This window comes from Sarcophilus harrisii, chromosome 5 (genome assembly GCF_902635505.1).
Source record: "Sarcophilus harrisii chromosome 5, mSarHar1.11, whole genome shotgun sequence".
NCBI lineage: Eukaryota > Metazoa > Chordata > Mammalia > Dasyuromorphia > Dasyuridae > Sarcophilus > Sarcophilus harrisii.
In genome coordinates this window covers 39,910,238-40,054,416 of record NC_045430.1, presented here as the reverse complement: position 1 = coordinate 40,054,416, position 144,179 = coordinate 39,910,238, and the positions used below count along the sequence as shown (strand labels likewise).

The following is a 144,179-nucleotide window of genomic DNA, read 5'->3' as shown; positions in this document are numbered from 1 at the left end:
TTGTTGGTGGAGCTGTGAACGAATCCAACCATTTTGGAGAGTAGTTTGGAACTATGCTCAAAAAGTTATCAAACTGTGCATATCCTTTGATCTAGCAGTGTTACTACTGGGCTTATATCCCAAAGAGATTATAAAGAAGGGAAAGGGACCTGTATGTGCACGAATGTTTGTGGCAGCCCTCTTTGTAGTGGCTAGAAACTGGAAACTGAGTGGATGCCCATCAGTTGGAGAATGGCTGAATAAATTGTGGTATATGAATATTATGGAATATTACTGTTCAGTTACTTCATCTGTAAAACGGAAAACTCACTACTTCAGACCTACTGATATAGGGAAGGAGGAAAAGAAAATATGCCGGTATTATACAAATGAGGAAAGTGAGGAACAGAAGGATAAAGTGACTTATCCAAGATCACAGAGTTGAATTGAGGGGAAAATTTTCACCCATTTTCTCCTGATATTAAATCTAATGCCCTATCCATGCTGTATGCTAGGGGAGTAGGTTCTAGGTTCTCACAGGCTATGTCAATGGAATGCTAGCTCCAGTAGTTTCACCCAAGGTAGGAAGGCTTTGCGTACATTTTAGGTGACAGAGCACTAGCACTCAAAGACCAACCTAAGACCAGTGAGCTTCAGAAGCATCAGATTGATTGATCAAAGGAAGATTTTTTTTTTTGCTTCTAGAAATTTTCAAAGACAATTTAACAAGTCATAAAGAATAAGCAATCTATACTGGAGGGAGTATTCACAGCAATGATATCAGATCCTTGAGTTATTGAATTTTCAGTGAAATCTTCTAAAACAATGCAATTGTGTCCCTTTCATGTACACATAGAAATCTGAAGTAGGCTAAAACATAGGCTGCCTAATATAGACACTTCTTTAATTTGCATCAAGAAATAGAAAAAAATGACATTGGACAAATCCAACATCTTCATTCTTCCAAAATGTTTGAACATTCTTACACAACATTTATATATATATATATATATATATATATATATATATATATAATTATATTATATTATATATATATGAAGATAGTATCTCCCTATAATATGTTCATATTTAAGAATTACTAAGGTGAGTTAGTCTTCACCATTTTATGGAGTGGAATTAGAGAAGCCTCCAAAAGACCTCATTATGAGATAGTTACATCTCTAAGTCACCCCTATGTATCTTTGTTTGCTCTATTTATTTACTTAGTAAGCCCTTTTGCCAAAGCCCGAGCAATGATTGTAAATTCTGAATTTGTTTTGTCAGATTAATGGGCTTCATTTTACAGACATTGGTTCCCTTCTCCAAATTCACAAGTGATTAAAGAGACCTACAGACCAAAGTTAATAGGGACTGGAAATTTATGTAAATTCATAGGAATACTGTTGTCCTTCATTCTCAAAGAGGACCAAAATGACATCATTTTAAAGTCAAGTTATAGTATGTCTGACTGTGGCTGAACAGATCAATAAGACTTCAAAATGCTCTGACACCATCAGACACAAATAGTCCACAAATTGGGCTGAACTCTCTAACTCTGTGCATCTCATGTTTCTTCCAGGCTAATTCAATTCTGCTTTGCTATTAGAGCACAGTACCTTCTCTGATGAGGGCACGCCACGCTGGGTGATTTTATGCCAGTGTTTCCCATGTCATACAATCAATTCTAAAAACTTGTGAAACTTTGAGAGTATCTTTGTATTACCTTTTTTGATTATCTTGTGAATGCTTGCCCTGTGTGAGTTCTCCACAAAATAACATTTTTGGCAAGTGTACATTTGTGGCATTCAAACAATACAGGAATGCAGCTAAGTGGCAAAGTGGATACAGCTTTGAGCATTGGACCTGTGTACAAATGCTGTCTCAGACCCTAGTTAAGTGACTCGACCCTGTTTATCTCGGTTTTCATATCTGTAAAATGAGCTGGAATATGAAACCATTCCATTATTTTTGTCAAGAGCACCCCAAATAAGGCATAAAGAATCAAACATAATATCAAACTGTGCTTACCCTTTGACCCAGCAGTACTTCTATTTGGGGCTGTATCCCAAAGAGATCCTAAAGGAGGGAAAGGGACCCACATGTGCCAAAATGTTTGTAGCAGCCCTGTTTTTAGTGGCTAGAAACTGGAAACTGTGTGGATGCCCATTAATTGGAGAATGGCTGAATAAATTGTGGTATATGAATGTTATGGAATATTATTGTTCTGTAAGAAATGACCATCAGGATGATTTCAGAGAGGCCTAGAGAGACTTACATGAACTGATGCTAAGTGAAATGAGCAGAACCAGGAGATCTTATACACAGCAACAAGAAGACTATGTGATGATCAATTCCAATGGACGTGGCTCTCTTCAACAATGAGATGATTCAAACCAGTCCCAAGTGTTCAGTGATTAACCCTGAGAGAGGATTGTGGGAGCTGAATATGGACCACAATATAGCATTTTCACTCTTTCTGTTGTTGTTTGCTTGCATTTTATTCTTTCTCAGATTTTTTTTCTTCTTGATCCAATTTTTCTTGTGCAGCAAAATAACTGTATAAATATGTATACATCTATTGAATTTAACATATATTTTAACATATTTAATATGTATTAGACTACCTGCCTTTTAGGAAAGGGGGTTGGGGGAGGGAGGGGAAAATTTGGAACAGAAGGTTTTGCAAGAGTCAGTGTTGAAAAATTGCCCATCCATATGTTTTGTAAATAAAATAAATAAATAAATAATGTTTATTATAATAGTATAATAATTATAATTAATTTTTTCTAAAAAGAATCAAACATGATAAACAACAGAACAGCAAAAAGATGACCCAATGAAAAGTGTGTGGTACAGCAAGCACAAACTTAAAATATTCAGAGATATCTCAAAGTGAAGAAAAGAAACTTTATTAGAATCTCATGAGAAGCAGAAGATCCACTCACTGGTGTTCTCCATTGGGAGGAGGCCAATTGTCACAGAAGTTAAGGGTGATTATATAGTCATAAACCACAAGAATTCATGGCCTTCCCTTCCCCTTATCCAATTAATTTTCACTGCCTGCTTAGATGGAAATAGCACAGATTTTTTAAATTCTAGCCAAGCCAATATAGCTTATTTCAGATATGTTTATCTAAGTTTATGGTGGTCAGTTTCACAAGGTTTACAAATGTTTGCAGGTGTGTTTGCCTAAGTTTATGGGTTTATGGTGGTCAGCATTACAAAGTTTACAAATGCTTACTAGAGCTAGTAGGAGCATTCTTTTATAAGGTTTGTACAAAGAATTTCATTTTCCAAACCCATCAGATCTTCATAAACTAAATTTATGTTATAGGTTCAATTTACCTTAGTTAATAATTTTATGAGAAATTTTATAATCCCTCACAATAAGGATATTTATTTAGAGATAAGTAATCCCTTAAACTACAATAACCAAGGAGACTTAGTTTACCTCAGGCTTCCTCAATCAACAAATAGGGATAGCTAGTTTGGAGACTTCTTGAATATCTCCATTAAATAATGTCACTTTTTTTCTCTAAGCAATTAAGTAAAGATCCAGGAAGTTATCTCACATATTTCTGGTAGAAGAGCAAGTCTTTTGCTCTTTTGCTTCTTCCCAGAGCCTAAACTGAACACACAACACCTTTGGTGTTGAATCTTGAATTTCCTGCCATTATTATTCTAAGAAGTCCTCATTTTCCCATTTCACTCATGTGGAAGGGTCAGATCCTTACCCTAGAGTTCACTGACATTGAGCAAATCATTTAATTTCTCTGATTACATTTCAATATTTGCAAAATATGGATTATGAGAATGAAACAAAACACATACAGCACTACATAGATATTATTATTGTTATTGTTATTAACCCCTCTGGACTTCAGTTTCCCCAACTGAGGAATTAATAGAATGGGCAAAATGATCCAGCCCAACTCTAAATCTATAATCTAAAACTACCTTTTTGGGGCAACAAGATGGTGCAGTGGATAGAGCACCACCCCTGAAGTCAGGAGCGCCTGAATTCAAATCCAGCCTCAGTCACTTAATATTTCCTAGCTGTGTGACCCTGGGCAAGTCGGTTAACCAAGAAGAAAGGAAAGACAGACTTTCCCCAATCACCAACTGCTGATACCTACCTCCACCCTGAAACTGCCTTGAATGTAAAAGCAGTGATAACAATAACGAGCATTACATAGCATGTACTATGTGCCAGGCACTGGGCTAAGTGCTTTACAATCATTGTCTAATTTGATTCTTGCAAAAACTTTGAGAGATAAAAGCTATTTTTATCCTTATTTTACAGATGAGGAAGTTGAGGCAAGCAAAAATTAAATGACTTGACCCAGAATTACACAGTTGCTAAGTATCTGAGTTCTTATTTGCACTCAGGTCTTCCTGATTCCCGATTTGTTGCTCTATATACTTAGCCACTTAGCAGTCTATATCTTGTATATGTTTTACATTTACTTATATATGTACACTTCCTTAATATATATTGTTCTTCCTAATAAAATATCAGTTTTTTTGAAGGCAGGAACAATTTCTTTTTTGTCTTTGTAACCCTAGGTAAGCCCCTGCTCATAGCAGATTCTTAACAAATGCTTCTGGATTGATTTATCTGTAAAAATTGTTCCACAACACTGTCAAGCACTATCACTTACTTTTATCTAAGGTTATCAAGACTCTAACAACAAATGGTCTAAGTAAACTACTCCAATACCTCAATATACCAGACTATAAAACCAAACACCTTTCCCTAGAGATTTACCACCATTGAAAAAAATGGCAGTTACTACTCTTATTTTGACTTCTGAATGCAAACTGAAAGAGGTTAAGGCTTGTCTTAACAAAGAATTATTTTAATAAACTGATTCTCTTTCTTCAAAATTCAATCTCTGTCCATTATTGGGCTATGAGAAGAGAATCTTCAGTGATCCTGCTAAGTCACTTCTTTACATATAATGTTTCCTCGATGCTAATTGTGTTCCACCTCTCTAAAAATTCCATATTGTGACTTTCCATCTTTATTCCAATTCCATTAGGCATGATCAAATCTATTCAGTTTTCTCTAAGCAAAAGATAACGTGGTGTTGAGAAAAAATTGTTGATCTATAACTCAGGAGAGATTTTAGTTTGAATCCTTCCTCTAATACTTGCTAATTGTGTGATGATGGGGAAATCACCTAATTTCTTAAACCTCAGTTTCCCCTCAGTAAAATGGAAATATTTATTCTTATAGCACTGACTTCAGGCAGTTAGTAGCACACTCATAGGGCACTGGGAGAGGAATCAGGAAAACTCATCTTCCTGAATTAACCCATCATTAGACACATACTTTACCCTGGGTAAATCACTTTGCAGGTCAATAGGCAAGTCATTTAACCAATATCTGCCTCACTTTCCTCAACTGTAAAACAGGAATAACATCTACTTCCTAAGTAGTTTTAAGGACCAAGTGAGATTATTTTTGTAACATATTTAGCATAGTGCCTGGCACATAGCAAGACACTTAATTAAATGTTTATTATTCCTTTCCTGTTACCTATTTTCTTTTATATCCTAATTTCCAAATATAATATGATGAATTAATAAGTTATTTGGTTGAATTCCACAGTTTCCTATTTCAAAGATTACCCACTCATAATGGGACCATAAAATCATAGACAAAGAATTGGAAGAATCTCAGAGTCACCTCGCCCAAACTCCCTCATTTAATAAATGAGAAAAATGAACCAATCCTGGAGAGATTTAAATGATGGAAGAGTTGGAAACTCAGATCCTCTTACTCTAAGCACAATGTTCTTTCCATAGTATAGATTATCATATAAGATTCACTAGTAACTTTGCCTCATGTGATGCAAACTCCAGGGAATGATGAGTTCCTATATCTATGGCAGGATTTTAATTGGTGTATCACCTAAGTGATGGGGTATTTTGATTTGTTTTGTGTTTGTTTTTTAAGACAAGAGATATGAGTCAAAGGAACAGAGAAATAATAGGAAGTTGGGATAGCTATACTTTCTTAGGCCAACACTCACATTTCCTACAGTCGCCAACTGACTTAACATAATCCTACTGTAAAATATTTTAATCTAAATTTCATGGTATGGTTAGCTTCCTTTTCAATTTTTCATTGTTTATTTGAGACAGGGGTTTTAAGATTTAGAATATATATAATAGAAAATCACAAAATCTGAAACATTTTCTCACTTGGAAACATGGGCTTAGAAAGGTGCAAGAGGATTTTTATTGGCTTGATAAGAGACTCCTACTGAAAATGGGAGATACAATGAGACTGTTGCATGATATAATTCAGGGAGTCCAGTTTAGCCACACAGATCATATTTCTTTGGGGCTTTCATAGAAAACAGATGAGCAAATCATTCTAAGATTTTGCTTTCCAGGGCATGAAGGTAAACTGAAAACTGAATGTGGAATTAATGACCTAGAAAGTTAAGGGAGAGAAGGGATATATAAACATGAACAAGATAGGGAAAATTCACAGGGTTATCAAGTTCCTGTTCAGTAGCAGGAAAAGGAAAAGTTAAAACTAAATGTTGACATCACTTGCTATAACTTTATAAGACTGTCCGCCATGCCTGAACTGCACTCTCTCCTCCTCTCAGAATACTTCAAAGCCCAGCTCATGTGTAATTTCATAATAGAAACCTTCCCTCATTCTTCCTAATTATTTGTGTTCTTATCCTTCCCTTCAAAATATGACATATACATTTAAATTCTCATCTGTTTGCATGTTGCTTCTCATCATCCCCTTTCTTGAGGGCACAAATAGTTATTTTTTTTAATTTGAACCTTTTATATTGAGGCTTTCCAGTTGCTAAGATATTCTCTTCAAAATATTTTGGAGCAATTTTTATGTATTAATATTTTGCATATTAATTCTAGCAGTTTCTTGGCTTGTCTCTCATACTCTTTCTTAAATATCACATCCATACAAAATAAACATATATATATGTGTGTGTGTGTGTGTGTGTGTGTGTGTGTCATATATGTGTTCCCTGGGGAGTTTAGAAGCTTCTTGAGGGCAGAAACTGCTTCACTTTTGTCTAGGTATTCACACTATTTAGAAGGTGCCAGACACAGAGCAAGAACTGGCTAATTAATCAAATGTTCACTGATTAGTTAATCAACTTCCAATTTACTGGAGATACTGGTATTCCAATTGTCCAACACAGGGGCAGGGGCTTACATAATAGGTGATTTTTGGGTTAAACTGGATTAGAAAATAAAAGACCAGCAACTGTAAATGGGACTTTTTATTTTTTTTAATCAGTCTGAATTAAAAGGAGCAAACAGTTGGATTGCCTTTGGGAATTGCCATTTTTTATTATTTTATTTTAAAATCTGTTTTCTCTCTTTTTCATATCCCTGATTATTAAAAAGAGAAAGAAAAATAAAAATCTTGTAACAAATATGTTTAATTAAGCAAAAAAGTATATATTTTATTGGTCACATTTGCAAACTATGTCTTGATATGCCTCCTAAGCCCATCACTTCTCTGTCAGGATGTTTCATCATGGTCCTCAGGAATGGTAGTTGAGATGATATAACCAGACCTGTATTTTAGAAAGATTATTTTGATATCTCAGTAAAGGAAAGACCAGACTGGGGAAAGATTGAAGCAGATAAGACAATTAGAAGAAGGCTGTTTCAATAGTCAATAAGTCATGAAAAGAGCCTGCACAAAGTAGTCTCAAAAGAGAGAAAGGAACATAGACAAGAGATTTTGCAAATGCATAGTCAATAGTAGTTGATAAATAGGATGTATGGGGTGAGAGTCCGTTAAAGATAACACTAATATTGTGAGACTAAATGACTGGCAAAGTAGTGGGATCTTTTCGATTAATTGAAAAATTCAGAAAAGGGGAGATTGGGATTAGAAAATGAGTTCTATTTTGGATATATCAAGTTTAACATGTCCATGGGGCATTCACTTCAAGATGACCACTGAGCAATTGATGATAGAAAACTCAAAATCAGGAAACAGATTGATACCAGATAAATAGCTCTGTGAATCACCAGCACAGAGATGATAACTAAATTCATAGGAGCTAATAAGACCACAAAGGAAAATGTTATGGAAGAAGAAAAGTCCTAAGACAGCTTTGGGTGGGATACCTAAAGTGAGAGAGTGTAACTTAAATTTAGAAAATGAGATGAAAAGGAATGATGAGACAGATAGGAGAACCAGGGAAGAGTGATGTTACAAAAATTTGGAGAGGAGACAATAAACAGGAGAAGAAGGTGATTAGCAATGTCAAGGGCTACATAAAAGTAAAGAAGAATGAGGTTCTAGAAGAGGCTGTTAGATTTTGCCATTAGGAGATCATTCGTAACTTTGGAGAGAGCATTTTCAAGTGGATAAGGAAATTGGTAGAAGGTTACAGCGAATTAAGAGAGTGATCTGAAATTGTTCCCATAAATCTTCCCAGATTTCTCTGGAAAAAACCTCCTTTATCATTTCTTAGAGCACAATAACATTCCATTATTTTCATAAACCATAATTTGTTCATCCATTCCCCAGCATGGGCACTCACTCAATTTCAAGTTCACTACCACAAAAAAATCTGCTATAAATATTTTCATACAAATGGGTCCTATTCCTTTTTCTTTGATGTATTTGGCATATAAAACTAATAGCAGTATTGTTCGGTCAAAGGGTATACACAATTAAGCAACTTTTGGGGCCTAGTTCCAAATTACTTTCCGGAATGGCTGGATCAATTCACAGTTCCACTAACAGTATATTAATGTGTCCATTTCCCCACAGATCCTCCAACATTTGCCATTTTCATTTTTTAATCAACTTTATAATGTTTTTTTAATGACCTTAAGCTTCTCCCAAAAATGAAGGCACATCTTTTTAATACCAATTTATTTTCCAGTACATTTTGCTTTATGGATGAAAGACATTGAATACTACTCTCCAAAAATTTAAAGTTGACGGTCACTCAAAGACAAAAGGAGAAGGCTTACACCATGCTGAACATCCTGTTACCAGCATTTCCCTATGTTTCACAGTCACTATTAAAGTTTTTCAGAAAAGATCTTGAGAATGTTCTTATCCCATTTCTTTTTACAACCATTTGAAAAAGAAATACTTACTCTGCGTGAGTTCTTCACAAAATGTTCTTCATAAAATGTTTTTTTTTTTTTTTTGGCGGGTAAGCATGAATGTGGCATTTAGACTATGTGGCTAGTCCATCAGAGCTGTGCTCTTTGCAATAGAGTTTGAATGCTTGGTAGTTTAGCTCAAAAAGAACTTCATTCAGGTCTGGTAACTTATCATGTCAGGTAAACTTCAGGAACTTCTTGAGAAAATTCAAGTAGAAGCAATTCAGTTTTCTGGCATGGCACTGATAGATTGTCCAGGTTGCACAGGAAAACAACAGTATAGAAAGAACAATGGCTCTGTAAACTTTCAATCTCATATGTAGCCTGATATCTCTAATTTTTTATGCTTTCCTTCAGAACATCCCAAACCCTGAGCTAGCTCTGGCAATGCATGCACTAACCATCATTTATGAGGACATGCCTGGAAAGTTTACTGCAGATATAGGTGAACTTATTCACAACAATCAAAATGTTTCCATTTGTAACCAATGATTTCACATGTATCAAGTGCAATGTTGATCAATAGAGGAACCTTGTTTTCTTGGTGTTGAGCTTCAGGTCAAAATTAACTTAAGTAGCAAAGAATCAATTCATACTCTGCTACATCAGTGTCAGAATAGCCTCTGCATTGTGTATGAGAGTTGTATGATGTATAAGGGGAAAAGCAAATTAATTGGTCATGTGACAAAGTGAGGGATGACTGTTGAACAACTCATGTGCTCCAGGAGTATCAATGCAATGTCAAGAATGAACGAATAAATTATTTGTTAAGCTATTTAATAAGTTTAAAGCACAGTGATAAGCAGTGGGTTTACAATATTAAGCCAGTTTTTATTCTCAAGGCGCTCATGTTCTAATGTGAGAGACAACGCATATTGAAGGTTTGAGCTCTGAATCAAATGGAAATGTCTTATGGTCCTTAAGGTATGGAAGCAAAACAGTTGGTAATGTGTCTTCTTTAATGTAATTTTTGCTAATAAAATATAAGTCTTTGATGTTGAACTATTTGATAATATTAAGGATTTTGGTGGTGAGATTTTTTTTTCTGTATCTTTAGTAGCTATGACTACAACATCAGCAGAAACATTTACCAAACTACATCTGCATAGGACTTATAGCCAAGGATGATAAATAATTGTGAGCACTAGGCTAGAAACAGTACCATTCCCAGAGTTCTTAGTTTCAGAATCCTGGACTTTCTCCCTCATGGGAAGATGGTAGGGAAGGTTATTGTGATAGTGGTTTAATTTGCATGGATTTATTGCTTCCTATCATTCTCACAGGATAGTTTCTTGCTTTAATTAGCCTGACTTGCCTACCCTTTGTGTGGTGTATGTTGGAGATTGATAATTGACCCCTTCTCTATGGAGTTGCTTGCCTAGATGTCCTCAGAGTTGGTCTTGAAGCAAGACTGGTCTGTCATGATACTGGGACTTATCTGACTGTTGAATGAAGTTGATCCTTCCACAAATATTTCTCCTTTTAATGGTGGTTGTGGAGAACTTGCTGAGGGCCAATATGGTAGCACGAGGGACAGTTTTATTCCTAAAGGCTCCTGAACTCAGCATCTTAGGGTTTCTCCATTCACATCTAAGGAGAAAATAATAGTCATAAGAGTGCTGGTGGCTCAAAATGTCTTGCAATTCTTCCTGTCTTCCCTTTGCGGTGCCTGATAGTGTCAGCTAAACTGACTTGTCTGCTCCATGGCAATTGGTTGGTAGTGGGTAGCCTTTCTTTCATTGAAGTTGCATCCTAGATAATAGCTGTGAGGGTTGGATTAGAAGCAGCACCTAGTGGTCTGAGAGGAAAATCACTAAAGCAAAGTCTCCACTACAGTAAGCGGGTCTGCTATAGAAAATGTATGGAAGGATATGAAAAAGAGTCACACAGAATGATATGATGTGAGTAGGTTGTGATCTTTACAATAGGCTGAGGTATCCAAATTGATGAAAACTTGAATCCATCAAAGCTCCAAAGGGTGTTTTCTTCTCCTTATATCATTCTGTTTGTTAGTAATTCTTCTTCAATAAATACCAAAAGAACAAACTTCAAATGCTTCGGGAGGGGGGATAGCATATAAAATATAACTGTTAAAAATACTTGTGGATTTGTGCACCCGAATGAACATGAATAATATATTTAGGTTCTGACAGAAGCCTTAAAGGAAAGTGAGGATTTTGTGAATTAAGACTTCATGTATGAAGCTCCCATAACTCAGACTCTGTTGCAATACATTTAAGAACTGTCTTTTGAAGCATTATCTATGGATTATTCAACTGATATACAAACCAGTATGTTGTAATGATAATATATAACATGCTTTAGTTAGGATATACTAGTCCTTGTAAAGTTGCAATTCCTGTACAATATGTAAGACAGAACATATATATAGAGGGAGAGAGAGAGAGAAAGACAGAGAGAGAGAGAGAGAGAGAGAGAGAGAGAGAGAGAGAGAGAGAGAGAGAGAGAGAGAGAGAGAGAGAGAGAGAGAGAGAGAGAGAGAGAGAGAAAGAGAGAGAGAGAGAGAGAGAGAGAGAGAGAGAGAGAGTTCATTGCTTTATAAGTACTGTAGGTTTTTCATCACATATTCAAGTAGCCAGCCTATCTAACTATGAATTTTTGGCAATTATTTGGGGAGGATAAATGAAAAAAAGAGCTGGACATTTAGGTCTCACAGTGTATAGAGTTTCAGGCATACAGTCAAAAAGAGTTGCTGAATTCAAATACAGCCTCAGATATTTCCTATCTGTGGGACTCTGAGCAACTCACTTAACATTATTTACCTTAGATTCTTCATCTGTAAAATGAGCTAGAGAAGGCAAGGGCAAAAATTTTGCCAGTAATTTTGTCAAGAAAACACCAAATGGGGTCACAAAGAATCAGATATGACTGAAGATGGTTAATCAGGGAAATGAAATGAGAACCCCATTGTGATCAATTTCATATATAGGGTGTTCCAAACATCTAAGTGCAGTTTTAAGCTTTAGTAGTTTGAAACTACTCTTAAGACTTTTGGGGTATTCTAGTATATGTATGTTTGTAAATACCCACACATGTCTATGAGATATGTATGTGGAGATATAAATATCTATTTGTGCAGATACAGAGACATCTATCTATATCAACATGTATCTATATGGAGATTGTTGAAACAGATGGATATAGTATCTATATGTATAGATCTCTAAAGATAGATAGATGACAGATAGATATAAATTATCAGTTTTACAGTTGCCATTGATACCAATAGGACATGTTTAAATTTCTTTATGCCAAGAAGAGATCTACTGTCATATCTTTTAGATCTAAAATAAAAACAATTATTTTCATTTATCAACATAGCTATGAACTTATGGAAAGACATATTCCCTCAAATAGGGCACATTCATCTATCAACAAAAATTTATTAAGCATTTATTATTTGCCAGGCATTGGGGATCTGATCACATAAATGAAATTCTGCCCTGAAGATGATTACATTATATAATGAGGTGACAATGTGTACTTGTGAATGTGTGTATGTGTGTGTGTGTGTACACATGTACAAAATATATACAAAACAATTCTAAAAGGGAGAAATTAAGAGCTGGGGAAACCAGGAAAGGCTTTATAACCAACATAAGAAAGAAATGATGACATGTTCTAAGTAGTGGAAGTAAAGAACAAAATATTTTAATCACAGGACCTACAAATGATGAAGAGGCTAGAGTATCTGGTATAGAAAACAAAGAGAAGGAGTGTATAAACAAAAGTAATATATTACAGAGTCTAGGAAAGTAGACCAGGGATGGATTGTGAAGAGATTTAAATGCCAAACAGAGGCAATTATATTATATAGAATAGGTAATTTGTTCATTGTTTGTTCATGTCTTTCATAAGTTTAAAGGTCTTCCTCTATGTCTATTTAGGATTTCATGATGCTAGACTAATACATAGGTTTTCATTTGTAGATAATAAGCATTTAATGCATGTTTATCCATTCATTCATTCATATTACTCATCATCTTTGCAATATAATCAGCTCACCTCTTTGGCAAGTCAGACATATCCTGAAAAGTATCTTTGACTCCACTATCAGTAGCTATATTAGATGCTGCCATTAAAAGGTAGACTACTTAGAGTCATTAACAGCTTCCTGACCTAGTGAGGTCTTGAAAATTATTTCCTACTAGCTCTTCCAGAAATTATTCTCTATTTATTCCTTAATGAGTTGTGAAACTAAAAGTTCTAAAGCACATGGACGGCCTAGAGGAGGAATGTCACACCACATAAGAGCCCAGAAATTAAAATCTACAGTTTCTCTTCCATTTTATGTTTAAATGATGAAGACCCCAAATGTTGCACATATTTATTTTTATTTGGTTGTGATTTAAAATTGCTCATTAATTTTTCATGGCAGACTTCAACTCATAGTAACTGTTAGGATGCATTTGGAATTCAGAAATTGCCCCTCCAAAAATAAAATTGATTTATTTTAATTCTGTCTCCATAATTCATGGGGAGAAAAGTTCTTCTTTATTAGCTTTCTTCACAGGGAGAACAAATGCCTCATTAATTTTAAACATATCAATCTGAGAATGCTCTACACATCAAATAGAATAATGACTGACATTATCCAGAACATAATAAACCACATACCAAAATCCAATCGCCCATCATTCACTCAGGACAAATACACACCCTTATTTATGCTATGTAAGCTTCATGAAGAGAAAACTAATTAGAAAGCAGGAAGGAAAAAAGTAGGTGAGAAAAAGACTCTCATTAGCATCAAAAATCTATACCAATGGTCTCCAGACTTTTTATATAATGCACCTCAAATAATTTTAATGGATCATATAAATAAATGATATTTACTTATAAATTACATGGATGTATAAGTATAATAAAACTATGTCTGTTATAATATATAATATAATAAGTATATTTTAGTACAATAAAGTTATGTGCATTACAAAAATTATACAAAAATAAAAATTATGAAGATAATTAAAGATGAAATAATACTTGACTCAGGTCAATAAGGAGCTACTGACATTTATTGGTAAATAAATACATACACAGTCAGACCTATCTATACTTTAGGAGAATCACAATGGCAACTAACTGTATGGAGAGTGGGTTAAGAGAAGAGATGAGATGGGTGACCACTTAAGAGGCTGTTATCTGATAGTCTATCACCTCAAAAAGGAGATAAGGAAGTGAATTGAGGTGATGAATATGGGAATAGAGAGGAGTTACAAAGGAGAAATGTTTTGGATAGAATAATAATAAAGATTTGTCAAATAATTGGATATGGGGAATAAGCTCAAGTGAGAGATCAAAGATGACTTAGGATTCTAAGTCTTAGTGATTGGAACTTAATGGTCTTCTCCATAATAACAAGAAAGTTCAGAAAAGGGAAAATTTTGGCAGAAAAAATACTAAAAGAGTTCTACAATAAAGATTTCAATTCATCCTCCTATACTCATCCTTTGTATTCTATCCCATACAACCTAGCTGTGTACAAGAGCTAGTTACTCTTATTTATAATATGGATCTGCCCTTGTTTTCCAGTCTTATTAAACTTGACTCTCCTTCCTTTACACATACTTTATTATGACTGTCATTGACCAGCTTGTCCTGTTGCAACTGAACAGACCTGAATGGCTACAAAGTCCTGAAAAGCTTGGTCCTGTTACATGATATTCTATCTTTAGATCTCTCAAGGGGCATTGACTTTGGAGATAAAATATACCTGACTTCAAATCCTGCTTCCAACACTTGCTAGCTGTCTAACCCAGGTAAATAGTTTAATCTCTTGCATTTCATGAGTTGTATAATTGCTTCTAGCGCTAAGTATATGATCTTATAATTCTTGCCCTTGCACAAGTTGTTCCCCAAATATTTCCTCCCATTTGCCTCCTCTACTTAAAAGTTTGTTGAAATGAATTTTCTCTTACAGAGATTAGTATGATGTTTTCAACAAAAATTATAGAAAGAACACTTTAGAACTTTCTTTAGAACAAAATAATTTTAAGAATTTCAGTCTCAAAGTCAGAAAATCTGACACATTAGCTCTCTGTGCTTCAGTTTTCTTGAGAGTTAGAAACACTTTTGCTACTTATGTTTATGTTGCCATAATTGAAATGTTTGGTTAGCCTTGAAGCACCATATTAATATGTTAGAATTTTTGTGAACTCCTTAGGGTCAAGAACTGTGTTTTATTTATCCATACACTTCCCTCACTATCTAGCACAGTGTTTCATGATTTTTGTTATTGATCATTTGCTTGTTTCAATTGTATTTGATTCTGCATGACCTATTTGTAGGTTTCTTGGTGAAGATACTGGGATGAGTTGCCATTTCCTTCTTTAGATCTTTTTATAGAAGAGGAAACTGAAGCAAACAAGATTATGTGACTTATGTGACTTTCCCAGAGTCACACAATTAGTAAGTGTCTGAGGCTAGATTAGAACTCAGATCTTCATAACTCAAAGCCTGGTTCTCTGTCCACTGTCATCTAGCTTTCTCATTTTATACCTAGAAGAAACTTAATAAGTATTGATTGTATGAATATTTTTTTTATTTAAAAGGTTCACAAACTTATAATTTGGCTATTTAGATGCTATAAGAAATTTAATAGAAAACATTTTGAGTGGAATATCAATAAAATAAAATAGACATTAGTTTTAATCATTTGAAAATTTAGAAGGCTCAACTCTTCAGTTAGTAATGGTGACTTACTTAGATCCCTTCAGATGATATAAACATAGTATACAAGTGTTTGGATTTGTACTTAGATGAGGCATATATGGACTTTAGAAGCATCACTAATTTTGTGCCCAAATATTTTATATTTTAGGAATCATTAGATTGTAAATTCCTTGAGAGAAAAGACTGATTTTTCTTTTCATATCTGAATCCCCAAAACTTAAAAAGTCATTTAATCTCTGTCACCTCAGTTTACTCATTTGGGATTATCATAGCACTAATCTCCTAGGATTGGTGTGAGGATTAAATAAAATAATATTGTTAAAGCTAGCACAGTTTTCCTTGACAAATGCTTTTTCCCCTCCCTCATTCTTCTATGAAAAAAAAATGATAAAGGGAATGGTTTCAGGAAAACTTGGGGAAAATTGTTAGAACTCATGCAGAAAGGATAATCAGAACCAAGAAAGCAATTTATACAATAATAATAACATATTTTAAAAAGGGAATTTTTAAATATTTAAGATCTCTATAAATAATCTTAGACACAGAAGGGGGAAAAAAATGTTACTCACCTTCTAAAAGAGATATAAGGAACTAAATATACTGAATGATGCATACATTTTGGGATATGATCAATGTAGAAATTTTTTTTTGACTATGTATTTTTGTTAAAATATTTTTGTGGTGTTTTTTTCCCTCATTCCTTTTTTCCATAATGCAAAGTTAGAGAAGGAGAGGGAAAAATATATGCTTGTAAAGTGAAAAATAAAAATAAAATTTAAAAAAAATCAGATTCCCTTACATTGATATTCAAGACCTATTATTCTTGCCTAAGCAAGAATATATTTTCTATTGTTCTCCTATATGAATCCTTCACTAATTTGAGTATTTCTTTCCTGTTCCTACAAAGACAATGTTTCATCTGGTACTCTGTGAGTGGCTTCTCAGTGCCATATTTGGAAACGTCATCAGATAAAATTCAAAGCTTAAGCTTCTTGGTCACTCCCTCTTTGCATATGCAAAGCCCCTGACTATTCTCAGAAATCAGCCAATACTTTGCTTAGATAGTTGTCTTTCTAAATTCCTGCCTAGTGGTATGTATATTCCAATAATGTAGTGCTGGAGAAACTGAGGCAAGAGAGAGATTACAGAATTTTTAATATTTTTATTTGAGAGGCAGAGATTGTGCTGGAGGCATTTTGCCCCAGAGCTGATGTCTCAAAGCATCCAGCAGGGAATGTGAGTTCTCAATGACATATATATGGCTTTAAGCTCCAGTAGATAGACAAAGGCAAGGGGGGTGGAGTCCAAACTCTAGTGAGCGGGAATCATCAATCTGGTTCTGACAGGTTGGGGGCAGGACCATAAATTTTTACAAATTGGGAGGATTTAGGAGGTGTCCAACTAGAGCCAGGAAGTCTGGGACTTAGAGATATAAACAATACCAATTAGGTATCTGAGATAGGACATCAAGAGTCTTATCTTCTGGAATATCAGTTCTCCACAGTCCTAATTATCTAAGTTCTAATGAGCAGAAAAGGGAGGTTGCAAACAGGGGGGTTGAGGCAAAACAATTCAAGGAACTGAGGCAGAACAATTCAGGGAAACTGAGGTGGAACAATTAGGGGAACTGAGGCAGGACAAGTTAGTGAAACTAAGGCAAGACAATATAAGGAAACTGAGGCAGGACAATAAAAGAGAACTGTGGCACAACAATAATAGATCATAACTTACTTGGATTTTGTAACCCATTCACCCCCATATACAAGATCCTAACCTTTATTATCTTCTTAATGTGATTCCAATGAATAATCCAGTTGACATGTAAGTTAAATATATTCATTATTGATGCAAAATGGTAAGACTGACATAACTGAGTTATTCTTCTTAAAATTAAAACAATTTCCCCATTCTGTTTTCTATTTCTTTTTAAGGACAACCAAACAACTTTTTAGAGCAAATATTCAGTCACAAGAGAGTAGGGGAAACAGGTGCTCTAACTTCTGGCCAACAGTTTGTCAAACTCACTGTTTGACAAGCTCACCAAGCTGGTACTGTGGACCCTGGGGCCAGAAGTTAGAAGCTGTCTTTTTATATTGTCCTGATCTCACCACCAGTCAGAGTGAATGACAGACCACTGAAAGAATCCACAGGGCAATCTAAAGTCCTGGGAGACTGAAAGTAAGAGAGACAGAGACAAAGATAGACATCAAATTCTTTGTCTACCATTTTAGAAGTCCCACTGAATATTACAGCTAAGTGCAATCTCAAATACTATCTTTTATAGTAACTCCAAAGCTAGGTCTTTTGAGGGTCCACACTTTTGTATTTCTTTGAATACCTAAAATCTGTACCAGAGATAAAAATAATATATCATGACATGGGTGGGTGGGTGGAAGGAAAGGACATGTTGTTCAGTGAAAAGTTATCCCAATAAGTAGGACAAATAAAAGTTGTCTTAAATCCTTTGGAACAGGATTTATATAGCTAGTATAACTAGTTATATCTTCCAGTGTGTATGTGTGCATGTATAAATATGTATGTATATATGTGGGTATGAACACACATATATTTGCATTTTACACACATAGATACATACATATACATATATGCATAAACACTTATGTATATATACATATATACGTAATTGTATGTACATATATGTATGTGAATATACATATATGTGTAAATAGCAAAATAAATAAAATAAAATAAATAAAAACCTTAAAAAAACCTTTTTGGTAGTCTATAAAAAAAAGCAGTAAAAAGGACAAGGGGAGTTGATAATTTTGATTCTATGAAGAAAAATTCAATTGTACTAGTCTTGCCATTTTGCATCAATAAACAAATACCTTGGGGCAGCTAGGTGGCACAGTGGATAGAGCACAAGCCCTGAATTCAAATTTGGTCTCAGACACTTAGTATTTCCTATCTGTGTGATCCTGGGCAAGTCACTTAACCCCAATTGCCTCAGTAAAATAAATAAATAAATGCATTTCATTTACAGGACAATTGATTGAATTCATTTGAGGACTGAATCCATGGCTTACTCTTCTCAGTATCTTTCTTGGGTCATATTTCATGATATTTTAAATCTATTAATTGATTTATATTTATTTTTCAATTTAGTTTAATTTTTAGGAATTTTAACTTTTTTTTTTTAAAGGAACAAGAACAAAATAGATGAACATGTAATTGTAATTCCAATTTCATGAAAGCAATAGTTATGGGGAAATACAATGTCCTTTTATGGGCTGTGGTCAACCAAGGGTGTCTGAGAATTCTTTAGTATTTATAGAGGGCATGACATATCACTTAGACACTAGCTTTAGACCATTGTGTGACAGCTTCATGGGCCAATTGTTATAAAGAAAGAGCACTGGCTCCAGAATCAGAAGACCTGACTTCAAATCTCAACTATATCCCTTACTAGTTTTGTGATCTTGGAAGTCTTAATTTTCAGTTTTCTCATCTCCATAATAAGGACATTAAACTAGATGGTCTCTAAGGTTCATTTTGTCTCTAAATATATTGGGGAAAGGAAAGAGAAGAAGAAAGGAGGAAGAGACAGAGACAGAGAAGAAGAGAAGGAGGAAGAAATATAGGGAAAAAAAGGAGGAGAAAAGGAAGGAAAGAGATCAAGAGTATTGCTGGTCTGGGAAAATAGTGAAGGACAGAAGATGACAAGAAGGAGGAAATTGGAGACCAAAGATCAATTGGATATGGAAAAAGTGGGATAATATTTATAAAGTTCTTAGCAAATAGTTTGTTGTTGTTGAGTCATCTTAATTATGTCCATTTGTGACCCCATTTGGATCCTGAAGTGGTTTGTCATTCCTTCTCCAATTTATTTTGCAGATGAAGAAATAGGCAAACAGGGTGTAGTGACTTTCTTAGTTAGGGTCATACAGCTACTAACTGTCTGAGATCAGATTTGAACTCAGGAGGGTGAGTTTTCCTGACTCTGGAGTCAGGATACTGTATTCATTGTACTACCTAGTTGCCCTTGGCACATAATAGTTGACTAATAAATACTTGTTTTGTTTTTCCCATTGTCCTACTTAAGATGAAGTATGTGGTAGGGAGTCAATTCTAATAAGTCTGGAAAAAATAAACTAAGGCCAGGTTGAGTAGGGTTTTAAATGCCAAACAGAAGAATTTGTCTCTTATCCTGGAAACAATAAAGAAACATTGAAATCACTTACACCAAGGGAATGACATGGTAAGTCCTATGATTCAGAAATAATAATTTGGCAGCTGTACAATGGATATTTTGGAAAGGAATGGAATGCAATCTTAGGAAGAGAATTTTCAATCCCACAACATTTTTCCTCTAAATTATGCAAAAGGAGTGTTAGTGGATGCATGACCCTCACCCTTTCATCAGGGTTTCATCTTACACATCTTTGAGAATCTATAAATTCCATGAGGCACATGTAAGGAAGAAATAAACCTAGAACAGCAACAAAAATCACAGAATTCAAGATGAGTAATTGTGATATTGTATGCCATTCATAAGCAGGACAGGAAATTCTTAAAGAGTTGGATCAATGAGTCAGGAAGGATTAAAGAATAGCAAGAACAGAAAAAACTTTCCCAGACATTTTGTATGTCAGTGTGGTATCTAGAAGATATGATCAAGGTCTTTTATAATAAAAAATGCTTATTTGTTTTAGAATAAGACTCTTCCACTTGACCCCAGGGTGACCTCCTAGTGAATTCACAGAAGTCTTAGAATTCAGGGTGCTTGGAACTGTAATGCTAAGGATAAAATTGGAAAGGATATCCCTGACAGTGGTATTCCTATGGCAACTGGGAATGGGAACATTAATTATTATTTTTGAAGTTTCTTCCCTTCTTTGCAAAGGTGGGAGACCACAGGTATTGAACTCTAAAAATGTTGTCTTAGTTATTTATTGTGAGTTAGTTTTGCTGAACTGTTCCTTTATTCTCTTTTAATACTTTTTACTGGGGATGGTTCACTGAAAGGGGAAGAAGAAGGAAAATATTCCGAAATGAAAGTGATAAAAAAAAAACAAAAGATATAAATATATCTTTTTTGAAAGAGTACTAATTACTAATATCATGGGATCATATAGAGAGAGAGCTGAAAATGACTTGATCATAGATCTAGATTTTGTAAAGGCCATTTGATCCATCTTCCTTCATTTAACAAATAATATATTATTGTAGAGGAGAGTTCAAGTTACCTGTTCAAAGTCATACTATTAGTGAATGTCACAAGTAGAATCTGAATAGAGATCTTCTTAATTACAAGAACAGTACTCTATCCATTATCACCATTTTTCTCATGTTTTTTTTTAATTGTGTGTCTGCTTCTTTCTCTATCTCTATTTCTCTCTCTCTCTCTCTAGTTCTAGCTCTGACTCTGGCTCTCTCTGTCTTTCTGTCTCTGTCTCTCTGCCTCTATCTCTGTTTTTCTCTCTCCTTATCTCTGGCTCTGGCTCTTTCTGTCTCTTTCTATCTCTGTCTCTCTGCCTGTCTGTCACTGTCTCTCTTTTTCTCTCTCTGTCTCTGTCTCTCTCTGTGTCTCTCTGTCTCTTGTCTCTCGTTCTGGCTCTCTGGCTCTGGCTCTCTCTCTCTCAAACATACAAATACATCAACATCTGTGTGTGTGTGTGTGTGTGTGTGTGTGTGTGTGTAATCTTATAGTCCATAAAATACTCAGTATTCAGTATTCATTGTCACATTTGATACTCACAAAGTCACATATGAACAAAAATATAGATATTATTATATTGAGTTTACAGATGCAGAAACTAAAGCCCATGGAGTTTATATTAATTGTCCAAGGTAACAGTGTTAGAAGCTAATCAAGCTGAGACTCAATCTCACATCTTCTGCTTGCAGATTCAAATACTTTCCACAAAAGCATGATTGTCCACCCACTGACATTGGTTAAAGTCTTTTATATAGAACAGAGTTTCTCTGGCTCATGGAGAGGACATCCCCACAAATTGTCAGAATATAAAGGTAAATTATAATAGATCTACACACAAAATACATGTAATATTTGCCAAATAGAGGCAGGAGGCAGACTGGTGACTTTAGGAGATGCTAAACTTAGAGTTAAAAAGGACTTTAAATATCCTGCCTCATTAACCTTCTCATTGTAAAGATGAAGAATTGAGATGCATAAGTTAAGTGACTTGCCTAAAGTCATATATGACAGCAGAACAAATCTCTGATTGGCCCTCAAAATCACTGGAATGGAAACTTCCTTCACTGATGGAGAAAAGAAATTCCTCTGTAACTTATTGTCTTAGGGAGTTGTCTGGGGCACTGAGTGTTTTGTTCAAGGTGTTGAAGATGGAGGGGAGATATGTTCTAGAATAAGTCTTAGCTTGTTTTCATGAAAACACTTTAATGTGAACCTAATAGGCATTCACTATATTGTCTATTCTTTGTTTCAATCAATGAAAGCTTTAGAAAGATCATGAATACATAATGTTTTCAATTAGGAAAAAATAGCATTGACTTGATATATATATATATATATATATATATATATATATATATACCTCAATTTTAGCCATGAAAATGCTTAGTTAGCAAACATTTTCATTTCCTAGTTGGAAAGTGATATTAACGAAATGCAGAGACAGCTGCTTTCAGTAAGCACATTTTCTCTAGTCCCAAATGAGACATGTTCTTCCACATCCAAACATTCCCAGTCACATTGTGTCACTTGAATTAGTGCAACATAATGTGGTGTGACTAATGCAGCCTGAGGGGGCAGCAGAACATTAAAAAAAAAAAACCTAGGAAATTGGGCGAGGGAAAGGAGATGCAGTTTTCTCAAACAAGGATTAAATAAATCAAGATTATCAAGGATTTTATTCATAAATTCATTCAATTTACCTTTATTGTGATCCTTAGGTACAGAAGGGAGGAGCCAGAAATAAGACTTGAAAAAGCTCTAAACTTAGCAGTATTTAGTGCCTTAACATTATTTACTTTTATGGTACTTTCTTCTGAAAGCCACAACCTCCTCATTAATCTTACCATTCTTTGTCCAGGTGATAATGGAAAGGATTATCCAGGAATCTTTTATTCTTCATAATTTCCAGTAATGCACTTGGGACCCAAGAAGTTACTTGGATGGATCTAGGATACTATGAGAGGTCCATGATTCCTTCAGTGCAAATTGAAACTCATTCTAGTATGTTTCTGTCCATGCCTTTCTATAAATATTTATAGCAGCTCCTTTTTTGGTGGCAAAGAACTAGAACTTTAGAAGGTGTCCTTCAAACAGAAAATAGCTGTACAAATTTTTGTATTTTAATGTAACAGAAAACTATTATGTGATAAGAAATAATGGTTTCAAAGGAATCTGAGACTTCCCTAAACTGAAACAAAACAAAGTGAATAGAACCAGGAGAATATTTCAGAAATAACATTATAAAATTATCTATTTTGAAAGACATAAGGACTCTGATTAATACTAGGCATAGTATATCTATTTTGTTGGGGTGTTGTGAAGTTCAACCCACTTTGTAAACCTTAAAATAAGTATAAGGATATAAGGAAACATAAGGAAAGGACAGATGATCATTTAAGTTCTTCTAAATACTTTAGTGAATGGAAACTTATTCATTCCATGTCAGCCCATTCAATAATTGGACAGCTTTAAATGTAAGAAGATCTTTTATACATTGTTGTTCCCTGCTTTAAATTCAGAAATAAAACAGAACTAACCTACATCTTCTTTACATGTTGCTGTTAGGTCACTTTTTAAGATGTATCAACTGTACATGACTCTTCTTGGGGTTTTTCTTGACAAAGATACTATAGTGGTTTGCCATTTCCTTCACTAGTTCATTTTACAGATGAGAAAACTGAGGCAAATAGGGTTAAGTAATTTACCCAGGGTCACACAACTAGTAAGTGCCTGAGGCCCTATTTGATCTCAGGTCTTCCTGATTTCAAACCAAACAATCTCTCCACTGCTCCGCCTATCTGTTCTGGTCTTCCACATGACAGACTCTCAAATATATTTTCTCTTCTAAGTTAAACAGTTCCTGTTATTTTGAGGATTTCTCTTATGGCATGATTTCCAGTTCTTTTATCATTCTTTAGATATGCTTTAGTTGGTCAGTACCTACTAATTAATTAGATTTTCATGTTCTCTTCAATCACAAGAAATGATGATATTGAAGCATTAAACAATAGAATTTCAGAGCTTAAAGAGATCTTTGACATTTTGTCACAAACTCTTAATTGTACAGATGAGTAAACTAAAGTCCACTAGGACTAAAAAACGTCTTAAAGGTCACTCACACAGTGAATTCCAAGATATGTAAATATTATGGGTCTTTCCTTTAGCCAAATAATATGACTCCTGCCATCTTTTCTTCTGCCTTCTTTTCTTCACCTGTTTCAAACACATGCTTTTCTATTTACACACACTCATACACTCATCACACATCACTGGAGCTGCTATTCTGCCAAACTCCTAATTCACTTTTTTTAAAGTTTTTTTCCAAAGGTTTTCGTATGTCAACACTGAAGAATATATACATTTATGTTGATCAGTACTCACTTTGATGGCTGGAGTTTGATATGAGATTGCTGATTTAATTATGGAGAGCAGCAGAATGGCATTTTAAATAGCAGTGTCATTTTCCAATTGACACATCTACATAATTAAGAAAAATATTTAAATTGATGTAAAACCAAGCTAGTGGGTTTTTTTTTTCCTTTTAAAACCAAGGGTCATTTTTGCTTAATTTTTTAATCTGACAATGACAAAAATTAGAATATGAGACATATACACATAATTAAATCTTACATTTTAACAATTAAATTCAATCAAGGGAAACAAATCCACACAGGACTACATCCAAAAGATATAAATTTCATTCTACATCTAGTCCAGGATCAACAAATTAAAATTTATCAAATTTAATTAAACCATAATTGTATTTGAAAGTGTAAAAAATATTCTTAGATACTGGTCTGTACAAAAATAGGTAATATGCCAGATTTAGCCTTTACATCATGATTTACCAATCCCTGAAGTTTCTCTACCAAGAGGAAAGAAGTATGCTTGATTATTAGCTTTCCAGAGTCCCGACTGACCACTGCATTGGTCAGAGCTCATTAGTTTTTCAAGGTTTTTTTTGGTTGTTGTAGTGTGGTAATCACTGTATAAAATGATCTCCTCCCTTTGTTCACTTCATTTGTATAAACTTTCAATTCATACATATTCTCCTGGATAGGTTTGTATTGCCCTAGAGCCAGATCAATCTGACTTGAGAGAACTGATTATTCAACTTTTAGTGTGAGTATTTACATTAGAATAATTAATAAATGCTACTAAACAACAAAAATATGCTAGTAGTTGGCACTAAGGATAGGGCACTAAGCCTAGTAAAACCTGAGTTTAAATTTAATTGTAAACACTTATTAGCTATATGATCATAGGCAGGTCACTTAAACTTTGTTTGCTTTAATCCACAGGAGAAGGAAATGCTAAATCACTCCAATATCTTTGGATAGAAAACTTCATATAAGGTAACAAAGAGTCAAAACACAACTAAATGACTGAACAATAACTACTTAAAGGTTGACATGTTACTGTTCTTATTGTCTGGACCTTTAAAATGATATTGAAAATGTTAAGAGTAAAGATTAAACTTAAAAGTATGTCACGGGATACCACTACACACCTGTCAGATTGGCTAAGATGACAGGAAAAAATAATGAGGAATGCTGGAGGGGATGCGGGAAAACTGGGACACTAATGCTTTGTTGGTGGAGTTGTGAACGAATCCAACCATTCTGGAGAACAATCTGGAATTATGCCCAAAAAGTTATCAAACTGTGCATACCCTTTGACCTAGCAGTGCTACTACTGGGCTTATACCCCAAGGAGATGCTAAAGAAGGGAAAGGGACCTGTATGTGCCAAAATGTTTGTGGCAGCCCTGTTTGTAGTGGCCAGAAACTGGAAAATGAATAGGATGCCCATCAATTGGAGAATAGTTGGGTAAATTATGGTATATGAATGTTATGGAATATTATTGTTCTGTAAGAAATGACCAGCAGGATGAATACAGAGAGGCTTGGAGAAAATTACATGAACTGATGCTAAGTGAAATGAGCAGAACCAGGAGATCATTATATACTTCAACAATGATACTGTATGAAGTTGTATTCTGATGGAAGTGGATTTCTTTGACAAAGAGACCTAATTCAGTTTCAATTGATCAATGATGGACAGAAGCAGCTACACCCAAAGAAAGAACACTGGAAAATGAATGTAAACTGTTTGCATTTTTGTTTTTCTTCCCGGGTTATTTTTACCTTCTGAATCCAATTCTCCCTGTGCAACAAGAAAACTGTTTGGTCCTACACACATATATTGTATCTAGGATATATTGCGACATATTCAACATATATAGAACTGCTTGCCATCTAGGGGAGGGGGTGGAGGGAGAGAGGGGAAAAATCGGAACAGAAGTGAGTGCAAGGGATAATGTTGTAAAAAAAATTGCCCTGGCATGGGTTTTGTCAATAAAAAGTTATTATAATAAAAAAATTAAAAGAAAAAAAAGTATGTCATGGGTCCTTCTGTCCCCCTGAAGATCCATTATGAAATATTTATTAACATACTGATCTAAAGTTTCTATTAATCTATTTCATTACTTTTTATGACACAATTATATTGGATTGCATTCATATAGGACAATTTGTTCAACTGTTCTCCAAATGATAGGCAACATCTTTGTTGTTAAGAGTTTGGCAGAACAGCCGCTCCAGTAATTTTTGCTACAGCAATAAGTGTTATTAAATTTTTTTTTGTACATGTGTTCTTTTTCTCTTTCTTTGAGTTCTTTTGGGTTACCAGCCAAGCAATAGTATTGTTGTGTCAAAGGATATGATGCCTGTTTATTGATTTGGGAGATATAATGCCAAATTGTCTTCCATAGAATAAACAAATTGATAGTTTTGCCGACAATGCATTAATGTTACCTGTCTTCCCATAGCCCTTTTACAAAATGTCATTTCCCTCTTTTTCCATATTTTCCAATCGGTTCAATGCAGAAGAATCTCATAGTTGATTTAGTTTACATTCATGTTATTACTAGTGACTTGAAGTATTTTCCATGTGTTGTTGGTAGCTTTCATTTCATCTGTTGATGATGGTCTGTTCCTACCTTTATTTATGTATTGGGGAAAGGCTCTTGTTTAACATTGTTTAATTAATGTTTAGAATTTTGTATATACTGTCAGACTTGGTTGATGTATGGGTTGCTTTTGTTGAACTTCCTTTTTCCTTCTCATTTCTTGTTTTTTCTTTGCTGCAAATGTTAGATCTTTGGAGGGAAGGGGAGGTATACTTGAGGAAAATAGTAATAGTAAATCAAAATAGTAATACAAATGTAAAATGTAAAAATAATAATGTAATATAAAAATAAAAGATATCAATAATTATTTTTAAATGGAAGGTAAACTGATATTGGGGCAACTAAGTGGCTCAATGGACAGCGTGCCAAGCCTGGAGTCAGGAAGCTTCATCTTACTGAGTGAGTTCAAATAAGACCTCAGAGACTTACTACCTGTGAGACCCTGGGAAACATATAATCCTATTTGCCTCAGTTTCCTTATCTGTAAAATGAGCTGGAGAAGAAAATGACAAACCATTCCACTGTCTTCACCAAGAATCACACAGTCTATAAGTCTCAAAGGCCAGATTTGAATTCATGAAAATGAATCTTTCTTATTCCAGGCTTAGCACTCTATCCCTTTTTTCATGTTAGAATATAAGTTCCTAAAGTACAGGGACTGTTTTGTTTTTTTCTTTGTATCTCAAACACTTGTCACAATGATTGAGAAATAGATGGTACTCAAAAGCAAGTATTTATGAAGTTCCTACTATTTGTTGGGGACAGTGCTAAGTACTGGGAAATACAAAGAAAAAAATGTTCTGCTCTCAAGGAGCTCACAGTCTAATTGGTGAGTTTTATTCCATATATTACAGTGAACATGAACTTAGAGGTAGGATGGTAGAACCGCCTGACATGCTGTTCTATGGGGTCATGAACATGGCATACTGAATCTGTGGGGTCATGAACAGTTGTGACTAATTGACTGAACAAGTATGGACAAAAATTCCATATGTTTTTATCATATTTTCATAAACATCTCCTTAAAAATCCCTTATTTATAAAGTGTCTCAGTCTATTAATATCCACTATGTACCTCTTTATTTTTTTTCCATGACTCTAAATCTCAATTCTTTAGAGATTGGCTTATGCTATTACTCGAACCCATACAACAATACCAGAAAAATATCAATAAGAAAAATAGGTCTTGGTTTTAGGGGAAAGCATGCAATTATTAAAAGGACTTTGCTGTTTTCCAAAGGCAATCCATCCTGCTCTCTTCCAACTATCTTATAGAGCCAGATTTCTGCATTCCCCATACAGTGAAAAAGAAAAAAATGTAATCAATATATTCTTCTTGGGGGTGGAGTTGCACTTTTTTTTACAAACCAATTTATTTAAATCATGTAATGACACTTTCTTCCAATAGTACACTTTCTGAGCCACCAATTACAGAAAAAATGATAGAAAAATAAAAATCAATAAGGAAAGTCAACTGGCCTTCAGCACAATATAGCCTGCAAAGTAGGGTGTTGTTTTGTTTTGTTTTGTTTTGTTTTGTTTTTGATGTTGTTAGCTTTTCTTTTTAGACAATGGCAAAAACATTTCAGCAAAAGTCCTAACAATGATCAATATCTTTGAATTATCAATACTTTGATGGCCCCATTCATTCAAGAAATTCCCATCACTTATTTCTCTCTGTTATCCCAGGCTTATGATGAAAGCTACTTTCCTGTAACCTTTAATCACTTACTCATCAATCAAGATTAGGCATCTTTTATCCTAACATTCTCTTAATTAGCAGTTTCTTTTCTATGCACTGTCTTTGGCTTTAACAAGCAGTCCCTATCAAATCCTGACTTAGGCAAGGATGCTGATACAAATCAAATTAAAAATGGAATTTTGAGCATTTAATTGTATATCCTAAAGTTTGTGGATTGTGTTTTCTTCCTCAAGTTGCCAACAAGTGAAATCCTTCAGACTAGAAATCATTTCTAAATAACTTATATAGCCTCACACATGGACATATTTTTGAGTTTTCTTTGTTTAGAAGATAAATAGAAATGAAACTGTAGTTTTTTCTGTTTTTCCCTCTGGCTATGAGTTCATAAAATGGCCCAGAATTTTGGTCTGAATTTCAAGATCACAAGTAAGGGCAGCATAGCATCATCAAAAACTTTTTTGTAAAATGAGAAAAAGTAGAATTTATAAGAAGACCCTCAGTGTTGGCAGCTCATTGTGGGGCACTTTCAATCATTAGTTACAGTTCTTCTCCAGCCAATATATGCACCCTTCTTGAGTTGTCAAAACTGTATTGGGGGAGGTGGGGTAGAGCCAAGATGGTTGAGAGTAGATAGGACATTCCCTGAGCTCTTCCTGTCTTCTCTCAGAATCAACAATGGTTAAATCTTTGGATATATTTTGGAATGACAGAACCCACAAATCTTTGGAGTGTAATAAATTTCCTGCATAAGATATCTTGGATGAATTTCAGGAAAGGTCTGTCTCTATCAGGTGGGAGAGGAGGGATGCAGCCCAGCACAGCTACAGCTGTGGAGAGTGGGGAGTCATGTGAGGGGAATATAATGGAAAGTTCTTAGCTAAAATACAGAAGTATTGGCTATTCTGTCCTGGTTCAGAAGATCACTGGATCGGCAAACTAACTGTAAGACCTCCAATGCAATTACAGAAGGCAAATAGTAAACTCCTGAACCCCAGCATAAGAGGCAGGGCATGGCCAGACCCAGCCAGCTCAGAGGGGAAACCAATAGCACCACCAGCCCCAAGGCAGTGAAAAGCCCCTGTCATCCTGTAAGGGAATTTTGCGACAATCCCCCCTGTTCTCTACAAGCAGGCTTCAATCTTTAAAAATGATCCCAAAAAAACAAAAAGATCTCTGACTACAGATAGTTATTATGGAGATAGGGAAGAACAGAATCAAAGCCCTGAAGATCCTAAAGACAAAATGCCTCAAAATGAAACCTCAGAGGGTGATATGAACTTCAACTCAAAAGGCTCTCTTGGAAGAATTTTTTAAAAGAGAGAAGAAAAATGGGGAAAGGAAATGAAAGTTTTGCAAGAGAGTTTTGAAAAAAGAAACATAAATTGACTGAAGAAAACAACTCTTAAGTATATATACTTAAGAAAACAACTTCTTAAAAAATAGACTTGGTAAAATAGAAAAAGAAAAGAACTTTAAAAATAGAATTGGTGAAATGGAAAAAGCCCAATAAACAATTTTTAAGTACAATTGGCAAAATGAAAAAGGAGGGGAAAATATAACTAAAGAAAATAATTCACTAAAAACTAGAATTGGATAAATTATTTTTTATAATTTATTATTTCAATTATTTTTGATGAAAAGAGCTGAACAGAAAATTTAATCTTCAAATACAGAACTCAAGAGAAGCATAAGAAGGTAAAAAGAGGAGAAAAAAACCTATGTTTTTAAGAGTAAAAATATTTACTTCCCTACATGGGAAGATGATACATGTAATTCTTGAGAACTGTATCTTTATTAGGGGGTATCCTTAGAAGATGTAGCTATAAATTGACTTTAATGTGATGATATAAAAAGAAACTAAGGGTGGAAAAGGAATTGTACAGAAGGAAAAGGAAAGGGAAGGCAAAATGGGGCAAATTACAGCACATGAAGAGACAAAAAAGACCTATTAGAGTTGAGGGAAAGAAGGAAGGGAAATTAATATTGTTTGAAACTTAATTTCATTGGATTTAGTTCAAAGAGGGAATATCATATGTATTTTTTTTTAGAAACTTGTCTCATTGTATCTGGAAGTAGGAAGCAAAAGAGGAAAGGAAAGGGGGAGGCTAATAGAAGGGAGAACAGAAGTAGGAGAGGAAAAAGATATGAAAGGGGGGTTCTAGAAAAAAGGGAGGGCATTTTGAGGGAAGTGCTGTTAGAAGTAAACCACTGGTGAGAAGGTAAAGAGGGAAAGAAAAGAGACAAATATAACTTGGGGAAAAATAGAATAGTGAGAAATGCAGAATTAGTCATTTTAAATGTGAATTTTAATGGGATAGGTTCTCCAATAAAATGGAAGCAAATAGCAGATTGAATTAAAAGCCAGAATCTACAATATGTTCTTGACAAGAAAGACATCTAAAGCAGATAGATACACATGGAGCAAAGGTAAAAGGCTGGAGCAGAATTTATTATACTTCAAAGTTAAAAAAAAAAAAAAAAAAAGGCAGGGGTAGAAATCCTGATCTCAGATTAAGCAAAAGAAAAAATAGTTCTAATTTAAAAAGATAAGAAAACTAAATCTTACTAATGGGTTCTATAGATAATGAAGTAATATCAATACTAAACAAATAACACCAACTGTTATAGCATCCAAATTCCTTAAAAAAAAAAAAAGTTAAGAGTGTTGTCATAAGAAACAGACAGCAAAACTATACTAGTGGGGTATCTCAACCTCCCTCTATCAAAACTACATAAATCAAACCACAGAATAAACAAGAAAGAAGATGAGATAAATAGAATTTTCAAAAAAAATAGGTAAGATAAATCTCTGAAGAAAATTAAATAGAAACAGAGAGGAATATACTTCTTTTTCTTAATTATACATGGAATCTGCACAAAAATTGACCATGTATTAGGGCACAAAAACCTCACAATCAAATGTAGAAAGGCAGAAATAGTAAATGCATCCTTTTCAAATCATGATGCAATAAAAATTACATGTAATAAAGAGCTGAGGAAAAATAGATGAAAAATTAATTGGAACCTAAATAATTTAATTTTAAAGAATGAAACAATTCATAGATACAATCTATAATTTCATCCAAGAGAATGAAAGTAATATTCAACATACCAAAATTTATGGGATGCAGCCAAAGCAATTCTTGGGGAAATTTTATTCTTACATAAAAAAGAGAAAGAGAAAATTAATGAATTGAACATGCAAGTAAACAAGCTAGAAAAAGAAAAAAAAAATTTAAAACCCAATTAAGTACCAAATTAGACATTGAAACTCAAAGAAGTGATGAATAAAATTGTAAGTAAGAAAATTATTGAACTAATAAATAAAACTAATAGTTGATTTTATGGGGAGAAAAAAATTATAAACCTTCACCTAATTTGATTAGAAAAAGGGAAGATTGCCTAGATTAGCAGAAGAGAAATAAATTATTTTAAGTAGTCCCATTTTAGAAAAACAAATTAACCAAACTATTAATGAACTCCCAAAGAAAAAAATCCCAAGGGCCAGATGGATTTATAAATGAATTCTACCAAACATGTTAAGAACAAGTAATTCCAATACTATACAATCTATTTGGGAAAATAGGGAAACGAGTCCTACCAAATTCCTTTTATGTCACAGATATGATTCTGATACCTAAACCAGGAAGGTCCAAAACAGAGAAAGAACATAGATCAATGTCCATAATGAATATTGATGCAAAAATCTTAAATAAAATATTAACAAAGAGATTACAGTAATAATACACTACATCCAAATAGGATTTATATTAGGAATGAAGGACAGGTTCAATATTAGGAAAATTATTAACATAATTCACTATATCAATAACCAAGCAGAAATCATATAATTATCTCAATAGATGCAGAAAAAGCATTTGACAAAATCCAACACCCATTCCCATTAAAAACACTAGCAAGCATAAGAATAAATGGAATTTTCCTTAAAATGATCCTGTAGCATCTATCTGAAACCATCAGCAACATCATATGTAATGGATATAAATCAGAACCATTCCCAATAAGATCAGGAGTGAAACAAGGTTGCCCACTATTACCATTACTATTCAATATTGTATTAGAAATGTTAGCTTTGGCAATAAAAGAAGAAAAAGAGATTAAAGGAATTAGAATAGGTAATGAGAAAATCAAATTATCACTCTTTGCAGATGATATGATGGTATATTTAGAGAACCCTAGAAAATCAACTAAAAAACTACTAGAAACAATTAACAGCTTGAGCAATGTTGTAGTAATCAAAATAAATTCACATAAATCAATGGTATTTCTATATGTTAGCAACAAAGTCCAGCAGCAAGCAATAGAGAAAATCCATTTGAAATAATTGTAAATAATTTAAAATATTTGGAAGTCTACCAAAAAAAATTGGAAGCCATAAGAACTATATGAATATAATTGTGGGCTTTTCAGACAAATAAAGTTAGATCTAAACAACTGGAAGACTATCAAGTGTTCAAGGGTAGACTGAGCTAATATAATAAAAATAACAATTCATTTTTTAACTAAAGCTTTTTATTTTCAAAACATAAGCATGGATAATTTTTCAACACTGACCCTTGCAAAACCTTGTGTTCCAAAGTTTTCCCTGCCTTCCCCTACGCCCTACCCTAGATGGCATGTAGCCAACATATGTTAAACATGGTAAAAAAAATATAAGTTAAATGAATATATATTTATACAATTATCTTGCTGCACAAGAAAAATAAGATCAAAAAGGGAAAAAATGAGAAAGAAAATAAAATGCAAGCAAACAGCAACAAAAAGTGAAAATGCTATGTTGTGATCCCTACTCAGTTCCCACAGCCCTCTCTCTGGGTATGGATGGCTCTCTTCATCACAAGATCATTGGAATTGGCCTAAAACATCTCATTGTTGAAAAGTCACATCCATCAGAATTGATCATCGTATAATCTTGTTGTTGCCAGGTACAATGGTTTCCTGGTTCTACTCATTTCACTTAGTATCAATTCATATAAGTCTCTCCAGGCCTCTCTGAAATCATTCTTCTGATCGTTTCTTATAGAACAATTATATTCCATAAAATTCATGTACCATAACTTATTCAGCCAAAAAAAAATGACAATTCTACCTAAATTAATCTACCAAACTTTCAAGAAATTAGTTTATAGAGCCACAAAAAATAATAAGAAAATTCATATAGAAGAGGAAAAGGTGAAAAATTTTGAGAGAATTAATGAAAAAATGCAAATGAAGATGGCCTAGCTATACCAGACCTAAAACTATATTATTAAGCAGTGGTTATCAAAACCAGCTGGTACTAATTATGAGAGTAGTGGATCAATGGAATAGATTAGATTCATGAGACACAATAGTTAATGACTATAGTAATCTACTGTTTGATAAACCCCAAAATTCCAGTTTCTGGAATAAGAAGTCACTTGACAAAAATTGCTGGAAAAATTGGAAAACAATATGGCAAAAACTAGGTGTTGATCAAGAACTAATACCCTATACCAAGATAAGATCAAAATGGGTTCATGATTTAGACATAAAGGGTGGTACTATAAGCAAATTAGGAGAGCAAGGGATAGTCTGCCTTTCAGATCTGTGCATAAGGGAGGAATTTAGGGCCAAAGAAAAATTAATAAAGATTATGAAATGCAAAATGGATAATTTTGATCATATTAAATTAAAAAAGGTTTTGCACAAGCAAAACCAATGTAGTCAAAATTAGAAGGGAAACAGAAAGCTGGCAAAAAAAAATTACATTCAAGGGTTCTGATAAAGGCCTCATTTCTAAAATACATAATTGACTCAAATTTATAAGAATAGGAGCCATTCTCCAACTGATAAATGATCAAAGAATATGAACAGACAATTTTCAGAAAAAGAAATTAAAGCCATTTCTAGTCATATGAAAAAATAATCTAAATCATTATTGATTAGAGAAATGTAAATTAAACAATTCTGAGGTATAACTTTATACCTCTCAACTAATATGACAGGAAAAGATAATGAGAAATATTGGATGGAATGTTGAAAAACTGGGGTACTAATACATTGTTGGTGAAGTTGTGAACTGATCCAAGTATTCTGAAGAGCAATTTGGAATTATGCTCAAAGGGGCTATCAAACTATTCATACTCTTTGATCCAGCAGTGTCTCTACTGGTTCTGTTTCCCACATTTGCAAAAATATTTATAGCACCCCTTTTTGTAGTAGCAAGGAACTGGAAACTAAGTGGATGTCCATCAGTTGAGGAAGGACTAAAAAAATTAGTCTAGATTTTGTATAGATTCACAAACTTGATTCAGTTTTTCATTACCATTCTAAATCACTTGATTTAGCAGTGAAGGTCAGTATTGCAGAGCTCAAACTATTGGGCATAAGCCAGTCATAAAATTTGGAACAACTATTTCCTGACCTAATTTTCAACTATACCTAACATACCTGACTCTGCCAAAGTGTGTATACAATGCTAATAAAAGTGGATTGTGAATTCAATTGATCTGCTGTTTGTTTGTCCACAAGATACCAAACAACTGAATTGTCTGATTTCTTTCAATAAATGGAGTTTCTTTTTTAATTTGTAAGATTCATTCTTTTGCTTTTTGTTGGCTTTTTCCCATCTCCCTCACCAAATTGGTTATTTATATAGTTGGTATGCCATCTTAAAAACATAAGATCATAGAGCTTTAGCTAGAAGGAACCTTGTGTATTATTTAATCCTCTTTCTGCAGATGAGGAACCTGAGGCCCATGATAGTTAATTAAGCACAAAAAGATCACCTAGGTAATGAGTATCAGAGTTAAAAATAGCCTCCCTCTCAGAGGCCACCCTCTTCTTCTCTGCTAATTCCTAGTCTCTACAGTCAAATCTCATAAATGACAACAGATGATGTATTCAACACCAAAGTCTTTTCTTGGGGCTGGCTCTTCCTAAATATTGCCTTGATTCCTTGCTGAATGTTTTATGGGGTCAGCCTATATAAACATATTGTAAATATATATTCACACAACATATGTAAGTTCAGATGTGTACGTGTATAAAATACATGTGGATATAGGTATACAGAGACAAATAGATATGGATATGGATTTGACTATGAATAGAGATATAGAAATATAGACATATACATTTATCAATAGATAGGTACTTGGATAGGATGAACTTACATATAAATATAGTGTGTTGATATACATACAATTTATATGCATATATGTATATATATATATATATATCTGTAATAATTAATTGTTTCTTTTTTTGTATTTTTCCTTGACAACTTAGGTAGTCCAGTGGGTAGGGCACTGGGTTTGGGATCCAAAAATCTAATTTCCAATATGAGCTCAGATATTATGCAGAGTCTAGGTATGTTAGGTATAGTTGAAAATTAGGTCAGGAAATAGTTGTTCCAAATTTTATGACTGGCTTATGTCCAACAGTTTGGGCTCTGCAATACTGACCCTCACTGCTAAATCAAAAAAAATTTCTAACATAGGAAGACAACTCTCATTTTCCTACCCATAAAATGGTAATGAAAAACTGATTCAAGTTTGTGAATCTATACAAAACAAGGAAACTGACTTTCCTGATAACAGGTTACTTCTTGGAACCAGTTCCTTGCCAATTAATATGAAATAATGAGATACTTGCAAAATAGTTAACTTTTTGTTTTTATTACTACTACTAATTTTCCTTTTTTTTTTAATTTAGTTCAGAGAGAAATAAACCTATGACAAGTTGTAATTCTATTATACTTACATATTTAACGTTCTGTAAGAAGCTCAAATGAGACAATTATATAAAGCACTTATCAAAACTTAAATCCCTAATTAAACATTAGCTATTGTTATCTTCATCATCATCATCATTAAAAAGATGGATAAGAGAAATGCTTTCTATAATTGAGGTTCACTGAAAACATCCTCAGTATAATTCTAGTAATAGAAAGCAGGATGAGTGGGATGACTCCATCTTATTCCCACAAGATTTTTACTTCTTTTGCTTGTTCTCTATATTTTGAAAGCTTTTCATTGTAACAATCTCAGGAAGATTAAGAGTATTTGCTATGATGAAATCTGTTGAAAGCAAGTACTTAATTTTTACGTCCAGAGGATTACAGGTAGCAAGCAGTTCAGTCTATGATAATGCTTCAGTTCCAGTGCAGTTTATTGGTTGAGTTCTTCAAAAAATTTCAAGGTGTGTACTATTTACAGTATGAAGTTGAAATCTACAAAATGAGAAGATTGGACAAAATGACCTCTGGAGTCCTTAGGAGATAGCAAGTTTCTGAAGTATAATTTTAGCCACCAAGTTATGTCTTGCTCTATTATTTGCTAGATTTTAATGCCTGCACTGAGGCATCTAAATGGCATAGTGAATAGAGGGCTGAGTCTGAAGTCAAGAAGATTCATCTTTATAAATATGTCTGGCATCAGACACTTAACTAACTGTGAACTTGGGCAAATCACTTATCCCTGTTTGCCTCAGCCTTATCATCTGTAAAATTACCTGTAAAAATAAATGGCAATAATATTAATAATAAATTTAAAAGAAGAAAATGGCAAACCTCTCCAAAATCTTTGCCAAACGAGACTTACATGAACTGATGCTGAGCGAAATGAACAGAACCAGGAAATCATTATATACCTCAACAGCGATACTGTATGAGGATGTATTCTGATGGAAGTGGATTTCTTAAACAAAGACAAGATCCAACTGAGTTTCAATTGATCAAGGATGGACAGAAGCAGCTACACCCAAAGAAAGAACACTAGGAAATGAATGTAAACTGCTTGCATTTTTGTTCTTCTTCCCAGGTTATTTATACCTTCTAAAACCAATTCTCCTTGAGCAACAAGAAAACTGTTCAGTTCTGCACACATATATTATATCCAAGATCCACTGCAATCTATTTAACATGTATAGGACTGCTTGCCATCTTTGGGGAGAGGGCGGAGGGAGGGAGGGGAAAAATCAGAACAGAAGTGAGTGCAAGGGATAATGTTGTAAAAAACTACCCTGGCATAGGTTATGTCAATAAAAAGTTATTAAAAAAAAAAGAAAAAAAAAAGACTTCAGGGATATGTTGAATGATAGAATACAATGTGTCCCAAAAGAGTTTTAAACTTTCATCATTTCAAAGGTAGGAATACTAGAAAGTTTGAAAATATTTGAAAAGTTAATTCAAAAATTTAACATAATGATATGTTTCTTATTAAAAAAATTTAAAATAAAAAAAAATCTTTGCCAAGAAAATGCCAAATGATTCACACAGAGTTGGATCCAACTGAAAAATGACTGAATAAAAACATCAAGTTTCCTGGAAAAAAAATTGTGTAATATATATATTTTGGTATAATCTAGGATCTTTGAGGATCATTTTTGCTTTCAATAATCTGCTCCTGAATTGACATCATAAACTTCTCTATTTCTATAAACAACTCTTCATTACTCAATTATTTGTTTCCTTGTCAAAATATTGTTGACTGCATTTATGTGAATGTTGCCAGAGAAGACACTTTATTGTTCTTTATTATTATCATTACTATTTACAATCTAAAATAGTTTACATAGTTTCTTTGGGAGAAAATATCTCTGGGGGAAAAGCCATTAACTCCCTAGCAATGTAGACCTGAGTCAGTCACAGACTCTTTGTGGCTCAATCTCTTCATATGGTAGGTAGCCTGTCGGCTTGGAGCCAGAAAGATCTGAGTCCAAATCCAGCTTCAATTGCTTACTAGCTGTGTGATCTTGGGCAAGTCACTTCATCCTGTTTGCCTCAGTTTCCTCATCTGTAAAATGATTTGGAAAAAAAAGTGGCAAATTCCTCCAATATCTTTGCCTGGAAAACCCCATATGGGTCACAGAGATTCAGACATGACTAAAAAAACAACTGAACCACTCTTTTTTTGTTTTGTTTTGTTTTGTTTTTTATATTTTTTTCTTTTTTTTATTAAAGCATATACATACATAATTTTCAACATTCACACCAATTCTGTGTTTCAATTTTTTTTTCTTTTTCTTCCTCCCACCTCCTCCCCTAAATGGCAAGCAATCCAATAATGTGCCATTATTATTCTATACATGTTTCTACAATTATCATGCTGCACGAGAAAAATCAGATCAAAAAAGAAAAAAAAATGAGAACGAAAACAAAAAAAGGAAAAATACTATGTTATAAGCTACACTCAGTCCCCATAGTCCTCAATGGCTGTTTCTGTCACAAGAGTATTGGAACTGGCCTGAATCACTTCATTGTTGAAAAGAGAAACGTCTGTAAGAATTGATCATAATATATATAATCTTGTTGTTGTGTACAAGGTTCTCCTGGCATATGAACAACAATTCTTAATAGGAAAAATGTAGATAATAATAATAGCACCTATGCATTTTGCAAATCTTAAACTCCTATATAAATCTTAGTTAATATTATTGTTGTTATTGTTTTAAGTACATCTCCAGTAAACCAAAAGAAAAACCTTACAGAATACAAGCACTCTTCCATTAAATGTCATAGAGACAGCAGTCTTCTGCCCTTATGAATGCATTAGCTTGAGTCATTTGTCACTAATTGTGCAATTTCATTGTCAAAGTCATGTTCAAATAAGGCAAATGTAATATTAAGTTGAGCCATCCCAATGCTTTAAAAATAGGCAACACACTCTCTCTAATGTTTAGAATTTTCCTTGTCAATCTAAAATCATTTCTCCCCTAAATAATTATTTTGGTGTGATAGGGACTTCAGCTAAGCTTAGAGAAAAATCTAGTGATGAGGTGTTTTTGTATGTTTTATTCTAAACTATAGACAAGACATTAACAAATAAGCTCCAAATTTGTAATCATCTCAGTCTGAGAAAATAGTAGTTTAGTAACCCCTTACTAACCTACTTTCAGCTATGCAGCATCCTTATTTATGCAGAATGCAGCTGGAAGGAAATGAAAAAGTCATTGGAAAGGTTTTTGAGTGCCTTAAATAGATATCATGAAGTACATGCACTAAAGCTGTGAACTTTATTCACAGAAAAGCAGCCAAGCCCTCCTCAGGAACTTTTTACTCACAGTTTACACACATTTCTAACAACTTGCTGGTCTAATTTCTCATTCTGTAGCAACTTAGATATAGCAAATAAAAGCAAGATATAGAGCCTGCTGAAGGAAATGCTATATCTTAAATTAAAAGAAAAAAAGGCTGCTGTTTGGAAGAAGGATCAGATTTCTCAGCACAGAAATAGAAGTAAACAATGTAAGTTGTAAAGACCGTAGTTCTGTGAGATAAGGCAAATAATCTAACCTCTATCACTCTCAGTTTCTTCATTTATAAAACTGGGGTCATAAATGTTCCTATTTCATAAATGTTTTAGTGATTAAATGAGAGAACATTTGTAAAGTTTTTGAAAACCTTAAAAGTTTTTATAAACATCATTATCCTCGTCATCAATGTATTCCCATGGTTTCTATTTAATTCCTGTGTAATATGGGCAAATCACTTAACCTGTCTGAATCTCATCTTTCTCATCCATAAAATGAATGGGTCAGAATGAGTCAACTCAAAAGTTTATTTCAGCTCTTAATCCAAAATGAGCTGCTTGTCATAGAATTTTTAAATGCTAAACCTAGGAGGAACTAGCAGGAGAGCAGCATTCTTCTTTAAAAAAAAAAAAAAAAAGAAAGCTTTTCATTTTCAAAACACATGCATAGATAATTTTCAACATTCATCCTTGCAAAACCTCGTTTTCTAAATATTTTTTCTCCCTTCTTTCCCCACACCATCTCCTCTAGATGGCAAGTAATATGTTAAATGTGCAATTCTTCTATACATATTTCCACAATTATCATGATGCACAAGAAAAATCAGATCAAAAAAGGAAAGAAAATGAGAAAGAAAAGAATATACAAACAAACAATAAAAAGTGAAAATACTATCCAACAGAAAAAACAAGTTCAGAAAGTTTTGTCCCAATTAATCTCGCTAGTTAGTGCCATTGCCAGATCTAGAACAATGTTTTTGATCACCTTTGGATTAAAAAAAAAATTCACTAAAAGAAAGCTATGAAAGTAGGAGGCATGTTTCCTAGTTTATATTACTATCCCAGAATATATAACTATTCTTGGAAGCATGTGGCTTCTGTTAAAAAAATAAAAATAAAAAGTCAACTCCTCCCCAATGGCTTCCGATTTAAGAGAATACCTTAATTTCTCTGTCAACCACCCAGAAAATTCCTACTGACAAAGTCAATCTCAAAGAGGTCATTACTCCCCGTAAGGCTTAAATGCATTTATCCTGAGAAGCCATCAAAAGAAGGATATGCACCAAGCTCTATACACCACAGTAAACAACAGTGACAAATTTGATGCGGACACTACAATGACTATTATGCTCTGGGATAAATAGAATGAATCTCTTTCTAGTTTGAATCTTCACTGGAAAGAATGTCAGCTCCTTCTGGAGCTAATCAAGTCACCAAATTGCAATGCAATTCTGCTTGACAAACACAAAGTCCTTTGCACTCAGTGGATGCTCTCATCCTCTCTTTTCTGTCCATCCTTATTCAATTTCCCTAAATGATACAGAGCAAGGGAGGAAAGGAGAGCCAGAGAGGATTTTCACCAGTATCTGTTAGCTCTGTCCTGGTTCCTAAGCTTTGTAACTTTCATTTAGCTTAATTTACCTTTTATAAAAATGCAGTGGTAAGGATACTCTTATTGGCTGGCTATAGAACAATATAAATTGAAATGCACTTTGTCTAGGGAAATAAAACTTAAATGCTCATCAAATAGGATATGCTTCTGACTGGTTGACTGCTTCCTTCCTGGAATTAGAAGCTTCTATGGAGACAAACACCTAATAGTGGAAGGCACAGAAAAGCAAGATACAGACTTTAAAATAAATTGAGATGTCAGATTCACAGGGAACCATTCCTTCAGAATGGCTAAACAAATTGTGGTATCTGAATGTAATGGATTATCACTGCAATATAAGAAACAACATATATAATGAATATAGAGAAGGATGGAAAGACTTTCATGAACTTATGTATAATGAAATCAGCAAAGAAAACAAAATACTTGATGGCCCTAACAATGTAAATGAGAAAAAACAGTAAGTTGAATTGCCCCCTTCATAAACAGGAAACATTAACAGATTCCAGGAACTGAAATAAACTCTATAGGAGGGAGAAAATATAATGCAGTAGAAAGTGAGCTGAGTCTGGAATCAAATCCTCTTTTGTTTATTCATTATTCAGACCAAGTCACTTTATTTCTCTAAATCTGATTTTCTTCATATATAAAATGAGAAAGTTGGAGTCAGCACAGTACTATGACTCTGGAATTCAAGGTCTTGAGTTGTGTTCCTGTCTCTAACACTAACTACCTGTGTGTCTTAGACTAGTTATAAAAACCTCCCTAGAGTGGAAGAGGTAAATGTTGCTGTGGATAGTGTTTTGGGCCAGAACTCTGAATTTAAAACAAAGGATGCTTACAAGGTACTAAGTGCAAATGAGGAGACAATGGTTTATCATGGTTCAGTATGACTGATTTAATCCTACAACAAATAATGATTTCCTAATGATATAATGATTGGTTTATATATAAGCAGGGACTGAGAGCCACAGAGGGGAATCTCTCAAGAGCCAGAGAAGACAAGCACACTAAAACCTCTAGGAGGCTGAGACAGATTCATTCCATCATCTACCTTTGTGGTGGCTGGAGGATGAAGCACAAACCTTTGGATTCGGAGAGATTCAGAGAGCAGAGAAGACAGACCAGAGCTCAAGTTCAAGCTTAGGGAACCAAGGAAAGAAATAGGCCTCTAAGAAAGGCCTTTCCTGGCTCCAGGAAAGAAGACAATGGTTAAATCTAGTTTAGCATTGATTTAATCCTACAATGAATAATGGTTTCTCAGTAATATCATGATTGGTTTATACTCAGTGTACAGCATATAAGCAGGGACTGAGAGCCACAGAGAAGAAGCTGGCAGAGGCAGAGAAGACAAAGGACTGGCGGCAAGAGCTCAAGCTCTTGGAACTAAGGAGAGAGATCGGCCTCTAAGAAAGCCAACTGGGTCCCAGGAAAGGAGGCAAGACTTTGAAAGAGATAATAAAGGATTTGGACTTTAACCCTGGCTACTCATGTGGTGATTACTGAACTGAAATGAAGGCTGCTCCCAGAGACCCTAAGAAAACCAAACAAGAGAACATTACAAGATAGAGCACTTGATCCTAAAGTCAAGAGATTCTGAGTTCAACTCCAGCTTATTAGCTATATGACCCTGGCTAAGTCTCTTAACCCCAATTGCCTAGGGGGAAAAACCTCTCTGGATCTTGGTTTCCTCCTCTATAAAGTAAGAGCAAATGGTCTCTAGATCCATATTCTTTTGATCCAAATTCTAAGGTTTGCATTAATTCTAATTTCTATGAAATTTTGAAGAAGCCATTTCAAAACATATTTTACCTAAGTGTCAAGATGAGTAAAAAAAAAAAGTAATTATTTTTCTGTTCATATTTTAGTTACAGTGGTCCAATGTTAGTTGATTTAAATCATTTTTTTTAATTTAATAGCCTTTTATTTACAGGTTATATGTATGAGTAACTTTACAGCATTAACAATTGCCAAACCTCTTGTTCCAATTTTTCACCTCTTACCCCCCACCCCTTCCCCCAGATGGCAGGATGACCAGTAGATGTTAAATACATTAAAATATAAATTAGATACATAATAAGTATACATGACCAAACTGTTATTTTGCTGTACAAAAAGAATCAGACTCTGAAATATTGTACAATTAGCTTGTGAAGGAAATAAAAAATGCAGGTGGGCATAAATATAGGGATTGGGAATTCAATGTAACGGTTTTTAGTCATCTCCCAAAGTTTTTTCTCTGGGCGTAGCTGGTTCAGTTCATTACTGCTCCATTGGAAATGATTTGGTTGATCTCATTGCTGAGGATGGCCAGGACCATCAGAACTGGTCATCATATAGTATTGTTGTTGAAGTATATAATGATTTCCTGGTCCTGCTCATTTCACTCAGCATCAGTTCGTGTAAGTCTCTCCAGGCCTTTCTGAAATCATCCTGTTGGTCATTTTTTACAGAACAATAATATTCCATAATATTCATATACCACAATTTATTCAGCCATTCTCCAACTGATGGGCATCCACTCAGTTTCCAGTTTCTAGCTACTACAAAGAGTGCTGCCACAAACATTCGTGCGCATACATGTCCCTTTCCCTTCTTTATGATCTCTTTGGGATATAAGCCTAGTAGTAACACTGCTGGATCAAAGGGTATGCACAGTTTGATAACTTTTTGAGCATAGTTCCAAACTACTCTCCAGAATGGTTGGATTGGTTCACAATTTCACCAACAATGCATCAATGTCCCAGTTTTCCCACATCCCCTCCAACAATCATCATTATTTTTTCCTGTCATCTTAGCCAATCTGACAGGTGTGTAGTGGTATCTTAGAGTTGTCTTAATTTGCATTTCTCTGATTAATAATGACTTGGAGCATCTTTTCATATGACTAGAAATAGTTTCAATTTCTTCCTCTGAGAATTGTCTATTCATATCCTTTGACCATTTTTCAATTGGAGAATGGCTTGATTTTTTATAAATTAGAGTTAATTCTCTATATATTTTGGAAATGAGGCCTTTATCAGAACCTTTGACTGTAAAAATATTTTCCCAGTTTATTGCTTCCCTTCTAATCTTGTCTGCATTAGTTTTGTTTGTACAAAAACTTTTCAGTTTGGTATAATCGAAATTTTCTATTTTGTGATCAGTAATGATCTCTAGTTCTGCTTTGGTCATAAAGACCTTCCCCTTCCACAGGTCTGAGAGGTAAACTATCCTATGTTCCTCTAATTTATTAATAATTTCATTCTTTATGCCTAGGTCATGACCCCATTTTGACCTTATCTTGGTGTACGGCGTTAAGTATGGATCAATGCCTAGTTTCTGCCATATTAGTTTCCAATTTTCCCAGCAATTTTTATCAAACAGTAAGTTCTTATCCCAAAAGCTGGGATCTTTGGGTTTGTCAAAGACTAGGTTGCTATATTTGTTGACTGTTTTATCCCTTGAACCTAATCTATTCCACTGATCAACTAATCTATTCCTTAGCCAATACCAAATAGTTTTGGTAACTGCTGCTCTATAATATAATTTTAGATCTGGTACAGCTAAGCCACCATCATTTGATTTTTTTTTCATTAATTCCCTTGAAATTCTTGACCTTTTGTTTTTCCATATGAACTTTGTTGTTATTTTTTCTAGGTCATTAAAATAGTTTTTTGGGAGTCTGATTGGTATAGCGCTAAATAAATAGATTAGTTTAGGTAATATTGTCATCTTTATTATATTTGCTCGCCCTATCCAAGAGCATTTAATATTTTTCCAATTGGTTAGATCAGACTTAATTTGTGTGAAAAGTGGTCTGTAATTTTGCTCATAAAGTTTCTGATTTTCCCTTGGCAGATAGATTCCTAAATATTTTATATTATCAGTAGTTACTTTAAATGGAATTTCTCTTTGTAACTCTGACTGTTGGATTTTGTTAGTGATATATAAGAATGCTGATGACTTATGTGGGTTTATTTTATAACCAGCAACTTTGCTAAAGTTGTGGATTATTTCTAATAACTTTTTAGCAGAATCTCTGGGGTTCTCTAAGTATACCATCATGTCATCGGCAAAGAGTGATAATTTGGCTTCCTCATTGCCTATTCTTATTCCTTTAATCTCTTTCTCAGCTCTTATTGCTATAGCTAGCGTTTCTAATACAATATTAAATAGTAACGGTGATAGTGGGCAACCTTGTTTCACTCCAGATCTTATTGAGAATGGTTGCAGTTTGTCTCCATTACATATGATGCTTACTGATGGTTTTAAATAGATGCTTCTGATTATTTTAAGGAAAAGTCCATTTATTCCTATACTCTCAAGTGTGTTTAATAGGAATGGATGTTGGATTTTGTCAAATGCTTTTTCTGCCTCTATTGAGATGATCATATGGTTTTTGTTAATTTGGTTATTAATATGGCCAATTATATTGATAGTTTTCCTAATATTAAACCAGCCCTGCATTCCTGGTATAAATCCTACTTGATCATAGTGTATTATCCTGGGGATGATTTTCTGTAGTCTTTTTGCTAATATCTTATTTAAGATTTTAGCATCAATATTCATTAGGGAGATTGGTCTATAATTTTCTTTCTGTTTTCAACCTACCTGGTTTAGGTATCAGTACCATGTCTGTGTCATAGAAGGAATTTGGTAGGACTCCTACATTCCCTATTTTATTAAATAATTTATATAGCATTGGGGCCAATTGGTCTTTAAATGTTTGATAGAATTCACATGTAAATCCATCTGGTCCTGGGGATTTTTTCTTAGGGAGTTGTTTAATTGCCTGTTCTATTTCTTTTTCTGAAATGGGACTATCCAAGCAATTTACTTTCTCCTCTGTTAGTCTAGTTGATTTAAATCATAACTTTTTTCCCCCTGAATTGAAATTTGCTTGTTTATTTGGAGGGACTGTTTATTTGTTTCATTGTTTTAAATTAGGGAAGACTCAAGTATCCAGTTCTTGTAGAATAGGACACAATAGACTGGGAGTGAATATATAAATTCCCCAGGAGTAAGGATTTTTTCCATTCTTTTTATATCTCCAGTGCCTAGCACAGTGCTTTGAACATAGTATTAATTTAATAATACATTCTGCTAGATTGTTTAATGAATAAGGAAGAGAAAATGATAAATGAAGCAGGGTCTGAGAACAACATGAAGTAAATGAGGTCAAGGACAAAAGTAGAAGAATCTGATTTAACAAGAAGTAAGATCATCACTTTGTCTGACACAGGAAAGAAGGAGATAATAGATGATTTTTTAAAGACTTGAGGAAGATTGCTGATTGAGTTCAGGTTAATCATTATCTGCTGGGGCAGCTAGATAGCACAGTGGGTAAGAGCACCAGACCTGGAGTCAGGAGGATCTGAGTACAAAATCTGGCCTAGACACTTAACACTTACTGTGTGACCCTGAGTAAGTCACTTAATCCCAATTGCCTTGGAGAAAACAAAACAAAATGAAACATTTATCTGTTAAGAGCGAAAACACAGTGGTGAAATTGGATATGTAAGGTTGGTAGAAAAAGCTAGAAATAGCTAATCTAGGGTATAGAGCAGGTAGTCAACAAAGTATTTCAAAGCAGTAATTAAGACCCAGTTGAGATCCAGAAGTAGATTTGGCAGTTTGGAAGGAATAGAACTGAAAATACTTTCATAACATCATGGGATTTAGTCAAAAAGACCTAAGAAATCACTTAATCCTGCTCCTCCTCCTTCTCCTCCTCTTTCTTCTTCTTCTTCTTCTTTTTCTTCTTCTTCTTCTTCTTCTTCTTCTTCTTTTTCTTCTTCTTCTTCTTCTTCTTCTTTTCTTTCTCTTTTTCTCTCTTTCACACACACACACACACATATACACACACACACATTTCTATTTATTTCTGTTTTTAATCAATCAATGATTCTCCTTTTCTGCTTTGTCTCTCCCTTGTTTGGATATCAGTATCATATTTGCATCATATTAATTTTATAATAAGGTACTAATAGCTCTTGAAATGACAGAATTCACTTAAAAGACCTTCCACCCACTTTGTTTTCTCTCCCTCTGATAATAAAATCATATTTAGCTCAATTTCTTCTGAGGCAAAATTATTCTAGATTTCTATTTCCTGGACAATTTTTCATTTTAAAAATGAGTTAAATGAATCCACAGGAGGTTCAGATCATTTGCTTCTAAAACCCATAGGTAATAAGTAACAGAGCCAGAATTTCAAATTAAGTCTTCTGCACTGAAAAAAACAGGTCAGGGAAGGTCAAGGGGGAAAAGAGATTCCAGGGTCCTATGGGGAGCCTCAATGAAATGCCTAATAGTGAAACTCATGCTGAGTAGGGGAATTAGAGTTCTCCTACTAATCTATGCCTCCTGCTTCTGCTTTTCAGCCCTAGGCCAAATAGCTTCACTGGGAATCATTCTCATTAGTTCCCTTTAAGTCTCTGGAAGAGCAAGGTCCTTTTCTGATAAGGCCTCAGGTCAACCCTTTACTTCACACTTTACTTCACATTTACAATGATTTTAATAGTATTCTGTTTACCTCCCAGGGTTGGTTATTGCAAAGATCAAAAAGACCATAGGTGTAGAAGAAGAGCTTTAGGAAATAAAGCTTTTGCACAGATATAAAATGTGAATATAAAATCAATTGATCCTTAAACTCAGAACAGACTCATAATATATATTAAGTTGTATGTGTTACTGCCTGTATAATATCTAAATGCTTATTAAACATTTATAATTGAGTGTCCTATAGGTATCTTCAAATTCATCATAACCAAAAGAAAATTCATTATTTTTCCCAAAAAATATATCCCTCTTCTAAATTTCCCTGTTTCTGCCCAGGGTACCCCTCTTTTTCTAGGGCCTCCAGGTTTGAAATTTTAATACCATGCTTAATTAGCAATTCTCTATTTTCTTATTTTAAATCAGTTGGTGAAACATGTTACCTTTCTCTCTCCAATATGTCATATCTATTCCTTCATCTTTACTTAACACAGCTACCAACCAATTCCAGTCATTACTATTTACTAGTATAATGTCCTCTTGATTGGACCCCATATCTCCAGTCTGTCCATTTGCCAAACTATCATTCACATAAATATTACATTAATATCCCCAAAGCACAGATCAGACCATTCTCTTCACCTGCTCAAGAGCATAAGTAACTTCCTATTATCTCTATGATCTAGTATTTCGGCATTCACCTTCTTTCAAGACCTAATTCCAATCAACCTTTCCAGGTCTGGAACCTTTCTCACCATCTTCTAGGCAACTTTCATGAAATTTATGAAAGAGAATTGAACTATGTTGGTAACAAGTTTTCCTCTGGAAGAATTCTTTGTATTAATGATACCACATCTGACTAACGCTGAAAACATAAACACTTCACAAGTCATTCCATTGTTGGACATAAAATTCCTTTTTTTATATTGAATTATAATTTGCTCCTTTATGCCTTCTAATTCTTTGTTCTATCACCAAACAGACTAAATCTAATCCTTTACACACATGAAGCCTGAGCCAGCTCTTGTTAAAGAACAGGACAGTTAGCAAAGATCAAATGTCTTTCATGTCTTTTTTCTCTTTTTTATTATAGCTTTTTATTTACAAGATATATGCATAAGTAATTTTTCAGCACTGATCCTTTCAAAACCTTCTGTTCACATTTTTATCCTCCTTCCCTCCACCTCCTCCCCCACATGGCAGGTAGACCAATACATGTTAAATATATTAAAGTATATGTTAAACACAATATATGTATACATATCCATACAGTTATTTTGCTGCACAAGAAAAATCAGACTTAGAAATAAAGTAAAAATAACCTGAGAAGGAAATAAAAAATGCAAGTGTACAAAAACAGAAGGAGTGGAAATACTATGTTGTGGTTCACATCATTTTCCAGAGTTCTTTTGCTGGGTGTAACTGGTTCTCTTCATTATTGAACAAATAGAACTGATTTGGTTCATCTCATTGTTGAAGAGAGCCATGTCCATCAGAATTGATCCTTATACAGTATCGTTGTTGAAGTATATAATGATCTCCTGGTTCTGCCCATTTCAGTCAGCATCAGTTCATGTAAGTCTCTCCAGGCCTCTCTCTATAGAAGCTAGCTAGAGTTAGAGCTCACTTTGCCTTTTTACTCATTTTTTCAAAAGCCCTTTGGGTCTGCCTTCAGGGCAAAGAGGCTTCCAGCTTCCTCTACAGAACAGGGACAGATGGACAGTAACTGTCCTACAAACAGGCTGTGAAGAGCCGCCATGCTGAGGAAGTGTGACTGCCCTGGGAAAAGCCCCACGCTGCAGAGTCAGCTGCACAGCTGCACTCTGGTAATGCTGAGTCCTGGTGCTGGGTGGCTATGGCCAGGTCCTGTGAAACTCTGGTGTTTTGGGGTACATTCTCCCTTTGGTGTTTGTGTAGCTTCTCTGTTGATCTAAAGCTTTATAACCAAAGCAGAGCAGCCAGCCTGTAGTAGAGTTCTCCCTGCAAATTCTCCACCCACTGAGACCCCATCTCACCCCTGGTCTGCTCATTGTGTGCATACCTCCGTGTTCTGCCTCCTTTGCCAGCACTAGTCTCCTCCCACCCAATCAAGATAGACCTTTTCTGACAATCTTCCAGATTATCTTCTTCTGGTAATTTGTTGTACTTCCAATATTCATGGATTCTACCAGTCAAGCACTAAATCAGTAGTGAGGGTAGAAGGGAGCTCAGAATGAAGTGTGTGTCCTCTCCTCCATTTTGGCCCCGCCCCAGCCCATATCTTTTTTAATTCTTTCAGCATGAGTAATTTGAAATTTTCATCAGGCATAGTCATTGGAGTGAATAAATTCACCTCTCAATCAAGGGGTCAAAACCATGACTCACAAAACTCTAAAGTATGACCCAAAGCAGATTGAAATGTAGTTACTCTAATTTTAATGTGTTGGTGTATTAATAACCAAGAATCATATAGACATTCCTTGCTCATCAATGTGGGGTTTTCTAAGTCAATAAGCACACTGAAGAGATCCTTATATATGGTGGTATTTAATATTACCATGAAACAATTTCTACTTTGATGAAAATTTTTGCAGGGGACATGATGAAGAGAAAGTCAGCAGCACCTTTCAGGTAAGTGATGTCAATCACAGACATGAAAAAAAAGATGCTATTGAAGGAGTCTGGCAAAACTAGCATGATCATCTTTGCAAATTATATTCCCATGATCTTGGTGCAACAGCTGATGTAGAATATTCTCCTGTTTGATTTCTGGGAAGCCTGTTACTGAATCTCTGGGACTGTGATCCCAGAACATCTTTATGGAGAATTATTTTACTTGTTAATAGGACAATTATTTTCCACAATGTGGAGGTTCTGATTTAAATATTTCATGGAAAGTCAGGAGATAGAGAAGCATATGCACCACTATTTGTCATGCCTAGGAGACCCTCAGAGCTCTCCTGATGCCAAAATCTTTTGCCTTGTACAAAAAATGGATCTTGTTCAGGAGGATCAATGGACCTGGTTTGTGTATGTGTGTGTGTGTGTGTGTGTGTGTGTGTGTGTGTGTGTGTGTTTCAAATGGCATTTAATTTATTTAAAATTTATTTATTTTTAATATTTTCCTCAGTTATATTTAAAACCATTTTTACATTTAATTTTTTTTTTAATTTTTGAGTACTAGATTCTCTCCCTTATCTCCACTCACCGACAGTTAAGAAAGTCATGCAAAACATTTCCACAAAAGTCATGTTGTGAAAGAACACATAGATCCCTCACCCAAATAAAAAAAAAATCTCAAGAAAAAATAAAATTAAAAGAGGGAAAGAGAAAAAGAAAAAAAGAGTATAATTCAATATGTATTCAGACACAGTCAATTCCTTCTCTGAGTGTGGATAGGATTTTTTTATTGTAAGTCTTTCAGAGTAATTGTGGATCATTGTAGTGCTGAGAATAGCAAAGTCATTCCAGAACATTGCTATTACTTTGTATACAATACAATTCACTTTGTGAATTTATGAAGGATTTTCCAGATTTTTTGTTTTTTGTTTTTTTCTGAGTATCTTGCTCGTTATTTCCCATAGAACAACCACATGTCACAAACACATCTCCATTTATTCCTCATTTAATAGGCATATGATAGTCATTCTTCAATTGATAAGCATCCCCTCAATCTCCAGTTTTTTGCCATAAAAAGAGAGCTGCTATAAATATTTTTGCATACATAAGTCATTTTCCTTTTTTAAAAAATCTTTTTGGGTATTCATACCTAGTAGTGGTGTTGTTAGGTCAAAGTATATGCATGAATTTATAGCTTTTGGGGCACAGATCATATCTTTTGGTCATTTATCAATTGGGGGTTGGCTCTTTTTTTTTTATAAATTTGACTTAGGTCCCTGTCTGTTTGAGAAATGAGGTCTTGTGAGAGAAACTCTTCAAAATTATATTTAAAATTACTTTTGTTAACTGTATTTCCTTCTATTTGTTTTCTCTCTCACCTTTGATCCTATCCCTCCCTCAAAAGTATTTTGCTACTGATCACTCTTCTTTTTCTTATCACCCTCCTCCTCTTTCCCATATCCCATTTTCCATTTTTCTGCAGGGCAAAATAGATTTCTATACCCACATTGAGTAGGAATGTTATTTCTTCTTTGAGTTAATTCTGTTGAGAGTAAGGTTCACTCACTCACCCTCTAACAGGTCCTGATTTTTAAGGAATATGAGGAGAACCTGAGGTGCCCTTTGGAATGTACTTGTTTCTGAACATCTATTTGGGATGAAACACTCCATAAGGTCTGGTCCAATATCATCAATCAGTTCATCCCCAACATTCAGCAGTGGGAAATAAACCTGAGAAATTTCACTCAAGTTATTGAAGTGAATGAAGTGCTTGTCTTTGAAAGACACTATTTTTCTGGTGATTTCCCATTACCAGTATAAAGAACAACATGATGTCGACAGCTTTGAGATCAGTAACATTATCAAGCATTTCAAACTGAGCTACAGCAAGCTGGCAGCCTCCTTCCAGAGCATGGAAGTCCAGAACTCTAACTTTGCTGCTTTCATTGATATCTTTATTTCCAACACCTATATGGTGGTTGTCATGTCTGATCCACTGATAACCTTCTACAGCTACCCTAGTCAGTATCTGCAATAGCGAGAAACAGTTTAGGTCCAGGAAGAGGGTGAGTAAGTGAATCTTACTCTCAATATCCTCACTCAATCCCAACTCCTAAGGGATCCTTAATTCCCTGAAGTTTGCAAGTGTTTATCTTTTCATTGTATTGTTTTTGTCCATTTTGCCATTGGCAAAATTTTACCTTTGGATCCTCAAGAGTTCACACCCAGTTTTTTCCTAGAGAATTCTGACATTACTCACCCAATGGCAATTTAGTATCAGTCTTATATTTTGTATTAATCTTCAGGCAAAAAAATACTTATGACAAAGAAATGTTTAAAAAAAAAAAAAGGAATCACTGTATTGCTGAGAAAGGCAAAGTCATTTACAGCTGATCATCTCAGAATGCTGCTATTATTTTTTACACAGTACATTTCACTTTGCTTGAGTTCATGGAAAACTTGCCAGGTTTTTCTGAGAACTTCCTGCTCATCATTTTCCATAGAACAATAATATTCCATCATACTCACATACCACAATTTAGTTAGCCATTCCCCAATTGATGGGCATGCCCTCATTTTAAAATTCTTTGCTCTGAAAAGAGAACTGCTATAAATATTTTTGTACATACATGTCCTTGTTCTTTAAAAAAAAAAAAAAAAACTCTTTGGGGATTAATGCCTAGCAGTGATATTGTTAGGTCAAATTATATGCATAATTTTATAACCCTGGGGGCATAGTTCATATATTTTGATAATTTATCAATTGGGTTATGGCTTTTTTAAAATAAGTTTTACTCAGTTGCCTATACATTTGAGAAATGAGGTCTTCATCAGAGAAACTTGCTTCAAAATTCTTTTTCCTAATTACTATTGCTAACTGTATCCCCACCCTTCATTTATTCTTCTCTCTTTTCACCTTGACCCTTTTCAAGTGTTTTGCCACTGACCATCTCCTTCCCCAATATGCCTTTTCTTCTATCACCCTCCTTCCTTCCCATATTCCATTCCCTTCCTACTTTCCTGAAGGATAAGATAGATTTCTAAACTCATACTGCGTGTTATTTCCTATTTGAGTCAATTCTGATAAGAATTAAGGTTCACTCATTCTCCATCCCCTCCTTTTCCCTCCACTATAAAAGCTTTTCCTCCCAATATATTCCTCTCTCATCCCTTAATTTATTTTTATAAGATCCCTTCATATTCAACTAACACCTATTCCTTCTGTGTGTGTGTGTGTGTATATATATATATATATATATATATATATATATTCCTTCAAACTGTAATAATAATGAGAAAGTTCTAATGAGTTAACACGTATCATCCTCCCTGTAGAATTAGAAACAGATAAACCTTTCCTGTTTACCTCCTAACACTTCTCTAGGGTCCTGTTTTTGAAAATCAGATTTCTTATTCTGATCTGATATTTTCATGGCAAATGCTTGAAAATCATTTATTTCATTGAATATCCATCTTTTTCCCTTGAAGGATTATGCTTAGCTTTGCTTGGTTATAATCCTAACTCCACTGCTCTTTGAACTATTAGATTCTAAACCCTCTGATCCTTTAATATAAGAGATACTAAATATTGTGTTATCTTGAATGTGGTTCCACTAAACTTAAATTGTTTTTTTCTTGATGCTTGCAATATTTTTTCCTTGACCTGGGAGTTCTAGAATTTCCTGTCCCGTGTGTTTTAAAAAGAGACTAATACAAGATCTTACATTTCAATCAAATACTCAACTTCACAATTGAAGGATCACAGAATCACAGAATTTGAGAACTGAAAGACCTTGGTGGTCATCCAGTCTGATATGTACAATCATTTATTAGTCATATATATTATAAATATTTATTAAGTATCTATTTTGTGGCAGTCATTGAGTTAACTACTGGGGATACAAAAGACAAAAGGCAATAACATGAATGAGTCCTCCCTAAATGTCCTCAACAAATGGACATTCATACAGTCTCTATTAAAAGACCTCCAGGAATAAAGATCCCACCATCTCTCAGAGGAAAGACATTATTTTTGGACAGCTCTAACTGTTTTGAAATTCATTCCTACAAAGTCTATCCATTGCTTCTGACTCTCCCCTTTGGAGTCAAAAAGAATAAACCTTTTTCCAAAGGACAGCTTTTCAAATAATTAAAGATAGCTATTATGGTTCACCCTCTTCCAAGTCTTGTCTCCAAGTTATATATCTTTATATGCTCCAACTAATGCTTATGTGACACTAAGGAAAGATAGCAGCCTCCCAATAGCTATTTCAAATTAACTCACAGACTATTCTTTCAGGAGTTCTTTGAAGCCTGATTTGAGAAAAGAGATAGATATTTATCTAGACAAGACTGAAAATGCTTTGGAATTAGTCAAGAAAGCAAGGTTCACATCTGACAAGCCTCTACTGAAGAAATATTGCTGTGGGGTAAGACACATCAAATCCATTAAAATAGCTAAGTAATTGAGACTACAACTGACCCTTGATATCTTGGTTCACATGCTGTCTAATCGTTTGGAATCTCTCTGAATGTTTGCATAAAAACTGTCTGAATTGTCAACTCCAAGTCCATACAAAATGGCTTTGGCTAAATTGACTTTTACGGACTTAAAATTCAAATGGAATTGAACATGAGCTTCTAGCTCCCCAGAAGTCTTTTCATCGGGCAATAAATAAAGTTTTATTTTATTTTTCATAAAGAGGCCTCAGTGGTCATGAAATCCTGCTGTCAACTCCATTAAAAATAAAGCCGCCTTTGCAGAAAAGAGCTCAAACATATTCAAATACAATCCTAGGAAAGATGCTTTGCTCTAAATTTAGACTCTGTAATGAATGAACCTTCTTGCAACCAGCATTTAAATCCCACATGCATATGGTTTGTGATGTAAAGTTTGTTTCTTTGCAGTGAATGGCAAAAGGTCAGCATGACTAATAATTAGAACTGTGAGTCTGAGCAAAGAACGCTGTAATTAGTCTTTTTTAAAACAAATAATAAAATGTCAGGAAAAAAGGAAGAAAATTATGGGCATTGGCAAAACTAGTTTACATATAGACGGGAAAAGTAAGACTCTCAAGCAGATGTATTCATAGGTGACCTTCTGTCATCTCCTGAAATTATAAATGTACATAGTAAGCACTGCCTAGATATTCTATCAGAAGGCATAATGTGTCCTATATTTGAAGATTGATAGGAAAGATGTGAAATAACAAGCAAAGAAACTACAGCCCCAAGGACAAATGAAGAGCCTTTCAAGAAGGAGGTAGTATTTTGAAGTAGTTTAACATTTCTATTCTTTCCTCATTAGGGAAATCTATTGATAGGCTTATTATCTCTTTCTAGATAGGATAAATGTCTCTAGCACCAAGACTCCTGACAAAAAAGAAAACCAAAAACACTGACTATAAAAAAAAAAAAGGTTGAGAAAAGCTTCATTTCTCAAATACATAGGAAACTGAGTCAAATTTATAAAAATAAGTGTCATTCCCCAATCAATAAACAGTCAAAAGATGTAAACAGGCAATTTTTAGAACAAAAAAATCAAAACTATAATATTTTAAAATATGCTTTAAATCACTATTATTAGAGAAATTCATATTAATACAACTCTTAATTACATATCCCACACCTATCAGATTGATTAATATGACAAAAAAAAAACCAAAAATCAGAAAATGAAGATGATATGAAGAAACTAATCAGAGAGTGTGTGACCACCTATGTTCTGTTCAAAATATGCATCATGTTTTTAAAACAAAAACAGGGATCCATCTTTTCATCATTTGGTTTATGGTGACAAGGTATTTGAATTTGGGTGTATCAAAGAAAATTTGAAAGATGTTATCCCAATGATCATAAGGCTAGGCAGCACTTCATATTCCAAGCTTTTCTGTTTCTTCTTCAATACTCAAATGATCTATTCTATCCCCATTCCCATTCTGGATAAAATGTTTTTTTAGGAACAGGGACTGTTTCATTTTGGTCTTTGTATTTCCCAGATAAGGCACAGAATCTGGTATATAGTAGGCAACTAAAAATCCCTTTTGAATGAATGAATATTATATTCTGCATTCCATTCCTTAAGATTCTTGCTACATGATAATAGGTAACAATGAATGACTCAAATAAATAAATTCCTGCCAACATGCTAGCCATGTAGTATTATTATTTCCTTCCAAATAACACTGAATCTTAATACATTTAACAATCAAAATCCTCAAAGAAATTTTAAGATATTAAGGTAATGGGGGAAATTCCAAGCACTGTAGCAAACCAAACTGTGCATGGGAAAAGGGAAGGAATGATTTACAAAATCCTGCTTTATAAAAAAATAGTCTGACACAAACAAGACTTTGTATATTCATGTCCTCATATCTGAGCCATTGTTCTTTGTAGGGAAATAACCAGTTGTCTCCCCTAGTTATCTGAGTGAGCAAGACTATTAGAATGTAGGATTCAATGGCTCTTTTCAATAATGGTGATTCAAGGCAATTCCAATAGACTTGTGATGGAAAGTGTCATCTGCATCTAGGGAGAGAACTATGGAAACTGAATATAGAACAAAGCATAGTATTTTCACCTTTGAAAAATAAATAAATGAATGAAAATTAAAGAGAAAGCAGGGTCCAAGCAAACAAGTGGTACAGTTTATAGTGTGCTGGGCCTGAGTTGAAATCTGATCTGATATTTAATAGCTGTGTGATTCTAAATGAATCACTTAACTCAGTTTCCTCACCTAAGAAATAGGAACAATAATGACAAGTATCTCACAGGATTGTTTTGAGAATCAAATCAGACATTATTTGTAAAACACTTAGTACTGGGCCTGATAAATCGTAGGTGTTTAATAAATGTTTTTTCCTTCCTTTCCAGAAAATAAGCTAGCGAGTAAGATTGTTTCTCATTTCTCTTTTTATTCTGTGTCTAGCTCACAATAACATTTAATAAATACTTATTGAATGAGTGAGTTTCCATATCCCCAGTGCTTAGTAGAGTCTATAGGTAATTAATAAATGTTGATTGAACTGAGTCATTGTGATTTCCACAAATATCTTATTCTCCATTATTAGGCAGCTTAGAGTCAGGAAGACCTAGTTCACATAGGTGTGACTGTGCAAATCCTTTAAGCTCCACCAGCTTCAGTTTCTCAACTATAAAATTAAGATGATAATGGCACTTGCTTTACTGGTTTTTTGTTTTGTTTTGTTTTAAGAATCAAATGAGTAAAGCACTGCATCTGACATATAGTGGGTGCTTAATAAATGCTTGTTCCTTCCCCCTTATAATATTTAGCTGAAACGGGAAAAGAGCAATGCACTGAATCAATCCATCAATATATACATGATAGATATAGTGGGTGCTTAATAAATGCTTGTTCCTTTCCCCTTATAATATTTAGCTGAAATGGGAAAAGAGCAATGCACTGAATCAATCCATCAATATATACATGATAGATAATATCAGAGATGGACAATGATCTGAACACCTATGAGAGAAAAAATCTGCCCCAAAACTTCATTTTAATGCTATATTCTAATGCTATATTTAATGCTATAATGATCCATATAGCAAATAAAGTGTTAAATGCTTGTTACATATTAGAGTATAAGGCAAAGGTCACTTCTTGTTTGTTTCTGTCTTACAGTGTATTGCACATAGAAGCTATCCAATCAATATTTGCCAAATTGAATTCTTATCCTAATTGGGAATGACATTTTTAAAATGCCATAAATTCAAAAATTCTATATGTTATAGCTGTTTTCATTAACACGGTAGTAGAAATGTCAATGAATATCTTTTTTTAATATTTCATTTTCTTTATTTCCATTCTCATATAAGAAAAATTAATAACAACAGATATGACAATAAATTCAATTCTATTAGTATTTATTTAGCAACAATTGAGTAACAATTAGGTAGCAGACACTATGTGTAATGCCAGAGAAATTGAGGCAAGATAGAGATTAGAGAGTTATAATATTTTATTTGAAAGGGAAAGATTTACTGGGACCAAATGGATCCATGGTTGGTCCCAGGAGACTGTCATTTCCAAGAATCCAGCAAACAATGTGAGTTCTCAATGACATATATATATATATATATATATATATATATATATATATATGTGACTCAGGGTAGACTGGGGCAAGGGCAGAGTCAGAGTGCTAAGAGCATGACAGGACTCTGACAGGGTGGAGGGAGACACCAGATATGGGGAGAGGCATCTTGATAAGATGGTATCTGACATTCCAGTAGCTTGGGATGGGGAGAGGCATTCTGATATTCTAAAATATAAGATCTTTTATCCTTATCAAATATTCTGATCATTAAGAGGGAGGGGTGGTTTTGCAGGATTTAGCAGAACAATTGAGGCAGAACAATTCAGGGAAACTGAGGCAGCATAATTAGGGAAACTGAGGCAGGATAATAAAAGAGAACTGTGGTGCAACATATACTAGGTGTTAGGGATATAAAGTCAAAAAATGAAATAGTCCCTATGCATGTATAGGTCACATTCTTTTTTTTTTTTTTTTTTTTTTACAAAAGCCTTATTACTTTGATATATGAGTGGAGAATTATATATCTAGACAGCACTTCCCTTTTTAAATTTTTTTTTATTATAGTTTTTTTTATTTACAAGATATATGCATGGGTAATTTTTCAGCATTGACAGTTGCAAAACCTTTTGTTGCAACTTTTCTCCTCCTTCCCCTCACCCCTTCCCCCTGATGGCAGGTTGACCAATACATGTTAAATATGTTGAAGTATAAGTTAAATGCAATATATGTATATATGTCTATACAGTTATTTTACTGTACAAAAAGAATCGGACTTTGAAATAGTGTACAATTAACCTGTGAAGTAAATCAAAAATGCAGGTGGACAAAAACAGAGGGATTGGGAATTCTATGAAGAGGTCCCTAGTCATCTCCCAGAGTTCTTTCTCTGGGTGTAACTAGTTCAATTCATTACTGCTCTATTGAAAATGATTTGGTTCATCTCATTGTTGAAGAGGGTCATGTCCATCAGAATTAATCATCATATAGTATTATTGTTGAAGTATATAATGATCTCTTGGTCCTGCTCATTTCACTCAGCATCAGTTTATGTAAGTCTCTCCAGGCCTTTCTGAAATCATACTGCTGGTCATTTCTTACAGAACGATAATATTCCATAATATTCATGTATAGGTCACATTCTACATAAATATTCAATCCATGCTGAGAGAAATAATAATTTGAAAGAATTAGAAATGATTGAAGTCAAATGAGCTAGGTTGGAATTTCAAAATCCTAGCCATTTCCTTGTTGTGTGATGTTATGAAAGTCACTCTCTCTGATTTCTTCCTCTTCCTCAGCTGTAGAATAAAGGGATACTACTAAGCAATATCTAAGATTCCTTTCAATTTTGAGAAAGTTTAACTAATGTATAATGCATTGTCACTTATCAGCTAGCATTCTTTTCCAATGAGATTTGGCATTAAAACTTGATTGTGCTGTAAGACAGATTTACAATATAAATATATACCAATACATAAGAGAACCCTTTAGAAAACCACATAATAGCATTATCTATGTTCTATTATATTTTAACATATGCCATTAAATATTTCCTAGTTATATTTTAATCTGATTTGGCTGCACTTGGAAGTGTTGCTGAGGCATGTATCCCTAATCTCTGATTTTCCCCTTTGATCTAAAGCAATAAAATATATAAGATTATATACTGTTATCATTAATTGGTCTTATTTTAGTTTCTCTTGAGTTGATAATCATTCTTACTCTGGACTGAAAATCAGAAGAATTTGAATTTGTGATTTAAATCTGTCCTAAGCAAGTCACCTTATTGCTCCAAGTTCAAGTTTCCTTATTGGTAAAAACGGAGAGATGGGATCAGATATTAATATTCTCATTCAACTCTACTTTCAGTCAAAGATCAGAATTGATCAAACATTTACATTTGGAAAGGATCTCAGAGATATCTAGTCTAGACATCTAATCCTGTCATTTTACAGATAGGGGAACTGAGAGGTAGGGGGCAGAGATATTAAGTGATTCATCCAAAGGCATACAAGTAATAATCATCAGAAGCAGAATGTGAATCCAAATCCTCTTATTTGAGTGCACATTTTCTTTCTTTATATCTTAATACCTCATGACTTTGATTGATCTGACTGAACTCTGAACATGACCACGGGTAAGAAAAGTCAACTCCTGAATGGCAAGACAACAAATCAACATTTTCCAAAGTAACTTTTTGGATGACATCTCCAAATCCTTTCTTCATAAACATTCTTTTGAATCAAACTTATTTTTAGCAATTGTAAATCAGGATAGACTCAAGAAATCATTCACATTCAGACGGTACTTGGAGGGATGGCTTTTTTGTTAATTAACAGAAAAAATGTGTATTCTCTGGAGAATTATACATAATTCATGTCTCTGACAGACCTTTAAATTATATAGATTGCTGTCTCTTAATCACTGTTTATTACTGATATCCTCATTCCAAAAATAATATTCATTTAAAGGACACTTGTAGTAGGGCAGCATGATGTGGAGGAAAAAAAAAAAAAACAATGGACAGAGAATCGATACTTAACTGGTTCTGCTACTAAATGGTGACATGATTCTTAGCAAGTCATTTAGTCTCTTAAGTTTCTGTTCTTTCTCTCATTTTACTATCATACCCCAGTATATAACTTTAGGACAATATATCTGGGCCACTGCAATAGCCTCTAAAATAATTTCCCTAGTTCCCCTGTCTCATCTTTCCTAATCCCATGCATAACACTCTAATTTTCTGCATATATACCTTTAGCAATGTCATTTTTCCACACAAAAACTTTTAAAGCTTCTTATCCCTTATTCTCCTGCCTTCTGAATAGAGTTTGAATGTCTTCAATCTATATTCAGTGCCCAGCACAATCTGGTATCATTCTATCTTTCCAACCTGATCTCATAGTATGTCCTTCCTCATACTCTAAATTTAATTACTTATCCTGTGCCAATATTTGCCTTTCATTTTTCAACTTTTGTGATTTTGCTAACACTGTTGCCCAGGTCTTCAAAGGTCTGTTTTCACCATCCTTTTCGTCCCAACTCTGACTTGCCTCTCCATGATGCCTTTCTTGAATCTACTTAAATCCAGTTTGCAAGTCAAGATGTCATCCTCCTGATATTATTGGTCCTTTTCAAAAACAAAGGACACACAACAAGTCTTTAGTTAATAATGATTTTCTCTTGGATTTTAAATGAAATTTTGATTTTCCATTTTCTGATGAGTTTATCACATATTACTTTAAATCATAATACTTTCTATAATTAATATAAATCCCTACCAAATTTAAGTTCCATTAGGGCAGGAACCAAGATTTATCTAAATTTTGCATGGTCCTCACCAACTTCACAATCTATATAGTAAGTACTCAATAAAAACTTTGTTGAATTGTTGAATAAAGAGAATTTTGCTAGTTAACTTTTAAAACGCTTCCCATATTTAAAATCTGATGTTTTCCAGATGGAAATATGTTTATAATTATTATACATATTTAACTTACATCAGATTACTTGCTGTCTTGAGAAGGGGGAGGGAGGGAGGGAAGGAAGGAGAAAAAAATGGAAAATAAAATCTTGCAAAAATGAATGTTGAAAACTATCTTTATATATATTTGGAAAAATAAAATACTACTAAGGGAGGAAAAAAAGAAATAGTCCTAAATGGTGGAAAGTCTCTATTTTTTGCTAAAACTAATAACCCTCCATCATTAGAGTTTCTCTCATGATTATCATTTAATATCAATTAGCCAACTATACTTAATTTTCTTTTAGAAAGGAATGTTTCCTAAGGTCATAAAATAAATAAATAAATAAATTTTAATGGCACAAAACATCTCCCTAAAAGTCTTGAATTTACTTTCCCTCCAAATATACATAGTCCAGGAGAAATTGTACTTAAGCTCAAAGAATATTCATGATTTAAGTTAACTACTAAAACTCCCAGCTTCCTTCAAGGCCCAGATAAAACCCTACCTTCTACAGAAAAGCTTTCACTATGCCCCTTAAAATACTAGTGCCTTCCCTCTGTTGATTCTTTCAAATTTATTCTATATATGATTTATTTATACATACTTATTTGTATATTGTTTCTCCCATAAAAGCATAAGATCCTTGAGGGCAGAGAAGCTATCTTTTGCCTTTCTTTCTATTGCCAGAGCTTAGCAATACGTGGCACTTTGGTAAGTATTTACTTAATATTTATCAAGATGAACTGATTACTCCTTCCCCCAGAAAAATGGCTTGAACATCATCTACCATTAAGATGTTCAAATTCCCCATTCCAAATGAGCTTGCAAGTTTTATATAAGATCCACAAGGCATACTTCTCTGTCAATCTAAATATAACTCTTGTGTGATCTAACTCCTTTTCAATTAACTATTTTAAAGGATTTCTAAATAGTCGGAGACTTTTCCCACCTATTGTAAAGACTTTGATTTATTGAATGATTCAATAAAGATGTTTCAGCTGGTCAAAATATCAGAGTATGGCTTCTTGTTAGTTACTTTAGTGAGATGGGGTAGAGTGAAGTATTGATTGGTTGCTCAGTTGATCCCTATTCTTATACAAGACTAAGAAAAGCATAAGAAGACTGTGTTATTTTGTACTTGGCTCCCAAGTCAATGTGTTTCCAAGGATACTGTTAGGATGCTAATAACAAAGTTGAAATTCAAGAGCCCTTTGAAGTTTACTAAGATACCTCTGATTGAAGTGAGAGGAGAAAGATGGCCCTTCTTTGGTCATAGGATCGATGCATATATATGAACACTCAGACAATATACATGGACATCAAATTTTAAGGCTGGAAAAGAAGTTAGTTATGTGATGACATTTTCATTTCTTCAGTCTACCATAAGTGATTTCATAGTTACATAGAAGGAAGGGAAGAAAGAAAGGAGGAAGGAAGAAAGGAAGGAAAGAAGGAAGGAACGAAGGAATGAAGGAAGGAAAGTTAATAACGTTGCTATAATATAATACCATATAACTTGAATAACCATAATATTTCACTTCTAATATGATGGTCAACAATTAAAACCCAAAGTAGTGGTGGCCTGTATGAACATCTTACCAATGAAACAATTCCATTATTTATAACTAGAAAATGAAAATAGATTATGCATAAAATGCTTCTAAGACTTTCTACAATATCTGTAAGTTAAAGAGAGCAGGGTTAGCACCTTCACTATTATTTCATCAGATAACTTGACATTAGTGGTTTGCAATATGGGAGACATTTCTGGTGTTGTATAACTTCTCTTTCTATGAGGTGTGTGTGTGTGTTATACTTATTCAAAGGGTCCCTAATAAGTAATTAGATGAGTAATAGCTAAATAGCGCTTGCTCAGCATGACCTTGACCAAAGTACTAAATAAGCTTTGAAAACAATACACATTCATAAATGTGACTGTGTAACCCAAGAAGAGAGAGCAAAAAATGGTCAGAGATAATGGTACTGAAATAATTAGAGAGCAAACTACAGCCAGGGAATTGAGTGGAGAAAAAAAAATATTTGAAGGGAGAAAAAAGTGCATTATTGAAATGGCATGGATGCAACTAACAACAATATTCTGCTCAGTTGTTTGCTCTTAGTACACAAAATGGAAATGATGCATCTGCTCGTTGTGCTAGCCATGAGACTGAGAATGAATGGCACTAGTTTGGAACTTGACTGAATGGCAGGTCGCTCATGGGGAAGGAGGAAAAAACAACATGAAAAGTCGCCATTGGCCCAAAAAGCAAAACCATCTGGTGAAGTCATGAATGACTGAGCTGAACAGCAGGAAACCTACTGTTAATCATTTTTCCAGACAATTGAGAATTCAGAAGAGAAGTTATTAAAGAAAAGTATAGAGAGTATAGTAACCCCAGAAACATACCCAAAATAATAATAATAATTCAATACTAACATATATATTTAAATCTAGAATTTTACCAACATGAAAACCCTCCATGTAGAAACTCTTTCCAATGATAAAGGTCAGCTGTTCATCTCCATCTCTTTGTTTATTTAGAGGCTTGTTTGATATCCTGAAAGATGAATATACCTGCCCAGGATCAAGTTAAAAAAGTCAAAAAGCATTTTTGAAGCATCTACTATGTGGAAGGCAGAGTGCTAAGGCAAAAGCCAATCCCTTCCTTTAAAGAGCTCAGCATTTAATGTCAGGGAGTCATAGTATGTATCAGAGACAGGGCATTAACCTAGGTTTTCTTGATTCAAAGGTGAAAGGGACCTTAAAATTCATAGAGTCCAACTCTTGTTTTGTCCCTCACATTTCCCAGATAGATAAAACTATTTGTCCAAGATCAGGGAGGCAATAACTGGCAAAAACTACACAAGAAAAAAATGAGATCAAAAAGGAGGAAAAATGAGAAAGAAAATAAAATGCAAGCAAACAACCACAAAGAGAGTGAAAATACTATGTTATGATTCACACTCAGTCACCACAGTCCTCTCTCTCTCAGAGAGAGAGAGTAAATCAGAATCCACCTCCATACTCCAAATCCAGAATTATTTTTGTGGCACCACAAAACTGGCCATCTCTCTATTCTGCCACAAAGCCTCTCATATGTAAATGCATATAGAAAGACAGCATGATAATGAATAAGACACAGGACTTGGAATCAGGAAGAAGTGAGTTCAAATCTCACCACAGACACTTAGTAATTGTGAGATACGTTCAAGTCTCCCTGTGCCTCAGTTTAATAATCTTTAAGATGAGACAGTTGAATTCAGTGGGACAGATAGTACAGTGGATCGACCACTGAGCCTGAAGTCAGGAAGACCTGAAGTTATACCCAGCCTTCAGACACTTAACCAGGTGCCTTACTTTGGGCAAATCACTAAAAGTCTGTCTACCTCAGTTTCCTCAACAGTAAAATAAAGTTAATAATAGAATATACCTCATAGGGTTGTTGGTGGGATCAAATGAGGTTATATTTGCGGTTTATATTGCGGTTTATTTGAGGTTATATATGCATATATACATATACTTGTATATACATGTATCACAACCTATATGTGTCAGAGGCAAGACTTGAAACTGTCTTCCTGATTCTGAAGGTGACTCCACATATACTCAGCAATATTCATGACCTTTCATATCCAGGGTGTCCCAATGATATCTAAACTCTGATTCAGTTTTCTCAACTGCAAAATGAAGATAATAATAGCATCTACCTTTCAGAATTGTTCTAAGAGCAGAAAGTTATTAAAGTTTAAAAGTGCACTAAAAGAGAATGTTGTACACAGCAACAAAAAGATTATACTATGATAAATTCTGATAGAAATAGCTCTTTTCAACAATGAGGTGATTCATGCCAATTCCAACAGACTTGTGATAGAGAGAACTATCTGCATACAGAAAGAGAACTGTCAGGTCTGAATATGGATCACAAAATATTTTCACCTTTTTTGTTGTTCGCTTATTTTTGTTTTTTTATTTTTTCCTTTTTGATTTGATTTTTCTTGTGCAGCATGATAAATGTATAAATATGTATAGAAGAATTGCACATGTTTAATATATATTGGATTATTTGCTGTTTTAAGGGAGGAGTGGGAGAAGGGAGGGAGAAAAATTGTAACACAAGGTTTTGCAAGGGTAAATGTTGAATACTATGCATATATTTTGAAAATAGAAAGTTTAAAAATGCACTATGATTTTTGGGACACCCTGAATATATGAAGAATCTAGGATTAGATGCTCACTAAAGAATAGTGAATCATAAGAAAGATATCAATTCCAGAGTTCTAAAGACTCTCTACTGGATGGCATTCTAGGAGAGAAGGCTGATTGCCTCACTCCCAATTCTGCTAATCACAGAGAAAAAACTTTGCAAAATCTCTCTCTTGCTGACCTACAGCAGGCCAGATTCAATTCATGGTGATGCTCACTCAGCTTTCACTGAATTGAGTACAATTAACCTTTCTTGTTTAATAAATTAACCTCTATAATAGAGCAGGCTGCTTGAGCTCATAAAATTAGGATGGTGAGGGAGATTCAGGATTGTCAGACAGGAGGAAAAAATCTACCAAGATTTCTCTCTAAGGAGGAATGGGAAGCTTTTATGGAACAAGATGATGAAATAGATTCCTAAACTTCTATTAGTAGTAGCAAGGGACATATCAGATTAGTTTATAGGAGTTTGGTCATGATAAGTGCTTTCTATGATAGATATTGACCCCTGATCACTTTTTTCCATTTAAAAACTGTACCATGGCATGTTTATGCCCATTAGCTACCTGATTTCATGAATACTAAGTTTCTTTAGGTTTCATTGACAAGCAAACCCAGATGTTCAGTGGCCTCAAATCTTCCCAGTGCCCAAACTCAAAACTACTTTAAAGTAATTTTAGATGCTTTGGGAATCAATCAGCCAACAAGTATTTATGGAGTACTTACTCTGTGCCCATCACCACACAAAAGTCCAATGGGAACTATGAGGAAGTATAAGCCACTCAAGGAGCTTACAGAAGCAGGCAGGCATGCCAAGGATATAGGAAATGCTTAATGCATGCTTTTTGAACATGAAAAAAGAAAATAGCAATTTGCACTTTTTAGAATCCCAGCCAAAAATATCTAAAACTAGAACCTCTGTAATCTAAGGACAAAAGGATTTATCAATGTCAACCTTCATATCATTCTAGGACTGCAGGTAATACTGCCTTGGAAGCAAGACAGAAAGTTAACAACAGCCAAACCAAGGAAAAAACAATGGACAGTCACTTGGCAAAACAATTATCAAAGAGCAAATAAATATCAGAAGCTGTTTTTTCTAGTCATTTCTAACCTATTTGGAGTTTTATTGGCAAAGATACTGGAGTCGTCATTTTTTTCCCCAGACCATTTTACAGGTGAGGAAATTGAGGCAAATAGAATTAAGTGACTTACTTAGGGTCTCACTAGTTTCTGAGGCTGGATTTGAACTCAGCTCTTCCTGACTCCAGACCTAGTACATATCCACTTTGCCACCTAGCTGACCCACCTGAAGTCAAGGTAACTTTAAATCCATTATCAAGTCGAAAGGCAGATTCTGAGAATATATTAGAATCTAAGCAATGATATAGTATAGTCTCTACCATCTCCTCTTTCCTAAAGTTAGAGTAGACACTGCCATACTTTTTTAAATTAATTAAAGCATTTCAACTCTTTGAGGAAAGGCAGAAAACTTTCTCCCTTGGAGGAACAGCAAAATGGTCTCCCTTGTTATTGACTTGGTTACTGAGGTGCCTCATCTCCATGGCATGGGGATTCTCGCCCTTTAGGAAGATAATTTTGGCAGCTGAATGAAGGATAAACTAGAATGGAGAGAGACTTATGGCAAGCACATCAACCTGAAGGTTTTTGCAAAAGTTCAGATATGAGATAAAGTCCAATCATGAGACAATGAGACTATGAATATGGAATTGTATAAGTATATATAGAGGCAGCTAGGTGGCATAGTGGATAAGACATAGGCCTGGAAAACTTGAATTCAAATCAAGTCTCAGACATTTAAAAGATGTGTAATTCCAGACAAATCACCCATTTTGCTCAGTTTCCTCATCTGTATAATGAACAAAAGAAGGAAATGACTAAGTACTATATTATCTCTGCTAAGAAAATCCCAAATAAGTTCACAAAGAATCAGACACACCTGAAAAGTGATTGAACAACAATCAGGATGTATAATATAGCAATATTATAGTATAATATAGCAAGAGCAGGCACCTTTATCATGTATAAAATTAGCTACTAATGTGATTTTCCTAAAGCTTGGATCTAAACATGTCATTTCTCTGATCAATAAACTCTTGTGGCTCCCTATTACCTCTGGAACCAAATATAAATTACTCTTTAAAGTCCTTTCTTTTTTCCTTTCTTTCTAATCTAGCCTTCTTGTCATTTTTATATATAACCTTCTCTTTCTTATCTCTGCCTCAATAGAAACTATTCCTCAAGACTGGAATATATTCCTTTCTCAATTCAGTCTCTTGGAATCCCAATTTTTCTTCAAAAACTCATTTCAAGCACAACCTTATACATGAAATCTTTTATGATTTCCCCCAAATGAATAAGGAAATATTATAAAAACTGTACTTGAGCCCAAAGGAGAAATGTGAGGATGCACCTTCCCTTCTTTCTTTGAAGAGATGGAATGCTCTGTTAATGTCAGATTTGCTTGATGAGTGTATTACTTTCATGGAATTGTTTTTTGTCTATCTTTTATCTTCTTTGTCATAAGAAATGTGAAATGAAGAGAAATTAAATGGGAAATATAGGAGAGGTTAAAAATAAATTTTCTTTAAAAATAAAAGTTTACTTTATAATGATTGAATGAAAAAAAAATATTTCCTCCAGGGGCTAGTATCCCCCCAAAAACTACCTTACATATTATTTTTGTATATTCTTTGTTCAGTCATTTTCAGTTATGTTTGACTCTTTGTGAATTCATTTGGGATTTTCTTAGCAAAGATACTGGACTGGTTTGCAATTTCCTTCTTCAGCCCATTTTACAGATAAGGAAAACTGAAGCAGAGTTAAGTGACTTGCCTGGGGTCATATAGCTAGTAAATTTCCAGGCCCAACACTCTATCCACTGCACTACCTAGAAGCTTTGTATATTCTTATGTATATATGTCTTCCCTGATAGAATATAACTTTCTTGAAGAAAGAGAGCCACCATTTAATTTTTGTCTCTTTATTCCCACCTGGAATGAAATAGATGAATTCATAATGGATGAATGCATTAATTAAGTGTTCATTATGTGCCAAACACCTGTCTCCTTCCCACCTTTCCAGTCTTCTTATACCTCCCTACCTCCCTCTCTGATCCAAGCACTCGGATGTTGGTTTGTCCTTTGCTGCTCCTTCAACTTGATCTTCCATCACCTTACTACGAGCACTTTCATTGGCTATACCTCAGACTCTCTTTGTTTTCCACTTCTACCTTCCCTGCCTTCCTTCACATCTCAGTTAAATTACCACCCTTCAGCAAAAGCCTTTTTCCATGCTTTCTTAATTTTATTTCCTTCCCTCTGAAGCTACCTTCAATTTAACCTATATTTAACTTATTTATATGTAGTTATTTAGAAGTTGTCTCCCCTTTAATCTGTGAATTCCTTGAGAACAGAGAGTATCTTTTGTCTTTTTCTGTATCCTCAGCACATTCTGAGGAAAGAGTAAAGCTGATGACTTTACACAGTTCTGTCTCACTCAAATCCAATTCACAGTCAAGTTAAGACAATGGCTACTGATCTCATTTGTCTCTTTGAGAATGAGGAACAACAGCACATTCAGATCTCACCTATGATGTTTATTATCTGTGTCATCTTCAATAAATTCCTGAATCATGGAATCATACAATCAGAGCTAGAAGGGATCCTAGAGACTATTGAATTTGAACCCATCATTTTGCAGATGAGTACACTGAGTCACAGAGATTTTAAGTCACTTCCAAGGATCTTTTTGAGGAGTAGTTCTCCTTGAAGTCAAGTCCTAAGTGACATCTGTTATGTCATGATGCCTTGTCAATCTTTCTAGAGGTTACAATTTCTTCATCTACAGGAAAATACACATTTATTAAACACCTACTATGCGTCAGGTACTTTGTAAATTTTTTTTTCATTTGATGGTCATAATTGCCCTGGGAGGGAACTAATAATGACCATATGATAATAGCAAATGTTTATAATACCACCTACTATGTACTAGGTATTATACTTTACAATTATTATCTTATTTGATCCTCAAATAAACCTGGAAGGCAGGTGATATGATCACCATTAAACAGTTGAGGAAACTGGACAGATTAAGTCACTGTCCCAGGATCACACAGCTAGAACATATCTGAAGTCGGATTTGAATTCGTGAAGATGAGTCTTCCTGATCCTAAGCCATTGTGCCACTTAGCTTCCCCCTCTAGTTCTAGGCCTGTGATTCTATTATCCTCCCACTTATTTGCAAAGAGTGGATCAAGTGATTCTTTAATCAATTTAATGAGCTTACTGAGTTCTTTAATCTATTTAATGATAATTTTTTATAAAAAATACTCTTGTTGTAAACTAATCAATTTGATGAGTTTACAACAAGAGTTTTTTATAAAAAATTATTATAGAGGTCAAATACATATCCAATGATCACCTCACTGAGGAAACTGAGAGACATTGACAAGGACACTTTGGATAAAGAGAGGATAAAGACAGCTTCATAAATCTCATAAACTAATTGACTTGGGCTGTTGTGGATCCCTTAAAGATAAACCAATAGCCTAGTGAGAGGATGAATTAGGAATGGGTTGATTGACTCATGAATTGGAACTTTTTATTTCATCTTTTATGGGAAATAAAGTGGGGTGAGGTGGGGAGTTAGTTCTTTTCTGCAAAAATGAATACAAGCCAAAAGAATGTTGAACTAGGAACTAGGGAAGGATGGTGGGTGGAGGAAAACCGGGTCTACATTTACAAAGCACTTTTGAATCCATTTTTATCAATGGATCATTTATGTTTTGCATTTTAATCTATGATTGTACATTGAACTTTTTATACCATTGCTGAGTTGCAGACTGGGGGTTTATTTCATACATATAATCATGATTTAACTGAGACCCCATTTTGGGATTCCTGATATTTATTTGTATGTAATCTCTCATTTTTACCCTCTTCATATGAACTGTGGGTAAATGCACTCCAAATAAATTCATTATGGCTCTGAAAGCTGAGCATATATCTGAAAATATCATTTTGTCCTTTCTGGCAAATTCAAGATTGTCTATAGATCCCCATTTTTATTTGCAATAGCGAAGGCTTTATCTCAGAAGAACTATTCCAGGGCATAAAGCACAGTTTAATAAATGTTTGGTTGACATAGAAACACCATTCTTCTGAAAGTCTAATTTCCTGCCAATGTGACAACACTGAGAATTGTACCAGTTAAAGGCCAAAAATATATAGTGTAATTCCCTTAAGACTTGAAGAGTGAGTTTTTTTGTGAAGAACGGAGAACCTGCATTTGATGTCACCTACCTGGATTCCTATTTTCATGAGTGTCAAATGAGATTCCTGTGAAATATTCTTAAAACACCTCTATATTCCTAGACAATCCTCCATATCAAGCAAGCAATAAATTTTTATGGAACAAAATTGAATGTTCAGGAAATAGACCAGGTTTAAATGCATGAAGTAAAAATTTTGAATTGACTTATGGGATAGGCTTATTGGTTGCTGAGGCCCCTTTCAATGTTCAAATAATGTGATTCTGGGATTCTATGATTATTCAAAAATCCAGAATGGAAACTTGTAGCCACTTCAAATTCATGATGTTTCTCTTACTCTGAACCCTGTAGGTTATGACTAAGAGCTGTTACCCAACAGTTGTCTCAGGAATACATTAAAAATGGAAATCTCTATTGGAAGGATGTGGAACTGGCTAGAAGCCAAGGAAAACAAAGACTGATCTCCTTCACCCTTGGCCCTTGTTATATAGATATATGTAAGGCAGTAGTCAAAAGCTGCCACACCAGCTGTTCAAGGAATTGTGGCTTTGTTTTAACAAACATATTATCATAAGCATCTTGGAAGGGGAAAAAGGCATTTTTCTAAAACTTATTACAGTGAATTAGTTAAACTCAACAGGGTATCCTTTAATGATAGACGAAAAGAGATCAGTCTGCTCCCCTTATGGTGATATTCTATTAACACATTTGTTCTGCTGGGGAGGAAAAGTAGAAAAGAAATTAGAGTACCACTGGGGGTTAAGAACCATCAGAATGGAACTAATGGTTCATTACCATTGCAATTGAAAAGCTTCATTGGTGATGGATTGGTTAGGTGCTTTAAATCAGCACTGAGACTATAAACTTATAGGGTTACTGAAAGTAGTGTGATTATAGTTGAAAGATGGCGGATTTGAAGCTCCTGGGCCTACAAATCATTTAACCCTGTGCACCTCAGTTTCCTCATTTGTCAAATCAGAGAATTGGGCTACAATTCAGAGTTACCAAGTGCTTACAGAACCAAATTAAAAGGTAATTGGGAAATTAACAAAATAATTTAAAATACAATAGAACATAGAAAATGTGAGTATGTGATTTTCTAATTCAATAAGCAACCTACCTGAATACTTATAGATCAATGGACCCCATTTTATGGATTTTATGGGTTTGATATTACTGGACCAAGTAATATCTAGAGTCCCTTCTGTCTCTAGATCTCTGATTCTAACCATTAGTGAGAGGCAGTCTAGCATTATGTAGAGGACTGACTTTAGAATAAGAAGGTCTGAGCTTAATTGCTGGCTCAGACATTTACTGAGTGACCCTGCAAAAGTCATTTACACTTTATCTGCTTCAGTTTTCCTATTTTTCAAATGGGGATAATAATAGCATCTACTTCACAGGGTCATGAAGATCAAATAAGAAAAGCATGTATAAAGTACTCTGACAGTTATTATTACTTTGCATTGGCAAAGGAAGTTTACATAGCAGGAATTTCTTAAACTGATAAAATCCCAACTTGGGACTTATTATTATATGGTTATTACTATTGGTGAAAAGAATTTTCATACCAGGGATTTCTTACACTAATGAGATCCCAACTTGAGGCTAATATTGTTATTAGATAGAGAGTTTTCATACCAGAAGTTTCTTACATTGTTGAAATCACATTTTTTCTTTTACCAAAACAACCGAGCCCTGTTAATAATTTCATGTCAGCTGTATGTGCAAGAATATTTGCGGCAGCCCTCTTTGTAGTGGCCAGAAACTAGAAACTGAGTGGATGCCCATTAATTGGAGAATGGCTGAATAGTGTTATATGAATATTATGGAATATTATTGTTCTGTAAGAAATGACCAGCAGGATGATTTCAGAAAGGCCTGGAAAGACTTACATGAACTGATGCTGAGTGAAATGAGCAGGACCAGGAGATTATTACATACTTCAACAACAATACTATATAATGATCAATTCGGATGGACGTGAGCTCTTCAACAATGAGATGAACCAAATCAGTTCCATTTGTTCAATAATAAATTGAACCAGCTACACCCAACGAAAGAACTCTGGGAGATGACTATGAACCACTACATAGAATTCCCAATCCTCTGTTTTTGTCCACCTGCATTTTTGATTTCCTTCACAGGCTAATTGTACACTATTTCAAAGTCCGATTCTTTTTGTACAGCAAAATAACTGTTTAAACATGTATACATATATTGTATTTAACTTAGACTTCAACATATTTAACATGTATTGGTCAACCTGCCATCTGGGGGAAGGGGTGGGGGAAAAGAGGGGAAAAGTTGGAACAAAAGGTTTGGCAATTGTCAATGCTGAAAAATTATCTTGCATATATGCATATGCATATATCTTATAAATAAAAAGCTATCATAAAAAATTAATTTCATGTCAAAGAAAGCCTGACCCAGTTCATTTTATTATAAAGTTCAGTCATTTTTTCATTTCCAATTCTTCATAACCATAGTGAGGTTTTCTTGGCAAAGATAGGATTATATAGTATACTCCTCCCTTCAAAACCAAATGGGAATTCTTACTCCATTCTCCCAGCTCCATGCCTTAATTGTGATACCTGTAAACCCCTACTTCTTTGATTTCTAGTTTTCTTCCAGACTCAGTTCATATTCTACTTTCTAATAAGACATTTCATAATAATAATAGCCAGCATTTATATCGTGCTTACTACTTGCTAAGCAAAGCTGCCTTATATTTTTAATCCTAACACTCTGGAATAAAGTCACAATTATTATTCCAATTTTATAATTAAGGAAACTGAGGCAAACAGAAGTTAGGCATCTTGCTCAATGTCAGAATACCAATTATCTGAAGAAATATTTGAATTCAGGTCTCCCTGATGGCAGGCCCAGCACTCTGCTGAGCCACTAGCTGCCTCTACTGCTGCCAGGTGTTAAGTTTCTCCTTTCCTCAACTAAACTAAATGTGTGTGTGTGTGTGTGTGTGTGTGTGTGTGTGTGTGTGTTTCACAATAGAAATAAAGTCCTTGAGAGTGGGAAAGTGTTTTCTTTTCTTCATTGTATCCTCACTAGCCCACTGGTTGGTATGTTAGAAAATTTTTATGATGTTGAATCATTTTTAGTCATGTCTGAATTTTCATGACCCCATTTGGGGTTTTTAGTGGTAAATATACAGGAGTACTTTGCTATCTCTTTATCTACTTCATTGGATAGATGAAGAAACTGAGGCAAACAGGGTTAAGTGACTTGCCCAGAATTATAATGCCCGAGACCTGATTTGAACTCAGAAAAAAGAGTCTCCCTAATACTAGACCTTGCATTTATTCATTGTGCCATATGGCTGTCCACATGACTTATAAGAGATGCCTAATATATGACTGGTGGATTGAAACATATCATTCAGAAATTTTGATGATGGGGAAATGGAAGAGAATAGGTTTGATTATTTCTTGTCTCCTAAATTGTGTGTCTAGTATCTCTGGAGAAAACAGTATTATAATTTTAAAATATTAATAGTTTATATAATAATATAATATTTAATAATATGGTAATAAAATTTAAAAGTACTAATAAATACTATATCCTCTCCCTCTTCTTCTGTTCCAGATTTGACATCTTCCTGACAAAGAGAAAAATCACACTAGTTCTAGGATATGTTTGGGCTATTTTGTCTTTCCAACAAAGTTCTCACACTCAGCTCTCCTAATGAAACAAAAAGGTAACAGCCAACCCTATTGCATTAATTTCCTGTCATTCACATATTCTTTCCTTTTTTTAAGTGAAACATCTCTGAAAGTTGTTCATTGTTCAGGGCTGCATCTTGTTTCACTCATTTCTAGTAATGTCAGTAGCTCTACAACTTAGCTCTTAGGGCATATCTAACTACGCTGGGAAAAAAGGCAACTTGTACTAAGTATAAAAATGAACTGCAACGTTGAAAAGCCTGTGAGCAATACTTCCAAAGCCTACTTTTATGGCTACTTAAAAAAAGTTGTTTAAGAGTTGGTATATAAACTTCACATAAAACAAAATAAATATGTCACCTTTAATGTATACATATGGGTATTTAAGTACAGTATTCAGACCTAGAGGGTTGATTCAAAAGTTAAATTAAAATTTACAGTAGATTCAAAATTAAATTCAATTTAAGTTATATTCAAAAATTATCCAAAAACCAATCTACCTATCTTTGAAGACATCTATCACCAGGTTGAGGAAGTAAGGCATAATTATCCACCAAAGATACTTATTAAGTACCTACCCAGGCTCTGTGCTGGGCACCTCTCATAGTACATTTAGCAGTGACCAAGAACTTAGAATTGCCCCACTTCTCAAACTCATGAGGCTTCCCTTAAACCTAAATGTGGACATCTCAGGAACACTACTTGGTCACCTAGACAATATTTAGGAGAAATGGTGATCCATAATTTCAGAAGCAGAAAAGTAGTTAAAACATATAAGGACTGATAAAGGTCCATCAGAATTGACAATTAAAGGTTAAAGAAAGTGTTAAATCAGTTTTTTCTTTGGTAACTCTGATGAAAGCAATTTCACTTGCATAGAGATCATGAAACCACTTTTACAAGTATGTGAAGAAATGAAGGAATTTTCTATAAATGGGGGGGGGGGGTTGAGGCAGTTAGGGTTAAGTGACTTGCCCAGGGTCACACAGCTAGGATGTGTTAAGTATCTGAGATCAGATTTGAACTCAAGTCTTCCTGACTTCAGGGATGGTGCTCTATCCACTGCACCACCTAGCTGCCCCTATAAAGAGTTTTTTTTTTATTTACTTAGAAAATATTTTAATGTTAAAATAAGGATTTTAGCTGATAAGAAGGGAACAACAGCTAAGGTGAGTAGTATAAAAAAAGGAAGTGTTTGTAAGGAGGTAATTGTGTGAGGCAATAGTAAAAGAGCCAGTGGATAGATGGTGTGAACTCTTACAGTGGATTGGGTTTAAGGTAAAAAAAAAAAGATTGGATATGAGAGTAAGAGTAATCTACAGAAGACAGGGCAGATTGGAATCAAATCATTTGTGGAGGGTTTGGCTTTGATAAGGGGAAGTACCATTTTATTTCTAAAAACTGGAGAAAACAAGAAGACAGCAATGGATAATGACAAAATGTTTATGATACTAATAATACTCAGTAATTAATGTGATGCGGTAGAAAGAGCATTGACTGAACTAAAAGGATTCAAGATTCAAATCCCACTTTATATTCCTACTATATGAAGTTGGGCACATTATTGAACTTCCCTGAGCCTCAATTTCTCCATCAGCAAAGCTGGAGGGATGGCATCTAAGGTCTCTTCCAGATCTTAGTCTATGAATAATAATTAATGATAGCTTTGTGAATTCATTATTTCAATGGTTAAATCTTTTAATAAATCATAGGTGCTCCCACCTTCTACCAGAGGTCTTTTCCAGCTCCTATGTTTTCCCCCTACCCCATACCACTCTCACACATCAGCCCTAACCATCCCTCCCACCCTCAATTACCACCATGTTTTCTCTTCCCAGATTTCCTTCTATATGCACTGTATATTTTTTTATATCTGGTGTCATCATCAATTGTCTTGATCTATATCTTTCCACTGAATTCTGATGACTCTGAAGGAGGCAATGAGATTGAAGATTTCATATTGCTCTGCTTCATTCAATTGCAACTCAAGGCATCACTTTCCTGATATTACTGGTTCTTTTCCAAAACCAAGGATTAACAATAACAACAATGTTTGTACCTGGTTATTTGCACATTGGCTCTAATTAAAATATTAATTTTTTGAGAGCAAGGACTATCATTTAGCCTTTTTATCCCCATTGCTTAGGATAATGTCCCATATTTAGGACTCAATGTGTCTCACCCTGGAAAGAAGAAGAGGAAAAAGAGAAGATGAGACCTCTTGGTCATGTGTAGGTGGTGTAGGTGATGCATGACACAAGACTTTCCAGAAGGTGTTTCCATTGTTCTGAAAATAGGGGCTTCCCCATTTCTGGAGCTCTCCTCTTTCTGAAAAAACCCAAATGTAAGCCACTCTTCAACTTTGTATTGACATCTTTTGGAGAGAGAACGGGTGGGGGTGGGGGGAATTCCAAATGTCCTTTATTCAATTGGCTGGATATCCTATTAGTGCAACTTCTGAATTGGCCAAAATAGTAGCTTCTCAGCATTGTTATTTCTTCTCATCTATTGCCCTAAGCCTCAACATTATTTCAACCTTGTCTCTTTGAATTGTTTTTAATGCTGCTGAAGCACACCAATTGGGTGATTTTCAATATTAAGAGACTAATCCTTGGCCACAGAAAAATATAAAGACATCTTATGACATCGAATCCTTTGTCTGCCTGAAGCATCTAATTTTTATCTCCTCCAAGGGAGGCTTACACCTACCATTGACATGGAATTTCTCTTTTCAAATATAATTAAGGGAAAAGAGAAAATCAGAAATAATTTTCCTGAGGCCCCTAAAACCACTCACAATATTAGCATTAACAAATGTTAAATATGAGGTGATATAATCAGCACTTGCTACTTGCTACTTCACTGAGTAATTAGCATGGCTTATCCCAAGTCTAATACTTCTGTTATTAGTGCAGAAATTTTTGGCATGTGCTTCTCCAATGTGCTGGAATACAAATCCAAAGCATCTCAAATTCCATGTTCTGATATTTGCTGATCCTTGATACATAGCATGGCAATTAAGTAGCACAATATTCTGATTTAAAATCTATAATAAAAATCTGCATTTTCCTACGAGACTTTATTAATATTATGACAATCTGTTTTCTCCCTGCCATATTTATTGGAAAGAAAGGAATTGCTTTTGTAATAATCTTCAAAAATTCTCATTAGAATCCTTATTACCAAAATGGCACTCCATACTGAAACTGAGATGTTATAAACTTTTAGTGAATTTGTAGAAACAGACTTTAATTTTCAAATGAGTTGGTATTATGTGTATCAGCTCAAATGAATTCAGTACTATTCATTTGATGGTTCCCATTAATGATGAGGATGAGGATGATGATAACTACTCTTTATATATTGCATTTTACCCTCATAACAGCTCTGGGAGATAAATACTATTATCCCATACATAAAGAAACTGAGGTAGATAAAGGTCAAATGACTTATCCATAGTCACATAGATAGTAAATATCTGAGGCCCAATTTGAATTCAGGTCTTCTTAACTTCAGGTACAGTGTTCTGTGCACTGTGGCATCACCTACCAGCCCCTTAATAGATCAACCATATATCAAGCCTTAAATTGTAGGGCAGCCTCTTATGCTTTGAGGATTGCAGGTTCATTCTTTGTTTTTTTTAAGATTTTATAATCATTTGGATGATGGGTTTAAAGACCTTGAGAAGCCCAATTAAGTAGTTTGTGGGGAGTGAAGAGAGATACAGTAATATTTTTGCACCAAAAATATTCAGGAATACCTGTCAGCTCAATAAATGAAATAAAATTTAGAACGTAGGGTACAAAAGTTTGCCAGAAACAAGTGGGAAAGTAGAAAAAAGGTAATGCATTTTTACTGTAAAAGGATATTAGAATGCAAGCACTATTCCCTGGTTTTCTGTAATACTAAGCATTTATGGAGCATTTTACATTTTAAGTGCCTACTGATAATAATTGCTATAATTATTTCTTTCAATGTCTCTGTGGAGTGAGTCATTGTTCTCTCATCTTCAGTAGGTGGCAGGCAGACAGACAGACAAGCTACACAGACAGTGATGGAACTGGCAACCCAAGAATTCTGAATGCTTGGCAGGCTAGCCTTTGTTAGACAGGCCTAATCCTGCCTTGGAAGGAGAGAAAAGGTATTGGATTAATTTAAAGGGATGTGTTGTGTGTGGATGAGAAACCTGTTCAGTTCTTTATACATAGTAGCTAACCAATGCTCTATCATTCAGTCATTCATGATTCCTGGGAGGTTCCAATTGAGGAAAGATTGGGATTATAAATGTTTCAAAGTATTATCCTTTTAGGGTGGCAACTAATGGGGAAAAGGGATGGTGGTCTGGAGAAAATCTTCCTCCCTCTGAGAAAAACAGAGAGATACTAATCTAACCCTTTTATTTAACAAAACAGGAAAATGAGGAACCAAAGAGATTAAGCCAACTATCCAAGGTCCTGTAGGTAGTAGTGTTACAGCCAGGATTAGAACTCAGATCTTGGCATCTTCCTTATAGTATGTTCCTGAAAGCATTCAAAATGCTATTTTATTACTATTTTTCTTATTCAATCATTACTTTTCTCTTCTTAAAACATCTCTAGAACTGAATTTTTGCAAAGAAGCTAGCCTCATATAATGGAAAAAGAAAAGGCTCCAGAGTCAGAAAGCCTGGATTCAAATTTTGGTTCTGCTCCTTACCTATATGACCATGATCAAGGCATTCAATTCTTCTTGTCTTTTTTCCATTATAAAATGGGAATGGTGATGGTGTCTGCATCATGGGCTGTTGTAAATATCAAATGAGATTGTTATACTTTGTTTTATAATATAGTAAGATAGGATAGGATAGGATATTATATTACATATTATACACATAATATAGCATAGCATGTTGTGTTATGTTTGGCATTGCATTATATTATGTTATGTATGATAGTATATTATGTTATATATGATGTATTATAATACATTATAATATGTACATAAAATTCATTGTGTATTGTTATGTTATTACATGTATATATATTATATTATCATGTATATTTTATTAATGTAATGTAATATAGTCTATATAGTACATTATAGGTATCAAATATAATATAACCAATGCATTGTGTATTATATTAATGTAATATTTCATATGTATCATGTGTTCTATTATTATGCATCACTAATGTGTACATATAATATATATTATTACATATATTACATTATATATCATTATGCATTATATTATATCACTATATTACATGTTACATTATTATTGTGTATGTATTATTAATGTGATGCAATAACACTATATTATTATGCATTTGTTATTAATGTATTCATATAATACATTATATTATTATTTATGTTATATGAAATACATAATATTTTATTATTATGTATTATTATCAATGTAACATAATACATTTATGTAATATGTTATCTGCATTATTATATCATTATGTATTACTAATGTAATAATTAAATGAAATTTACTTACATTAAAATGTATTATTATTTATGTAATGTATACATTATGTGTATTTACACAGTGTTATCAGAAGATACATCATAGGGATTTCATCATAGGGACATCATAGTATTTATTAAGTGACTGATTGATAATCTCTTCTCCTATTCCCTTCCCAAAGAAAAAAATGCAACAGTCTAACACTTTATATGATTGTTCATTGAGAGTTGAATGAGTCAGACTTTGACACACATGTCCAACCCTTTCATTTTTTTCAAAATATGGAAACTGAAGCAGACCAAAATATCATAGTGAATAAGTATCTAAAGCAGGATGTGAATCCTGGTTTTCCTGACTCTAGCACAGCACACTCTGTCCAATAGATGGTTATTTTATTCAAAGAGCTTTCCTACATGCAAACAGTCATATCTGCTATTTAAGGGTTCAGAGGCTTTTTAAAAAATTATTATTACAAAGCTTTTTCCTTTTTTTGCCATTGAACAGTAAGAGTCAGTGACTGAGCACGTCTTTAAAAGGGAATGACTTATCTATAGCTGTGCCTTCTTGTTGGGCATTGAAACTCCTCTTGGAGATTAAAGTCAGGCCTAGTCATATTTCTCTCATAGTCCCAGAGTTACATGATGCCCCCTGGAGAAAGAAATAGAAGCAGCCAGTAAAAGGATTGTCTCATCATCCTCTTAAGCAAAGACCAGTCACTTCACCAAATCCAAAAGTTCCTGAGTGCCAAACTATCACACACAGGTAATCACCAGAAATAGTCAGGGAAGCTTGTTTATCCCTTAGGGAATCTGTGGTTTTAAATGAAATCAGATTTAGAACCATGATTTCTAAAAGGTCCTTAGAGATCATATAATCATGCCCATTCATTTTAAGAACAAGAAATTAATGTCTTGAAAACAGAAGTGACTTTACTAAGGTCACATCAGCAATAAGATCAAATTTGAATTCAAGCTATCCAATGCCAAAGTTGGCATTTCTTCCACTGCATCATCTCATTTATATTATAAATCACAGGAGCGATAAACATTCCTCTAGCATGTGTTAGAAATACTCCTGACATTCAACAAAGAATAATTAAAATGCCTAACTTGAGAAATGAAGAGTTTTAAAGACTAGGTAATGCTTGGCAAATGGGTTTAATGCATACAATTTCATTCCTATTCTGAGCACTAATGATACCCTCCTGACCTTTAGAATCTGCAAATACAAACTTGGGAGAGGAAGTTTTAACATTCCTTTTTTAAAAAAATCACTGAGTACAGTAATGAAAACTAGAATTGAATCTAGGGAAATTTTAAACAGGTTTTTTTATTGGGCTGAAGGAGTATTTCCCTATGATCTTTGGGAGATAATTGAAGGTGAAAATATTAAAATAATTCAAAATAATATTAGCAGATAAGATTATGAAATGTGGGGATTATAGTATTTTTGAACAGGTGGTTGTGTTGTGAGTTGGAGAATATAGTCTAGTTAATGAATTTGCACATTTTAAAAGTGTTTATGACAATTTGGTTGGAAAATGAAATATGAAAGCAATGACTGGCCCTTTTGTTCACCAGATGCCAAACATCTGGATAAATTCTTCCATATCACAAAAATCAGACGGCCATTTTGCTAACATATAGAAGGCTAAAATTTTTTTAAACTGCATTAAAATCTTGCTATTTCAGAATAACTAATGTTACATAGAGTCTCTAAAGAATTTTAAATGTACATGAACCAGAAGACAGTAGAGAGACTTATTGTATTAGGGTGGCAAAAAATGAATTGATGTAGCCTTGAAAAGAGTTCAAAGAGCCTGAGCAATTGTAATCATTTTGTGAAATGTCTTTCAAATTCTAATATAGAGAGACATTGTTATCTTAAAATGAACTTGCCACAAAAATATGAGAAGTTGGTCAAGTGGTGATTTCAAGGGATGACTGGTAGAAAGAGCTTATTTCCTATTTGGTATCCTGGTGATGTCAAGAGAAAATTTAAAAGGTCCCAAACTAGAATAACCCTACCTGTGGTCAGGTTATGGAACATTATATGTATATGGACATTATGGATACTTCAGGATACATAGAATAGATCGGTCATGCTTTGCATCAGTAGAGAGAATCTCCACTTCAATAAGATCATAGAGCCATTTGAGAATTTCAATATTTTAACTGAATTTAAGTATTTTGTCATGTGAAGACAGGGAATGATAAGATGAGAAAGAAGGATGAGGAATGTGACTTGTAATCTTGATAAGAGACCTATCCAAAATAATAAAGCTAGTAGGTATGGAAGGAAAGATTGAATGTAGATCTTCCTGGTTTCCAGAGTCAACTCTTTAACTGCTATGCCATTCTGTCTAATCTGTCTACCAGATATTGTAAAAAAGCAATCCCATTTTGTTATCAAACAGAAGCAGATGACACTTGTCAGTTTCATAAGAATTGCATCATATAATAACGAACATAAAAAAGGCCTTCATTTTCCAAAAGGAATAATGTAATTAGAAGTCATCATATCTCTAACCAAAGTCACAAGATCAAAAAAGTCCAGATACTAAGTGTGGCTAGTGGATAGAATGTAAGGAAGAGAGGAAAGAAATAAGCATTTATTAAGTCCCTATTGTATGCCAAGCACTGTGCTAAGAGTTTTACAAATATAATCTTCTTGGTTCCTCACAACAACTCTGAAAGCTAGATGCTATTATTACCCTGATTTCACATTTGAAGAAATAGAGATTAAGTGACTATCCTGGGATAACATAGCTGATAAATGTCTAAAGTTCTATTTGAATTCAGTTCTTCCTGGCTCTATATACTATACTCCATATACTGTGTGCTGGCTGCATTATTCATTCAACCAAATATTCAATAAACATTTATTAAGCAATTCAGTGGCACAATGGATAGATGCTAGTCCTGGAGTCAGGAAGAACTAGCTTCTTGAATTCAAAACTTTCACCAGACATTTACTAGCTATGTGATTCTGGGCAAGGCACTTAACCCTGTTTGCCTTAGTTTTCTCACCTATAAAATGAGCCAGAGAAGAAAAAGGCAAACTATTCCAGCATCTTTGTCAAGAAAACCCTAAATTGTGGGTCTGATTTTTTTTTTGTGCAGTATGATATTTGCAGAAATATGTTTAGGGGAATTATACATGTTTAATATATATTGAATCATTTGCCAGTTGGGGGAAGGAGGATAAATGAGGGAAAAAATTAGAACACAGGATTTTGTAAGCATGAATGTCAAAAATTATCCATGTTTATGTTTTGAAAATAAAAGGCTATAATTTAAAAAAATAGATACCTTTAAAAAAGAAAATAAAAGAAATAAATAAAAGAAAACCTCAAATGGGGTCATAAAGAATTGGATATAATTGAAAATTGACTTAACAACATCAAAGCAGCTATTAAACCACTCCAGCATCACTGTCAAGAAAACTCCAAATGGGGTCATAAAAACTGAAAAATGACTGAACAACATCAAAACAGCTATTAATTATCAGGCTCTCTGCAAAGCACTAGGAATACAAGAGTCAAAAGATAATCCCTACCTCAAGGGATTTATAATCTCACAGATTACTGACCTGAATCAGGATATCTTAGTGATAATTTTGACATTTATTGGTTGTGTGACCTTTGTCAAATCACTTTGACTTAATAATTTTGGGAACTAAAAATTTAAGTTTCAGAGGAGGCACAATTCTATATAGATACATGGAGTTCTCACCTGCACAGATGAAATCACAGGTGTGTGGGACAGCGACCCTTATCCAAATTAAAAATCAGAAAGGATTTATTACAATCTCACAAGAAAGGTCCCAGTGACAATAGTGTCGGTATAGGAGTGCAAAGCACAAACTGCAAAATACTGGATTACATAAACCCTAACATGGAAGCTCCCATCTTATTCTGACCTTTTCTCCAAATGATTGGAGAGTCCAGGTTCCCATTCTAAATGCAGAAATCTATCCAGAGACTAAAACTTTACTCAGAGACTAAAAATCTCAGAGGCAAAGAATACTAGCCAATGACACATTGTTTACCACATTAGAAACAAAGAAAATTTGTGGCAAAAAAGACCGAGGGAACAGGAAGAAAATTTATGTTTATCTAAGATAAGTGAAGAAGATAAGTGAAGACATGGCTTTTAGCTATAGAATAACTTGTCATTGCAAAGGTTCAAGTTATAATTAGGGTATGGGTGGAGACCACATTCTTATGAGAGAGCTTCAATAAGTTTATTCCATTCAACCTCTCTCTTATTTATTAATCTTTGAAGATCTCTCATCTCTTCTCTTAAACTCCCATCTCCCCCAACTCCCATCTAAGGGCCACCTATCATCCCAACCATTTGTGTTTCCTGTAATTAGAGTAGGTAACTCTTCACAAATAAAGATGCCTATCACAAAAGTCAGCAACAAAAGAAAATTCTAAAAGAAATAGATATACGCATCTAGCAATAGATAGATGACTAGGCCAAATACTTACCAACTTATTTAGAATATAATGATCACATATTTTCAAATTAAAAACTACAAGATCTCACACACTTGAATTGTGCTCATGGCTTCTCCTGACTACTTGCTCTGATTATAAAAATTTGTTACAAGAGGAAAAAGCAGAGACATGATTGTAATAGCATCAAAACTAGTCCTTCAGGCCTGAGCCTGAGAGCACTTACATGACAGGATAAAGCATGCTTAGCTCAGTTTGACTTTAGGTAATTTTTATAGTTTTCAACCAACCAAAGTAACAATTTCACTTTATAGCCAGAGTCAGGAATAGTCAAGTAAGTTCTTATTCAAAGGAACACCACTGGGAAACTGAATCAGAAGGGTCCCGCTTTAAGTGGAGGCCAAGATCGTCCTCCCAACTCTTGCCCACTTGTAACAATCCAGAATCATATTCCTCTGAGTAGCTTCTGGCATAGTTCTTTCAAATGGTGGATTATTGACTTGTGTGATCCATCAGACAATCATACCCGAATTCAAAACTCCAAATAATATCAGCAGCAATCCCAAGAGATTGTATCTCAAGTAGTAAATTTTATTAATCAAAGCTTTTGGATTTAACTTTCAAGGATCACATATCCTAAATAAGTATTAACTATAACCTTACATTGATTCTAAAATCTTATTTCCAAATGCATCAATTGAAAGTAATTCTAATCATATACAATTTAAATCTAAACACACAAATTTAGGTCACATTTTTTGGAAGAAAACTCCTCTTTCCCCTCAAAAATTTCACCATTCTAGATTAGCAAAATTTTTACAATAGCTCCTATCTCCTACCCCATATTTGTACTCTTCCCAAAACTGATGTGAACTGTTCATATAGGGAAGGGGAAAAATTTTTATTTCCCTAGATTTCCCAAGCCATGGAAAGATAGACCACACTTTTTTTTTTTTTTTTTTTTTTTTTTTTTTTGTACAGAGTCTGGAGTTCCTAGAAAAATACTTTAGGATTCTGGGGAGGAAGGGGCCCAAAGGCAAGGACACAGGAACCCATCTAGACAGAAACTGAGGCTGACTCCAGAGAACAAAGGTGAAGGTTTTGAGGAGCCTACCATTCTTTGGAGAAGCTGAATTGGACATATCATTCCCACACGCAGTAACTCTGGCCATTCCCTAGTCTACAGAGAGAAGCTTGAAAGCTTAACTTTTAAGAAAAATTCTTTGAATAAACATGCCTAAAAGGCAAACAGAGACATTCACAAAGAAACAACACAAGTAGTTTTAAATACCAAATGGCCACATCTTTTCCTTTGTAATTCAGCTGGCTGAGAAAAACAGAATACAAAACAGGCACACACACACAACACACACACAAACACAAAATGCTTTTAAATTCTTTTCTTGATTGCTTAATATTTGCTTAAATTCTTTCCAAAGAGGGCCATGAGGAGAGGAAATAGACAGTGGTTCTAAATCAATCAAGCTCCTGTTCTCAATCTCTCTCTGAGAAGGGGGCAAGAAGGGAAGTTTTGAAGACACAGCCAAGGAAGCAATGGCCATCTGGGGTGAATAGGGAGGAGGCAGTGCTGAGGGGGTCCCAAAATAGGGTTTTTCTGGCTCCTCTTGCTCCTCTTCCAATACAAATTGTCCTGCAGTCAGCAACCACAAGGTTACAAACTCACTCTTCTCAATATCAAATAGTTCCTTGCAATTTACATATATATTAATCCATACTTTGGCCAGAAGATAGTTCCTCCAAGCTGGGCATCTGCCCAAACCAAAAAGAAATCACATTTAATCATTTTCTTTTTGTCCTTTCCTGTAAATTTTGGTACTTCATACCAATCCTTCACCCTATTTCTTAAAAGCTTATCTTAAAAAGCTATCTTCCGACTTACATGAACTGATGCTAAGTGAAATGAGCAGAACCAGGAGATCATTATATACTTCAACAATGATACTGTATGAAGATGTATTCTGATGGAAGTGGATTTCTTTGACAAAGAGACCTAACTCAGTTTCAATTGATCAATGATAGACAGAAGCAGCTACACCCAAAGAAAGAACACTGGGAAATGAATGTAAACTGTTTGCATTTTTGTTCTTCCCGGGTTATTTTTACCTTCTGAATCCAATTCTCCCTGTGCAACAAGAGAACTGTTTGGTTCTGCACACATATATTTTATCTAGAATATACTGTGACATATTTAACATATATAGGACTGCTTGCCATCTAGGGAAGGGAATGGAGGGAGAGAGGGGGAAAATCGGAACAGAAGTGAGTGTAAGGGATAATGTTATAAAAAAATTACCCTGGCATGGGTTCTGTCAATAAAAAGTTATTATAATAAAAAAAAAAAAAAAGCTATCTTCCAGGATGCTAAATAGGTTTTTAGAACCAGCTATCTTAGATTGTTCCCTTCCTATAGTTCACAGTATCTCATCCCATTTGATGGAGGACTCACTCGATCTTACCAAAAAAATAAACACTCTTATGAACCATAACTGCTTAGAGTATCCCAACACCAAAAGGAAATGAGAGTACTTTTATGAATTCTAACTGCTTAGTGTCATCCAGGCAGCTCATCAGTTCTCCCCAAAAGGAGAGCATTCTTACAGGTCAAAGGACTTAGAGTCCCCCAGCTCACCAGTTTCTTGCTTACCTGAGTTGTGTGTACAAGTTACCTGACTGATTACAAACTTTTCTCTACTGGCTTATCTAGTGGCTGGGGAGTGATCTCCAGATAAATTGAGGAACTAATCACTAATGGGTGGTAATTATGTCCCAGGACAAGATCTCCAATTGAATTGTAGGTGAAGATTATTATGGGAGTCCCTTAGGCCAAGAAGCTAATAAATACCAGAGCTCACCCTTGAATCCAGTTCTTCTGATTGCAAACTAACTGTTCTTTTCAATCTGCCATCCTTAGGCATTGAAATTATGCTCTAAATTCTATAAATGATCATAAATATACTGTATACTATGATTACTCAAAGGACACCAATGCATTACAAACTGTACATAAAAAATACAATTCTACTTTGTCATAAATTGACATCATTTGGTAGTTCTAATAAATGTAAAACATTTAATTAAAATAACTGTTTGGCTTCTTAGAATTTAGAAGAGTTTTTATGAGATAATTTTGATTGTCCACGTTCCTTTAAAAAGTACTTCCCAAAAAGTTTTGGTTCATTTTTTTCCACTACATTCTCCTAGAGAAGGGATTTTTAACCTATTCTCTGTCATGGATGCCCTTAGAAAGTATGATGAAAACTATGGACCTCTTCTCAGAATAATGTGCATAAAATTAAGTGCATAAAAATTAAATATATAGAAAATAAATTGTATTGAAATAGTTATCAATGTATCTGTGTGTATTAAAAAAAAAAGTTTATAAGTCCCAATTTAAGAATCCTTGTCTAGAGCAAGATGGTCAAGTCATTCCATCAATCTGAAATCAGATTAACAAAGTGAATTCTCTATAAATATTTGTTGCTAAGCCAGTGTTGTCTCACCCAGTGAAAACTGAGTATTTGTCTTTTAAATCAGGGCCCACTCACCACTCTGTACTAGTGTACTAGACAAATGATATTTAAATATCAAAGCCTTACAACTGCCAGTATCAAAAGTCTTGGTCAGTTCTACAAATGTTGTATACACACCTCTATTCTGTTCCATGCATTTCTCCTAGAGTTGTCAGGCAATAAACATCATATCAACAGTTCTTCTGCCCCTTCTGAAGTCACAGTGGAGAAAAGTGTGGGAGAGGAGAAGTATTAGACTGACTTACTAAACTGAAGGTCTGAAGGTATATAGAGCCTTTGTGTTGGCATTAATGTTGTATACTATCATCATGCCAAGAAAGTGAATTGCTTCCATTTGAACTGTCTTAGGAAAATACTGAAGATCATCTGGTAAGATAAGATACTAAGGTCCTTTCTCAAGCTAACCTGCTGAGCATTTAAACTCTACTACAGAGATCATAACACCATTCAGCTGGCCACATTATTCATATACCAAATGCATGCTTGCCAAAAAAAAAAAAAAATATATATATATATATATATTTTATAGAGAATTCACACAAAGCAAGAGATTACAAAATGATCAGAAAAAGCAATACAAGGACACTCTCAAGGTCTCTCTTAAGAACTTTAGAATTGATTGCATGACATTGAAGACACTGGCACAGGACTGTCCAACATGGCATGATCTTATTAGGGAAGGTGTATGCTCTGTAAGCAAAGCAGAATTAAATTATCTCAGAAGAAACCCAAGACGCATAAAATTAGAGAATTCATGCCAAATGTTCATATTTGTGTCTGACTTGTGGCAGAACATTCTAAGCTTTTATAGGTCTGATCAGCCACAGTCAGATACACTGTTACTTCCTAGTTATTTTGTCATTTTGATTCTCTTTGAGGAGGAAGGATAGCAACCAACCAACTATAGAAATATGTTACAGAATGTAAAGAGCAGTTTGGTGGTACAATACTTGTACTGGCCTTGAAATCAGGAATCCAGCCTTAAAAACTTACTGGCTTTGTGCCCAGAGGCAAGTCACTTAATTCCATTTGCCTCAATTTCCTCATCTGTAAAATGACAGGAGAAGAAAATGGCAAATCACTTCAGTATCTGCCAAAAAAAAAAAAAAAATTAGGAATCAGAGAAACACACATGGCTAAAACAACTGAACTGCAAAAAAATAAAATATAAGCCCTTTCTTCAAAGGCAGAAACTCTTGCTTTTTAGTTTGTATCTCCAGGACCTAACAGTGTCTCTATGTAACATCATTCAATAAATGTGTGTTGATTATTGACTGATTGACTGAATAATTTGTTTAATTATGTTAGATTTGTGGACTTACATTCATGAACACCTCAATACCCATCAAACACTGACCATTGGTGAGGTCCTTAACCTTCCTGAGCCTTAGATATGTTTTATGAAATAAAATTTTGAAATAATAACACCTATCCCCACGAGGTTATTTGAAGGCTCAAATTTAAGGACAATATGATTATTTTTTTCTCCAAAGCAGCAAGGTCACTGAGACACATAAGCTGTGATCATTCTATTTGACTTTTAACTGAAAATTATCAGGGCTTATTCACAGTCATTGAAAAGCAGTTAATCATGAAATATCAGAAATTAGAAGGAAAATCAGAGTTCATCTAGGCCAACCAGTTTGTGTCTAGGCATTCATTATTATCATTCCTAATAATTATTATCATTATTTTTATGACAATAATAATAATAGCTAACATTTATGGCAGTTACTATGTGCCAGGAATTGTGCCAAGTGCTTCACAAATATCATTTAATCCTCACAATGATCCTGGAAAATATTAACCTCATTTTTTAGATACACAAACTTAGGGAAATAGTTAAGTGACTTGCCCAGATACTAGTAAGTAACTGAGGTGATATTTGAAATCAAGTCTTCCTGACATTATGTTCAGGAATAACCACCATGCATTTGAATACTACCAGTGAAATAAAGCACACTATCTGCAAGATAGCCTATTCCTTCTTTAGAAAAACTCTAATTCTTGGGAAGGTTTTTCCTTTATGCTTTTTTAAAATAGTTTATCCTCCTTCTTCCATCCCCACCAATATCTTTCATTCCCTACTTGCTTGCCCTTCTTTTTGCCCCTAGAGAAGGGAATGGCAAACCAGTTCAGTATCTTTGCCAAGAAAATCTCATGAACAGCACTGACATGCAATGGTCCAGGAGGTCAAAAAGAGTTGGACATGAATGAATGAACAATGACAAAAGACTATACAGAAATAAAGATTTAATTCTGACATCTTCCTTAAGAGCAAATATTTTACATCTAAGGGAATCTGCTCAGCTGAGCAAGAACTTGTGATTCTCTTATAGTAGATGGACTGTAATCAGAGCTCTCCAGAGCCATGACTAGGGATTTTTGTGCATTATGCAGACAAGAACCATATGTGAAACCCAAATCCAATTCCTTCGATATGCTAATAAGCATGCTTCAGAAGGGAGAAAGGGGAGAGCAGGGTAGTGACAGGCCAGGAAGTCAATCAGGATGTAACTAACGAGGCATTAGATGGAGTGAATGGTAAGAGCAATATCTAACATGAATACCACACTCCTTTTCCCTTAAAAGATAGTAAAATCATCCTATAAATATATTTGACAAAAAGACTAGTGCTTAATTTATAGATGTAGATTTCTGGTAGTCTATAGCCACTAATGGATCACTATGGGCAGCACAGGTGGAAGCTTCATTCAAACAAATCAGTATGTATTCTCTCCAAGTATCCTTCTCCTGGTATGACTAAGTAAAACTTCAGCTATCTATGAGGGTCTCATTGTGTTCCAGTTCCAACATGAAATTGGCATAATGGATAGAGAATCGGTTTTGGAGCTAAGAAGACATGGATTCCAATTCCTGTCTCTAACACATACTGGCTATGTGATACTGAGCAAATAATTTAACCTCTTAGTGCCCTAGGCAACTCTCTGTGACTATAAATTACAATGAAGGTACCAACCTACATAGATAGGAAATGATTGCTAATATTTATATTGTACTTATCAGTCACAGTGCTTTATCACTTTATAGATATCATCTCATCTGATTCCTCACAACAACCCATTTTATAGATGAGAAAACAGGCAAATAACAATTAAGCAACTTGCCCAGGGTAACATAGCTAGTAATTGTCTGAAGTCACATTTGAACTCATGTTCCTGATTCCAGACTCAGCTCTCTACCCACTGTGCCTCCTTGAGGTAGTTTCTTCACTAAGAAGTTCCTTATGCAAATGAAATCACAGGGTAGCTAGTTCATACCTCTGATTGAAACACCAGGTTAGTCTGCTTCAAGAGTACTCTACAATAGAATGCATTTTTAGCTATTTTTCCCCCTGAGGCATTGGGGTTAAGTGACTTGCCCAGGTTCACACAGTAGGAAATGTTAAGTGTCTGAAACCAGATTTGAACTCAGGTCTTCCTGACTTTAGGGCTAGTGTTCTATCTACTGTGCCACTTAGCTGCCCCTAGCTAATAATTCTTAAGCAAGTTATGATTTCTGTCCTGCTGAAGGAGCATCCTCTAAATCTAGTACATTAGAGAAAACTCCAGTTATCCCTCCCTAGGTCCACTTTTAGCCAGAATCCACCAAACCAGGGATCCAAAAGGAAGAATTCAGCATTTGTTCTCAGAAAAACATCTGTGCATCTCTCAGATCAGTGTTTACTGTATCCCCCTCTCCCCTCTGCCCTTTTTCCATAGCATTCAGCTATAATGGGATTATGTTTAATCTGAAAGGATATCTCTGTGGTAGATAATGTGAAACATCCAATGGCCTGAAGTGGCAATGAGGTAATTGTCAACTCTCAGACTGGAGGAGCTCTTAATCAGAGCCCCTGGAATTCTGAGGCATTTTAATAAATTTAAATATGCTTTGCTTGGAACGATCCAGATTCATGTTACAGATGTTATCCTAGATTCTTCACAAAGAAAGGTCATGGGCTAAACAATCTGCAGACATTTTATATGTGGGGCAGTGGCGGGGAGTGGGGAGGAAAGAGAAATAAGTCTACAAAGCTCAAATCTGGCAAAAAGCAACAGCTAAACACACAAAAGCTTTAAATCAGAAGGCTACTCAGCAGAGCTACAAAAATGGGACATATTTGTAATTTTAAAATGTTAATAGTTTAGCAAGTGAATCCCTTCTTTGTAATTATGAAAACAAAATCCCTGGCATCTAATTAAAAATACTGGGTTTGTATACTTGATATAGAACAACAAAAATCAATAAATTTAAAATAAGCCCAATACAAAAGAGCTTATTCAAAATAGACATTCATTTTTTAAAGGGAGGTATAAAGTATAATTTTCTTTTACTACAAAGTTATCCTTTGTTCCAAGAGACAAAGGGAAAAAGTGATTTGGAGGGGTCTTAGGTCTATATAAGTAATCTCTGCCCTTCAGCTAAAAAGCAGAATCTTTTCCACTTGTTCTCTCACATAAAAACCTCTAAAACACAATAGGATTAAATACTACAAATACTGAGGATGAAGAAATTCAAATCTTATTTCTAAACAAAGAACTTTGAAATGGCAACAACTAGCTTATGAATTCTTCTTGAATATACCTGTTAAACATATATAGGAAGTTATGAGTATTATAACACCCTTCATGGTCTAATTCAATATCACCAAGGCCTCCTTTAAGTGGGCAGCAGAAGAATACAGTCTTTGCAAATGCAACCCATTTAAAGCAAAAACAAGACAATCATATAATTCAATTTCAGGCCAATTCTTGCCTTACTAAATGCCTTACTAAATAAGTACAATATAAATATTAGCTATTATTCCCTATCCACTAAATTAGAAATACAAAGACAAAATGAAAATACTGTTTGCCCTCAAGGAGCTTAAATTCCACTAGGATATACCACAATAAAACAAGCAAGTATAAACACAATAATTTTACAAGGAAGGAAAATATGAAATACAAAAGGGGTATGGCACATGAATTGAGTCTAAAAAGACATCAGGGGTCTGAGAACAGAGATTTATTTAATGTTTTTCAGTCATGTGCAACATTTATGGCCTCATTTGAGGGTTTTTTTTTTTTTTATAAAGATACTGGAATGGTTTGCATTTTCTTCCTCTTTTCATTTTTCAGATGAGGAAACTTAGGTAAACAGGGTTAAATGACTTGAGCAGAGTCACACAGCTCTGTCTGAGGCCAGATTTGAACTCAGAGAGATAAGTCTTCATTACTCCAAGCCCAATTTTCTGTGCATAGTGGTGCACACTAAGCTGTCCTACATCCAGTCTAAGTCTACATACAAAAATAAGGAGACCAATTTGGTAGAAAATATGTATAATTTACACTTTCTCCTGGAGGTAGATGAGAGTCATTGAAGGTCCTTGAGTAAAGGACTGATATCATTTCCTAAAAATCAAGCACATATAACTAATAACAAAACTCACATTTATATTGTTTTTGCATTTCCAGATGCTTCCCTCTCAAGAGTCCTGTGAAGAAGTGCCAGTATTTTTCATCTCCAATTTAAGGGAGAGGAAATATAGGACCCAGGAGTTGAAGTAATATACTCATGACTCACATAGCTACTTAGTATCAGAGGGAGAACTTAATTTGGATTCTTCTGACTCCAAATTCACTGCATTTTCAGCTGCACAGAATGGCCTCTTTGTTCCTTTAAAATGATCATTTTTTGATGAAATTTCTCCTAATTATCTTTTAAAAATTTGAATATCCCACCCTGATGTAGAAGAAATCCTAGGTTGTTCAAGGCTATGCTGAGCTGAGCATAATTTCTGGTAGGCAGTGCCAAGCTATAAGATCTTTGAAAACAGGTCCATGGATAGATTTTAGGAAATCTATTAACTTGGACAAGAAAAATTACATTCTTTAGTTTCAGTAACCTTTGGTTTTCATCATCATTCAATGAATTTTATTTTGTAATTTAAAAACATTATTCTAAGAAGGGATCCATGAGGATTCAAAAGGTTCAAAGGTTAAGAATTCTTGTATAGATTTTTGTTCTGAACATTCAATGACTTCTTGTTTTGCCTTATATCTCACTAACTTTGAAATAGGTATTGTGGTATAATGGAAAAAGTATTAGCCCTAGAATTTGAGTTCCAGTGCTAACTCTGATATGAACTTCAGAAATTACCTAACTCTGGGTTCACTTTCCTCACCTATAAAATGTTGAGGTTGAATGAGAAGAGGACTTTCTGATATCCAAATTCTTGTTCTTATAATCCTATGAGAAACAAAAAGATGAAGAATGCCTATTGTTTAAAGTGTGATATACAATTAGATAGGAAACATACTGGTAGAATCCAAGCCTATATATCTTAAAGCAAGCAGGTTAGATAGAAAGTAAATTGAGCCAAGAAATGAATAGAAAGATAGAACAGGTTGGATTGCATTTAGGAAATAGCAGAGAGATTTTGGTAATCCCAGGCTGCTGTACAGGTATGGCAAAAAAAAAAAAAAAAAAAAAAAAAGCACATCTTTTCAACATTCAATTTTTGTCCCAGTGATGCTATAATGCTAAGTATTATGGAAACATTCCAATTTCCAAGGAATAAGAATTGTAGGATATCCAAAGGATAATGGAAATATATATATATTTGGACTAAGGGCCTTGGGTCTTATTAAGATATTACCCAAGAAGTCTATGATCATAAAAACCAGTGAGTCAAGGATGTAGTAAATGATGGGGCATTAACAAGTATAGTAATGTAGTCTTGTAATGATGTAGAGAATTGTTTCTGAAGATCTGGGTAAAAATGGCACTTTTAATTCATAAGATCTATGTGATACCAAGAAAATCTCTTAATATACTCAGGTCTCAGTTTTTTCCATCTGTAAAATGAAAAAAAAAATGAACTAGAGAAATAACTTCTAAGGTCTCTTGAAGTTATTTTTAGAAAGGATATGTCTGCTCAGTTTCTTTGTGACTTTCCAGAACATGACTTCCTTCCCTGATTCAGATACCCCTATATATCTTGATTGTCCATTAAAATATAAGCTCATTGAGGGTGAAGACCACCTCAGTTTTATACTTATATCCCAAGCACTAAACAATTTGTAGAACATAGTTGTTCAGTGGTTCCTAACTCTTTTTGATCCCATTTGAGGTTTTCTTAGGAAAGATTCTGGAGGGGCTTATCATTTCCTTTTCTAGTTCATTATAGTTGAAGAAACTGAGATAAACAGGATTACATGACTGTCCAGGATCATAAGACTAGTTAAAGTATCTGAAGCCAGATTTGAATGCAGGTTTTCTTCATTCCAGGTTTAATCCATTGTACTATCTAGCTGCCTGAATAGTACCTAAAAAATGCCTAAAGACCTTTGGGATACCCTGAATTTTATACTGGAAATAATAAGGAGCCACTAGAACTTAGTTCAAAGAGTAGTAGTAGTCAGATACGTACTTTAGGAAGATCAATTTGACAGCTGAGTAGAGAATGTACTGGAGTGAGAATTTATTATTACTTCTGGTGCCTCTGGGACATAATTATCACTTCATAAACAGTTATTGAATTGAATTGAGAATTAGGAATTTTAGTTTTGAGAAAACTGATTTTAATTTTAAAAGGTGCATTGCTTTGAATGTTTGGAAAGAATGATCAGAGATTATTGTAACAAACATTATGAGACCCTCAGGCAAACACATAATATGCAGAGAAGTTATAAATCTTATTGAATAATCACACTGCAATTATTTTGAGAATCTTATTTTTTTCCAAATTTGATTTTATGATTTTATGAGCATTATTTTTTTCATATTTCCCCCAACTTTGAACAATTGAAATTAAGAAAAAGAAAACTACAATAACAGATAAGCTTATTCAAATAAAAACATTCTTACATAGGCAAACTTCAAATATATATGCCTCATTTTGCATTTCAAGTCCCAGGAAGGGGTACTTTTGTTCACTTTCAGCCCTTTAAAAATCCTGGCTCTTTATTGCATTGGTGAGTTCTAAAATCTTTCAGAGTTGTTTTCTTTTTCTTTTCTTTTTTTTTTTTTTTTTTTTTTTTTTTTGTAAATTCTTGGGGTTAAATGACTCATTCACAATCACACATCTAGTAAGTGTTAAGTGCCTGAGACTGAATTTGAATTCCAGTTCTCCTAACTCAAGGATTAGTGCTCTATCTATCGTACTATCCATCTGCCTCCTCAAAGTTGTTTTTCTTAATAGTGTCATTGTCATATAAATTGTTCTGTTACTTCACTCAGTCCATAGAGATCTTCCCAGCTTCTTCTGAAGCTTTTATGATTTTTTTTTTTTAATAACACATAACATTCTATTTGGAGATCATCACAAGAATTTTATACTCATTTCCATTTTAGAATAACTTAACTGAATGAATGTGTGAAGTATTTATTAAATGCTTACTATGTACAAAGAACTGTGCTAAGCACTAAAGATATACATAGAAAATCAAGACCATTCCTACTCTCAAGGAGAGCATGTTCTAGCAGAGGAGCCAAAACCAAAAAAAAATTACATTTGCAAGTTAAATGAAAAGTCTCATGTTCCTGAGGGATCAGAGACAAAGTAGATAAAAATGTCTTTGATTTCATGTAATTTCCATTGAAAATATTTCAATTTCTGATGTTAACTCATCTAACAGTGCCAAAGACTCTCTTTTCTGACTGCATCTCAATGAAGCTCAATGAATCACTGAGCTGGGAATACTGTTATTCTTCCTCTTACTTTTCCCCTACCTTCCCCACCCCCCCAAAAGAGAATAAAGCAAATATAATAACCACAATGTATTAAATAAATTAATTTTACAATACAGAGATTGAGTACCTGACCCTCTAGATATGAGTTAATTCAAAGGAGCATAGCTTTAAAGTTGAAAGGAAAGACCTCAGAAGTTATAAGTTATGGTCCACTCATTCTACAGATGAGAAAACTGAGGCTCAGTCAGTTAATTCAATAATGTTCATAACTATCTGAGGCAGCAATTGACCAAAATCTTCTTGACTCCAACTCTGATATACTATGCACTAAAAAAGACACTGCCTAAAGATATGATATAAAATTCAAATACAAAGGAGAGACATTAAATCAATATATGAGGATCTCTACAGACCTTAGAGAACCATATCTTAACATCATGTATGTTCTATAGTATTTTATTCCTTTTACTAAATATTTGCCAATTACATTTAATCTGATTCCCTCCACACTAGAGTGTTGTATCTGTGGTCTGTTTGACACCTCTGGTCTAAGGAAATACTTGAGAAATACTGAACAAAAAAATAATAATCCTATATAATCATTAGGTGATATGGAAGATCCAGAAAGTGGTGAATGGAAAGGACCAAATAGATTAACTGCTTGAGGGAGAGGATTTTGCTTTTATCTTTACAGATTGAGAAGGAATCAGATGGGTGCCAACAAGCTGTATTCTCTTTGTCCATTGGAGAGAGGCAGAAAAGGAGAAGACGCAAGAAACATCAGATGGTTCCATCTCTGACTGCATGTGCCAATGAACAACAAAAATTGTTACTGAGACTACTATAGAACTTCAAAACTTGCAGAAATCATTGGATTCCCTGACACATGAAGTAATGGACAATACATTGGTTTCCGACTATCTCTAGGACTTGTGGACATATATAATTTCTCATATTGATCCATGTTGTTTGTTACATCACTACTAGCCTATGTTATATTACTATTTGCTTGTATAATACCTCCCCATGCTCATGGATTTATGTATACTTCTTTCAAGTATACTTCTCCTGAGTTCTGGCTCTCTACAACATCAATGTATCTGTCTATGTTTCTCTTGATTATGAAAGTCACATTTCAAAGTTTTTACTCCTCCCTGCACTCATCATCAAGAATTCTTAAAAATCCACATTTTACTTAATATTCATGTTTTCTCTAGGACAATTATATTCAACTTTACCAGATAAGCTACTCTTAGCTATAAGCTTTTATCTTTCACTATTCTGGAATATTATATTTTGGGATTCCTCTCTTTAGAATGGTAGGTTTTAGGATTTATGTAATACTGATTACCCGGCACTTGAACTCCTTTCTGGCTGCTTTCTCTATTTTTTCTTTGACATGAAATATCAGGATTTGAACTACAGCATTATGATGTTTTATTATTCTTGATTACTTGGAATATGACATCAAGACCATTATCATAATGGAGAATATTCTAGTTTTCTTTTTTAATTGTTCATTTTAGTATTTTGTTCTTCCCCAATTACATGTAATTGCAATTTTAACATTTGTTTTGAAAATTCTCTTTCCTTCTCCAATCCCCTTCATATATCAAGCAATTTGATATAGATTATACATGTGTTGCCATGCAAAATTTATTTCCATATTAGTCATGTTGTAAAGGGAAAACATACACCAAAAAGAAAAAAAAAGGAAAAAATAAATCTATATTCAGACTCCATCAGTTCTTTCTCTGGGAATAGAGAGCATTTTTCATTATAAGTCTTCCAGAGTTGTCTTGGATCATTGTGTTGCTGATATTAGCTAAGTCATTCACAGTTGATGACCTTATAATATTGTTACTACTATTTACAATACCCTCTTAGTTCTGCTCATTTCATTTTGTATTAGTTCACATAAGTCTTTCCAGGTGCTTTCTAAGAGTATCCTACTGATTATTTGGTATTCTAATTTTCTGATGATTAAATTCTTTAGGGATGGAGTTCATTGCTAATATACTTATTAGCTGAATAGGTCCATATTTACCCAGTACACAGCTTTATGATGTCATAGACTTGATTTATCTCCAAGTCTTCATCAATGCTATCTTACTTAAAAGCTATTCACAGAGAATCATGCTACGTTCAACAAATTAGGATTGAATACTTTTCAATACTGTGGCTCAGTGTTGTCAAGATGACAGAAAATGAGTTGATGAAGAAAACCCAACTTTCTTTTCTTTTAATTTTCATAATTATAACTTTTTATTGACAGAACCCACCATGCCTGGGTAATTTTTTACAACATTATCCCTTGCACTCACTTCTGTTCTGATTTTTCCCCTTCCTTCCTTCACCCCCTTCCCCCAGATGGCAAGCAGTTCTATATATGTTAAATATGTCACAGCATATCCTAAATAAAATATATGTGTGCAGAACCAAACAGTTCTCTTGTTGCACAGGAAAAATTGGATTCAGAAGGTAAAAATAACCCGGGAAGAAAAACAAAAATGCAAACAGTTTACATTCATTTCCCAGTGTTCTTTCTTTGGGTGTAGCTGCTTCTGTCCATCACTGATCAATTGAAATGGAGTTAGATCTTCTCTTTGTTAAAGAAATCCACTTCCATCAGAATACATCTTCATACAGTATCGTTGTTGAGGTTCTGCTCATTTCACTTAGCATCAGTTCATGTAAGTCTCTCCAACCCTCTCTATATTCATCCTGCTGATCATTTCTTACAGAACAATAATATTCCATAACATTCATATACCACAATTTACCCACCAATTCTCCAATTGATGGGCATCTGTTCATAGAAAACCCAACTTTCAAGCAAGATTTTTTTTCTAAAAAGAGCAACAGACCAAGAGACTACTATAGTAAAAGCATCCTGCCAGCCAATGTCCACAAAAAGAGAGAAGTAAAAATTTGTGAGAAATATGGAAGGAGTCCTCCCAGCAAAACCTCACAAGAGAGCACAAGACTCAATGAAGCCTTCCAGGATAAAGCTATGGAAGCCAAGAGCATGAATCCATCTAAAAGGACAGAGAGATGGAAACCCAGATCAGGATGGAGCCAAAGGAACTTTTAGCCAATTGGGTATCTCTGATCCCAAAACAGTGTTCAGAAGCCTACAAGGCTCTAACTATAAGGATAGTAATCAGGAAAGACTTGATTATACTTGAGGCATTCCCCCATTTTATAGATTAAAAAAACTAAGGCCCACAGAACTTAAGTGATTTTCCTATTATTACATAGGAAGTAAATAACAGATTTAGGATTCAAACCCAAATCACTGAACACAAATACAGGATTCTTTTGATTAAATCATGCTATTTTGTCTAGCATCCACTTTTCCAAAGAAAAGTAGCTTTTTTCATTCTTTTGGAAGTTTAGCAACTTAACTTTCTTGACATTTATCTAAAAACTATTTACATATGTAAAAGAATGTGTTTTACTTACTTTGGTGTTTGCTGTTCAGAACTTATACAGAACTCATGCTTCTTCCTAGCTCAGCTAAGCAAAACTACATTCTAACATTCATGTCTCTTGTTGCCATAATATCAACATGTTGATTATCTAGTCAGCCTCAAAATGGAAAATCCCAGTGTGCAATTGAATTGTCAAATCTTCCTGTTGTCCACCAAAGTATTTATATAAATCATCAATTGTTCCCCACTGAGAAGTAATGGTTATACACTACTACACCAAGAAAAGAGACCTATTCAAATGTCTTTTGAGCAGGGCTCCCCGCTTTTTTTTTCCTTAAAGGAAGTAGCTCCTAATTTTGTTTGTATAATCATTTGAAACTGATAACCTTTTGTCCTTAACCTATCCCTCTCAATAAAGTCCCATTACTAAAAATAACAAAAATGTGTGGAAAAGAATTAGAATGGCTATTTTTAAAAACTTATATACACATGTTGCATAATCCACTGTCATGGAAAGTCAATTTTTTTCATTAGTGGGTAGCATTCCCTTATGCTGTACCTCAGTTTCCTTCAAAGTAAAACAAAGGGGTCAGACTAGATGAATCTGAAAAGTTTCTTCTTACACTAAATTAGGATGATGAAATATTGTGATACATCATAGGATTCTGGATCTGGTGACAATTTCAGCATCAAGAACATGGGATCAAATCCTATCTCTTAATAAATATTAACTGTAAAGTAATAATAATAATAATTATTATCTTTATTAAAAGATTCATTATTTTATGTTTTATGCTTTTTCTGGATTTCTATGTATTCTCATTTCTATTAGTACTTTTCTAGTTCACAATCATTTCTTTTTCAAACATATACTTTATGTGTGATCCTAAATAAGACAATTAATTTCTTAATGGACAGATATCTCTTTAAAACTATGTTACAAATGACCAGAACCAAGAGAACATTTTACACAGTAACAAGATTAATGAGTTGATCAACTGTGATGGATTTGGGTCTTTTCAACAATGTAGTGATTCGAGACAATTCCAATAGACTTTGTTTGGAAAGTGCCATTCTCATCCAGAGAAAGAACTATGGAGAGTGAATGTGAATTAAAGCACAATATTTTCACTTTTTTGTTGTTTAATTTGCTTGTTTGTTTTTCTTCCTCATGACTTTTTCCCTTTTGATCTGATTATTCTTGTGTAGCATGATGAATATATGAATATGGAAATATGTTTAGAATTGCACATGCTTAACTATATCAGATTGCTTGCTGTCTTATGGAGGGGAAGGAAAGGGTGGGAGGGAAATGGAACACACAGATTTTATAAAGGTAAAAAAAAAAAAAAAAAAAACTTTATGTTACACAGTAGATGCCAAATCACATTGGTAGAGAACGTACCTCTTTAGGTATTCATTTCATCAAGATAATCACGGTCATGGTTCTCATCTCAATGTATGACTATATCTAGCGATGTGTATGTATGTATGTATATAAACTGTGTTAGATATAAGCAAATGAGAAAACTGTCTAATGTGGAGAAGTTGACCCACATACAGCATGGATAGATAAGTATCTGACCTATTCTAACTTTGGGAGAGCCCACAACATACACTTTTGTAAAAAGTAAGAAAAGGGCATCAGCTTTATCATTAGTAACTTATTAGGAAAAGGACAAAAAGGATCCAAGACAGTCTTTGAAGGATTGGTCATTCTTTTCCTCTTTTATATCCTACAAGGGTATTGAGCTAGAATTATGTCTATCTACCATGCTTCACATATTTGTATTCTAGTAGCATACTTTTCCTTTTAGAGGTTCAGGATAAAAATTAATTTCCTTTTTCATTTTCAAAGGGAGAGTCACAATTCTACCAACTTAGAACCTTCTGATTGAATGTTGTTTATACAAAAGATAATTGTGGATAGCTAGTAAATCTTTTTTTTTTATCAGCATAAGTATAAAATAGAAAGTAGGGAGGTTATACAAATTTAAGACAATGGAATACAAAAAAGCAAATGAACTCTTCAACTTGGGAATGATATAAAATATTAGCTCAATGAAGGAGAAAATAATCTCACAAGGGAAATCTACTTTTAGTAATTGCTGTGGTTGCAAGTGCTAGAAATCAAAGGTTACTTTAGGAAACTGGCTTCTCCCAAAGGTCTGCAGTTTGGGGGGTCCCATTACTGATTCAAAAGTTTGCACCTATTCTTTCAATCCATTTCTTTCTAATTCTGATTCTCTTACCCTAATCCAAAATGTCATCCCAACTCAGATCCTTTAGTCAATCAGGAATCATCTCATATTTAAACTGTGCTTCAAGGAATTGTTCCACCTTTCTGAGACAAGAATGAGGTTACAGTTTTCTATCCATATCTAGAATCTTGTAACTATAAAGTACATTTACAAACTTGCATACCTACAGAAATTGGTAAAGCTGGAGAGATAGATTAGACAGACAGACAGATAGATAGATAGATAGATAGATAGATAGATAGACAGATAGATCTAATCCAAATTTGGATGGATGGAAGAAAGATGGATAGATAGAATAGTTGAATAGAGAGTGATGCAGATATACATATGGAGGGGAAGAGAGGGAAAGAGAAAATGTATCATGACTTGTCCAAGGTCACGCAAAATATGCTACAAATCCAACAAATGAAAGGAGGACACAAGTTAGAAATTCAACCCACTTCTTTTCGGGAAGGACTGACAATATCTCATTACTTTTAGCAGGTTAACTTCAAAGGATCCTACCTATTGATTAAATATTCTGCCTCCTTTGTTGATATCATGGTAAATCCTGCCTAGAAGTAATTGGAGATACGGTTCTAGAGAGAAAGAATGAAAGGTCAGAGATAGGTAAATGAGTCACTGCTGGTTGGCATATTTAGAGAAAGATAAAGAGCATCCAAAAGAATTTAGCCAAGATGCTAAAGTGGTGACCACTATGCCATCTGAAGATCTATGGAAGGAAATAGGAATGTTTAGACTAAAGCAGCAACTATTTGAGGGAAAATGATAGGTTCTTCAAGGATTTGGAGGACAGAAGTGAACCAGAAGCACTGAACTTGTTTCATTTAGCTTCAAAAGGCCAAATCAAAGTAGGAGCAATAGTTAAAAATTACTATATAAAGAATATTTCAGCTGATATAGAGAAATACTTTCCAAATATCAAAGCAGTCCAAAGAGGGAGTAGAATGCCTTAGAAAATAATATGTTTCATCTTTCTAGAGGACTTCAAGCAAAGTTGAGGTCTAGTCATCAAGTACTCTATAAAAGAGATTATTGGTCAGAGATAGAGTAGATTTTATGTGTGGTTCTATTAAATGTTGAGATATTATATATAAGCTTAACAACAAAATGAAAAGATTAGACTAGATTTCTTCTGGAGTTGCATCTAACATGAATTCTATGAAATTAAGAGAGAATAAGACAAGTTAAAGAACTGTCATATTCTCAGTATCATGGATATTATCTGAGAGCAGAAACTGATTTATTTTTGTTTATGTTTTTGTCCTGTGTTCTCCAGGGCTGAACATGGACTTCTTATTTTTTTTTAATTTGAAATTTATTTTTTTAATATGGAACCTTGATTTTTCTGATATAGAAAATCTCAATGAGAAAACTCAAGCAATGTATAGCAGTGTCAGTTCTGGGAGATAGCTAAGTGAAACAACGTATAAAGCAATGGATTTAGAATGAAGGCAGACCCAAGTTCAAATCCTACCACACTTATTAGCTGTGTGAATATAGGCAAGTCATAATCTCTCTTGCCATGGTTTCTCAAAAAATGTGAATAATAGTATCTACCCTGCTGGACTTCTGTGAAGATCAATCTTAAATTTCCCTATTAATGGAAGTTTTTATTATCCATCTGAAATTTTTATTTTATCAACTTATGATCTTAGAAAATAATCTGGGACACAGAGAACTTAAATATCTTGCTGGAATTATACAGTTACTCATGCCAGATGCAGAACTTGAACCCAGGCCTTATTGAATCCAAATTAAGTTTCTGTCCATTTTCCCCATGCTGCCATAGCTAGTAAATATCTAAAGACAGATTTGAACTTTAGAAAGGTAAGTCTTTCTTACTGGAGGGCCTTCACTCCATCCACTGTGTCACCTAGCTCAAAATGGTCAAGGTCTCCTATTGCATCCAGGGCTATCTCCATTGTCCTGATCTAAATCTAGCCACTAGACCCAGATGGCTCCAGAGAGAAAATAAGTCTAGTGATTTTGCACAGCCCTTTCTTATTTCAAGTCATGTCATAGCATCTTGCATGTCTGGACCTAGATGGCTCCAGAGAGAAAGTAAGGCTAGTGATTTTGCACAGCCCTTTCTCATTTCAAGTCATGTCATAGTATCTTGCATGTCATGGTGGAACACCCATGTTGTCATAATTCTGAGAATGATGGACAAGTAACAACCTCTGTATGTAGAAGTAGGAGCTGCCCCACCAGAGACCCAAATGGAAATAGTTGGGCAACACAGCTATTTTCTTTTCTTTCTTCTTTCCCTTCTTTTCCCTTCCCTCTGTTCATATAGGGTATCATGCCCTTACCTTCTGGTATTCTGCCAAAAGGAATGTAAATTTTAATCATTGAAAACTGGCAAGATATTCTGGGATTTACCGGCTAAATTTCTTTCTTAAGTATCAGGCCTTAAACCCAAATTTCTCTGGTTCTCATTGACTGAACAATAATAGGTCCTTAGCTCAAGATGAATGTAAATAGCAATTGTTTCTGATTTGGCCAGAAACCTTCAGAGTCTTCCCTTTCTATATTGATTTGTGTTTGTTTATTTGTTTTTACTAGGTAAAGGAAGCCATTCTCTGCCTCATTTCTTCAGTAATCTTAATCAATGATTGAGTATTGCCTCAGTCAAACTTAGATCTGTTAAAGACTTTAGCTTAAAAAGGCCTAGATATCCCATCACATCAAGGACCATCTCCAGTCATCCTGAGCTGTATCTTGACACTGGATCTAGATGGCTCTGGAAGAGAAAGTGAGGAAGATGATCTTGTACAACCCTCCCTCACTTAAATCTAATTCTCTTGCATGTCATGGTATCAACAACCTGATATCATGGTATTCTTCAAATATGAAGGACAAAGAACCCATATTGCCCATCATTCAGTGAGACTGAATTAAACTGAATCTTTAAATCACCCCTTCCACATCTTGGAGAATACAGAGGTTGGCCAATTTATATTCTACCAAACAAAATGAAATTCTCATACACACACGCACCACTGATATGTCAATTCACTGATGTATTTATTGACTCTCACACTTCTTGTTATACGGTTTTTGTCAATTCACTGATGTATTTATTGACTCACACCTCTTGTTATAAGGTTTTTAAAAGACCCTTATAAAATTATTAAATTCCTAACAAAATAACTGAACTTAAAAATATACTAAAATTATGTATTAAAAATTTAAGTATTCTCAGAGTGAAGGTTTCTCAAATGAGAAGACTTTGAGGCAACAAGCAATAGAAATTTATCATATATAAAATCAACAATATTGATTTTTTTTTAAATTATCTTGCCAATGATTAGAGTACCACCTAGTGGCAGAAAGTATTAAAATGCGCTTTATAATCTCAGTCCTTGGTGTGACCTAAATTCAGTTACCTGAATTTAGCAGTTTTATAGCATCTTGGTATATTACAACAGTTAAAACTGGAGGAGATGGATTGAGTATCAGCAAAGCAAAAACATTTAGGCAATAATGAGGTGGAAAATTTTTTTTTGCATTTCACAGGTGGAAGTTACAATGATTTGTCATTGATTGAAAAAATGTTTAATTTAAAAATTTTAAATGAAGGAGTCAAGACTAGCCTTTGAGATTCTTTTTAGCTTTAAATGGAACTTTGAATATATTGTTTCACCTACTGGGTCTCAGTTTCATCATAAATAAAAAGAGGAATTTGAACTAGATAGATCACTTCTGAAGTCCCTTCCAACTCTAGGATCTGAGATCCTTTAAACTTAATGCATAAGTCACACCTTCTCATAACTTTTGCAGAATAAGAACGAATCCCTGGGATAGAAGACATCTCATGGACTCCCTTAATTTATGCCCTCAGTTTTCATACTCTACCCTGTCATTAATGCTATCAAAGCTATAGAAAAACCAGAAAGATTTTAATGCCTCCCTCAAAAAACTCAACTTTATTAACTGTCAGGAAATTCTCAATTTTTAACTGAAATGTCTCACAGAATTTAAATCCATTTTCTCTTACTCTTTCTTCAATGGAGATACAGATTGTGGAATCAAAGAATTTCAGACCTAAGAAGGCCCTCAAAGTTATCCAGTGACAAAAGTCCTGATGATTAATTCTACTAAAACTATGCCCTTTGACTTCAGTTGAGTCTCATGTCTGTTACAATTCGTTTATTTACTTTTTGCTGACCTCTTGTGATAAAAAAAAATTTAGGGTTAACTATCACCTACTGAATGAAATATAAACTGCATATACCTTGCTTAGCATTCGAGGCTTTCCTCAGTCTGACTCCAACCTACTTTGGAGTTTTACCCCACACCAATATTAAAAAAAAAAAGATTACTTGCCATTATCCTATATTTGTGGCACTCTAGAATTGTTGTATTTCTGCAATAGAATCCCCTCTTCATTCTTAACTGAATTCTCATTTGTTGAAATCTGATCTCTCCACTCCTTCAAAATATAAATCAGGTGCCAGCTATTCCAAGAGACCTTTGTTTCTTTCCTAGGTTATCACTAATCTTGATTTTCTTTTATTTCTTATATTCTGCCTTTTCTCATATTTGTTTATAGGCATGTTAATCTATTAAACTGAAAGCTTCTTGAGGGAAGGGACTTTCAAATGCTTATTTTTTAATTTTCAGTGACTTGCATATGCTGCACATAGCTGGTGCTAAATAAATAGCTTTTGAATTGAAGTGAACTGAATTGTATCTCCTATCTCTTCTAGACCATGTTCCATTAATTATCCTTTCTTGCATCTTCAGCAACTCAATTGGATTCTTCCCCATATCTGCACCAAACATGCTCAAATATCTCTTAGCTTTTGTTGTAATCTCCTAATTGTTCTTCTTGCCTCTTAACTCTAATTCCCTCCTTTGAATTCTGAACAATGTGGGTAGATAGATCTTCATAGAATCACTTCACCATTACCACTCCAACAAAAAACTTCTAATTACTCCCTTTTACCTACAAATAAAATTCAAATTTCTCAGTCTAGCTGCCAAGTACCTGTCCACAATTCTAGCATCCTATTTCTCACTACTCAGTCCTCTGGGCCATCTATACTCCAGCTAGACTGGTTCATTTGTTTTTCTCTAAATAGATTGACTAGAATGAAGATATTGATGGCAATGATATTGATCACTGTAATGGCAGATAGATGGTGGATGGTGACATAACAAAATGAGCATATACTATAACTAAGCCACTTATATTCATTCCATTTGTCACAAAACAGTCAACATAAATTTATGTAGCTCTGAACCTTTTACAAAACACTTTCCTACACAATGCCTCACAACAATTCATGTCTTAAAATATTAAACCACACTATTCTGGGATTCCTAAAGAATTTATCTGAGAATTTGGCATTTGGCTGCCACAGAATGCCAAATAATGACATGTCAACAAGTTCTTTCTTTGCTATTAATGCTTCTTAGTAGTACAGATCTATAGAGTCTTAAATTCTAGGTCTATCTTTCTCTTTCTGCCAATTCTTGATGCATGAGATAGCAACCAGTCACCTTAGCTGACATAAAATACACAAATCACTATGCTTCTGAGGCACAAGTAGAGGAAAAGCATATTTTAAAAAAAGAAGAATTCAGTCTTAAAAAGCATGATGACATAATGCTTTAAAAAAAATCAATTTAGCCTAAGCTAAATTCTTGGGACCAAGAAAGAAGTTTTCTGTGATTTTTTAAAATAATACCTATCTTTGAAATATCCAACATTAAAGTCACTCTTTCTATGAAACCTTTTCTTATAGCTATAGTTGAAGTGACTATCTGTCTCTATTGTGAATTTTAATGTATTTTTTAATGGGCGTAATGGTGAGCGCATGATTTCCAGAACAAAGATGGAGGCTTAAATATTGGCTTTGCCACATCCTACCATATAATAATACTCTCTGGATCTTACTTTTCTCCTCTGTAAAATGATGGAGTTGATACATGAACCCCAAAATTCCTTCCAGTTTTAAAGCTATAAATCCTATGCTTCTGAATTTACCATATTCCATTATGTACTATGCTTGTTTTTATACATGCTCTCTCTCTCTTTTAAAAATGAATTATAAGCTCTTTGCAACTTATTTCCCTTTGTATCTCAAAAAATCCCATCATGTAGAATGGTCCATTACACAGAGTAGGTTCTCAAAAAATGTTTTCTGAATGAATCCCTCTTTGACTTAAATGTGTCTAATACTCATTTCATGTAAAATTAGTTAAAAAACAAAACCCAATGAAAATGTCAATTACTTTTCCTGAACAAACATATCCTTTATTTAAATCTTAACTCTTCTATTTGTGATCTCATTGTGATCTAGGGCTTTTCTAGGTCTCAGTTTTGGAGAATTATTATAGCTACTATCTAGGTTAACCTGTATATGACCTCAAAGACAAAATAAGATAATAATTGTAAAGCACTAAGCATAGTGCCTGATACATATAAAGAGCTATATAAATGTTATCATCATCATCATTATTAATGACAAGATGTCAAAATTCTGCTGGAAGATCAGTCAAGAAACCTACTACTTCCTAAATCAATCCACTTTTGCTGTTTAGTCGTTTCAATGATAACCGGCTCTTCCGGTTTTTCTTGGCAAAGACTTTGCAGTGGTTTGCCATTTACTTCTCCAACTCATTTTTACACATAAGGAAACTTAGACAATTAGGGTTAAGTGACTTGCCCAGGATCACACAGCTAGCAGGAATCTAAGAATGAATTTGAACTCACATCTTGCTGACTCCAAGCCTGGTGCTCTAACTACTGTATCACTTTTGCTATCCACTCTAATTGTCTAGGAATATTTTCCCAATGTCAGTCTAAATATGCCTCTAAACCTACATCTTTTGCATGTCATTTTTCCCTTTTCGGGCAACCAAAATATGTTAATCCCACTGAATATGATTGTCCTTTAAATACTTAGAAAAAGTTCTTATATCTCCAAGGCTTCCCCAGGCTAAACATCCTTAGTCCCTTCAACCAGTCCTCATATGATAAAAACTTAAAAGTCTCTATCAGTCTAATTGACCTTCTCTGGACTTTTCCAGCTTATCAATAATCTTCTTAAAAGTCGGTGGCCAGAATGAGCCATAATATTGAAGATGAAGTCTGACTAGGGTAGAAGGCAAAGGGACCACCATTCCCCCATACCTAAGAGCTCTATCTCATCTAAATGCAGTCCAAGATGCCATTAGTTTTTTTCTGACTGCCATATCATAATATTGACTCATCTTTTTCAGTCAAGTTGCTATCTAACTGTATCTCCCCTATTGGGAGAAGCATAGCTTCTAGGAAGAGGAAAGTCATATCCCTACTGTATTCTGCTCTTATCAGACTACATCTTTAGTATGGGGAATCATAGTTTAAGAAGGGCATTGATTAAATTTCCAAAAGAAGGCAACTCAGTTAATAGGCTTTCCAATCATGACAGATGAGAATCTATTGAGTAAGTTAGGCATGCTTATTCTAGAAAAAACTTGGAGTAGAGAAGGGAGATTTGAGGATGAAGATGACATCTAACTTCAAACATTTGATGGCTTATCCTATGGAAGATGATATTTATTTTATTTGACTCCAGAGGGCAGTCAATCATTTAAATAAATTTATTTATACCAAACTTGCTGTGTCAAGTATTGTGCTAAGTCCTAGAGTCACAAAAAATGAAGCAAAAGAATCCTGTCCTCAAAAAGCTTTTAATCTAGTAGGGAAGACAAAATGCAAACACATATGTATCATGGAAGTCAAATACATCAGTAATTAGAGCAGAAAAAAGAAGAGCATTCTCAGTACAAAGAACAGGCAAAGAAAATGTCCAGAGTAGAGAAATGGAGTGTCTTATTCATGGAACAGTCAGGATACCAAGGTCATTGGATCAAAAAGTATATGTTTGGGAGTAAAATATAAGAAGACTGGAAAATTGGAAGGTTATGAAGGGTTCTGAATGCCAGAGCATTTTGTATTTATTCTTGAAGTTATTATGGTACCACTGGAGTTTATTGAGTGAACTCCACTCAATAAAACTCCATTCCTCCTTATTAAGTGAGGAAGGTGACATGATTGGATCTTTATCCAAGGAAAATCACTTTATCAGCTGAGTGGAGGATGGATTGGGGAAAAGCCTTGACACTGGAAGTGATGTGGGTCTGTCTGTAGGATGGAGGCAGTATCAGAGGAGAAAAAAGTTGAAAAGTGCAAAGGCAAATTGAGGCTTTACAAGAGGGAAAATTTCCTAACACTCTGAGCTGTTCAACAGTGAACAGTAGGTTCTTCATCCCTACCTTCTAAACTTTATGTTCTATCCAAGGAAACAACAAACACCCGTATAGCACCCCCATCAATACTGACCACAACCCTTTGTAGTTCAGTAGGCAATCAGAGAAATGAATAATATCAATATCACCTATTAACCAACTTTATGGTAATGATGATGAACCTCTCCAACTTCAGATCCTCTTTGGACAAAGCACATTCATTGCCAAGACCATGGTCAAATCTTTCTTAGCTCAGTAAAATTAGAACACAAGTTCTTTGAATTCACAATCCAAAGGTTACAATCAGGATTTCTGAAATTCCCACAATAAATGTACCCACTTCCCCAAAAGCCTCTCCTTTTATTGTAATACTCTTCCCACAGCCTCCTTCTAAGGAAGGCACCCTTAACAACTGTGTCTCATTCCTCTAAGTTGCCTACAGACTTCTCCATTATGTCTTTGATGAGCTTTTCAGCTTTTGTATATTTTAGTTAAGGGCAAACATTGTCTTTCTTTTTGCTTGTGTTCATATCTCCAGAGCTTAGCCCAGTACTTGACACATAGGAAGCATTCAATAAATGCTTGTTGACTGGCTAGCAAGGCCTGTGACATCTCAATGTCACCTCTATGTCACAATGAGGCATCAGAATAAAACTCACATTTACAAATGATTCTCAGTGCATGGAAGGTCTCTTTTAACAAAGAAAAACAATTAAATAAAACTAGTGATACAGTCAGATTAACCAAAAGTATCCATGTATTTCACCCTTCCCTAGGCTACTGGCAGTACAATGAATAGAGCTTGGAGTCAGGAAGACCTGAGTTCAAATCTAAACTTAAAAACTAATTTTGTGACTCTGTGCAAGTTACTCAAACTCAATTTCCTCATCTGTAAAATGAGCATAATAATAAGACCTGCCTCAAAAGGATGTTGTGAGAATCAAATGAGATATTATTTGTAAAAATTACTTAGCACAGTGCTTAGCACATAGTAGGTGCTATACCCTTCCCCCTATTAAAATAACAAAAAAATCTATTTTCTCTACTATTCATATCTGAATATAGATGAAAACATACTCTTTTCACTTTTTTTATGTCTCTTTTCTTTTGCAGACTATAAATTTTTTTGACAAACTATTTCTTCTTTTACAACATGACTAAAATGAAAATAAATTTTACATCACTGCATATGGATAGCCCATATCAAATGGCTTGCTGTCTTGGGGATGAAGGAGGAAGGAGAGAAAGAGAAAGTTTGGAACTCAAAATGTTATTTAAAATTGTCTTTGCTTCATCTTTTGTTATTGTTGTTTACCTGTGTTGCTTTTTTTTCCTTTCTCATGTTTTTTTTCCTCCTTTTTGATCTAATTTTTCTTGTGCAGCATGACGATTTTAGAAACATGTTTAGAAGATTTGCACATGTTTAACCTATATGGGATTACTTGCTGTGTTGGGAAGAGGAGAGAGGAAGAAAGAAGAAGAAAAATTTGGAACACAAGGTTTTGCAAAGGTGAATATTGAAAACTACCTTTGTATGTATTTGGAAAAATAAAATATAAAAAATTTTCTTTACATATAATTGGGGAAAAAATACCATTTAAAAAAGAAAAAGAAAAAAATTCATTTTTCTCTCCTTCTTCCTTCCCACTCAATTTCAAAAAAGGTAAAGGAAAACAATTATCATACCAAACATATTTAACAGATAAGGATCCTGTGATTTGAAAAAGAACTTGTCCAGGGTGACACAATTTTTAATCCTCTGAAGAGAAATTTGAAACCAGGTTTACCTGACTCTAAATCTAACTTTCTAAACACTATCCCACATTGTTGTTAAAAGATAATTCAGATATAGATCACTGAGAGTTGACTGTGTTCGGTTTCTATTCCCTATAAAAGACATTGCAAAATTTAAGTAATCTACTACATTAGTCCACTACATTGGGACGAGAGAGGCAATCTTTAGGTGCATGGATTGACTTTCCTAAATCCTTACCAGATCTCTACATTTCTTACTCAACTCAGCTCAATTCCCTACACTACTTTTCTGCCCCATAGTCCTTCTCACCTTTGAAATCTTCTCATCTGATTGGAGAATTCTTCCCCAGAGCCCCCATCTTAAAAAACATCCAACCTTCTAACACAGTTCAGATCCAGAGTTTCCTAAATATTTTCTCAGTTTACAGTATAAACTCCACACCCTGCTTTTCAGCCTTCTTTTATGCATTATCATTCTCTTTTCAAATCTAACTTCCTTGAATGTAGGAACTGTCTTTCTTTTTTATTGTAGTTGCATTCCCAGCACTTCAGACATTCTCTGGTACATAGTAAGTGCTAAATAAAGGTTTTATCTATGCATTTATCCATTTACCAATTTGCCTATTTACTTATCTATGTATCTATCATATCTGTACCTATCATATTTGTACCTAGTTATTTATCTGGGCAGCTAGGTTTACAATAGATAAAGCTCCAGAACTACAAGTTAGGAGGACTAATTCAGAATCTGTGTTCAAATTTGGCCTCAAGACATTTACTAGTTATGTGAACCTGGGCAATTCACTTAACTCTGTTTACTTCAGTTTCTCATCTGTAAAATGAGCTGGAGAAGGAAATGGAAAACCACTCTAAGAAAATGCCAAATGGGGTCACAAAGAGCCAGACAGGATTGAACAACAAAAAATATTTATTTATCTAAAAAAGTAATTTTAAAGAGAAAATTATCAAAGAGAGAATTGAAAGGAAAAAATCAATAATCAATACCTTGAATGTTTTAGTCTGTATTGCCTTACTAATCTTTTATTATTTTTTGTCATTAAAATAAGAAATAACTAATTTATAGCAAGAACATTGTCTTGGCTTAAAAAAACAAAAACAAAAACAAAAAACCCTGTATATAACCAAACAATGATGTAATCAGGGAGGTGCCTGTTAATCTTAGAAGTATAACTAAATTAGTATAAAGTATGTGAACATAATAATCACATTTATATATTAATCTCTATATTAAAATTATTGAAGTAAGAAAGCCCCATAAAAGAGCTAATTGAGACATCAAAAAATTAATTGATACATCCTAGAAAGAACAAAGTTAGGACATCATAAAGATAGGACATAATGACCTGCACAATGCAGTCTTGCATGAATCAGTTTCTAGGAGATTATTGTATCATACATAGATCAAGAGATCTATAAATAACTGTAAATTTTATATCTTGGGGTCTTAGACCATAGTGGGTTAAACCCACCTTTGTTTCTCTTAAAGAAGGTTAATATCTTTGCTCAGAAAGACTTTATAATTTTATTTGTATACTATCTATTAGAGCAATCTTGTTTTTATAAGACTAATAATACCTAGTATTTATATAGATCTTTTAAGGTTTGCAAAGCACTTAACAAATCTGATTTATTTTATCCTTTGGAGGTACAAGCTATTATTATCCCTATTTTACAAATAAAGAAATTGTAAATGACTTACCCAGGGATACATAGTAAAGAAGTATCTAAGGCAAAATTTAAATTCAGGAATTCCTGACTCTGTTGCATCACCTAGACCTAGACTTGTATAGTAAAATATACAAAGTATATAAGATATATATACAAATCAAACATTACTGATAATAAATCATAATTTCACAATCCACACATTTGGTTATAAGACCCCATTGTGAGGTTTAAGAAGCTGGGACCTAGACCTTTAGGCTAAGGTTATTCACAATGTTTTAAGTCACCATATCTTTTGTCAGGCTGGGATATGATATAAATATACATTAATGATGGTGAAATGTAACATTACAGACCAAAGACATTAAATTTTATGACTCAATCAAGTCTGATTTTTTATGACCCTATTTGGGATTTTCTTGATAAAGATATTTAAGTAGTCTGTCATTTCATTCTTCAGCTCATTTTACATATGAGGAACTGAAGCAAACAGGCTTAAGTGACATGCCCAGGGTCACACACTAGTTGCTATTTGATTCCAAGCCCAGTGTTCTATGCACTGAGCCATTTAGCTGTCCCAAGGGTTTAAATAGTTGGGATTAAATCTCAAAATTTTATTAATATGTCAAAGTAGCTTCAATAAATCATCACTGAAGGATAAAATCTAGGAAAAATAGGTTGAATGCTATGATCCAGTTTCTGAAACCTGAAATAAGACAATGGCTTCAGGCACCATTGAGTTACATAATGGTTTTGGCAAGGAAGGACACATGAAAAGGACACTAGTCAGTTGAGAGAAGAGCCACACTATTTCACCAGAGGATTAAAGTAATCTCTATGGATCATCCTCTCTTCACAAATAGATTTACTTATAACTGCTATCAGGCTATTGAAGGTTCTAAAGGGATACAAAGTTGGTTTCAAGTTATACTTTGACTTGTCCTTTTAAATGCAAAAGGTTGGTGGCTAAATGAGAAAACTCTTTGATATCTATGTGTTCTAATATACTATATTTTATTAGAAAAGTTAGAAAAGAATGGGAAAAGCCCTTTGCCTAAAAACTAAGGTTTCACAGATATTCCTGATTATCCAAAAAGGAAAAAAAAAGTAAAGAATGCCTTAAGGAAATTTAGTAATTTTCTATATAGCAATGTGAACTCCAGTTTTTGAACATTTCTAGATATTTGAATCACTGCTGTAATCTGGGAAAGGGAGGAGAAAGATAAGACAAGTTGTTATTCTAATATGTATATTTTTGTTTCCCTTTTTTCTGGCTACTTATAAAATACTTTATGTTTAATCCTATCATAGAGACACAAATGAAAGAATTCAACAACAATTCAATTACAAAATATGGCAAAGAGACATCTATGCCAAAGTATAGTGTTAGAAATATTTGGAACTACAGAGAAACACACTAAATGCAGATCCTTTAGTTATTTTGAAGAATTAGAATGTCCCCCATGGACAGCTGGAAAATGCAGTGTAGGGCACACCAAGTCTGGACTTTGGAAGATGAGTATTCCTGAGTTAAAAATCTAACCTCAGACCCTTACTAGCTGTGTGATCCTGCAGAAGATCCCGTTTGCCTCAGTTTCCTCATATGTAAAATGAATTAGAGAAGGAAACAGCAAACTATTCTAATGTTTTTTGCCAAGAAAACCCCAAAAGGAGTCATGAAAAATCAAACAAAACAAAGAATGACTGAACAATACCATTGTAACCATTAGCTCAAATTGTATCTTCTTTAGAAGGCCTTTCCTAAAAGCACCACCAAAGACCAAGTTCCTTTCTTCTGAGGTTACCTGAATCTATATTATATGTATACATTATCTAGAGATATCCTTTTATCGCTATATAAGATAGATTCTTTTTCCCATAGGATGTCACATCAGACTCCTATTTTCTATACATACATGATGCATGCATGAATTTATATAAATATATAAGTAAATATGCATCCTTTACACATATTTACATAATATTTTATATATACACCTATTTATATACACATATGTGCACATATACATTTATATATAAATACAGTTATCTATCTATTGTCTCTTTTATTAAAATGTGAGCCCCTTAAAGGGATAGGCCCTGTTTTTGCCTTTCTTTATAATCCCCATACTTAGCACAAAGCAAATGCTTAATAAATATTTGTTGACTGACAGCCAATATGTATCAAATTCAGATTTAAATCAGTGTTCCTGGCTTTAAGACTAATGTTCCCTCTGCTAGGATATTCTGTTCTCTCGTAATTAACTGTTTACCTACTAAGAATTCATCTTCTGTTGAAGAAAGTAGAAGTAAAAGAGCTGTAGAAATAGAATTAAACAAGTTTCCTAGAATTCCAAAACTGCTATCTGGTAGGATTCAATATCAGTTCTTCTTTTTCTCGTCTAAAATTCTATTCATTTTTTTCACTAGATTCCTAGGGTGACACAGCTAGTGTTCATTAAAGGTAAGATTTGAATTCAATGCTTCCTAGTTCTGAGGGCTGTTCTCCTAGGAACTACATCTTGCTGTAAATAAAACTATCTTCATTATATCCTATAGAAATTAAATTAAATGTTTAGGATAACTGGAAGTCCAAATTTTTAGGCTCCTAAGAATGATATATAATTATAAAAAGCTATTGTTACATGAGAGACAGACAGACAGAGACAGACAGAGATAGAGAAAGAGAAAGAGAGAGAGAGAGAGAGAGAGAGAGAGAGAGAGAGAGAGAGAGAGAGAGAGAGGAGTACAAGATAGTTCTATTATTTGGAATCTGTGAAGAAATTAACTGCAAAATAATCATATCAGTAAGTGGTATTTATTGCTGAGTACCATGCTAGACCCTATTGAGGATTTAAAAAGAATGAGAAAACCTGGCCCTTGGCCTCAAGAATCCCAGATGATAAAGCTAAATCAAGAGATAGAAAAAAATTCTGGATTTTAGAGTGTAACCTAAAAATTGTTATTTGGGGGTGGGGGAGATGGAGAAGGGCAGTCAGAAGAATTATTACAATTTTACTCCAATATTTAAATCTTATGGTGTGAATGTCATTTAGCTCAGATCAAAAATAAAATAAAATAGGAAAGAAAAAAAAAGAGAAAAGAGACAAACTTTTAACTCAGACTATAATGCTTGTATATGCTCTTCTATCAAGAATAACCTGAATGTTCAGGGTTGAAGTGTTAACTCCAGCCAAATTCCTTGTCCTTTCAAATCACCCTGCTGTGTCTAGGTAATACACAGGTCACATACCATTTCAACTGCAATACCAAGGCTCAGTGGGAAGTAAAGAAAGAAATTGTTCTCTACTTATCTCTGAGTTTTTTTTCTCTTTAGTTTCCCGAGCCACTCTAGTGGCAAATATAGCTTCATAATGATTTGTTCAAATCAGGGGATGAGGGTTAGAACAGGAGGGAAAGGAAACCCATTGACATTGGTTTCTTATACTAAATAAAGGCATATTCCCCTAGGAAAGAATATCAGACTCCCATTGACAGTCATGACCTGAAGACCAAGTTAATATATATAGAAGAATAAGTTCAATGTCTAATGTGCCACCATTTTTATCCCAATAGCAGTTTGTTCTCCTGAGGAAAAAATCATGCTTTTGGCTTTCTTTATATCCCCAAACACTTAATACAGGACATAGCACCTATGAAGCATTTAATAAATACTTAGTGATGGTGATGAGGATAAAACTAATTATCACAGCTGTCAATGTTATAGAACTCTATTCATAAGTTACCATAACAATCTATTTTATCTTGCTTTCATACTATTCAATCCCATGTGTCCAATCATAGCAGTCAATTCAATGAGCATTTATTATGTACTTAGCATGTGCCAAAAACTATATTAAGTGCTGAGAATACAAAAATTTTAAAAAAGTGAGGGGGAAAGATCCTGCAGTCAAAATGAATACATTTTAATATGGAGATAATATTTAAATATGAAATCAATAAAGAAGGGGGAAAAGGAAAATACAACAATGTCAGATTTCAGAGAGCTAATTACCAACAAGAAAGAAGGGAAGAAAAAAGGAGGTAAGAGAGGGAGAAAGGAGGAAAGAAAGAAAAAAGGGATAGAAAAGAGAATGAAGAAAGGAAAGAAGGAATAAAAAGGAAGGACGAGGGAGAAAAGGAAGGAAGGAAGGAAGAAAAGACACAAAAGAAAGGAAAGATGGAAGGAAATGAAGGAAAGAAAAAAAGGAAGAAAATAGAAGGAAAGAAGCAAAAGGAAGAAGAGAAAGAAGGAAAAATAAGCAAAGAAGGAAGGAAGGAAAATAAAGAAAAGGAAATAAGAAAGGAAGAAAACGCAGTTAGGAAGAAAAGAGGGAAAGAAGTGAGGGAGGGAAGAAAAAGAAGAGGGAAGGAAGAAATAAGGGAAGATAATGGGATCAAAATCTAGAGTTGAAAAGAATTTTAGAAGCCATCTAATCCATTACCTTTATTTCACATTTTGGTGAACTGAGGTCCAATGAGTTTAAGTAACTTATCCAAGTCCACCAAAGCAATAATTAACATGAGAAGAATTTGAACTCACATCTTTTGGTTAGTTTCTACAACCAAATTGGTTTATTTAAGCATGACTACCCTTTTCCATTCATATCCATGCTTAGCCAAAGTGTTCTTTTAAATGCTGCAATTCCAACATCTAAACCTATCCACCTAACTCATGAATCTACATTATCACTTCGTTTCAGCCACAAAATGAAATTGTGGAAATAAAATTGAAAATGGCTGGATCGCTCAGTCCTTCTTTGAAGGAAGTTTCCCACAGTGCCTTTGGGCCATTGTGGGAAATTATTCATCATCTAAGTTAAATTGGCAGCTAACTTTAGAACTTGACTAAAATAAGATTTTTCTGAAAGCACCTTCAGGGTCATTACTAACTAAAGGTTTTAAACCACTTTGACAGTATTTAACCAGGCATAAAAACCCACTGCTTTCTAACCCTAAATTCTGCTTCAGACAGATTTGCAAATAAAGTAATACTGGTTTGGACAAAAAAAGAGTTAGGCTGGTATCTGTCCCCATGAATATAAGGAAAAAACATTTTATCATTTACCCAAAGAGCTCAGTCTTGAAGAGGACTTACATAACATTGATATAGGAGATAAAATAATAATGCTTCAATTGGGATAGAATGGAAGAGAGGCAAGTCAAGTAATTCAAGTAATAGAAATGGAAAGATAAACTGCAAGCAGCTAAGTGATGCAATGAGTAGATAGAGCACCAATCCTTGAGTCAGGAGGACTTCAGTTCAAATCCAGCCAAAGATATTTACAAGCTGAGTGATCCCAGGCAAGTCATTTAACCTTGATTACCCCCAACAAAAAGGAAAGGTAAAGTAGCTTGAATTCAAGGTGAAATACTAAGACATTCTCTTCTTCTAGATACTTCTAGACCTATAATCCTATAAATTTAGGTGGCTCCACATACACAATTTTTACTCTACATTCTAGTTCTAGAATGATGTACTTTAATTACTAATATAAATGCACTATGGCTTATTGAACCTAAGGAACAGCAACAATAGCAGAAGAAGAGGCAAAAGAAGAAAAAGCTTTAAATCAGGATGTATCTCTTTTGAAAATCACTGCTATGCTTTTGCAAAAAAAAAAAGAAGAAGAAGAAGAAGAAATCTTGTTTTGGTCTCATTTTTCTTTAGTGGATGGAGCAAATCATGATTTCAGTTTTAAGAAAATTGCATACATTACTGAGGAGAAAATGTGTTCTATTGCATTTTGCATCTGCCAAGGTCTACTGATTATTAAATAATTCAGTGTGAGCATATATATTCAGAAATCAACAAATCTACAAATCAGGGCTTGATTTATGGTTTTATTGATTGATGAATAAAAAATTAATAATGCAGTTTTAACCTAAAGGTGTTTCACGTATCCTTTTTCTGAAAGCTTGTTGTTAAGTATTTACTATCACAATCCCAGATTTAACCCAGCTCACAAAGATTTAGGACTCTTGAAACGACTCAACTTAATTTCAACATTTGAATTCCAAAGGGAATTAAAATAAGTAGCTTGATAGTTTTGTGTAACAAAATGAAAATCCACCAGGCAATCAAAAAGCAGAAAGTATAGTTTACCCCAAAGAGAAGTAAACCCTTTATTCTATAACCTCATTATTTAATTTTCCATGGGGCTTTGGCTTTCAAATTTTTCAAATTATGGGGCTCCTTTAATAACAAAGTGGGAAAGGGTGAAGAAATATGATAGGTGAATACAATTCCAATACTGTCTTTTTGGAGATACTACAGAGTTTTCTGGTTCATTGTTGAAAACCTTTCAATGTGCCTAGCATATTATAAGTACTTCATGAATTCTAATTAACTTTATTTGTTTCTGAAAAAAAAAGTGGATAGGCAGTGTTAGATAACAAAGAGATCTGGGTTCAAGAATTAGATTATGTAATAAGATTATGTAATATGATATGATGATATATTTAAAGAATCAACTAAAAATACTGGAAACAAATAACAACTTTAGCAAAGTTGCAGTATATAAAATAAACCCACATAAATCGCCACCATTTCTATATGTTACCAACAAAGCCCAGCAGCAAGAGATAGTGAAATTCTATTTAAAATAACTGTAGACAATATCAAATTTTTGGGAGTCTAGCTGCCAAGACAAAGCCAGGAACTATATGAGTACATTTACAAAACATTTTCACAAAAATAAAGCTAGATCTAAACAATTGGAAGAATATCAATTGCTCATGGGTAGGACAAACTAATATGATAAAATATTAAAAATAAATATTAATAAAATATTCTTCTTAAATTAAGCTATTTATTCAGTGTCATACCAATCAAACTGCCAAGAAATTACTTTATAGAGCTAGAAAAAATAATAACAAAATTCATCTGGAAGAACAAAAAGTCAAGATTATTAAGGGAATTTAAAACAATTCAAAGTAAGATGGCCTAACCTTGCTAGACATAAAACAATTATAAAGCAACAGTAATAAAAACCATTGGGTACTGGCTAAAATTTAGTGAATCAGTATAATGGATTAGGTACCCAAGACATAATAGTCAATGACTACAATAATCTAGTGTTTGAGAAAACCAAAGACTTCAGCTTCTGGGATAAGAACTCACTCACTACATGACAAAAATTGCTGAAAAAACAGGAAAATAGTATGGCAGAAACTAGGCATTACCCAACATCCAATACCCTATACCAAGATAAAGTTGAAATGACATGTTTAAACATAAAGGGTGCTTATAAACAAATTAGGAGAGCAAAAGATAATGTACCTATCAGATCTGTGAAGAAGAGAGGAATTTATCACCAAAGAAGAACTAAAGAACATCACAAAATGCAAAAAGTACAACTTTCGTTACATTAAGTTAAAAAGTTTCTGCACAAACAAGATTAAAAGGGAAGTATAAAACTGGGTGAGGGATTACAAGCAGTGTTTCAGATTTTTAAAAAAATCTTATTTCTAAAATATATAATTGACTCAAATTTATAAGAATACAAGCCATTCTCCAACTGGTGAATGTTCAAAGAATATGAACAGACAATTTTCAGATGAAAAAATTAAAGTGATTTCTACTCATATGAAAAAATGCTCTAAATCACTATTGATTAGAGAAATGCAAATTAAGACAACTACACACCTCTCAAATTGGCTAAGATGACAGGAAAAGATCATGATAAATGTTGGAGGGTATGTGGGGAAACTGGGAGATTAATGCATTGTGGAGTTGTAAAATAATTCAACCATTCTGGAGAGTAAGGAACTGTGCCCAAAGGACTATGAAACTCAGCATATCCTTTGATTCAGCAGTGTCATTACTGGGTCTGTATACCAAAGAGATCATAAAGGAGGGGGAAAGATCCACATGTGCAAAAACTGTTTGTAGTAGCAAGGAACTGGAAATTGAGTGGATGCCTATCAGTTGAAGAACGACGGAAGTTATGGTATGTGAATACAATGTTCTATAAGAAATGATACACAGGCTAAATTCAGAAAAAAAAAAAAAAAAAAAAAAAAAAACCTGGAAAGTCTAACATAAACTGATAGTGAATGCAGTGAGCAGAACCAGGAAAACTTTGTACACAGTAACAATAATATTATATAATAATCGTGATAAACTTGGCTATTCTCAACAATGCAGTGATTCAAGGAAATTCCACTGGACTTGGAAGAAAATAGGGAGAGAATTGTGGAGACTGAGTGGGTAAGCAGAAGATATATATTGTAGTTTATGTTTTCAAATATATATAATATACATAGTGTATGCATATGGCTATTATTATAAAGAAGATCTGAAAAAAGATCTTTCTTCTCTTGGCTTCTAGTTGATCCCCACTTAAGATTGAAGCATAGTATTTTCACCTTTTTTTTCCTTAGTTTTTTTTTCCTTTTGATCCGATTTTTTCTTGCACATCATGACAAATATGGAAATATGTTCAAAAGAATTGCACATATTTAACCTACATCAGATTGCTTGCAGTCTTGGGGAAGGAGAAAGTAAAGGAAGGAGGGAGAAAAAAATATGGAACACACAGTCTCACAAAAATGAATGTTGAAAACTATCTTTACATATATTTGGGGGATAATACTATTGAATTTTTTACATGGGGGAAAAGATGACAATACTTGAAAAGTCTTAATGGACTGGGTGCAGAAACAGCTAACTGAATTATTACATTCATTGTATGATTACTGGAATACTTAATATAGCGAGGAGGGAGTGGGTAAGCAGAAGACATACTGTAGTTTATGTTTTCAAATATATGTAACATACATATTTTATGCATATGGCTATTATTATAAAGATCTACTGAAAAAAGATATTCCTTCTCTTGGCTTCTAGTTGATCCCCACCCAGAGGGTTCTCCCTTCTCCCTTCTGACTACTTGACCTCCCTAGCTTCTTCCTTTAAGGCATCACAAAAATCCCATCTTATCCTAGTTTTTCTAACCCTTTTTAATTTTGCCACCTTCTCTGTTAATTACTCCTTATTTATCCTATATCTATATTATATATGCTTATTTCCATGTTGTCTCTTGCATGTTGCCCTTAGACCAAGTACTATCTTTTGCCTCTTAGTGTAGCCCTAATTCCTAGTATCATACTTGTTACACAATAGATGCTTAATAAATGCTTATTGGTTGATTTATTGACCTGCTTAATTATATCAAAAATAAAGAACACTGCAACCCAAAAATTAATGTCAAAATCAGACTTGATAATATAGAATAAGACAATAAGTTTATGCCTGAGAAACAGTGATAACTCACAAACTATGGAATCCAGAACCAAAAAGCTTTAGAGTGGCAAGAGACTTTAGAGGTCATATTGTCCAACCCACCCCTCAACAAACACACTAAATAGAGGATATACATTAAAGGATCATTCAATCTTCACTTGGGGGGATCTGTAATGAGAAGGAGCCCACCATCTCCCAAAATAACTTATTCTACTCTGAGATAGCTCTGACAGAAGATTGTAATATCATAATAAATCAACCAACCAATACACATTTATTAAATACCTACCAGTGTCACATACTGTGCTAAATGCTGGATTCAGAATGTTATAGCTTTCATAGATGCAAATTGCACCAAGACTTTGGGGATAATCTAAGTTGAAAACTTAGAAGTGATCCAGTACAATCATACCATTTCACAAGTGAGGGAACTGAGAAATGGAGAGATTAAGGGGAAGTTTTTGTTTTGTTTTCCTTTTCTAACATTAGGCTTACAATTTCTGTTTACCTTTGCCTCTTACTCTTAAAAACCATGCATAGCTCATCATACAATGTTACCCCATGTTAATGCTTTCTCCCTCTTGAAATTAATTTTTTTACTGTGCACATGTTCTCTCCTTTTTAGAATATGCTCTTTTTTTCTTTCCTTTTATTTTTCTTTTTTTTTGAACAGGACGTGTTCTGTTCATCCATATTGGGGATTCACAATGAAGAATTCCCTCAATCAAGGCCAGTTGATGTGTCCTTAAAAATTTAGACAATTGCACTAGAACATTAAATAATTTGCCCAATGTCACACAGGCAGACAGGATAGATCAGAGAATTAACTGACTCCCAGATCTTCCTGATTCTGAGACCAACTCTGTAACCACTTTAGACTGTTATCTTTTTTTCTCCAGCTACAACTTAATAATTAGTGGAATCAAATTAAATTAAATTTCCCTATTCCACCTGGACAAAAATACAAAATTCACATGGAGAAATAAAAGGTTTAGAATCTTAAGGGAAAATGTTGCCTCTAAAAGAATGTAAACCCCTTTGAAAGTAGACTTTATTTCATTTTTTTGTCTTTGTTTCACCAACTCTTAGCATAGTGTCAAGTATATAGTAAGTGCTTAATGAATACTTGTTTGTTGATTGACTCAAGGAAAATAACAGAAAAAACAATGTATCACAGAGGCCCAGATGTATGGGGAACGCTTTTGTCTCCTCTTAAACTCAGTGATTTATAAAAGCAATTTCTTCATTACATTGCAGATTATGCAAGTATTTGTTATATTTTACAGAAAAGAAAATTAAAACTTAGAAAAGTTAAATGACTTTCTTAGTCACATTGACAGTTAAGGGTCCAAGCACAGAATCCAACCAGATATTACATTTCAAATCTAATCCTCCCTTCCTCTTGTCCCACAGATTTATATTTTAATCTTTCTTTTATTTTTGTTTAATTATTTGTCATGGTTGACTTTTTGTGACCCCATTTGGGATTTTCTCAACAAAGATACTGAAATGTTTTGACATTTTTAAATTTTATTTTATTGATACCTTTTGTTGTCACATCAGTTTCAGTAATGTGTGGGTAAATGTGTAACAACCCCAAGGGAAAAAAGTATATATGACACACTATATCTGCTTTATTATTTTTCTAATAATAAATTTATTATATTTATTATATAATTAAATTATATAATTAATTATATAATTTAATTAATTTAAATTATGATTTAATCTGCTTTATTATTTTTATTATTATTTATAATATTTATATTGTATTTCTTATTATACATAATATATAACATATAAAGAGATATTTAATTATAATATTGATAAATAATAATTTTATTATTATTTTCTAAAGCCTAGATAATTAATAGCTCATTTGTAGCTTTTGCTGATTTTTTAAGCTACTAATGCTCATATTAGAAATTTAACAACCAAACTTTTTGAAACAGCACACCAAAGCCTTCACTGAAAATTATATCTCTCCTTCTCTCTTATCTACCTCTTCCTGTCCTATATTTATAGATCTTTAAAAGAAAGGGGGTAAGGTAAGGCAATTCAGTAAAACAACCATAACAACAATTGTATCAAAAACATACTCAATGTTACATCTCCATAGACTCATTTTTGCAAAGAGACGATGAAAGTTCATTTTCTTAATTCTTCTCCAGGACTAAGCTTGACCATTATAATTACACATTCAGCTACATTTCGACCATGGTAGTTCATAGTAAAACAATAGACATCTGCGTATGAAATCATGAAGGATCACATTTTTAATAAAAATTGGATAAAACAAAAATAAAGCATAAAACTGAAAATATATCTTTCAAAATCAGAAAAAAGGCCATCAGAGCACCAATAAGCACCAATGTTTCAATATCTCTTCCTTTTTTTTTTTAACTTTTTTAGAAGACATTATGGTATTGGCCATAGAGAACTAGCTTCTCAATTTAAATACTTCTGATACATAATGACTGTTTAACACTAGGTATATCATTTGACCGGTCATGACATAGTTATCCTCTTAAGACTAAAAGTTAAATTTACCAACATGCATCTGTAGAAGGAGTTTCCACAGTTGGGAGTTCTCTAGGCCAATGAAATCACACATCCATTTCCCATCCTTCCTTTTATTTACTGATTCTCTAGCCAACATTCTAGCTAACATATGATTTAACTCACAAATTTACTTGGAGTTTTCCCCTCAATCCCTGTGCTAAGTATTTAAAATGTTCTCATTTGTTCTGCCTTACTCAATTTGTTGGCCTAAGTAATACATCCCAGTTAGGCAACCCAAGAAACAGTACTTTCAGAACACAACCCAGAGTGTAAGTGAACTGGATTCTCTTGAGAGAGATGATAACAAAAGCTTTGCATGAGATCAGAAACTTGCAATTAGGATGGAAATAAAACCCAGCCATGTTTTCAGTTATAACAAGAGCCAGAGATCAGCCTTCCCAGAGATCCAAAGCCCAGCTCATGTTTGTGCTGTTCTGATGAATTACACACTGCAGTCCTGGGCTGCTGGGGCATCCCCTCCCACAAAGGACCTGAGCCAGTATAGAATCTGGATTTATAAATCAAAAGCTTGCAAAGGAACAATGTGGGCCATGCATGATTCAAGCCTGTGTTTCCTTTCCTTGTCAAGGGATATTTGTTTATTCATTCACATCCTTCTAGCCCAGTTAAAATTCATTTTATCCAGAGTGATGTGCAGAAGGCAGGTTTATACACAGAGAGTGTTACCTGGCTAGCAGTCACACATGAATTAGTTAGAAAGCTGCAGGCTTGGTTACAAAGAGCAGGCTTGAATATCGAGTGGCTATAAACACTCCCTATTTCTGTGTAACACCCAAAGCCTCTTCAAATAAAAACAAATGGGCAATTTTGCTTTGCAGAAATTCTTAGTGTAGTCAAAGAAAGATTATTGCAGTCTTGCAGACAGGAAGAAAGGGGCTGGGGGGGGGGGAGGGATTTTCAAAGATAAATTGAAGTGTTCCCAAAATACAAACATCTTTTCCCTTTCTCTTGCAAGTACTCATCATGAATGAGAGACCATGGAGCTGGGATGGGGGAATCTATGTCATACTGTTAGGGAACAGTCCCAAGTCCATGTTGCCCATTAGAGGAATCATTCTTCATCTAGACATCCTTCCTTCTTTGTCTTTGCCTCTTCTATTTCATTTCTTCTCTCCTCTCCCTTTTTGTTTTTTCACTTTGCTTTTGCCTTAGGATAGTCCATGACAGCTATTAACCTTGATTAATCCCAAGTTATAAATGACTTCATTTGACACATCTTAGTGGACTTGGAGTCAGAAAGACTTATGTTAAAATCACGCTTCAGTCACTTGACCATTTTGACAAGTTCCTTACTATCCATGAGTAAATCGATTAATATCTGTGGGTCTCAGTTTCCTCCTCTGTTAAATGGAAGGATTAGATCTTGTATGACTTCTGCTGTCCTTTTCAGATCTATTATCCTTTTGATTTAATTAATTGGGGATTATAGAAATATATAATAGATATAATAGATCCTTTTAATTTATCATCTATGTGGGGTTGAGCAGCATGCAAGTAGTAAAAAGAGACCTTCCTTGATTCACCTGGTCAGTTTTAGCTTTGCCTTTGAACATACCTTTACCTTTGAACCTCATTTGTTCTATAATGGACTTGATGCATATTATTGAATGTGTTATAGTAAACAGAAAGCCTATATAGACATCAGAAAGGTGAACATTCCCCTCCAATATGTACTTACCATGACATTGAGCAAATTTAACCTCTCAGGAGCCCCCAATATTTCATTATGACCACAAGTTATACAGCAGGTGCCAAAGTATGTTGGTAAAAATACCTCTTCCCTGAGACCAACCTACATGAACACAACCATAGCTTGGGGTTAAAAAAAAAAAAGTTATCTATGCATATGTCTTATCTTCCTTCTTGACTGCAAGGTCCTCCAGAATAAAGGTTGTGCCTTCTCTGTAGTGGTGCATAAAGTATGACAATATATGAATTTTTTCATCTCCTCCACAGCCTAGCACAAAGTAGGTAATTATCAAATGTGTATCTTGTACTAAATTTAATTGAATTTTGAGTACACAACACATCTAATTTGGGGAAGTACACTTTTACTTCAAAAAGTATATATGTAAACTCATTTGGAACCTGGAATACATTTTCCCAAAAAAAAGAGTGCTATAATTTGATTAAAAGCTTCTAGACTAAACCAAAAATATCTACATCACCCATAATAAATACTACAGTATTAATCTGAAGTCATGCAATTGAGGAATGATGGAGGAGGAAGAAGAGAAGGATGAAAAGGAAAAGAAAGATATTTCTTCCTTTGGGAAGATAGATTATTTTTGTCTGATACACTCCCATTTTTAGTGTTCCTCTACTATAGACCCAAACATGTGTTTATGCACCCATATTTTATATACTGGACTCTATTCCACACATTGTTCTTTGTTCCAGTTGCTCCTTTGGCTAATCAGAATGACTGCTTATTTGGGGTAGCTAATCAACATAAAAGGATAGCATTTAGACATGGAAAGGACCATAAGATTCATTCTATTTCCCACATTTTACAGAAGAGGAGATTGAGGACTATGAAGGCAAAAAGTAGCTTGCCCAAGGTCACAGATTACAACTCAGGTCTTCTCACTCCAAATCTAGGATTCTGAAAGAGTCATGGGGACATCTTTGTAATTAAAAAAAAAAAAACAAAACTAAGGTCCTCAAAAGAGCATTTAGATAGCACAGTGATTGAAATGTTCAGACTGGAGGCAGAAAAACTTATCTTCCTGAGTTCAAATCCAGCCTTACACACATCATAGCTGTGTGATCCTAAACAAATCACTTAATTTTGTTTGCCTCAGTTTCCATATATATAAAATGATCTGGCAAAGGAAATGGCAAAGAACTCCAGGATATTCTTTTGAAAGAAAACCCTAAATGGGATCATAGTCAGACATTACTGAAAAAAAAACACTAACAAAGCCTTTAAATCTTCTAAATTTATTTGCATTTCAAAGTAAGGATATTGGTTAACCAAAGAACTTCTCTAATTCTTAGGATTTCATGTAATTTAGCCAAGTGAAAGGAAAACTACAGGCAGTCATGTGGATCATATTTATCAGTATATAACTCATGGTTAAAGACTTGGGTGCAACCCAAAAAAAAAAAAAAAAACTTGCTGGTTTTTCATAGCTTTTCCCTCAACCTTCCTAGCTGGTCCCAAAGATTCCTCAAAAACAACTGATGTATTTTTTGTTTTGTTTTCTTTTTTTTTTTCAACAATGACCCTCCTGGCAGCTGTGTGTTTGATGAGGATCTGAGGAATGGAGAACAAAAGTTACCTGAACCTAAGGACTATTTATTCATCTTTCGTTCTTTCTGTCTCCAATATCTAGCATATAGTTAGTTGTTCTTCATTCTTGAAGAGGACTCTTAATGACATCATTATATTACAATTAAAGTGTGTCTAACTGTGGCTCATCAAATTCTGCCACAGGTTGGACACAAATAGTCCCTGTGAACATTTTGGATGGACTCTTTAAACTTTGTGCATCTTGTGTTTCTTCTGAGCTAATTCAATTCTGCTTTGCTCATAGAGCACAGCACCTTCTCTGAAGAGGGCACCCATGCTGGGTTGTCCTGTGCCATTTTCTCTCATAACATATAATTAATTCTAAAGTTCTTAAGAGAGACCTTGAGACTGTCCTTGTATCATTTGTTCTGATTACTTTGTGAGTACTTGCCCCATGTGAGTTCTCCACAAAATAATCTTTTTGGCAAGCATACATTTGCATTCAAACAATGAGGTTTGCCCAATTGAGTTGTGCCCTCTGCAATAGAGTTGGATGCTAGGCAGTTTAGTTCAAGAAGGGACCTCAGTGTCTGCTATCTTATCCTGCCAGGAGACCTTCACAATCTACCTAAGATAATTCAAATGGAATCAATTTAGTTTTCTGGCAATGGTGCTGTCCAGGTTTCATAGGCATACAACAATTAGATCAGCATAACACCTCTGTAGATCTTCAGTTTGGTAGTGGCTAATATCTCTCCTCTCCCACACTTTCCTTCAGAGACTCCCAAACACTGAAGTAGCTCTGGCAATGTGTGTATCAATCTCATTACCAATGCGTACATTCCTGCAGAGTATACTGCCTAGGTAAGTAAATTTATACATAGCATTCAAAACTTCATTTGCTAAAACTGATGGTTCCACAAATGGATGGTGTGGTGCTGACTGATGGAGAGCTTATGTTTTATGTGTTTTATGTGTTTTATGTGTTTTAAAGGTACTTATGTGTACTTTATGTGTTTTAAAGGTACTTAATAAATGCATGTTAATTAGATAATTGAGATTGCTTACAAAAATAGGTCATCAAATTGAGTATTTGTCAACTAGGGGCTGACTGTAGGAAATAAAAACCAGAAAAGAGAAAATCATGTTCTTGACCTATAGAAATCTTGTTCTTTGTCCTTTGTTCTTGAAGAAGAATGTAACATCAGGGAGGTGATACCATGAAATGCAAGTGAATCGGATTTAAATGAGGGAGGATTGTGCAAGGTCATCTGGCTCACTTTTCCCTCTAGAGCTATCTGAGTCTAGTGGCAAGTTATAGATCAAGATGGCTAGAGATGGCCATAGGACATCTAATTTGGGGAAGCAATTGTGAACTATATTTTATGGTGAATTAATACCATACTGAATTCCAAACAGTATGTTCAGGAAAAACTCACACAAGCACACATTCACAAGTATGAGCTAAACATCAGTCTCTGGCTTCTTCCTTAGAGACCATGCTCAGAGATTAGCTCCATGTTCCTTGCAATCAGATTTAATGCATGGGCCATCAGTCTCCCACAGAAAAGCAGAAATTACTTTGCTGACAGCAGATAGTCTGTATCCGTTTCTCTGCCCCAAATAGCAATGTATTGGTGTTTTACTTTCAATCAGCTTACTGTACAGTGATTTTTTTAGCTTTGATATGGAATGTATAGACGGCTGGGTTATTAAATCTGAGTTGCTCTGAAGGAAACTTGTTATGAGATAAATCATGGGCAAAATCAGAAGCATAATCCTTAATCAGCAGCTGTCAATCAGTCAGTCAACAGCATTTATTGAGCCCCTGATGAGGTCAGGGTATAGCAGTAGGTGTGATGGCAAGCATATAAATGAAATCAAAGGCATCTTCCTTTTGCTCAAGTGGCCAAAACACATGGAATATCTTATCTAAAATCACAGGATTTAACAACTGGAAGCAACCTCAGAGGCTACCTAGTCTAACTTGTTTCTCAAAAGGAATCCTCTATACAATATTCCTGACAAGTTATCATCCAGTCTTCATTTGAATACCTCTAAGGATGTGGAACTCACTCTCTCCAGATACCCACTAGTTCACTTTTGAATAACTCTTAATTATTTAAAAGTTGTTTTTTCTCTTTTATATCAAAGCTTAAATCAGCCTTTTTGAAGCTTCCAAATATTCCTAGAACTGTTTTCTGGGGTCAAGCAAAATAAGACTAATTCCTCTTTCAAACACATTTCTCATGACAGATATTGTCTCTGAAATCAGACTACTGGGGTTCTAATTCTTCTTCAATTGCTTGCAACATATATGACCTTAGTCTGGGCCATTTTTATTTGTTTTTGAGGAAGTATTTTAGTTGAAATTTTTTGGACTATTTAACTATTTGGTGTAAAATCTTGTCATGTATATAAAAACAAAAAAATTTCCCTCCACTGTTAGAAGTGATTATTTCTCTCATGTTTAATAAATAATTAAGGATTTTGGATGAGTTTTTCCCCCTTTTTTAGAATTTATTGTGTGACATGGGAGAGACACTAGCATAGGACCACCCAGCATGGCATGCTTTCATCAGAAAAGATGCTCAATGAGCAAAGCAGAATTGAATTAGTTCAGAAGAAACACAAGATATGCAAAGTTAAAGAATACACCCAAATGTTCATAAAGATGATCTGTGTCTAATCTATAATAGATCATTGCAAGCTCATATTGATCTGATCAGCCACCATTGGATCCACTAACTTGACTCTAACATAGTGATGGTCATTTTGGTCCTCTTCCAGAACAAAGGATAACAATTAATTTCCTCAACCAGAAACTAACCAATATTGTTAAGTTTGAGATCTAAAAAGACAGCAAAAGAAATTTATTTATTTATTTTAATTTATTTATTATTCATTTTTGTGTCCTATGGGGATTTGGTTCACCATTGCCCTCTCCATATTTAGTTGATGTAATCCCAAAAAAAAGTCCAAGTCAAAAGTTTAGCTTAAAGGGTGTATTTATATTCCTGCTCATTGTGTTTGCTCAGACAAGTCTGGGGAAGTACTGATTCTCCCTGTTATCAAAATGGTGATATAGAAATTGATGTCTTTTCAACAAAAATTTGACTAACAAGTCATATTATCACAAGATAACCCACTTCCTATTGTGTTAACCAGAATTGAGTAAGCACTTCTCAGAAATATCTACTCTTCCAATAGATAGATATAGACAGACAAACAGACAGACAGATAGATAGATAAGTAGATAGGTAGAGAGATAGAGAGATATAAACTGTAACTCCCCACCACTATCAGAAGTGTTTGGTCTAAGAGATACAGCCAAATGACAATCCTTTTATTAATAACTTCCTAGCCTTATCAATAAAATATTTAAATTACCCACAAATCATGTCTCTCAAACCTTTTTAATGGTTACACGTGTGTGCACACACACACACACACACACACCAAAATTAAGATCTGAAGTCACCTCTAAACCTACAATCTGAATTTATATTTCTTTTTTTTAATTTAATCCATGAGAGGAAGGAAAAACTTGAGCAAGCAGATTGATAAATCTTTGCCCTGTTCTAAGCCACAGAAGTCAATCAATACACATTTATTAAGAACTTCCTATATACTAGCTTTTATGCTAAACAATATAAAGAAAGCAAAAATGAAACAGTTTCTTATCACTAATGAGGAAGACAGGCACACAAATAGGTATAAAGAAAATAAATTAACAATATAATATGAAATATATGAAAATAACATGAAAATATAATAATTCAATAATAAATTCTTAACGATGTAATCTTAGATGGGAAGATATAAATGAGGATGGGAATGGGAAGATCCTCCTCTCTATAGAAAGTAGGTAGCTAAGCTGATTCTTGAAGGCTATTCCAAGAAGCAGAGGTGAGCAAAAAAGACATTTCAGGGAAGCTGGGAGGAGCAATCAATATAGAAGCACAGGGATGGGAGATAAAAATATCCTGAATAGAGATAGCAAGCAAGTTAGTTTCCTGCCCTGAGAGTACAGAGTGATGTCTATAAGATTAGAGCCGTTCCTCGGCTTCCAATGTCAAACAAAAAAATAGTTATTTGATTCTCAAAGTGGACTACTGAAATATAGATTATGTTCTGGCTGGTCTGTGGGCATCTATAATAATAATAATAACTTAGAATTATAAAAAGTATTATCCTTACAACTATACTCCAGAGTTGGTAATGACACTATCATTGTTTCCATTTTACTTTTGAAACAATTGAGGCTCAGAAATAGTAAACTGTCCAACATCATGTATCTAATAAAGAGTAGGCAAGTAGGTGGTACATTGCAGGGCCTGGATCAGGAAAAACTGAGTTCAAATCCTGCCTTGCCTTCTCACTAGAAGTATGACTCTAGGCAAATCACTTAATCTCTGTTTGCCTCAGTGTCCCAGTCTGTCAAGTAGGTATCACAAAAGTACATACTTCCCTAAGGGTTATATGAAATAATTGCAAGGTGCTTAACACAGTGTCTGGCACATGGTAATAAACACTATATAAATGTTCGTTATTGATGATCATGATGATGATGAATTTTTTGTAATAGGCAGTGTCCTTGAAAGATTTTGTTCTAGCAATACAGGAATTCTTGATATCAAATTAAATCATCCTCTGCTCTGCCAACTATAGCCTTAGAGGGTTGGTTGGGGTACTGAGTGGCTAAAAGCTTTGCCCAGGGTTACCAACGAGTGAATGTCAAAGGTAGAAGAATTTAAGCACAAGTTCTCCTGACTGTGAGACCAGTCTCTATATTTATTATTCATTTTGATATCCTATGAGGATTTGGTTCACCATTGCCTTACTTAGTTGATATAGTCCCAAAAAAGGTCCAGGTCAAAAATAAAACAAAAAGATGAATCTTTGCCTGTCTTCCCTTCATAAAGTTGATACTTAGTTGATATAGTCCCAAAAAAGGTCCAGGTCAAAAATAAAACAAAAAGATGAATCTTTGCCTGTCTTCCCTTCATAAAGTTTCAAGGTACACAAAGTGTAGTGATATTAGAGGGGTAGCTTTCCAATTGCTGGCCAAAGATTGACCATATACTTCTTATCCTTTAAAAATGTAGTCTAATAGACCTGGGAACAAATTTACCAAATTTGTACGGCAGGAGAGTATATTTTCCATTCCACAGATGATTTATTATCATACAATGTGTTTCTTATACATCCACCTCAACAAAATTGTCTGCATCATTTTGAATGCATTGAATATTTTGACAAAACTCCTACAGCAGTTTGAAAGTTTTCTACAGGTGTATTTGTTTTTTTTTTCTTCTCTCCCATTCCAGCAGATATTCTCTGAACATAAATAAAGAATTAATTTTCTTGGAAATAAATTGTCTGATTCACTTCTGGATAGCAGTTTCAGATTTCTTAATGATTTTAATATTGTAATAGGACTAGACCAGGTATGTAGGGAAGATTTTGATGCTTGTGAATGGAATAACAGCATATATGTTTGCTAGAAGTAATAAAATAATAGCACTATTATCAACAAAAGAAAAAATGTATTCCTGGCCAATTTAAATTACTATTAAGTGTTACTTTAAAAGTCATATAAGAAAACAAATTTTGAAACAATTTCTTAATTGTGAGACCCAAATATTCAACTCAATAAGAAAAATAAACATCATATCACCTTTGGGACATTTCCTCAAGTCCCCCCCATTCACAAATTTGCCAAAGTGGGAGGGACAAACTAATTCCATTTCAAGGAATTCTTTGTACCTGGAGTTTATGAGCCTTCACCAATGCATTGTGCAATCCTAACACCTTTTCTTCATTGATACTATCAACTTCAGTCCCTTAACCCCTCAATTATTTCTCAGATTAGCATCCCTATACTAGCTATGCTTTCTTCTCTTTCTAATCTTTGCCCATTGTTGCATCAGTGGGTAAACTACTTTTGAACTTCTCTGACTTCTCTACCATTCAGGTAACTTCTTATCCTATCACCTCTCACTTCTTTCTTTTATATGTTGCCTTTTCTTATTAGTTTGCAAAGTCCTTGAGAGAAGGCATTGTTTTTCCTTTTTCATATTTATAACTCTAGCATTTATACTATAATCATCAGCTAAGAGAGTCATCAGTACAAAGCTGTAACCCCTAGCATAATGTCTGGAACACAGTAGGTTGCTTAATAAATGTTTAGTAATTGATTAATCCTATGTCCTCTTCTCTAGAGTCCCCTTGCTGTCCTCAGTTTTAGATTTATCCCACCATTACCTGCTTTTATTCCTATGTACTCGTTGCTGAAGGTAGAATAATTCATGATGATGTGCTGAGTCCACTATAAATTTATGTTAAATAATCTCAACTGGGCCCTTAAATAATCTCAACTGGGCCCTAAGTGCTACAAACCAATTTGTTTATACTTCCCTGAATCGTTTCTATCCCATTCACCACAGTAGTTCTTCCAACCCTTTTCATTCTTCCTCAAATTCATTTTTCTTTGTTTTATCTCTGCATATTTTAGTTATTAGGACTATATTTTATGAAAAGGATGTGTTTTATTTTTCAATTTCTGAGGCTAATTTGTATAGTATTAGTATTTTCTTTTAAACATTGTGTAGAATTCATCTATGTATGTTTCTGGACAATGTTCTTTCATTCTTAGAATATCAGTGAAAAAAGCTGTTTTGTATCATCAGAATCACTATCTCTAGCGATAAAGTTCAGTTCTTTTCCTTATCATAATTTCTCATTGCTCCTAAGGCCAAATCATCCTATCTCTAATTCTATTCTCACCTGTCCCACTATCTCTAGCGATAAAGTTCAATTCTTTTCCTTATCATAATTTCTCATTGCTCCTAAGGCCAAATCATCCTATCTCTAATTCTATTCTCACCTGTCTCCACCAGCATTCTGCATGCTTATTATTCAGGCAACCAATAAATTATCACCCCTCTGATAGAACCAGTTTTGTGAGATACCAGCCTTATTCAGACAAATTTGTCTTTTATTGTCACCACTGTTCCTCCCTGACATGTCCATCTAGGGAGCTTCCTCCACTATTCATGCTCACTTCCAAATTTGCTTAGTTCCCACCTCTCCTTACTCCCTGTGTCCCCAAGATAACCTTCATGTCTCTTAGATCTTATATTCCTGAAAAATGGCCTCAGAGCTTTGGCTTTTTTGTCCAATTCAGTTCTTACAGAATTCCCAAACTGGGAGTTTGAACCATGTGGACCTTAGATTCCCAGGATTCCAGGCAAGATGTTACAACCAACTCAGCAGGGGAGTTCAGAGAAGCCAGAGTTCCCCAAGGAAAGTGTGGAATAGGAAACTTTGAGGGAATTGAAATTTGTTGGAACTATAGGAACTGAGTTAAACTATAATCCCAATCCCTTCCCATCCCAGATGTAGAAGGTATTATTTCCCCCAAGATGCTAGTGAGGGAAAGAGAGGAATGGCCATATTTATGTTTTGTTTTGTTTTTTATTTAGGAGCAAATATTCTTTATAAAAGCTAACCTTAGTGGTTAAATGAAACTGGGTTCTTGGATGCTTAAAATTTCAAGGAACACAATATGTATGTATGCATGTATACATATTCATGTACATGTGTGTACATACATATATAATAAATTTTAGTTATATTTACTGTAGTAAATTATATGGTAATATAATATATTAGATTTATTTTCTAATATAAATATATATATAAATTATATTATATAAATAACATAAATTAAACAATATAATGTTATGTTATATAATAACACCATATGTAATTATAATCATATAAAGACATATAATTATAAATTATATAAAGTTGCATTTGTAATTATAAATTGTAATATTATATTGTATAATATGCTATTATATTAAATTATATACTAACATATATACTATTGTTACATACAATCACATGCTATACTATCGTATTATACTGTATTATATTACATATATGTATAATATATTATATTATTATAATATAATTGTTATATTATGCTAATATGGCATTATATAATATGTTAATTTAAGAGTATAGAATATTTTAAACATCTTACTGCAGTTTTAGGCTATTAAATTTATCTGTATACACACACTATATATCTATGCACACATATACATATTTTTGCATATATAGAGATATATACAAATGCATTTTTTTATTTTTAATTATAACATTATTTCCTTTGCAAATATAGAATATAAACCCCTAGGGGACAAAGACTGTTTAACGTCTGCCTTTGCATCCCATTACCTAGCACATTGTCTGACACATAATCACCATATAATACTTGCTTGGATTGAACTGATTTGAACAGAAGCCTAGAGAGACAAATTATGAATTTATGGTAGATCCACACAGGGAGTCCCTATGCTAATAAAATCAGTATTAAAAATTAAAATTAAAAAACATGGTAGTATGAAAAAGATTGAACTCAAAATATAGCTGTTCCTTTAAATGATAAGCCCTTTATAAAAAGATTTTACAGAAAGAAGCAAAGGAAATAGGATGTGAGATGTGACAGAGAAGCAAGATGAGAGAGCCTTTCAAATGGGCCACCTTCCCATTTTAAGCCATCATCTTCAGTCATGAAGAGACGTCAGAGGTCATCCTTCTGTTGCCTCCTCTACCAATGAATGAGAATGCCCAAGCCTCAAAGATACCTTTTCTCTTTTGCATATGCCTCTACACTTTCCCTGGTGATCTTAAGTGGAGAATGTTCAGTATTTGGTACCCACTGTGCTGCTTCTCTCATTTTTCTCCAAGTTGTTCTAATCAGAAATGCCCTGAATGGAAACTCCTACCACAGTTCACAAAACAGGTGCTGGCTGAGAAGAGATGTAACATCCAAAAGAATCCCATGGCTCTGTTTGCCTTCTTTGGTCACCCTAGACCATTTTAATTTAAACAAAATTTCTTCCCAGGCTGAGCTCTTTTTCTGCTCTCTTTTCTAAGTACAATAGCATTCCCTCCCTTCTCCCCTACAAGGGCTTTGATTTTCTCCAAAAGATTTCATAATGAATATGAAATTTACTTATGGTGAGAAAGAGCTGTGATCAAGTTATAACTGCCAGCCAAGCTAATCCTTTCAGCCCGCCGGCCAAATATCTAACTCTTCACCCCAGATATAATACACTTTTCTATCCTGTCCTAAAATGAATTGCCTCTTTAGGATTTTGATGTGATGGGGCCTGACTCAAAGCTAAATCATTCTAATTTCTTGTTTAGTCTTTAATCTCCACCAGTTCTACTTCTGGATGTCTCCTATCTGTTTAATGTAGTAAACACAAGTTTTATTGAGCTGGAAATTAAATGGGGTAAAGAAGAATTTGAGATTCCGAGTAAGCATTCAAATTCCCTATTATAGGAATTTGGAGAACAGATCCATCTAGATCAGAGGTGAACAAACCATAGTCCTTGGGTCAAATCTGGTCTATTCCCCATTTTAGTACAGATTTGCTCTGCAAGCCAACTCCTGGTTTAGAGTCATATCCTGGTAGTCAGATCATACCAGCTATAGAAAACAGATTCAAGATTCTAAGCACAAAAGCAGTATATAAGAATTCTGTGAGAGGAAAGGCAAAGCAAAATAATGAATGAATGATGCATTTATTGAATACTTACTATATTTAATGCATTGTGCTAAGTATTGGGGATACAAATAAAAAAGTAAAGAAGCCCCTCTCTCAGAAAACTTACATTCTAATGAAGAAGACATCATATTTAAAAGGTTTCATCAGTAAATCACTATTATCCATAAACTAAACACAGAAATACATGAGATAGTATTCCCAAGAATGGATGAAAGAAGGTAACCTGGGATGAGTTGAACACATTTTATCTTGTGTGGATAACTCTCAGTATGGAAACTTCCTCCAACAATTATTCATTATTCATTCAACTATTCATATTAATTTGTAAAGCAATTAATCAAATATATAGATTAGTAATTCATCTGCAACATACAGTCTACAAGATTTGTTTGGAAATTATGAGAAATTACATAACTGGCTCATGCTATGCAGTATATATCAGAGGCATGACTTGAAGACAGGGCTTACTTATTTCCAAGTCATCCCTTTAGCTATAGTTTCCAAGGTCTCTGAAAATTACCATGGACCTAGAAATCTGACCCTATCCAAAGTCACTGTTTTCTTCTGAATTTGTGCAGCAACAGTAGGAATAGCCTTATATAGGATAAGGAGAAGAGCTAAATATGAAGTGTAAGAAAACATGGATTTCTGGGAGAAGGGAAAGTAGAATTAATTTATTAACTTTCTGAAATATAGTACAAAGGTCTATAACCATTACTAAATCAAAAAAGTTGAAGAAAATGAAGATGATGAAGATTATGGAAATGAAGATGATGATCATCATCATTATCATCTCTCCTCTGTTAGGTCTTTTCACCAGAAAAGGCCAGAAAAAAGTTAATTATAAAAGATAATATATTTAAATTCAAAGTAATTGGGAAGAGAAAGCACTAACAATTAAATTATGAAAGCCTTTATGCAGAAAAATTATATATGAACTGCATTTTAAAAGAAGAGAGAACCTCTACAAAATAGAAATAAGAAGAGAGTGCATTCCAGGCATGTGAGTGGGTAGCAACGGAAGAATTAAAGAGTAAAGAGATGGTTTATTATAAGGAAGGAACAAAGAACAGTTTGGGGTATCATAAAGTATAGTGGAAAAATTAATATCTAGTAAAACTACAAAACTTCTATCAGGCAAGCCAGCAGCAAAGCACCAAAAGAGAGACAGGAGGCCATATATGCCAGATAAGTAAAAATCACAATCCATCTTGATCTGCAATCTTCTCTCAGATAGAAGAGATATCTCAGTTCTATGGACTTTGGAGTGGCAGTGTCCCTAGACTACCAAATCTGTTCCCATTTCTAATGCAATCATAATCCTGGGAAGCAACAAAGATGTAGCCATAGCAACTGAAGCCTCAGAAAGGAAAGTTCTTACCACCAGAGTTTTTATATCATCAAAGTATTCAACATCAGATACCAATAGCATTTTATCAGGGGAAATAACAATGAAAAAGTTGTTTTATCATTTGCTACATTTTAAGGACCATTTTTATCTGATTTACTGATGAAACCTTTCAAATATGATGTCTTCTTCATTAGAATATAAATTCTCTGAGAGAGGGGCTTCCTTACTTTTTTTTGTATCCCCAGTACTTAGCACAATGCATTGAATATCGTAAGTATTAAATAAATGCATCATTCATTCACTATTTTGCTTTGCCTTTCCTCTCACAGAATTCTCATATACTGCTTTTGTGCTTAGAAACTTCCCATTGACTGGTAAGTAACCTTCACTTGTGGATCCTTCAGCCCAGAGGGAACCTGATGACAATGTCTGGTTCAGCTCCCTATGTCACTTTGGGGCATCTCAGCTTTCCTGAGAAGTTGGGGGGGAGGGGAAGGGACATGACAACCTGTGTTCTATTTGAAGCAGAGGTACATACAGTAAAAGAGGCATTTACATATTAATAGCAGGGTGCTTATAGCACACGTGCAGTGTGCTCTACTGATGCAATGATACTAGAGTTAGCACATGCTTGGTGTGCTGGTAGTGATGTACTAAGTAATTGTACTAAGATATTTAGGGTTGAAAGAACTTGAAATAAACAGATTCCATATTTGACCATCCTCATGGGTCCCTACCTCATCACTCCTCCTCTAAGACCAAGGAATTGGGTTGGTCCCCTCCACAGAGCTAGTCCAGATAGTATATTTTGGCACCCCAACTTGTGGGCTCTAGAAAGCACACTGCATTCACTCATTAGGGAATTCTGTAATGATGACGCCTTCCCAGGACAGCCTAGGGCAACATCCCTGGTTTATAACCTGTATCAAAGAGTAGGTAATGAGGAAACTAAATTGTCATTCTTTTCAGATGATATGATGGTATACTTAGAGAACCCTAGAGAATCAACTAAAAAACTTAGAAATAATCCACAACTTTAGCAAAGTTGTAGGATACAAAATAAATCCACATAAATCATCAGCATTTTTATATATCACTAACAAAATCCAACAGCAAGAAATACAAAGAGAAATTCCATTTTACATAACTGTCAATAGTATAAATATTTGGGAATCCATCTGCCAAGGGAAAATCAGAAACTATAGGAGCAAAACCGCAAAACACTTTCCATACAAATAAAGTCAGATTTAAGCAATTGGAAAAATATCAAGTGTTCTTGTATAGGTTGAGCAAATATAATAAAGATGACAATAGTTCCTAAATTAATCTATTTATTTAGTGCTATACCAAACTCCCAAGAAACTATTTTACTGACATGGAAAAATTAACAACAAAATCCGTCTGGAAGAACAAAAGATCAAGAATTTCAAACGAATTAATGAAGAGAAAAGCAAATGAAGGTGGTTTGGCTGTACCAGATCTAAAACTATATCATATAGCAGCAATCACCAAAACCATTTGGTACTGGCTAAGAAATAGAGAAGTTGATCAGTGGAATAGGTTAGGTTCACAGAACAAAATAGTCAATAACTATAGCAATCTAGTATTTGACAAACTTAAAGGCCCCACCTTTTGGGATAAGAATTCACTATTTGACAAAAACTGCTGGGAAAATTGTAAACTAGTATGGCAGAAAGTAGGCATAGACCCACACCTAACACCATATACGAAGATAAGGTCGAAATGGGTTCATGATCTAGCAATAAAAAATGATATTATAAACAAATTAGAAGAACATATTTTGTGGAGGATTTGTGGAGGAAAATGGAATTTGTGACAAAAGAAGAACTAGAGACCATTATTTATCACAACATAGATAATTTTGATTATATTAAGTTAAAAAGTTTTTGTAAAAACAAAACTAATGCAGACAAAATTAGAAGGGAAGCTATAAACTGGGAAAACACTTTTACATCCAAAGGATCTGATAAAGGCCTCATTTCTAAAATATATAGAGAATTGACTCAAATTTATAATAGTTCTAAGCCATTCTCCAATTGATAAATAGTCAAAGGATATGAACAGACAATTTTCAGATGAAGAAATTGAAACTATATGTAATCACATGAAAAGATGCTCCAAATCACTATTGATCAGAGAAATGCAAACTAAGACAACTCTGAGATAACACTGCAAACCTGTCAGATTGGCTAACATGACAGGAAAGGATAACAACAAATGTTGGAGGGGATGTTGGAAAACTGGGAGACTGATACAGTATTGGTGGAACTGTGTGAATGGATCCAACCATTCTGGAGAGCAGTTTTGAACTATGCTCAAAAAGTTATCAAACTGTGTATATCCTTTGATCCAGCAGTGTTTCTACTAGGATTATATCCCAAAGAGATCTTATAAAGGAGGGAAAGGGACCCATATGTGCAAAAATGTTTGTGATAGCCCTTTGTGTAGTGGCAAGAAACTGGAAACTGAGTGGATGCCCATCAAGTGGATAATGGCTGAATGAATTATGGTATATAAATGCTATGGAATACTATTATTCTGTAAGAAACGACCAGAAGAATGATTTCAGAGGGGCTTGGAGAGGGCCTACATGACCTGATGCTAAGTGAAATGAGCAGAACCAGGAGATCATTATACACAGCAACAACAAAGATCATATGACAATCAATTCTGATGGACATAGCTGTCTTCAACGAGAGGATTCAAACTAGTTCCATTTGTTTAATAATGAAGAGAGCCACCTACACCCAGAGAAAGACCTGTGGAAACAGTGTAGAACACAACAAAGCATTCTCACTCTCTCTGTTGTTATTTACTTGCATTTTGTTTTCTTTTTCAGTTTTTCTTTTACTTCCTTCTTAATCTGATTTTTCTTATGCAGCAAGATAACTGTATAAATATATATAAACATATATTGGATTTAACATATATTTCAACATATTTAAAATGTATTGGGCTGCCTGCAAGCTAGGGGAGGGAATGGGGGGAAGGAGGGGAAAATTTGGAACAAAAGGTTTTGCAAAGGCCAGTGTTGGAAAAACTACCCATGCATATGCTTTGTAAATAAATATATATGCATATACATATATTTATACATATATATATATATATGTAAAACTTATATCAAACTCTGTATCATCAACCAGAAGTAGATAATATTCCAGATACAACCTTCTTTGAACCAGGTTTGCTCCTTCCTTTCTATTTCCAGTATCAGTGATTTCAATCATCATCTCTGTGACCTTCCTGTCCAAAACTCTACTCCCCTACATATGGCGTCCTCTCCTTTCAAAATGTGATATCCTTATGACAAAGACTGTCTTGCTTCTCTATGTTATCCCCAGAACCTTATTTGGCACAAAGTACACATTAAATAAATATTTTCATTCATTTTTTGCCACCACCCTTAACTTCACCAATTTGAAAAAGGCCTCATAACAGATCTTGACTCTTCATTCTCTTACTCTTGAAATCTATTCTTCACACCACATCCAGAATAATGCTATAGAGAGAGAGTTCCATATGTAATGGGGCTGACTTATAGCATTT

The 144,179-nt window shown here is 34.2% G+C and overlaps 1 pseudogene; it reads left to right on the top strand.

Moving 5' to 3' along the window:
* Positions 1-50,385: 50,385 nt before the first annotated feature.
* Positions 50,386-52,444, top strand: LOC100933159 (annotated as a pseudogene).
* Positions 52,445-144,179: the final 91,735 nt, after the last annotated feature.